The 144,179-nt window shown below is 40.2% G+C and overlaps 1 long non-coding RNA gene across 1 annotated transcript; it reads right to left on the bottom strand.

Moving 5' to 3' along the window:
* Positions 1 to 42,290: 42,290 nt before the first annotated feature.
* On the bottom strand, positions 42,291 to 96,135 carry LOC144246380 (uncharacterized). Its single transcript, XR_013340087.1, has 3 exons — positions 96,096 to 96,135; positions 92,748 to 92,822; positions 42,291 to 42,319 (listed from the first exon to the last, which is right to left on the bottom strand). It is a non-coding gene; the product is annotated as an uncharacterized LOC144246380 (long non-coding RNA).
* Positions 96,136 to 144,179: the final 48,044 nt, after the last annotated feature.

Raw genomic sequence — 144,179 nt, 5'->3', positions numbered from 1 at the left:
GAGCTGGGATGAAGTTGAAAGCTTTGGTGATACTTCCACCAAGCTGCCAAGTTCTCCTAATGGGTGAGAGAGCAGAGGACTTTCTTTCTTAGCTGCTGGTTATTTCCAAGGTACCTTTTGGGCCCTTGAGAGACAGGATGTAGAGAACCATCACAGTTATAAGCTGACAGTCAGAGAGGTGGGTAGAAGGGACAGCCTGTATGACTGGAGCCCACACATTTAGAAGCAATTCTAGAGAAAAGAGAAGTTTAAAACTGCTCTTTGAGAAAGATGTAAACTTAAAATTCTACCCCAGGGATAATTTTATTTAGTATGTAATCCTCCTCTGGGTTCACTTATATTTATTTAAAAATTATATCCTCAGAGGCAAACTTAAATGATAAGACAATTGTCCAAAAAGAATAAACCCCTTTCCTAATGTTGTAAATCCAGGCTGTTGTAAATCAAGGCTTTACTATGGAGTGGAAAATACTTTCACTCCAATATTTGTTCATGCCTTGAACAAAACAAAACCTAAACCAACACAAAAAGTCTGCAAAGCTGGAGTGGAGGATTCCTGCACTTCATCTACTTTATTATCTTCCTGCCTTCTCTTTACATGATGTCATCATTAGTGCTGCACAACACAATTTGAACTGAAACAAAGAGCTTTGTGCTGATAAATGGAATGATTCAGTCTATCTCTACTTGAGAGAAAAATGTAGGAAGCTTTATTTTCTAAAGCCTCACATGTTCTGCTGCTGAAGTGGGCATGTAGAATGCTTTTTACTGACCCTTATATTTCCTTTTTTTTTTTTTTTTATACCTTTTTATCTAAAGATATACATGAATAACTAATCTAGAGAAATATTTCTAAGTCAGACAGCTATAGATTGTCTGAACATTAAACCCATACCTTTTTGCAAAACAAAATGAACCTAGTTAGGTTGCCCTGAGAACTGAATGCTGTTAATTACTTCTGTACATTTTGCACATTTTTCCTAGACTTCTTTCTTCATCATTTTTATTTTCTTCATGATCATGTTTTACCTAGAGAAGGCAATCCTGTCTGACAATTCAGTGCTGATTTATTTGGAAAAGAAAGTGATAGGTAACTGAACCCTGTAGGAGGAATTCCTTGTGTTCCAGGTTTGTTGTAGATGACATGCCAAGGTGAAATGGAAAACCCCTTAGGGCTGATCTCCCCTCTGTCTGGAGAGGAAATGTTGTGGGGTTCCCAGGAGAAGCCCACCCTGGAGGCTGAAAATGGTACATTGGAGTTCAGCTCCTCTGCCTCCCACACTGCATGAATCATAGAAGATTCTGTGGAGGTATTATTTTTCTTCTAAATGAGCAATAGATGCTTATGTGCTGTAAAACCTCAGTGTTTCTTTCCAGTCTCACTTGTCCTATAAAAAGGGAAAAGCACTTCCTCACGTCCCAGTATTTGCTTTCCTCCCAGGGATGTTGTAAGGGGAACTACACTAAAGATTGCAAGCTACAGTATGAATGGAGCTGTATTAATACATTAAGAGACAGACAGAGGATGAATATCATCCCCAAGGAGCAAAATGACCTGACATTCCTGTGACAGCTACAGAAACCAATGCAATATATTCAGTAGCTTCCAAAATAGCAATAGAAAACTATTAATGTAGAGGAAGCTGGCCAACAGGTAAGCCCAAAGAATCTCTGCTCAAAGGCAGTTTTTACTTGGACCTTGTTCCTAGTTTGACATCTTTGCATTATTGCTTTTTTTAGCTTTATGAAACACAATAATTCTCTTTCTTATACGCATTCTAAACTTAATTCTGTCTGGCTCTCAAACGTAACATCCACCCAGAGAAACAACATCAGTGGCATATTGGTATTAAGGTCACCACTTGGGGTACCCTGGGGTTACCTTGGGGTTCCCCTGTCAGGTGCTGTGGTACAGGTGGAGATGCCATGGGGGAAGCAGAGGTCAGCTGCTGGGTACCCCAGAACTGCCAGATACACAGGGACTGGGACAAACCCCTGCCAGCTACCAGGGACCCTCACAGCCAAAGCCCAGGAGCTTCTGCTCATTTGCAGTGGACAGTGCCTTCAATAATCCCCTCAGATCAACTGGAGGCATCCTGAAACTCAACACTTGCACTGCTGGTGGTGACATTTGAAGAGGGAAAACTTTGGAGTTGAGGGTGCACAAAGGCAGCGTCTGACCCATGAGCTACACTAAGCAGCTGAAGCACAGTGAACTCCTGATGACTGAATGAGGGTTGTTCACAGATGTTATTTTGTGTCTAGTGGAATAAAAACATCTGAGAGAATCACAAATTGGTGGTGGTGAATGTATTCCTCCATTTCTGGAAAAGAAATAAGAGCAAATTTTTCCCTGGCTTGGTATTTCCTTAGTGATAACTGCAGTTCCCTGACATTTGTCCTCGCTCTTTTTTACTCTCTGTCACTGAGGAGAAGTGTGTTGATGTCAGATATATTTACAAGTGTGTACAGGTGTATCTGAGCATCCAGCAGAGAGACTGGGAGAAGTGCAGAGCCCAGTGATTCACCGTCTCTGGAGTCTGTCACATCTATTCCAAACAGATATTCCATATAACAGGTACAGTATCTGATCATAAAAAAGTGTGTCCTTTATATCACAGCTCTGATGCATTGCTTTGTGGTTTTATTACAGTGTTTCACACAGAGGAAACTAGAGTCATACTCAATAAATTCCAACAACAGGAGCACAATTCAACCTCCTAGCAATATTTAGAGATCATCATCTTAATAAATGGTGGGTAATTTAGACAAATCATGGAATCATAGAATAATAACATTTTATGCTTGGAAAAACCACTTTGTGAAAAGTAGTGATGTTTAATGTGTACTGTGTCAATATACAGACCCCAGATGGTGACCCCAATTGCAAGTGAAATTGGTAAGGCACATTTTACACTTGATCCCAAAGGCAAAGGGATTTGTACAATGGAAAGAATAGATTTAGACAGTTTTTACATCATCTGATTTACTGCAAAACACCATTTAAATTGCACACTAAAATCCGATTAGAAAAGTTTGATGAGGCCCCAAAACACACTTTCTTTCTTTCCATGCTATTTGCTGTCAAATAAATATGACACTAAATTCCTAACAGAACAGGAAAATACATTTCCTTTGTTTAATATCCTTGGACTGGAGGTGAAATGAAAATAGATTTTAGTGGTGCTCCATGAGCACTTCAGCTCAGATCAGAAGAACACTTTTGAAGTGAGCAGGTCCATCTTCCCCACTTAGTGTCTTCTAGTTCACACTAGAGGGGTGTTGAGGCATGCAAACCAAACTCCTTTCAGGCAAATCTAAACCAGAAGAGATCCAGAAGCCTGCCTAATGTATCCCAATGTTAGTGGGTCTTCTGGTCTTGCTATTGAGTCTTTCATCATTCAGCCACTTATATCTATCTGTTGAGGATTGGTGTTTTAATTTTCCTTGAGAATGCCTAGCCCCAGGATGCTCTGTGGGCTGCTGAGGTTGTGTTTGGGATCTCTGTGCACTAGAGGAGAATGGGGACCACAGCTCCTTGTGGGTCTCAGCTCCTCTGGATGCCCTCCCTCTCCCTCCCAAGTCAAGGGTCCTGCACAGCTGTGTTTGTGCTACTGCATTTTGAATGCTGCATTTCAAATGTGGCTTTCACAGGGAGGTGACCCTGGCTTTTGGAGATAGCTCTGTTTGTATCTGTCTGCACTGATTATGGGGACTAGGAAAGCATTAGGATGTGTCAAACTGGCAGTAGGTTTACAGTCAGCCCTGGAGAAGGAGACAAATGTGAACTGGTTCTCACCTGATCCTTTCCTTCTCTGCTCAAATGCAGAGTAGCTCAAATTTCTACAGCCTAAATTGCATTCTTAAGCCCACGCAGTGCTGAGACCTTTGGTTTCAGGAAGGGAAAACCAGAGGAGCCATGCTGGTTTCTAACACAGATTATTTGCCCCTCCTCAGCTACTAAAGCCTCTAATTTTGTACCCATAGTTCTGAGTTCTAACTTCACTCTGGAGACTCTGGTCAGATTCTGCTTTGATGGAAACATTGGGAGTTCATAGTTGCCAGAGTAATGCTTGCCAAACACATCCCTAGTCTGAGGCTACAGGTACAAAACAGGCATTGAGATGTTTGGGTGAGCCCAGACCAAAGCCATTAAAATAACAAGGCACAGGTTATGTTAGGAGAGGGGGTGTGAACCAGGTTTGCTCAGCCTTAGGAAGAGAAGGTTAAGGGGGTTTCTTATTTCTGCCTTTAATTCTTGCATAGGAGGTTATGGAAAATATGCAGCTGACCTTTCTCAGGAGAGCACAGCTGAGGAGCACCTTGCAACACTTATAATTTGTTACAAAGGCAATAATGATTAGATACTAGGATTATTTTTCTAAATTTTATGTGAAGAAGTTTGATCAACCACTGTAAACCTCAGTAACCCAGAGAGGATGTGAAATGTTCACAATTAAATATCCTAAAAAAAATCAGAGAAAAGCCCTAAGCAGCCTGAACTACCATGACAGCCGAATCTACTTTCAAACTTGGACCTATTTTGAGCAGAAGATCAGAAAACCAACAGAGGTCCCACCCAAACTAAATTATCTTATGATTTTTTGCTCCTATTTTTATTTATAATGATAACACCAAGAGAGAGCACCTGGCCTGAGGTCAAATTAGCAATGTGGCGTCTTCCAAAATCAGGAACAGGCCCTCTGAAACCAAGATAAAGCAGACATTAAAACACCAAAAAAAAAAAAAAAAAAAAAAAAAAGGTGAAAGAGAGCCAAATAGAGATAAATAATAAATGGAAGCACTACTGTACCAGGGTGCACCACAAAATACATCTGCTGCAGTCATTTCAAAGTCTCCAAGATAACAGTAAAAGCAATTACTGTAAGAGCAATATGTTGCCCAAAATCATTAATATGTGTGCTGTGTCTCCCTTGTGCACTAACCCAGCAGAAGGAAAGCGTTTTCAGAGAACAGATTCGATGCTGTTTGTTCAATGACATGGTTTGCAATCCAGCTGTGGTTTCTAGATGCACTCAAGTTGTGATTTTGCAGCTCACAAGTAGACCCAGTGAGAGCAGACCAAAACCTGTGGCTTGTTTGGTGATTCTATGCTCTGCTGCCACTGCAGGGAATGTGAAAAAAAGAGTCAAAAGGCACTTTGTGATCAGTGTTGAAGAGCAATTCCCTCTTCTGGACCTGCACTTTTCTGCAGTCCATGCTGAGGTGACTGGGAGTGTCCTTTTGGTGGGGAAAGACTGTCAGGTGTGAGCCTGGGCAGCTCTTTAGCATGGGCTGCATAAGACAGCAAGGGCAATGGAGTGCAGTGTTTTCCTCATGCACTGTAAACACTAGGAGATAGCTGAGATCCCCTTTCAGCACTCATGTTCTTTGAAATTACTCTTAATTAAAATATACTAGCAAATCTTGATCATTCATGATTTGATATGCTGCGAGAATCAGGAAATAATTTCTGATTTCCTTCCCTTTCATTCTGCCTTCAAATCATGGTTGTAGTGCTCTGTAGCACACAATTTAATTTAGCTTTACACCAGCTGATTCCAAATCCTTCATTAAGCTTGGCTTTTTTCCCTAATTTTAAAATGTGCAGGATTCAAGTATAGCAAATCATTAAGAAATTAATTCAATCCATTAATGAATTATTAATCCAGGCTAATAGTGAAAATGTAGTAATGATTATAGATGTCAGAACATGCTGTGGGACTGTTGTAAAAGCACGTTCTATCAGCTCATTGAAACAAAAAAGTCAAGAAATAGAGACACCTCTGCATCCTTTGTAGTCCCAAAACCAAGTCCTAGTATTAGATTCAAGGGACATTGTAATGCAAATACATACTTAGCAACATTCATTTGTAATTCTAACACTGCTGAAGAGGTTTCTTGGCAAACAGTGAGCCGTGTAGGCCCTTTAACACTCAATTGATCTTCTCCTTGGCAAAAGAATGGTTTCCCTTAAGACAGAATTTCGAAGCTTTGCAGCCTCAGAAGGGGAAACATCTTGGCTGGAACTGATGCTACTCTTGAAACACTCAAACCCCACAAGTTCAGCCCTGGATTGAAGAGACAAAGACTGACTGACTTCTCAAACTCGACAGAAAACTCACCAACTCAGTGTCAATTTATGGGGGTTTTGTTTGTTTATATTATAATCTGCATTTGGGTAAAAAAGGCTCTAAGATGCGCATGTCCAGTCTTCCACATGAATTTCTGCTCATTTTTCTGTGCATTCTTTCACACAGAATTCAAGTGCTTCACATTTACTAACATATTTATTTTCCTTGTCTTCTCATGGTACATTAAAATATTACCATTTGGGGAAAACTGAGGCACACATGAGATGTTTGTGGAGAAGGGGGAATTAACATTTCCTTCCACTTTAGTGACACAGCTGACATGTCATTTTATCCTTCCACCTGGAGAGATACTTAAATTTTATTCCTAAGGAGTGAAGAATCTCTGTGAGTTTATTTCTTTTAAAACCTTTTTTTTTTTTTTCCCATTCACCAGCTGGCTTATCTCCAACATATTTCACATCTGACCTTATGGTTTCCATTCTACAGCTATAGATTAGAGTGGAAAAAAAATACCACTGCATATTTCTAAGCACAGATTACAGAGGGTTTCAACATACTGATTATTCAGGGTGATGAATCATATTAAGTCTGGTGTTTGCTAGGCAGTATTTCACTTGTTTGATATGACATCCAGTACTTGGGATGTGGCAATCTGATGCAACACATCACTGCTCACTGACACACCACCAGAAACACAGAGACACATGAGATAATGTGGTTATATTTGGATCCCTTTTGGACCTCAGAGTTAATTTCTTTTCTGTGAGTACTTGTCATTGATTCCAGGAGGCTGAACCACTCAGTGATTTTGTCCACCTGTCCCATTTCCTCTACAAAGCAGCCCTGAATTTAACCATAGCCTAGACTTCCTATGCAGCTCTGCTTTTGTGCTTTAACTGGACAAAAATCAGTGACCAGTCCTGACTATTAAGGCACAGGAGTGAAAATGATGCTCTATCCTGCCACTGGGCAGCCCAAAGAAAATAAACAGGAAAATAGCAGCTAAAGGAGATCTGGGATTTCAACACACCAGTAAAAGCAACTGAACTGCAGATGTGTGATGGGATGCTGCTCATCATCTGAGCAGTGTCTCCTGCAGTTTCTTTACAGATGACTGAAAGAGATTCATGCTGTATTTTACCTTTTGTTCTGGGCAGGTTACAAGGGTGCAAGTCATGAATTGCAGGAGATTTGTGCTAATCTCTTAAATTTTCAGACTAGATACCATTGGTCTGGATACTTACAGTCCCAGAACCCTGTGATTCTGATTTAAATGAGTCTTTGTAGTAACTTTATTGGCATCTGGATCTGCTCTGAACTGTTGACTGTGAGTTTGAATAGCCCTCAGTCATTAGGCCATTAGGACTCCAGTTGTTTGGTTGAATCAAAGATAAACACAAACTTCTAGGATTCAATTTCATATAATAATATTAACAATAAAATTTTTCCTTCTTTAACTTTCCTAAAACTGTAAAATTGCTCTTGCTACCAAGGAATGGGCAAAGTTTAGAACTTCTACATTTGTTTTTTTACAATAGACCTTTGTGAATGTCACCTGCAGGAGGAACACTGGAAAAACAGTGACAATTCCATGTTGCCATCAGACTTCTTCAGCCCATTCAATTGTGCAATTTTTTGTATTACCTTCAGTATACTTAACAGAGGAGGAAAGCACCTAGACAAGGAATGGTATATATAAATCAACAGATAATGATATTCCTCTTTCAGTCACCAAGAGTGTCAGAGTCTTTATGCTTAATCCATTTAGAATAATACCTGCTTGAACAGATACAGCTGGCAGTTATTACAGGATACAAACTTACAGATTTGGAGTTGAAGAATTTTTCTAATTTAAAAATGTTGAAGGCAGAGAGTTAGAGGCATGTTTTCATTCTTATTTATTTCTCTTTTTTTTTTTTTTTTTTTTTTTTTTTTTTTTTTTTTTTTTTTTTTTTGCTTGCTTGCCTGTGCCTCTTTCTTTCTCATTTTCACTAATTTGGAGAAGTGACAGCTCTGTGCATCTGCTAGTCTGGCTTAATGATGCTTTTTGCATTTTTGCAGAGGTTACACAGCACTTTTTCCCACCTTCTCTTTGATAGGCAGAGATCTGATCAATGCAACAGAAGGGAATCAGAACTGATATGCCAAAATACAGAAACTCCACAAATTTCTGCTTGATGTCTTCAGTACTGGCCTTGTCTGAGGAGAGCAAACATCTCTAAAGGATCATGCTACTATGGGTGTTTGTGTACCTGACTATAAACAAAAAAGGGTGTTTCATTTTACAGATGTTCCTAGTCATTACTACTGTTTTCTTCTTTTTTTTTTTTTTTTTTCTAAATATAAAATTCTCAGTGCTTCTGCCTAGAGGAGACATGAGATAATGATGGTTTGCAGAGAAGTTGTCTCACTGACAAGGGAGTGATCCAAACTTAACAATATGTCAAATTCAAAGTTATCTTTACTGACATTTCTGAGAGTTGCTACTGGCAATGTAATTCTGGATGTGGATTCACTTACAGTTCTTCAAAAACACTGCTTAAAATAAAGACATTGGGTTAAAAAGGTGATCCAAAGAGAAGATTTTTTTCTACTTTTCATTACATCCTTAAATTACACTAATGGAGTTGCAACTCTCAACAGCTGATCTGAATATGGCCCTAAGCATTTTTAGCAACTCCACACCAAGTCAAGGCTTGATCTCTATGCTCTTTGCATCCAAACCTCCCACACAGCTGCCTCTCTCATGAAAGCATAATCAGAAGAGCAGGGAAACAACCCAAGTGCCTCAGTGTTACAGCAGTGGAAGGCAAGAGCAAACCCTAAACAAGAATTAAGTTTGGATAGTTGCCCAATTCACCATTTCTATAAATCACCTGCATTCTGGACTCTCCTCATTGTGTGCATCATAAGACATTGCACTGATGCCTTATGATATAGGCAAATTGCCAAAGGAATCAGGATGGAGTAGAATTTATTTGGATTTGAATCTAAGACTATGACAGTTACAGCCATTAACCACAAAAAGCCCTCTAGCACAACTGAATTTACACTTCCACAGATTACCTCAGGCTCATTCCTATTTACTGGAAAGAGAGTGCAATAGGCAATGCTGGATATTATATGTGTCACACAGCAGGTTACTATCAATACTTAAAACTGGAATTGAGAGATATTACTAAGGGCTTCATTGAAATTCAGAATGAGATAAATGAGTAGAAATTACTTTTTTTTTTTTTTTTTTTTCACAGAGAATAATGAAGGCTTCAGGGCTCATTTTGAGCTCACTGCAGTCTTATACTATTGCAAGGTCATTGACATTGGAGAAGCCATACTGGATATAGACTGTTGTAACTGATATCCAAATAGTTCTTTAATAATAATTAAATTGTAAGACAATGTGAAAGAACATAATTATGACAATTTGAGGCTTATTATGCCTGTTTCTTAAAGGAGGAGAAGACAAGAGTGCCAATGGAGGAAAGGAGCTAGATTTTCTGATTCCAGTGCAATCCTGTTTCTTAATTCCCTCTTCATCCCTAAGACCCTCCCTCACCCCACACTCCCCTCAGCTAAAAGGGATCCAAACCAGAAGATTTCTCTGTAAAACCTCACAGAAAATGTGGACCTTTGCAAGAAAATATAATGAATAATTAAAATAAAGCCCATCTGACTTCTTTTTACTTAATTTTCCACCCCACACCCTGGAAATATTCATAACATGCTGGTTTTGGTGTTTTCCCAAAGTAGACTGTACTTTTTCCCCTGGCACTAAGCTGCATGCATTGAGCAGCTGCAGAAATTTGTTGTAGCAGAGCACGTGAAATGTTCTTTACAGAGCCACAATGGCATAAGCAGGGCAGGGAGACACATGGAGACCTGATCTGAGGCACGTGTGGGGATTGCAGACCTGACCTTGGACACGCTGTGTTTGCTTGGCTTTTGTGCAATCCATCTTGCTGAAATCTAGGTCACTGCAATGAAGGTGTCTGACCTAAGAGCATCATCCTGAGCTCTTGTTGCAGCCAAATAAATCTTGGTCAATAGCACCAAATCACAGAATAGTCAGGGCTGGAAGGGACCTTAAAGTTCATCCAGCTCCAACCCCCTCCCATGGGCAGGGACACCTTGCACCAGACCAGGCTGCTGAAAGCCTCATTTAACCTGGCCTTTAACACTCCCAGGGATGGGGCAGCCACAGCTGCTCTGGGCAACCTGTGCCAGGCCTTCAGCACCCTCACAGGGGAGAATTTTTCCTGATATATTCAGGAGAGCTTAGGTATGGTTCCTGTAGTGAAAAGCAGTGCCTTCTTTGGGGTGAGCTGAGCCACTTTCTACCCTCCTTGGCTGACCTGAAAACCAGCTGTGATGCAGCCATCTGTGGTATACCCACAAACAGATGAGTTGAACCTTGTTCTCTTTGCAGCCACAGCTGCAAAGTGTAGCAGAACAAGATCCTCATGAAGTCCAAAGAATACAGTGCCCTCTATTTTGTTTGCATTTGAGAATCACAGCTTTTTGGCTCATGAGTTTCAAAAAAGTAAATCTTTCAGGACCACTTACGATAAAAAATCCTCAAAACCTCCTCCACCAGGGCATAATTCAGTAATAAACACTCAGCCCTTTTCTCATTGCTAAACCCCACTATTCAAGTACTCACAGTGGGGACAGAGCATCAAGGTGTCACTCCATGAGTTCCTCTCCATAGGACTCTCCTCCCTGTCACTACATGGAATCACATACATCCTCCTAAAATAAGGAATAATTTTCCCTTGTAGACACACCGTGGGGTCTCTTACTTTCTTAGTGTTTCCCTTGCAGCCAAGAGAAGCACAATTGCAATTTTATTTTGTCATTAGAGTGCTAAAAATATTCTTTCATTCAACTATAGCAATTTTCTCAACCTCTGGAAAATCCTGACACTGATAGCAATATTTTCTGTTTGGTTTAGGAATAAATTAGTTGCCTCTGAATGAAGGATGTCTCTGACTGATCTCCACTATAGCAAGATTTACCTGGAGATTTATTGCAGCTTTGCCTTTTTGTTTCCCCATGGGAAAGTTCACAAATGATGCAGCAATCTTGTTCCAGTAATACTGTGCTTAAACACACTTCACGGATTATTTGGTATTCAGGATGTTCTTCTTCCGTGAAGAGAAAAAATAGCCGGTTGGTAAAACCAGACTGAGATTTTCAAATAGTGTGACAGTGAATGTTAAACAAAACAAATCTTGCTTCCATCTCATTCAGACAATAACCACCCAGAAAGCACCTGCACAGAAATAAATGCCTTAATGTGAGGATTGCAAAGCAATAGAAAAGGGTGAGTGGAATCTCATTACACTCCTGTGAGGAACAGTAATTTGAATCATGCTAGTTCAGCAAGTTAACCCAAGCCATGATGAAATCATAAATAAGTACAAAAATCGTAATTCCTGGTTCTTGGGTTCAGGTGGTTGCTTTTTTGGTTTTTTGGTCCCTCAGGGAAGTGAAATTGAGGTCACCTGGCAATGAGTAGGGGATGGCACACGTGTGGTGTGTCTGTGCCCAGGGCACCAGGAGCAGCTGGGCTGTGCAGGTGTGGGGCTGCAGAGCAGAGAGGGAACTCAGGCAAGTCTTGTGAGATTGGTCCCAGCCTGGACACTGCATTCCCAACCCAAGACTGCTGCTGCCTCTGCCAGGGCCCCAGGCACCTTGGAGACACCTGGTGAGCTCTGTGGGCTTCATGGCAGAGGAGCTGTCAGGTCCCAGAACTTCTCCCCACACTGTGTCTGTCTCCACAGCAGGGTTAAAAAGTAGGTGAAAACTTTCTATTTTTATGCTCCTCAGTGGACCATGGTCTCAAACAGTGGGCCCACCCATTTCCAGTCTTTGGTGATAATATTTACTGTAATGCAATGAGGCAGTGGAGTGATTTCAATATATGACCATGGCCGGAACCAATTGAGACCCTTTTGTGTGCTAAGTCTTCAACAGTTGGAATATTTAGCTTGAAAGTCTTTCAGTTTCAAGTACAATTGCTCCTGGGGGCTGAGCAACAAACCCAATGCCCTCTTCATCTCTGCTTCAGCTTCAGAGTCAGTGAGACAAAACAAATCAAATCTGCCATCTTTGGCTTCCTGAAACCTTCCATCTAAGATTTAGGGTTTGTGCATTGCTTTAATCCTGGTACTTTCCAGCTCCCAGTTTCTGTTTCATTTATTATTCACTTATTTTTATTTCTGTTGTAAGTAGCTTTAAGCTGTAATATTGCTTGTGGAGAATGAAAATATGAGGCATAGTCTGCACAGAATAGTCCTCATGCACAGTTTTTTTGTGGTTACATGGTGGAAGTAGGCTGTTTTAACACTAAATGCTGATGCTTTTGGAAAGAGTAGAACTGTTGCTCTCTGTGAAATATGAAGGGTCTGATACCTTATAAATTGAAATTATAATGGAGTAAATTCACAGTGACTGACAGGAACTCAAGCATTGCTGCACCATTTCAAGCCAGGGATTTGGCTCTTGCAGCACTGTCTCTGACCCTGGCCAGCAGCAGTTTCATTAGAGGATGTGACAAGGAATGCTTTAGAAACAATTACAGCATGACCTGACTGTGGAGAACACTCCTTCCCAATCTTCAGCTCAAAGGCTGGTTTGTGCCTTCAAATGCTGTTTCCATCTCTATAAACTCAGGCAGGTTACTTTAAGTTTTTGTAATTCAAAATCCATTTTCTTTCATACAGATTCTTCAATTTCAGTGAAATCAAGGCATTACATCATCATAGCAGCCATAAAGGCCTGTATGAATCTCATGAGGCTGACAGAAACCGTGGATGACCTGACACAAGATCTAAACAGAAAAGCAAACAAAAGACTTCCAGGAAAGCAACCATGCCCTTATGCACTCCCTAGGTTAGGCAGGCTTTGTTTTACACGTGCATGGGGACATACTTCTTGTGCACATAGCAAGATTGATCATACAGTGAACATCTGGAACTCATGCAAATCCCTCAAACACTAAAAATCCTGTTTTATAACATTCTGCCAGCTATGTTAAAATTCATTTGACATCATCTCTGCACTCCAGCTGCCCTTGTACCCACAGGTCTCTCCTTCCCCAGAGACACACACACTCTCTCTGCTGAGGCAATCTGGAGGAAAAAGGGAGAGAAACCTCCTCCTGCACAAAGGAAAACCAAGCTGGCCATAAAACTTGTTCTCTTACAAGCAGGTGGGAAGGCTCACCTACAAATCATGGTGGCTGGCTTTTGCAGAGATTTGTGTTAATGTTTCCTTAAGCTTCAAGCCACATGAATTTAATCTGTGTTTAACTCTGTGATTGGCTCTGAACGATTCCCAGTAGTAAGAAAGTACCTTGGGAGAACCTCTGTCCTTTCATATGGTGCAGCATGCTAAATCAAAAGTGATTCTGTCTGAGGACATCTGGGGGACATTTGCTACAGGAAACCGAGCAGGCAAATGACCAGAAGGAATTGCCTGGGGCAGGACCATGTGATGGAGAAACTACTGCAGCCTTATGGCTTAGAAGTAGTAGCAGGTCAGCTCATCACACCCCTGGTGTCCCACTGTCCTGCTTCCCACTTCAAGTGAAGGCACCCTGTGCAGAAGACCTGTAAAAAAGTCTGAAAAGCCCACTGTTTTAAGTGGAAACTGGTCTCCAATATGTTTATGTAATGCACAGCACAGGCCCGCTACAAAAAAATCAAAACAGTATGCTGGTTGCAAAATAAAGCTATATCTTAATAAAATTATTTTTACAACAGGTGAAAATGTTGATGATACACTAGAAATAATGGAATTTAGAAACTGGGGATTGTAGAAAACAGAGAAAAAATTAAGAACTTACAAAAAGAGGAAATGCACAATTTAAGCCTGCAGAATTCAGACTAATAATAACAGGCTAATAAGAAGAAAAGAGCAAAGGAAATACTAATAATGGTGCTACTACTTCACTAGATATAAATGAGAGAAAGGATAATCTTATTCAATGAGGAGGAATTACTTTTCTGTTGATTAATATAAAATTATTAGATTAAAATTAAGTTGAATACTAGATCTGGATAGCTATCAAGCAAAAACCTTAGAAGACTTGCCTGAAGAACCCCTTTTATTGTTGATTGAGAAGATCCAGAAGGCAGAAGGGAAATTCATGCTAGTCTATTATTTGGAATGGAATAGGTGATATGACCCTGACATTCTTCCCAAACAAAATAATGGCTAGCTAGTATTGGTTTCAATTAACTTAGAAAGAAGGGAGGCTATAATAACAAGGGTGTATCATCTGGAATCTTGTCAAACTGACCAAAAGCTTATTACTCTATAAACTTGCTTGACAAATGTCACATAGTTGATATAATCTAGATGTTCAAAGGACCATAGGCTTGCTGTAGATCCCCCAGTAACACAGCCAAACATGTGATGTGGTAATTACAAAATGACTGCAATCACCTCTTCCTTACATGGCTGCATCAGGGCATGGTTGTGTGTTGGGGACTGAGACTGCACTAGTTATTTGGCTTGTATGTTATTTAATAAGTGAAAAGGATGATTAAAATCCACATGACACACCTCAAATGGATATAAATGGCATATATTAATTATATGAATTTCTGGTGAGCAACTGCTGAGAGCTGTTCATCTTCCTAAACTCTGGAACATTGCTGATGATCTGAAAGAGAACTCAAAATCCTGGCTGATAGAATTTGGAGATGACACGCTGAGTTGGAACATGATGAATAAAAAAGAAGATGAATTGCTGACAGGGAATGATCTGGATAGCAGGGTAAGAGTGGATTGCAGCAGGAAAAATTATGTGATTTGTTACAGACAAGAAGAAAACCAGGCATTCAGGAATGAAGAATGAAGGTTCTGCTCCAACAGTGGGAAAGGGTCTTTAAAAATGGCTCCATGATTATAAAAAATTCCCGTGTGACAACAGGAGAGGCTATGGCAAGAGGGACAGGGTTGTACCAGACTGGGTGCACAGAGTTACTGGGTGATTATTAAAATAATGTCCTGTGAACTAGGTAGACACTAGATAAAGTAAGGGATTTGATGAGAGAGTGAATTATTCACTGTAACATCTTGCATAGCTTGTTCTTGAGTCTTGCTGAAAAAAAAATGTAATCAAATTTCTGTAAAGGACTGAGTCAAGCAAGAAGAGCCATGCCCGGTGTTCTGCTCAAGGTCAGACTGCAAGCTACCTTTTGTTCCATAATCTCTGAAGCCTGCTTGGGGGTGTCAGATGTTTGGGGTCTTTTTCTTCAAATATTTAATAAGGCCAACTCCTGCATCTCCAGCTTGCTACGGAAGTGAGTGAATAGCACTTCTGAAATTGAACTAAATTGCTTCAACCTCTATGTAATATTAAAGGTCCTGTTCAAAGCCCATGGGAATTAGACAGAGCTTTTCCATCCTTTTCACTTATCTATGGACCAACCTTTTAAAGGGGGATCCAAGGGCAGTGTTTTCACCAGCCATTCTGTAAAATACCAACAGGTCAATGTGGGCCAGTCCAAATGCTACCCCATATAACTGAGTTTGTGGGTGCTTAACATGTAAATAAAATCTTCAGTTAAATTACAGGCCACTGCTTTCTTCAGTATATTCTGTGGTTTTGCATTTATGATTTTGGTAATAGCTTCTTACACCACTGAAATGTAAATTTCATGAATAAATTCTATTATCTCTGGAATTTCACTGACTAAAAAACGAGCATGTATATGGTTTCAAAATAGTTAAATTCATTCTTCTCACATATCACAAGAAGAATTGCATGAATAATCCACACTGAATAATTTACTCAATAAAATTACTGTTTTAAGGTGACTCTTAAAAATATCCACCTAACTTTTTTGTCATTGCCAGGTGAATCTTTTATGGGCCACATTTGCTTACATAGCTGATACAAAACCCATTTCCTCTGAATCTTTGTGCAAGTATTCAATACTGGTACTGTGGGCATAATGGCTTAAATAACTTCGTTCTCTCATTAGATTCATACCCACAACCCCTGCCTCATCCCCTGTAAACATGAGCAGCCTTAGTAAGTTTTGCTGTCTATATGATGGATAAAAATTCAGGAGCAAAAATGTATAAATATATTTGGATCACTGGGTCCCTCTTCTGAACTTTCAGATTTTGCATCTTTGAATCCTATTCCAAAGCTCAGGCAGCACACTGTGGTTCCAGGGTTAGCCTAGCTCATCCCCCTACACAGTTGTTGAGGAATCTGCTTTCTTGGAGAGATGAAAAACTGTAAGTTTTGAGACTGTTACATTTAGGCTGCTTCTTTCAATTTCCTGACTTTTTGTGCAAACACTCCTTAGCCTTAAATCACTTCCTTCCTCTCCTCGCATTTACTTTTCTAGTATTTTTTCAGTGAAAAAATTATAGCCTTTGTTTCAGTAAGGATGGACTTCACCATATTATTTCAGCAATTCAAACCATGTAATTCAGATTAAATTTCTTTCTTGATCCCCAGTCATAAATTTTATTCCAGAAGAAATCAGAATATTTCAATATAAAATAACAGCAATCAACAGTCTTTAAAGACTCTTCCTGAGACACTGTAAATCACAGCTGCACTACACTGAAGGCCTGTATAGTTATTCATGACTATCAGTCTGAGATGGATAATAGATGGGGGTAGTTCTAAGTCTTAATTGATCTGATGACAGCTGGTTCAAGAGATTCTTGTAATCTCAGACATTTGGATTTCTACTTTTGTTTTTAGTAATTCTGACACAGACTTCTTTCTTGTTTACTCCTTCTGTTTCACACAAGGAGTAGTATTTGGTGTGCAGCATTTCCTATTTCTTGCAACTCTCCAGTATTGCTTCTTCTTATGCATCTGCCCTTCTGTTACACTCCTGATTTATCCAACATTTTTTTACCATTTCTGCAGTTTCTAGGTAAGGAGTTCCCAGATTGCTGTAGAAATTCTTCTAATTGTGCTTCAACACAGGCATTTGCCTTCTGATAGACTGGGGTATGTTCTGAAGACCACAAAAACCTTCCATCTGGTATTAAGAGTCAACCAAATACCAGCAAATACCAGATTCAGCTGTAATTATATGACAACATTTCAAAGAAAATATCAAGTCAAATTTGTCCCAAAATCTTTCTTTCAGAAATGTCACAGGCAACCTCTTTTCATTACAGCAGTTCCTCTCTCTCTCTCTCTCTTTCTCTCTCTTATTGGTCTCTTCCTTATCTACATTATAATTCCTCTATTCACCCCTCACCTTTTCCATTTCAGTTCAGGTGCCATTATAAAAATGTTCTTAGAAATTTAATCCATATACACAATATTTTTTTTCCAGAAAATGACCAAATGAAGAAAAAAAGATCAGAAATATCACTGTAAAAACATTGTCTTTAGGTCCAGAAAAATGAACATATTTATTGAAAGTCTTAGGTCTTATTACTTGGGATGACCAGCTAAGTATGTTTGATAAATAACCTTTTCCCATACTTAGGATGTTTTCAAGCATTTCTTGATATTTGTGCCCAGAACAAGACCTAGTGAATCCTCTGTGCACTTAGTGACTGCTTAAAATTAAGCAATACTTAATGTGAGCAAAGGAGTGACTAAAAAAATGAACTTCTTTCCTCACTAACAAATTGCTAAATTAAACTCTTAAAATCTGAGGAAAATAACAGCTCCCATTGGATGGTTTTAAGTGCAAACAACAGCAATACCCTTTAACTAGGACTTTTAATGCAGTCTTAAGGTTTCTTGGTCTTCATTTCCCTTTAAACATGAACTCAGCCAGGGGGCCAAAGGTTTCCTTCTGAGCTCTTGAATTGACTCTCAGAGTTTACAGCTATTCATTAACCTATGGTTTAAACCTTCCATCTTTAATATATTTTGCAGATGATAGAATATTACATCTGCACAGCAGTGTGTCCTGCTTAACAAACATGCCTGGAGATAAACTGAGCAGAGCATAAAGACGTTTAAGCAGATATCTGGACAAGTGGGTAAATATTGGAATGCATTATTGTCAAAACTCATTGCATGTTTTTGCAGATGTCTCAGCAGCTGATGGGAAATGTCAAAAGCATCCTGTATTTTGCACAGAATAGCTTAATAATGATCACAGACTGGCTGAATCTCTCAAAGTTAAGGCCAATCAGACACAGAACTCGTAAATGAAACATCTCAGGAATGAGAACTCAACTCAAAACAGCAAATATGCCTTTTCTCTCTTTTTTTTTTTTTTTTAAGGCTGTTTCCAGAGATTTTGAAAATCAGGATTTCATACCACCTCAAGACAGAAACTTGCTGGTGGTCTAAGACAGAAATCAGCTCCATTTCCCTTTTTCTGTGATTACTTTTTTTACAAAGATTTAAAATTTGAAATAGATGAATGTAGCTATATGTAGATGAGTGGTCCTTTATAAATATTCACTCTTCATTTTTTTTCCCACAGATGATTCGAAGCAAAGCTATTGTGCTTTGCCTTCATATTAATCAGGTTTCCATATTTTGTATGCTTATTTGCTCATTTATTTTTTAGGGTAAGTATTTTCTCTGTGATAATATCTATTGATCATACTGAATTGCAGAAATATGTCTCAAAACTGCTGTCTGATTGTTTGACTTTTGACTGGTTTCTGGTCATGTTTAGCAGAATGGAGGAGCCTTGGTGCCTGACCCTCCTCCAAGAGTATTTGGCTACCTCTTTCAATAACCCTTTCTTTCCCTGACTTTTCAAATTAAAACAAAAAATGGACTTGGCTAAAGCATTAATCTAGATTTTATTTTTCCTGAGAAGTGCATAAACAGAAAGAACACTTAATCAGGCATAACAGATAAAAAAGTTATTTATTTTTCTGAATGATTTATAGTCAAGTTTCTTCCATGGTTGCAGAAAAGAAGGAGGAATCAAAGAAGAGGTTCATTACTCAAAATGGCAACAGTCCCATTAGGGAGGGACAGCAGAAGGAAAACATAGCCATAATTTTACTTATTTTATGAGAGATGAGCTCTTCCATTCTTCTCTGAGCAGACAATGGCAACTTCAATATAAAGAAAAACACCACCAGTGAAATAAATATGAAAGAGAAGGATTACTGATATTGTCTCAGGAGCATCAGATAGAGATAAATTCACTTTTGTTACATTATGGTATGCTACTCTCATATGCCCAAGTAGCACATTTGAGAAGGCACAGGGTGAAAGAAGGGAAGATGGAAAGGCGGTTTTAGCAGCTCTCAGTTGTGTAACAGGATGTTTTTGGGGTTTTTCCATGCTGGGAGGCAGAGGGCAGGTTTGGGCATACTGAGTCCAAATTTTCCAGCCGTTGGCTTCAGCTCAACATCGTGTTCCTGCAATATAAAATATCCATCTCATAAATCAAAGAACTTTGCTGTTTCCCGTAGCTGCTCTCTGGCTTTTTGTGGTATTTTCACCCCAACACAAGCCATAGATGGATGAATACTTGCACACATCCACATCTTTCTAAAATGGCTTTTCTGGCCAACAGCTCGAGTCACACGGAAACCGCACCAGCAATGGGTTTGGTATTTCAAAAATATGTATACAAAGGAGGATGAGACTTTTTCAAATTCTGCTCAGATGGTGCACAAATGACCTATTAAATGCTTTCAGATCCTTCCTGAAGACTTGCAACATATAGCCTGAGTGCCTTTTGAAAATTGGTCCCAACACAGAGGCGTCTAATACAGAACAGCAACTTTTCATGGACTCCCTTTGTTTGTGGCTACTCCCCATTTCCCTGTGAGCTACAGCAGCCAGAGACAGCCAGCTCTTTAACAAATTTCCATAATTCCATTAAGCTCAAAGATAATTATGTAAAGTGTAAAAAAAATTTAATTTGGCTTGCCTGAAAGCTGTTGTAATGAAGGAAAGAAAGGCATAAATAATATGCTTTGTTTCCATTTTCAGTCTGTTCACTAATTGAAAAGAAGCAAAAGGGTCTAAACCCCCCTTATTTGATCCAGTCATTGTCTGGCAGTGAGGGAAGTGTCCTTGGGAGGAACAGTCGAACTATGCATAAAGACAAAGCAGAAAAAAATTGCAACTCTGATAAATCACTGAAAAGAATTATGAAAATTGAAAAATTATCAAAACCCCCAACATGATCATGGCCTAACCAGAGAGCAAATATTTTCAGGCTTCATCAGCAATGTAGGGAGTATAACAGGATGTGGTCGGCTCTCAAACCTGCATGAAAGAAACTCTGCCTCACTCCTTGATGTAATTTGGAAGAAGCAGGATAACCTGTGATTTACAAAACTCTGGTTAGAAAATCTGTTCAAGGTCTGCCAGCATATCAACATGCATCTACCAGTGTGTGCCAGTGTGTGTCATAGGCAGATTATCCTCTCGCCCTGCTCTGAGCTGTGAGGATATATGTGTGCACAGCTGTGGGTGAAAATCTACCTCTGCCCTCTCAGGTGATGCACACATGATACCAACCCCAAACTGTCTGAACTTAACATATATATATGGAAATAACTTACTAGAAATTACTAGAAGTACTTCTAGTAGTACTTCTTCTTGACTAGAACCAGGCAATATTAGCAGTACAGGGAAAGCAACACTTCCTAGTGCTGGATGCTGAAATGCTACTAGAGTTGTTTAACATAAATTGATGGGTTTTCTTTTTCTTTGTAACTAATTCTGTTAATTGATTAAAAGAAAAAACCCAACTCAAACCAAAAAGTGTTCAGATAAGCTTCAATGTTGGAATCAGGGAGAAAGGACCAAGAACCAAACCTGTCTGTTGTTTAAGCTAACCTCTTCAGTACCTGATCACCTTTTCCTGGAAATGGTGGATTAACTAATAGTGAAGGGAAAAGAAATATCTGTTTATTGTATTCGTGTGATTCTTAATTGCTGCTCTTGACACCGCTGATATCTCTTCAGGAAACCTGAGGTTAAGGAATTGTCACTTGTTTTTCATCCTACAAGAAAGAATTTGTAAGGTCATGTATTCATTTCCAGCGTGAAAAATGGTGATGTTGCTAGTGATAGTTATAAGTCTGTTATATGATCAAGTAACTAAGTGGACTCTTAAAGCAGGAACTAGTGAATTAAAAGTTTCAAACCATCCCATGCTTCTATGAAAAGTCTGACTGTATGTACTTTTCTTTGGTGTGCCTAAATTCTTCTAATAAAATCTGCTTAAGTAGAAATATGTGCCTCTAAATTAACGACAATCTGGATCCTTTTTATTGAGGGTTGCCCTGGTTCTTGTGAAACAGGTAACTGATATCTGGTGAGCTTTTATGCATGAATTACCTTGCTGAGCAAATTAATTACCAATCCATCATGTTAGTTGAAGGAGGCTTAATTGTTTGGTGACATGTTATAACAATGGTAAACAACCACCCCCTCCTCTTAAAATACAGTAATAGGATGCTAGGGAGGGAAGGAAATGTTCCCTTGAGTTGTTCTTAAAAGATAAACTGTTGTGTCTGGCCCAAAGGGTAATAAAATATATTTACCCTTCAAGTGTCAGTGCCTGTTCTCCCAAACTGATTGCTACAGGATAGTTATGTTAAATGATGGGATATCTTCTGCTTCACTATTGCTTTCTCCTGTTCATTTATATTAGAAGATATTAATGCTTCCCAGAACTTTTGCCATTCCCCCAGAAAAATGATGGGGACATTACAGTGAGATAAAGTTTCTTTGTTGTAAACACAGAAGGAGAAAAGGAGGGATATGAAACAGCAACAGGGAGAATTAGGCAGCCTTTCTCACACTTGCAGCTTCCTCCTGCTTTTAGTTGTGGAGCCTGACCACTGGCTTCTGGAGAAGCTTGAAAGCCCCGTGGGAGCACACAGATTTTCACAGCACTCTTCCATGGGTTCCATATGAATTCCTGCAAGATAAACCAAGTTTTATTTTGATGGTTTATTGTCAGTATGCCCTTAAAAAACCTGAGAACCAAGTTTTATCTTTAAAAGCAATATCTATGCACATTTCATTTATTTCCCAGTGACTGGTTATTTTCAGTGAAAGTGTCATCTTCAGTATTTATCTGAGTTTAAAGCTCCTTCCCTGCAAATACAATAAAAATGGGCTGAGATGACATGGTGAGTTTGTGATGATTTATCTTCCACAATAGTAGTACTTAATCTGTTCAAATGCTGGCCAATAAAACCCATAGAAACAGGACTGAGTAATCTCCTTTATGGCATGGGAGCACTTTATTACCCAAGTGTCAAGTGGCCTTTTGACTTCAGTGGGACTTCTTGTTGGGTAAAATGCTGTTATTTAATACGAGAAAATCATTCCCATCATTATTAAATACATTATTACATCCTATAACCACACAGATTCTTATCTTGCCAAGCCAATTTTGAAGGGGCAAAAAGTTCAGTTTTAGGGAGGATAAAAGAAAACAAATGCTGCAAGGATCAAATATGTAACCAAACCCAGACCATGAACACCAGTGGGCCTGTAGACTACATAAGATTCTGAGCTTGGACCATTATAGAGTTCAACACTTAGATTGAGAGGCAAGATTAATTTTGATCCCTATTTAGCATTTATTTACTATTGCATTTGCCTTATCAAGTGACTGAGAACACTAAATAGTACTTTTTTTCCTTTGGAAAATGCTGGTAATATTTAAACATTTCACATGAATACAGCAATTTCAAAAAGGCTTAATGGATATTGTTGCCATTTTTTAAAAATTCTGGTTTTTGACACTTTCAAATGATATGATATGCAATAACCAAATTGGAGAATTTTTTAAACTTTGACCTCAGTTTGGGAGGGTGTTTAATTTCAAATCTCAGTATATTGTAAATTATGTACATTTTACCTTTTTGACCACATCTAACACAAAAAGGCCATATTTGTATTGAATTGTTCAACTTAATCCTTTAGTCAGTTCTTAAGAATTTACTGGGCTATTTCCGTAAGGAAAGATTCCAGTTTGGATGTGGCCTTTAGGTCATGCATTAAGTTTCTTATGAAGGAAAGTGTGGCACACAGGGTGGTATATAAATCAGTGGCTAATCTCTCCCATCAATAAAGCATCAAGTCTCCTCGAATATGCAGTGCAATTTACAGACACATAATTCCAAATATTCCTGACCAATGACTAATAGCAGTTTATGATACCATGTATGGAACAATTACCACCATTCCTATTATCCTGGGAGGACTATCAGGTTTTTTGATTTAGAATAACAAAAACTAATTTCATGGAAACTGGGGAGGTGTAGAAATGTTATCTCCTTGTCTGTGTTTATTCAGTGATAGCATTGTTTAAAGCCCATGATCCTGTCTGCATCTGCCACTGCAGCTGGCCCAGCCAGCTCACCACTCTTTATTTAGCTGGATATTACAGCAGTAACATTTCATTACAGTTGTGCTTGGGAGAAGTCATAGTCCATTGGTTTTATTGAAGCTCACTTCTAGTTTACTTCCATTTCAGGGAAAAGGACAGCTGTTTTAATATGTACTTGGAGGAACACCTAAAGTGTTTTAGCGTTAATTAAGTTGGGAGGAACTGTTTTTAACAAGCACCTTTTTGTAAATGTCAAGCAGCTCAATCATGTTTCATTGTTATTATTCGAGTCAGAAATCAGGCAATGCAAGCACTGGCAGGCTTAGAGCATGGTGCAGTATTTTGGTGTGAGGCTTCTTTGAACTCCTAAGACTTGGTTAAATGTGCCAGGCTCCATGGAGAAGAGGGTACATTTGGCTCAGAGTGTATTTCCATCTCCCTGCTCTCTCTGGCGGAGAGACTGAGAAAGTCCTTATGACCCTTGTGAGAATGGGTTGGATGTGAAAAAAATATTTCACATATCAAAAAAAATTTAATAGACAGAGCCAATCCAGCTTGATTTCATCATGAAACAGAACACAAGGGGCTAATGTTGTTCAAGCATCAGCCATGAGCAGGCACACACCAGAGCACGTCCTTGTCTTTTAGCATGCTCATATAAAGCTTCAATCTTTGCCACTTCACACTATGTTGAGCTACTTCCCAAAATGCCATCAAGCCCCAGCAGCAGGGTTTGTCTCATCAGAGATCTTCCTGCAAGCCTCCAGCTCATGGGTGTGACTGTCCTGATGCCCTCTAGACCCCTCTGCTGGATCCTCATGGGTTTGGGGGTGCAAAAAGGGGCAGCCAGGGTTTTTAGGCATTCAAACGACTACATGAATCAGTTTTTTTTTCCTCCCCCTCTTAGTCACCTCATGGTGTTATTTAAGAACATGAGAGGACAGGCTTAGAGCCTGGAAGAAAGCTCACTGCCCACATTCAATAAAAGTAGAGATGTTAACGGGAGTTTTGCCTAAGTAGTAACTGCAGTTTTGACCCTAGGATTTGGTGCATGGCCACACATTTTTATTGCTTCTGCATAAATGCATAAAAATGGCCACCTTGTCTACTTAATCACATGAAGCACTTAAATCAGTCATCCCCCTCCTTCAGGTTCAGGAGAAAAATATCACATTCAGCCACGGCTGCATGAAATTACTCCACAAAGCAGCTGTATAGACTTCCTTTGCTGCTGCTCACGTCGGAATATTTTTATCACTTAAATTCCTGTTTTATGACTAAAACCTTCAAATCTGTTCTCATTTTACTGGAGGAGATGCAATACACTGTGTGTATTGCATCAAATTACCTGATCACAATTTTATTTGCCTCTAATTGCTGATTCTCACTGCATTTCCACAGCATTAAGTGGTCAGGCTTTGCTGTTGCAAAGTGGTGTAGTCACAGAGTTAAAGTTTTTTCAGCTGCTTAGATTCTGGCTCTAGTGACAATGTTGAAAGGGACAGCACAGTTATTGTTCACTGTGCTTGTTACATTGCATCATCTATTTGATAATTAAATTATTTAGTGGATGAAATAAGGGTTGTTTTTAGTATAGCCTCAATTTAGCATTACCATAACAAGAAAACTCAAGACCTCCAAAATTACAACAAGCAAGTTGCCTTTTAGCAGAATTGGAGATCATTTCCTACTGTAATTTCATAATTTTATCCCCTATATATTTATAAGCTACATATCTAAACCAAGCTAGGTACTGTGAGGAAATCCCTCACATGTGTGCAAACATCTGTTAATGTTTATGGTCCAAAAGCTTCTGCTCAGTGGGTTAAGAAGGCTCTGCTCAGGTCTCAGGATTGCAAGGTAGAAAAAAGCAGATAGGTGATTATGTGAAATTGTGACTCTTTGTGCTTGGGCACTCCATGGGAAAGCAGGAATGGGGGCTGAGGGCACTCTTTAACAGTGTCTTTAACAATTCCTTTTCACTGCCTTGGAGCTGCAGTCAGACACACTCTTTAAGATTATTCCAGACAAGCCTGTATTACAGCTTTTCATGCATCAATAGGTGCAAGGTGGAAATATTGTGTTAAACACTTATTTTGCTGCTCTGAATAAAGAGAAAAAAAAAGTAAAAAACCCAAGTGATATATTCATTTCCAATAAGCAGTCAGCTTCTCAATATGATTACTCTTTCACTCTTTCCCATTGATGGAGGATTTTGGAACATAGCAAACCATGCCATTCCCTTTTGCCATCAGAATCTACTTATTTCTGGAGCTTCGAGGCATTTCAAAGCATTGAACAAGACAGACAAATAAGGATATAAATGGTAATATCAAGTAACTGCATCATCACTTTAGTTCAACACAGATCCAGAACATTCATGTAGGCATATGTCAGGTTTTTCTTGAGTAAACTGGAACTAAATATAATCATTTATTCCTAAAATATTGTCTATTTTCAGGTAGGAGCTGAACTGCAAATGCATTAGGAGTGCATATGAAGTGGAGGAAGGCTGCAGTATGAGCCATAAAGCTGAACCAGCATCCTCTGTCAGTGCATCATGAGCACACTGGGCTATTGTTCATGTGTTATGATATGACCTTGGTCCTACACCGTAATTTTTTATTATCATAAAGAGTGATATAAAGCTTACCCAGCTTTTTGAACACAGGCCATCAAATAACAGCCTCTGTCCTCTCTTCACATTAAAACCTACAGTGATTAATTTCACTTGTAATGAAGTTTTATAAGAAACTTAAAAGCAGAACTGGTTTATCACTTGGGTTATCAAACCTTTGTTAGTGCCACTGGAGGAGTTTGAGAATATAAATCTTTGAGAAGCAGATAAAACAAACAAATCATAATAATCTAAGATCAAGCAGGGATCCACAACCTAGGACAAATAAAGTCATCTTGAAGATAAATATACAAGACTATCATAAATATCACTTAGTTTGTTTGAAAAGCTAATACCAGGGATTGACAACTTCATTTTAGTTTGAAATAAGCAGTGATCTAAAACTTCAAGGGCAGCAATACTAGTCTTCCTTGATGGCCTAATGAACAAACCAAAACCAAGATAGGGGGTGTCCTGTCCTGTTCCGTCCTTCCAGCTTCTAAGAAAAAAGATGTTAGATAAGATTTTAATGAAAGAATTAACCATCAAGTGAGAAAGTCTCAGAAATGTCAGTGAGAAATGTCTTTTTTGTCCTTTAGAACCCAATAATTTCACTTCTTGATCTAGAAAATCCTACAATAGTTTGGATTTGGATCAAGTTGTTGTCCTGAAGCAAAAGGGCTGCACGATTTTGACAAAGGCCTCAGAATAGTTCAGGGTTAAATCTGAAATATTCAATTTGATTTCTTGCAGAGTAATTTCATATTGAATTGTGAATTTCTCTGTTTTTAGATAAATTTTGGATAGTTGAGTTATTATTAGTATTTATATTTTTATAGGGTGGTTTTATTTGTTGGGAAATACTTTTCAGGTCAAATGTAGTGTTAGCGTTCCAACACTGAACTCCATGGAAATGTGATTTTCCTTATACTTTGCTGTCCCCTGTGCTGCTCTCCTTTTCCTGGAGAGCAGCAAACCATGGATCCTGCAAACCATGGAATCTTCAGACTGAAGAGGGAAGAGCTTAAATTAATTTCCTTATTATCTCTTCCTAAAGCATCAGCATCATCACACCAGCTTGAGCTGGATAAACATTTGCTATGACCCAGAGATGCTGGCCCACATTCAGTTTTCTCATTTGAATTTACAAAAGAATCAGGTTGTCTACCTGAAGCTGTCTCCTGTCAGCTCTTTGGCAGCCTTACATTTGGATCATGCTGCTGGTCTCTAAGCTTCAACGACATGAAATGAGTGAAAAATCTCAGAATCACTGAAAGGTTGAGGTTGAGAGGGATCTCTGCAGATCATCTGGTCCAGCTGCCCTGTTTGAGCTGGGCCACCATGCTGCCAAGGACTGTGTTCAGATGCTTTTAAATATCTCCAAGGATGGAGACTTCACAATATCCTTGGGCAATGATTGCCAGTGTTCAACCAATATCACAGTCGATCCAGATTCTATAAGTTCTCTCCACAGCCTCAGTAGAAATAGTAATTTATGATGGAGTAGAAGCAGACTAGGAAAAGCTACACTAAAAGAAGTATTTGACAAAATTTTGATCCAGTGTTTCTCACTTGAAGAAAAATAAGTTGTCTGTGACAAGGCTTTAATTACATTTTCAGGGTCCAAACTGAGTATCAGAAACTGAATTTGTATTGATACCAAAGCCAAAAGGGCTTCATTGCAAGAACTTAACCTTTATTAAAAAAAAAAAAAAAAAGGAAAAAAGAAAAAAGGTTGTAATAAGTACATTAGGTTTTCAACTAGCTGTACATGAGACTATTGAAAAAGAAAATAACCAGTTTAGGACTATGGAGAATGTGAATACGGACCCAGGAACTAATAAAATGACACCTACATTTTAAGACTTAATTATGGCTTTGTTACGGACTCCTCTCTCAGATTTATAGCTAGAGATTTATAAGAGCAGCTGTGTAATAATAAAAAAAAAAGATAAATGGGAAAACTTGTTAATTTATTGCCAGAAACTAGTCAGTGGGAAGTAAATAAACTCTTTTCTTTCCATATGGGCAGTGGATAAGCTCCTTGTATTTGTGTTCATCTTTGACTATACCTTTAGCTGTTCCCTTATCCAAAAGGGGATCTTTCCCTTTCCCCCTGTAGCCCAGCTCCCAGCCTGGCTTATTCGGTGTGCACAGCACAGCAAAGGACAGGGAACATCCAAATACCTCAGCCACCTCCAGCTGCCAGGGGAATTTGGGCTAAGCCGAATGCAATTTGCACACTGGAAGTTGGCCAGCACACCAGGACTATTATCTCCAGTTCTGCAAAAAGGTCTGGGGGAATGTTAATTAACACAAGTGCCCAAGACCTTGTTTTTATGTGTCTTGTGGAGGAAGGACACGGGGCTGGAGAGAGGCACGGAATTTCTAATGAACACAGAGGGTAGTTACGTTGTCGGCTTTTAGCTGGGATGGTTGTGTGTGCTCAGAGGCATATGGCACTTTTCAGTGATGGAAGGGAAATACTGCTCAGAGCCTCATTTTATAGCTGATTAGCTAGGTGATGACTTACCTGCAAGTCTGAAAACAAGTAGCTTGAGTGGGAGTGATTTAGAAACTTATCTGGGCATTAGCCACCACTCCAAACTATGGTGACTGTAAATGAAATGGGGTGTGTGCAACAGAGAGGCAGTTCTGGCTATAACTCTGTAAAGCTTCCCAGAACATGTCACAAACAAAACAAAACATGTTTTGTTTTCTGAGATGCTCCAACTCATTTGAAGAAAAATGAAGATATTCACTACAGAGCTGTCTGACAGGCTTGAATTTTTGCCTTTGTCTCATTTTTTCTGCTGGCTTAACACCAAAGTAATTTTAAACTGAAAATCCACATTTTCCTCTTTATGTATATAATTATTTTCTGTCTGCAAAACCAGAGTTTGGTACAACATTCAAGCAGACTTTAAGCAGAAATACAGAAACGGGATAGCTCAAAATAAAGATGTGCTCATAAATGAGCTCATCTCCTCTCCTGACTGAATTATGTTCTGGTTCATGATAAATGGAATTAGTACAATACGTAGTTATTGTTGGAGGATGGACATATAGGTTAAGCCACTAGAGGGAGATGCAATATGCATTTGGCTGGAGTGAGGAGAGTACTTGATACCATGGATTCCTTTGCAGCAGGTACAGGTAAACAGCATCAGTGTAAGTCAAATGAAAAGGGATTTTACTTTTTTTTCCTACAGTGTAAAACATATGCATCTATAATAAATAGAAATGTATAATATGTAACATATACAGGCATACTTGGCTTTAACAGCATATTTGAATGCATGTTCATGCCAAATTATGTTCACATATAGGCATGGCAGTTGCCAAGTAATTCTTGTGCACCAAATGGCTCATTAACACAGCTTGCAGTTTCCACTCTGTGTCTTGGTGGGGTGACCAGCACCTCATTGTGATGATATGATGGTTTCTGGGTAACAAAAATTCCTTAATGCTAGATAAAATGTTGGCAGCCCTGAGTCTGGGCCATGCTGCCCTTTTCTCTATGCCCAAAGCCATCTGGATAATGAAATATTGGGCTTCTCAAGAACCCGAGTGAGCCACGATTGAAGCTGACCTTCTTCTCAGCTTTCCAGGGCATGTGACAGGTGTCTTTTTGCTCTTGGATATACACTTGGTTAAAGGGTTTACTGGTTAGGAAGATTACCCCCTAATTTGAGGCATGATGGCAGCTCTTTAATGGGTGAATACCAAGCACAGAGGAACCGCAATAATTTTGAGAGACTGGATTAGAATTTAAAATCTTCTTGACAAATGGGTGAAATGAGCTGAGAAAAACTGGACGTGGTTCAATGAAAACAGAGAAAAGTGGACGCTTCTAAGTGGAGATAATGAACTGCACAAACACCGGATGCAAAACGTCTGCTGGGCATCAGCCCTGTGAAACAGGATCTGAAGGTTACCAAGGTTCACAGACTGAGCTTGACTCAACATCGTCACGCGACTGCAAAAAATAAATATTAGAGCGGGCTGTGTAAACAGGGGAGCTGCACATAAAAGTCCTGTGAAATAATCCTTCCATGAGGCCACGCAGAGACAGCGCTTCTCACCTGATGTCCTTGGCAATGTATTAGAAAGAGAGGTGGGCCAGTGAAAGAGCATCAAATGGAGAGCATAAAAACAGTAAACAGACCAGAAAATCAATCTCTTTTGGAAGAACTGGGTAGCTTCAGCTAGGAAAAAAAAAAATAAAAAAAAGAAGCTAACAGAGCCCAAGAGTGTGAAAAAGTGTTGCAAAGACAGAAGGAATTGTTCTCCTTGTCCTCTATGGTTTGGACAAAGTTTAATGGGTTATAGTCTAATTTGCACGAAAGGAGATGTAGGGATAAACATCAGGAAAAATCTGTAGATGATAAATAGTTGGGAAATTTCCATGAAACATGGTGGAATTTCCATCATTAGAGGTTTCCGTGAAAGGAAAGCAAAAGAAATGAGTTGATCTTGTTTTGGGGGTACAGAAACAGAACAATCTCAAATGGGACCTTCCAGCCCTATTTCTTGAAAGTAAGACACATCTTCTTGATGAAAAATGGACTTTGTCAAATATAGGTTTGATGTAAATACTTATAAAAATGATAGCATAAAATCAGAATTATTATTTGCTCTATAAAATAAAATATTCTTAATTATCAGATACTTACATATAGCCAATTATAATCCAGAAAAATTTGTTCTGGCAGGCAGAGGAACCACAGAAATTAATAAAACCTTTCTTATCTAAATTCTTCAATAAGGTGATCCCAGCACATTTCTTTCTTGAGTCAAAGTAGTGGCTTTTTGTTTGGGTTTTTTTTGTCTATCTGATTTGAATTTAAAGCACAAACATCCTGGCACTGCTGCACCCTGGATCTGCCATACATTCTCTGAGAATAAAAGTTCCACGCCTCCCTTGTTTACACCCCTTCCTGGCAAACTCCCAAATGCCTTGAGTCTAATCCAAAAGCATTTCAAACAGAAACCATACGGATATGGAGGGAATATTTTATCTTTAACGAAACATTTCTATGGTACATTTAAATAAACATTTTTTAAGGTTTCCTATTAAATTTTATTAGCATCCTACTGAGTAATACAGCCAGTTGGACTGGCCTAAGCTGCAAACAAACAAACAGTATAATGAAACAAACAGAAAGCCCAACAGGATATATTCTGGAAAAGATTGTTCTGAGTGGGGCAGGCAGCACTGATAGGGTTGCAATATTCCCAGCTACTACATCCCACCATGCAAGCTCAGAGTCCTGAGGCCTTTTGTGCTTCCTCTTTTAAAAATAATTATTCATTGTATTTGTGATTAATGAATCTCTTCATTTTGGGATGTCAGTATTTGTGGTTCCTTTATATTCTGCACAGAGAGATTTGTTTAATGACTGACAATTACAATGGGATCATTGTCTTGAGGAATAAAAGGCAGAAAAAAACATTGTTTGGATTTTTACTTTTTTTCCTTCTTGAAAGTAATGGAATCCAGAAATATAGATCCAGACAACTTTCTGATGGAAACCAGTTTAAGACTGTTATTAGTCCCATTCAGTCCCCTGGAAGGATTAAAAGGTCATTTGTTTTATGTTACAAACCTGTCTCCAGTTTATGTACAAATGACACGCCGAGGGGGCAGCTGGGGCATGAGGATGGATGGTGAGGATGAGGATGGGTGTGAGCCCCATGAAATGGCCCTGTCAGATCTGCAGGGCTGGGGAGCCCCTGCTCAGCTGGTGCCTGGAGCAGCCCTGCCCAAGCAGGTCCCACCCCCCTTGGGCCCCTCACTCCTTTCCCTGCTGGAGTCCAGGGGCCACGTCCAATGGCAACATTTTGGGTGAACGAGAACCCCAAATGCCACCACCACTGCAAGGCACAAAGAACTCACCCTAAGCTTCAGCTCAGCATCACTGAGGGGATGTTCCCTGGGAGGCTGGGCTATCCTCCCCCACAGCTGGGAATTTAATTCCAGAAAAGGATGCCCCTGGATCAGAACATGACCTTATGGAAAAATGAGTGTGAGCACCAGGACTGACGTTGCTTTCACACTGCTTCTTCTGTTTGGGCATCACTTCAGAAAGACTCGAAGTTTGCCCATGTCTGTGGGGTTCTGGATGCCTCAATAGATACCAACCACTCAAAAAAGAAAAGAAAATTAAAGAAGAGGAAAACACACATGTTTCTTTTCCTAAAAGCATTTTTATTTCCTTCAGTGAGAATATTAACTTACTGGCACTAGACATTAAGACAAAACACGAAAAATCTCCAGAATTCAAATTTTAATAAAATCACTCTCTTCTTTCAGAGAGAGAAGTTTCCTCCGATGCCCCCCCACCTTTTATTTCCATCAGAAACACTGCCAGACAGATGCCAGGTGGAGAACTACACTCAAGACCAGCCAGCCACTTTTCAGATCATTGGAAAAGAGTGTTGGAGCTACTTTGTTATGCTTAGCTGGTTCATCTGGGTACCAAAGGGGTGCAGTGACTCTGATGTAGATTGAGCAGACATTTTGGTGGTTGATATAATTTCAATAGTGCAGTAATAGACTTCATTACTTAGCATTGTCCATCAATGTGATGATCCCAGAACTATGAAAAACAATCCCCAATATGGAAGAATTAAAAAAAAAATGTTACAAAAGGGAAGGGAAGGGAAGGGAAGGGAAGGGAAGGGAAGGGAAGGGAAGGGAAGGGAAGGGAAGGGAAGGGAAGGGAAGGGAAGGGAAGGGAAAAGGGAGACAAGCACCTGCATTACATCATGCTTTAAATTCAGCCTAAGAATTTTACTTCAGGTAATGGTTTGAAGCCCAGCGTTTCACAAAGTAATTTTCTCAGACTGTACTGACTGCGTCGTGGCAGAACAATCTCATCAGGGTATGAGAACAGTGAAAATATTCCGTGCTGGCCTTTTCTGAATTACAATGAGGTGCAGAGCCAGGGCCCTGCTGGAAATCACTCTGCCACCGGAGAGGGGAGAGGAGGTCACTCTCTCAGCCAGGGGATGAGTGTGGCATCACATGCAGAACCAAGCTTTTGTATCTCTAACAGTTATCTACTTCCCTGGGGCCGCCTAATTGCCATTGCCATCAATCCCCTTGTCACCTGCAATTTCAATCAGTCTCCTAAAGGTTTTCCTACCCGGGTTTTTCTTTTGGTGCTACTTTCCCCTCACCAAAGGATCCTTGGGTATCTGTCAAGACAAATGCTTAAGTGATCATTCCAGGACGGCCAGAGAGCAGCAAACTCCTTGATTATAGATGGCCTGTTGTATGTGAGATTAGGTATCTGCTCCACTGTGAAGCTAAATGATACAATGCAAGGGCTCAATAACTCCTTTCAGTCACGGTCTGAGGTTGCTGTAATCCTTTTTATTTTTCTTAAGCTGTGACTAGCCATGTGTTTTCAGTTACAAGTAAATGCAAATCAATCTGTGTGATTTGGACGTTAGAGAGTAGTGCAATTTTCTTTAATTCATATTATATTAGCTTTCACCCACAGGATAACATATGCACATGAACTTGGGCCAGGGAGAAAGGCGGGGGGAAAGGAAGGCAGCAATTAGGCATGCTGCAATTGCTCCCCCAATATTATGGCACTCACTTGATGAGACTGTAACTCCACAGTAGTTATGACATTTTAAGCAACGTTGGCATGAGCTGTGCCACACCAAGCCCCCATGTGCCTCCCCTGTATTTGCCCTCCACAGTTCATTCATTTTATAGAGGGCACTGCTTTCCAAAAGCTACAAGAGCCACACAAGGAACACACTGGCCCTGGGATGAACTGATGTGCTCTGAGTCTGAATTTTGGTTGACAGCTCCAACACAAGACAATTACTACCAAACTTACATCCAGAAGGGGTTGTTCCAGCTCTGGAAATGTTGCCCAGGGAGCCAGAACTGTAGAACTCAGCAGTTCTGAAAGAGACAACACTCAAACTCTCCCTTAAAGGAACAAATTCTGAATAATTTAATGGGATAGCTGTTATTTAGGCCACCATTTCAATTGTTTCGAGTATTGCAATGAAGGAATAAAAATACAAGCTCAGCACTGATAGGGGTGAGATGCTGTAGCTCCTGTGGTCTGGGTGGAGCTGGGAAGATTTGCTCTATCCAAGGACATGATCTTAGAAATATTGGACTTTATGCTTCTCTTTGGCAAAGCCTGGCACCAGGATCAAAGTGAAATGCAGCATTTTTGGCAGTGTTTTTAATTCCTTCTTGAAAGTGTGATGTTTATTTGAGTGCCTAAATCAAATAATTGAAAAGGGGTAGAAAAAAAAGCACCCAGGACTAATAAAAATACACAGGGTAACATCTGTTCCTGGACTTCCTTTGCTTTTCCAGGGGCAGTAATCACACAACACACTGCAATTTGGTCAGTGTCATGCCAAGGTGTGATAACCTGCAGTGCTGTGAACAGCACCCAGAGCTCCAGGAGTTCTCTCAACCAGGATTCCTCTGCTTATTCTGTTACTTTCAAAGAAAATAAAAATATTTTCCTACTAGTATCCTCAATTAAGTGGATAGTGAACTAAGGTATTAAACTATCAACCCACCATCAAAAAGTTAACTCCTCTTCTGTTTTAAAATGTCCACAATTGAGAGGTTCCCTCCAAATGCTGTCCTGGCTTGGTGAGTCCCCACACATGGGGATAAGGATGATTAATGCAACTTAGCAGAACTTTGTTCAGCTTTCAGTCACCACAGGATTTGGTCCAAGGAGATTGCAGTTTTGCATTGTAAGCAAAAGAAACCACCAAATAAAAGCAATCAGAGCACTAAGCTCATATTTATTTAATATAGTCATGGGTTTTAAGAGATGATTTTATTTCCAAGAGCTGAGTTAAGGGAAGATGGGAACAGTTTTAATGTAGTGATTGCCTGGATTTGGGGTGTCTTCATGCTGACAGGGGTATAAAAAGAAGGTCAAGACTTTGAGATTTAAAGATATAGGGAGAAGAACTAGAGCATAACGAGCTGGAAAGATGATCTATTAAAGAGAGCAGGGGACTTGTATAAAACTGTCACTTCTGTCAGAGAAGGATAGTGCACATGGCTGAACAAAACCTGCAACACTCTGAACAGTTCCTATACCCAATAAGGTCACCATTAATGAACAAACAGCGTTTCAGTGATGCAGGAAATAAATATCTCATGCTTTCTTTAAGGTGGAAGGCCTTAGCTCCTCACTATTAACAGCCTCTGTGGCAAGCTGTGCTCCTTTGTTTACTTAGCTCTCCCATGAATCCCAAACATCAAGTGATTCAATATTGCCTTATCCAGTGAGTAATCCTGTATAAAGTACATACAAACAGGCTGATTTTTCAGATGGAGCCACACAATAGTTCCTTTTTAATTGCATTTGACATTACTGGTAGTGTTCTGTGCAGCTCCATGCACAACACACATTTAATTGTACCTGTGTGGTAGTGATAACACTACAGCACGGTAATTTTCTGTATTTGTAGCGTGTGGGAGACAATTCATCCTGTGTATTTCAATGCAGATTATTAACTGGGAAGATTTGGTAACTGGAACCTCCTTTATTAAAGTTATTGGCTGCCCTGTAGCAACGGAAATAAATTGTGATAATAGCCAGAACAAATTAGCTTGTGTATGAATTAGCCCTTAAATGAGAAGAGGAGGGGGAACTAACCTTCTCTTGGTACATAAAATGCCTTTATTAAGGAAATATGAGAATATTGACAAATAAAGTAAACTTCCCTAAGAAAAGAAATTTTATCTTTCCAGACACCTGAAAAGAACAACTTCAGGGTTGAGTTCTGATTTAAGCTTCATGGACAGGCACTGTGGGAGACTAGGGGCACTTCCACTTCAGACAACCTGTACCCCCAAGGGCAGTGCAGGTCAGGGCTCTGCCTTGGGAAAAACTGGCCTTCAGGCTGGAAGAAATGAGGAAAGTCTTGCAAAGACAGTTCTGGAAGCAGTATAACCATGTCAGTTAGTGACTGAAGCTGAGTAAAATCACCAACACTCTCAGCCCTAAGCTGAGCACACCTCTGAGTGATGTAAATAGAAATACCACTCAGTGGTAGGCAGAGGATCTCTATGTTTTACTATTTATTGTAAAAATTGCAATTAAATTTAAATCCATTGTAGCTTAGGTCAGCCAGAACTAACTTCATTTTAACACCATCACTGACTTTTGATCAGTTTGTTAGGGGTGCTGCTGTATCTCTTCAGAGATTTTGGGCATCTTGTGAGCTCCCTTGAGGCTGATGAAAAGATCCCTAGGGAATGTCTCATGGAACTCAGCACAGGGATTGAGGGCTACTCTAGGCTCTCCATCCTGCAAGGCTCTCCATCATTATTGCAAATCCAGAGGCCTTGGGTTACATGCCTATGGCACACTGCTGAACTTCAGGCACATCTCAGACACCATATCAGAGAATCACAGAGTTAACAAAGCTGGAAAACCTCTTTGAGATCATCAAATACAACCTACGACCTCCCTGGGCAGCCCATTCCAATGCCCAATCCCTCTTTCTGTGAAGAATTTTTTCCTAATGCCAGCCTAAACTGGTCTCCAAACTGGCAGTAAGATGAAGCCATCAGACTGCTGCTCTCCTGGCTGCAAGAGGCTGTGAATACACACAAATATCAGGTGCTCTGATCCAGGTTGCACAGGAAAATACCAAAGGATCAATCTAAACCCCACCATAATCAAAGCAGGATATACTACTTTTTTTGCCTTGCACACAGCTGAGGTTCAGAATCAATTCTGACACTGCTGAGTTAGTCCACATGTTTTCACTATTGTATGAGTGCAGTATCACTGAGCAGTTTCTCATGGCTCAGGAGCACAATAATAGGAGAGATTTTTGTGTTAGTCATCTCATCTTATTTCTTACATTCTTTTTGGGATTTTTTTTCAATTTAAATAAACTATTTGTGCCTAATTTCAGAAAATATCAATCAGGTTGTGAGATTTTTTTAGTATTTCAAGGAACAGGGGATTATATTGGAAGTTTATAGCTAGATTTTGCAAGAAGGCTCCTGCCCAGCCAATTGAGACTCTTTTTTTCCTGAGCTTCTGAAAATGTCCTTTCAGGAAATCACAAGATCTGTGATTTTCCTTGGGCTGTTTTGAGAAAATCTGCCAATGACAACACAAAACAAGCTTCAAAGAATGACCCCTGAAAGGATTTAGCTGGGTTGATTAGAGAGGAATCTCCAGAGCTTCCTCTAATACACCATCATTATGCAACACAGGATAGTCCAGCCAGAAGATACTGATATCTAAGGTTATAGGGGGAGCCTGATGTAAGTCTGTTATTTTCAACATTGCAAATATCAGCAGATACCCATCTGAAATCTGTTCAATGCTTCCCAGCACCAGACACAGTATAATCACATAGTAAGGGACATTCCATAGGGCAAACAACAAAATAAATCCCCAAAAATCTGCCAGAGCATAAAAATACCCAGGGGAGGTCATCTGACATTTGGGCAATGACAACCAGAACAGGGATGGAACCCCAGGCTCAAGTACCCCTCATTTGTAGAGTCAATCAAACAAGACTTTGCTGCTTCCCACTGACCCGGGGAGGATTGTGAATCCAGAATGAGACAGAGAAATCTCTATGCAGAAAAAGAAGATATTGGCAGGGCACCTTTACCAGCAGCCTAGGAGGCCAAAAAGTCAGTCTCACTGATCTGCCTGCTGCTCCCCTCAGAAAACAAAGGAATGCTTCATCTCTACTCATCACCTCATCCAGCAAAGCTCATTTCAATTTCATGCATCACCCATTTTTCTTAAAGAAAAGATAAAAATCTTGGTCTTTTTTTTCCCTCCCCCTCATTTTTTCTTCCTCTCCAAAAGATTTAGGAATAATGTTTAAGTGGTGCTTTTTTAATTTCAGAATTGGTTCGTTGGAGTGAATTTCAGCTTGCTCAGTCTAGGGGAAAATCCACAAACAAGTGAAATTAGTTTTCTGAATGGTAAGAACAGAAAGGAATTGTTTAGTACAATAATGCAAATGCTCAAATTTTAATCAGAAGAACAAAACAGAAAAGGAAACTGGTATCAGAGTGCTTTTGTGTCACTGAGGTGGGTCAGAAGGATGTTCTGAGTCATTGTCTACAGCTCCTTTTTGAGGTACAAATGATCCTCTGATATAACACAGTTCTACTTTTTTTTTTCATCTGCCCACAATTGCTTCCCTTTAAAATAGAGGTACTGGGGTATTTTATGGTAGGAGGGGGATTTCTGCCATTTGTCTGACATAGAAATGGTGGGAGAAAAACTATTTGTTGGGGGGAAATTTATTAGGTGGCTTGAATCACAGTTCTGAGATCAAAAAAGTTTCATTGCCTCTGAATTCTTTTGGAGGAAGCTGAAATATGGGGCCTCAGCCTTGACACAAATATCAACACCTTTTGTGCTTCCTTTCACCAAATAGGTGCAAAACAAGGCAAAAAGAGGAGAGTTCAGAATATCAAACATCTCGTGTTGAGACAATGAGGAACGGCAGGAATTCCTGGACTTCCAGTATTCAGTAGAAATTTCTCAGTGGCTGAAATTGTTAGTAGTGAAAATAAATGCATTCATTAGTGAGTGAGAGCAGTTAAAGAAGTCACCCCAAAACAACTCTAAACTAAAGGAAAAGCAAGGAAACAATATTGTTATAAGAATATGTAAAACACTGCAGCTTAGGCCTAGCTTACACATCACAATGTCACCATTGTGTGTATTTCTGCTATAATTCATGTCAACATCAGTAAGTGAGAATCCAGCTGACAAAGGAAACATTATTTTTTGAACAGAAATCGCTGCCCAGCAGTGTATGCTGGATGATGTCAGAAACCTACAGTTTGCACCAGTATATACTGTACCTCTTAAGTGATAATTTTCTTTGCATGATCAGTTTGGACATTTTATTAAAAATGCATTAATTTTTAAAATAGGGTATTAAAAAAGTTAATAGCATGCCACAGACAACAGCATTTACTGGTAATAAGAGGAAAGGAAGGGCAGTCATGCAGAGAAAATGTCTACAGGAAACAGAAATTCAAAGGAATGAGTACACTGATTTAGCTGGCTTCAGCATCATTTCTCATTAAAAGTGTTTCTTTTTCACTGTCAGGCCAGTTCACACCCTTTTCTCCTACCACACCTGCCTCTTCTGGCTGGACTAAGATGGCAGCTACATGGCAGACTTAAAAAAAAAAAAAATAATAAAAGACTGCAGACTTGAGGAACAGATCCAACAAGGGATAATGGAGATTGCCTACTTCGCTGGGCTTTGCTGTGTGCAACAGAGCAGACATCCTCTCTTAGGTTTAAAAGTTACAAATTCCCTGACAGAACTAGGAGGGGTGATTTCCACAGGGTGTGGATCTGACAGTCCATTCTGCTCCTCTCCCGTGGCAGGGCAAAGGGAGGATTAAACTCCAAATCTCCTAGCAGCTTTTAAAACAAGGAAGGAATAATCTCAGGGATGAGGGGCATTAAGTCCTTCAAAACCCCAAGTCTGCCAGGCTGAAGGTGCCAGGGGAGGCTGATGACACCTCAGTCACCTGCTGGAGCCCAGCTGCAGTCAGTAAATCATTCTTATCTTACAGACATCAGGCAGCCTCTGTGAAGTGAGCAGGTCTCTTTCAGGGTCCCAGTGGGCAAATATTCACCCTGCAAAAGGGCTGGTGTAGTTGGTGCTAATTGTCAGTGTCAGCAGAGGCCATGAGATGCTCACTGGGTGTCAGGGCTGAAGGAGGTGGGCAGAAAATCCCAGTGAATGCTCAGTGCCCTGCAGCAGATACTGGCTGGGCAAACCTCAGCTACCAACCCACAGGCTGCCAATTCTGCAATAAATGATCAGATAAATAATGTACAACTAAAAATGAAAAGTCCCAGGCTGCTTTTGAGCTCTACACGAGGCCTATAATGGCAGAAGAGTTTCACCAAAGCCATTGCCTCGTGAGTGCATGAAATGCTATTGAGTTAAACAGTACCATGGAAAATCCAAGACTTTCTGACCAAAGTGTAAGCTTCTTCCAGGATTTGGGACAAAGTACTAATTTAAAAAGCAAAATCAGAATGGCCTCCTGTGGGCACAAGCATTTCCCCCTGTTACTTCATCCCATCAGTTTTGAAATATAGGAAAATAATGTTAGGGGCTCTGACCTGCTAAGGCTGGAAGGATGCTTATTATGAGTGACATGAGATAAATGGGAGACAAATAGAAAATTCACATGGGGTATAACAGTAAATAAGGCCTACTGAACATAGGGTGAGCTAGCCTGTCAGACACAGAACTGCCTCCTTCTCTCCTGCTGAATGGAGCAAAGGGACAATATCTATGACAATTCTATATGATTATGGTGTTCTTCTACCCCCATCTAACACCAGCTGCCATGCCAGTACAGCCCCAAATCCAGCACAAGCAGCTTCCATGCTGTGTCCCTTTGCTGACAGAATCAGCTCTGCCTTGCTGAGGGGAAATCAAGTGTGGTTTTTCAGGCTCTGGTCCCATTCAGTCCTTGCAAGAGCATCATTGTCTGTAAGGGGTGCCAGTCTGTCTAGAAGAGGTGTCTTTCACAGAGGTGTTAAATTGTCATAATTTTTGAAAGGTATCAAAGTCATTATCAGAGTGCAGCTGACTATTATCAGCATAGACTAGAGGTGCATAATGACACCCTGGAGCAAGATAGAACTTAGATCTCTCCAATAAATAATGCAGTTTAATTTTATAGGTTCCCTCCACTTGCCTTTGGCCATGTGTCTTGCTGGCTGGGGCATTTTGGAAATGGTTTATATGAGTGTGTAGATGATTCTCAGGTGGCAGAGGCAGCAGCATTGCATTTCCACAGTGGGCACTGCATGGCCACAGTGTATGGCTGGGTTAGGGAAAGAACATCACAGATTTGCCTGTGCTCTAACCTGGGCTTGCTGTTTGCTGAAACATTTCAAATCCATGAGAGCAGTGGGCAAGTTTGTCCTAAAAGGTGATGGGATACCAGCTGGCATCATAAAACTGCTCCTTACCAGCCTGACAGCAAAGTCATCTGGCTCTCATTCACATTAATTAGGGCTCTTTTTAGCTATTAAAAGCAAGGCTCCACATCAAGTGGGATCCTAATGGTGTGCAAATTCTATTTCCACTTCCACCAAAAACATGCTCTGTGTTTTGGTCAGAGACCAAAGTAGGGGCAGACACTGGTTTATCCCCCCTCCCCCTGCCTCAGCTCCATGCCCTTCACACATAAGGGTTTGTCTTTGTACACTAAGCCATGAGGTGCAGAACTGATAAAATATTCAGGAGGATTTTCAGTGACCTCTGCTGTAGGACTCCCCTTCACCAAGGTAACACAGGTTCAGAAAGGAAGAGTGAAAGAAAAATCAGTTTTAATGATCAGCTTTTCTGTTCAGCCAAATAAATGTAATTAGTTAATGCTCCTTTGAATGGGGAAATGCCCCTGTCTGTACAAATACAGTGTTTAGGTGTCCTGGACTCTCTGTTCACAGTTGTGAAGGAATGAGAAAATGCAGAAGGCTTTACCACTGCTTTTGCAACTGCTGAGGAACAAATGGAAATCAGTTAAGGAGCCAACTCAGTGTGCTGGGCTTTAAGAAGGATCAGGATGCTGAAGGAAAAAAATGTTGCAAAACCCAGCAGGGCTTTCAGTCTGCTGGAATAAACCATTATTTTGTTTGCTTGTTTATTTTGATGGGCTTAGAAACTGTTCTCTTCCTCTTCCTTCAGGGAGGAAAGCTTCTTCTCATGACACTCAGCTGGAGAACATACAGAAATTTAGCTATAGGGGGCTCAGTTTGTTACCTTCCAGGAAGGCTTTGCTGGGAAAGTAGATTTTGGGCTTTTTTTCTGCCAATGACTGCTAAGAGACACACAACAGTTTGTACCTGCCAGCATAGGCAGTCCTTTTTCTTAACTGCCCTGCTGCTCCCCACTCCTATTTCACAGTGTCAGGCACTGTGAGCACTTTAATCTGTTAAAAGGGCTCTTTTTCCCTTTTAACACTAAACCCATGTTTTATTTATCAGTCTTTGATATAGAAACACTTAAAAGGCATAACACGTTTCCTAAGATGGATGACTTCTGCGTGGCTGTTGTGCCTCTGTGTGTGAGCACACAGGTGTTGTTGTCACTGCTGCCTGTCCAAAGGAAAGCATCTTTATGAAGAAACACTGTGGCATGTGGTCCAGGACTCCTGCTCTCTAACAGCAGCTCTCTGAGCACAGAGACTTATCAAGGGTCAGGTTCAGCTCTCACTGAACTCAATGGGAGTCTCTGCCTTGGCTTCAGTAGGATTTTTTCTCCAGGTCCCGCTGAAAGAGAGAGAAACAGTGGTGAAAAAAAAAAAAATTAAAAACTGAATTTTGTTTATGGGATGTTTCAAAGCCATATGAAACTAGTTAAATTTATTATTTCCAGCTGATAGTATGAATTTTGGTCAGGGGTTACAGAAACTTAATTTGCTAGCTAGTGAAATTGAATCCCCCTCATTCCCCTGGCGTGTTCAGTGTTTCTTTGGGGCGAGTATATTCCAGCCCCACAAGCTGCTCCTGTCCTCCAGCCTGCTTGGCAAAGGCAGGAGCTTTCTGTGGCTGTCAAGAGAATCCCTGGATGTCCCCCTTCTTCTTTGCAGAGCAGAGAGCTCCATGCTGTGCCTCACATGAAAGGCCTCACTGGCTCCAGAAGTCGCTCAGTGATGATCCAAGGGCAGCCAAAAGCAGCTCTTTGACTCTCCAAGAGCTGCAGGGCACAGCTTGCAGCATGTGCAAGTTGCTGTTGCAGAGGAGGAGAGCCTCTCATGCTGCTGAGGCAGGAACACAAGCCCAGAGCAGATCCAGGACCTGCCCAGCACCTGCAGCAGCCCTGCCTGCAGTGCAGATCTCACCTGTGCTGTGTTCCACACACATCCACCCCATGTGCATTCACACATTGCACACACCTGGACCCTGCAGCAGGATCTTCCCTGGCTTTGCAACACCCTGATCCGCACATAATTAGTGCTTAGTTATGGTCTGGAAAAGATAAAATACATACTTCTTCATAAACTGAGGGGACAGGATGTCTGTTCCATCACAGGCTGGCCCTGCCACAAAGAAATCCAGAGTGGAGCCTGTCCCTGGGGCCACAGAGGACCAGAGCCTCTCCAGGGAGCAGCTGGGAGGAGGAGGTGAGTTTTGTTTCTCCAGCTGAGGTCCCGGGGGCAGGGGCAATGACAATCCTCTCACACCTTCTCCTCTCAGGGTGGCCAACCAGGGTTCCACATGCACAGACAGAAGGGCCATTATTGTGCTGCTCTGAGCTTTTCCAGGTAAGAGTGAGCTCCTGTCTGATCTGCTCTGAACCAGGAGAGTTTGGGACTCGGGCATCACTCTGCTCACTCTTTACAGTCAGTTCAGGATGGGTGATCAGTTCTCCCTGGAAGCAAAGGGGGTTAGATAGCATCTCCTAAAGGGGTGCCATCAGGAGCACTCCAGCCACATTATGTGTGGATTCAGTCCTTGCAGGAGCTCATTTCCTGTCTAACAATCTAACAAAGCCCTTCACTGCATGCAGGAATGTGTGAGCAAATCCCAGAATTACAGGAGCAGGGACAACAAGCCCCACATTCTCAAAAATTAAGAAAGTGCCAGGTAAGAAAAAGCACTGGAGGGACCCAGATACTCATTTACTGAGGTCGTCCTGTGGGAAAAAAATGGCAAACAAATTCTCTTGCCCTTCAAACACAAACAAGACTGGCTCATACCAACCACTGTGCCCCAATTACTAAATCCAGCATATTTTAAATATCCAGGAAGAAAATTGCTGTGCTATCCACTGAATCTTGTATTGTATTTTGTTACCATTGTCCTTATTTGTAGCTTTTTCTCCTGTGTCATATCTGAAAGCCTTGGGCTTAGGACTGCATTGAAACAGGAGTTCCCTGAGGCTGGGGTGCCCCCTTGCTAGCTCAACAGGCACTCAGTGCTGCCAGCCTGGCAGCTGCCTCAGGGGCTGTCAGATGGGCAGGAGGATGGTGAGATATCTGGGCACCCTTGAAGTCCTGATGGCTATTTCACTCCCAGTTCACTGTGAAGGAGTTGTTAATGTTTAGTTGCTTAAAGAGAAAATTCTATCCAAAAGCCTCAGATGATCCAAGCAGACTGTGCATTGGTCCCATCCCCAGCATCAGAGTGATATTTTTCCTCTGAAAATATGGCTTTTGCTCAACAGACATTGCTCCATTACGTAATCCTGTCAATCAGCTGCCAATCACATCCTATGGTAATTGGGTGCCAAATACAATACTAAGATTAAAGAGCTGCCAAATAGGACCCTCTGTTCTCACCATCTCTAAACCTCATCTTCCTTTTCTCCTCCTCTTTGTCTGCTCTTGATGTGCAGTTTGTGCTTTCCTAACAGGGTCTCTGTGGTGGATGATTCCCTGCTCAGTGTCCTGCAGTTATTGGGACACCACTGAGGCTGAAATTGTCTGAAATTAATTTTCAGAGAAATGCTAACCAAAGAAACTGTACTTTTTGTTGTTTTGTTTTGTCTTATTTCATTTGGAGTCTCTTGTTACACCCTCCATTTGCCATGGCTGCTGTCCAAGCTCTCTGACAAGCCAGTAACACAAGGACAAGATGGCACCAAGGATCTTCCAACCTGTTATTCTTCCTCCAACAGCAGCAGACAATTAAGGAAAAGCTATAGGAAGCAGAGGAAATAGAGGAATTCTTCCAGCAGTCTGTTGCTCAAGGACTTGCTGGAAGAAACATCTAGAATATTGTAATTGCCCCTTATAGACTTCCTACATCAACTCTGTTGCTCCCAGTTTGAACTCATGTACAATTTTTACAGTTTTGGCCTCCACAACATCCTGTGTCAAAAGTTCCTCAGTGTAATTAGTGCAGGGTGTGTAAAGTCCTCCTTTGTGTTTGGGTTAACCTCTCTCTTTGGGCATTTCCACCCACTGCCTCCTTGAATGTTATACAATTAAAAGTACTTTCATTCCCATTCCTCTTTCTCTATTCCTGGACCTAGCACCTGTTGTTTCAGTTATCAAAAACCACGGAAATGTTTTTGGTTTTTTTTTTTTTTTTCCCTGATTATTTCCACATGCTGCAGGTTGAAAACACTGAAATGTTTCCATATTCTAAGGGTTATAAATAACCTTCTTGGAAAATTCTCCCTGTGGTGATTTGAGCCCAGCCAAAGCAGAAGAGAAATGAGACTTATCACTTCATGGGAAATCCTACTATTTTGACTTCTTTTCCAGTTTGAAAAAACAGAACAGGTGTAATTTTTGCCAAAATTAAACCCAAAGTGACTTTGGAGAGCTCCATGTTACTGCGTTCCAAGTAAGCAAACATGTCCAATTGCACAAAAGTTGAAAAACAAACCCTGCCTTTCAAATCTCACAGTGAAAATCAGGGGGAAAAAAGAAAAAAAATATTAAAAAAGGAGAAAAAAGTCTTAGTGCCAAATACTATAATGTGAAATTTGGTGTTTTGACAACATTTTGGGAATCTTGCCTCTGAAATGAAGTTTCATCCCCTCTAAATAAAAATCAGGCAACATTCACAAAATATAGCTATTTTGAAGGAAACCATGCTGGTAAAATCTTTCTCATGAGGTGGCACATCTTGCATAGGTAAATCTTTGAAAGGAGAAAAGTGACTGGGATTTTATCCATGACTCTGCCCTGCTGGAAAGGGCTGGATTGACAGGCTGGGTGTCAGCTGGGTCCCAGACTCCTGCTGCGGATGAACCTGAGTTCTCCGTGCCCGGAGCTTGCAGGAGCCATGGCCAGAGGGGCTCCTGGGCCAGGGCAGCTCTCTGCTTGATGCTAGCTCAGATCTGCCCTCATGGCCCACCAGAAACCCCAGCCAGCTGCCCAAGGCTGGTGTCCTCTGGAAATCAGATGGTTGGTGGCTCCCCAGAGCCAGGAGCCATGTGCACCATGGGACTGGGAGAAGAGGGAGGTATTCTGCAATGGAGAAGCATTTCCAGGGCCACAGAGGCTGATTTCCTCCATGGCCCAGCAGCTGGGCCACGCTCACAAGCAGGCACGATGCCATCCTGACAGGTGGACTGAAGTGTAGGTAGCCAAAAGGTCACATATGTGCACAAAAGACATTTGTTGAAAGCAGATGCTGCGAGCCAGGAATAAGAAATAGTCTGGAGCTCCCACACATCATTAATACAGCATAATCCCCACCACTGGATTAGCAACAAAGATAAACATGGGGCTGTGGTATGTAAAATACAGTTTTCCTGCTTATAGACCAGAGTATTAGTTGAAATTCTTTTTTTTTCCCCTTTTGTTTTTCTTCTATTGAATGGGTAAAAAGGGGCTTCCCATATCTGCTAACCTATTTTGAGAGCTGTGTGTGTCATAAGGGTAGGGAAAAAACCCAACACAACCCAGACGTGTTTCACAGCTTTGGATGTGGATGTGAATACAGAATAATATGATATTAATGTAATGCAATTAAGAGAAAGCTGATGTTATTGTTTGAGACAGACATTATTTCCCCATAGAAGAATAAATCAATTGCAATTATTGCACTTTCTGTAAGAATTTGCACATTTTACTCTAGGTCAAGTCTATCACTGAAATGAGGTACTACTATATTTTAGCTAGCCTGAACAAAGGGCAGAGGCAGTGACAGGTACAACATGTAAGCAATCACACTGCATGAGTAACAGTTCAAAAGCTAATGAGGGACAACCTAGACCAAAAATCTCTCCTGAGTCTTTGCATTCTTTAAAACGAAACTAAAATAAAACCCAGTCAGAAGACAGACAGATAGATAGATAGATAGATAGATAGATAGATAGATAGATAGATGATAGATAGATAGATAGATAGATAGATAGATAGATAGATATAGATACATGATAGATAGATGCAAGAAAAGAGGTCAGCCTCTCTCTGTTTTTCCACCAGATCAGCAGTAACACAAATCCTCTTCTGCAGCTATTTATTGCCACCAGTCTTTGACATGGTCACACTTTGACCCCTGCACCTGTAATGTGATACACAGGAGAAACAAAAGCATGAAGGGAAAGGGCTCAGCTTCCTCTCCTTAATTACTCCACGCAAAACAAAAGCCACCCAAGGAGTTTTTTGGAAAGGAAAACAGCTCTGAGCACCCTTGCAGTTGCTGTGTAAATGGGGTGTAAGTAAAATTCCCCACCTGGAACAGTGCCAGGGGACACAATTGTCACCAGCACTCCCCTCCTGTCTCCAATGTGGAAACAGAAATGCTCTTATCCCATTTGGGCACCAAAATTCTTCACTATATGAATAGTTGGTGAGAGGGGAGAGCTGGAGGCACCTTCAGGCAGCCAAGGCCAGGTGGAGACTTGGAGGAGAGGCAGGGGGGTGATGCAAAATGACTGCAAGCCCTCTGTCTGTGAGCCAGATAAAATCAAAGTGTGCTTGGACCAGTCTGCAAGCCAGGCTTGCCAAGAGAGGGTATGCCTCAGCTGTGCTTTCTTAACAGATTTCTTAAAAAAGAGATTTTAGGCACTGGTGTCACATTTACTTCCCTGCAAATTACTTGTATCTAAAACCTGGTTACTGCGGATTTTTGATTGCACAGACCTTGTGTGCCCACAAGATTATTTCAAGATGAATGTGAAGAACATCATTAAGCTTAAAGCAGTGGGATTCCCTGTGCTGTGTCGTGGCTGTGTGTGTGCAAGCCTGAAGCACAGATGGTGCCCTGGGGCACCTCTGGCATCCCACCAGGCATGGGTGGGCTCCTGCCTGTGATGCAGGCAGGCACCACAGGTCTCAGCTGGGAGGCAGCAGGTTTCCAACACATGGAGACAGGTGTGGCAGCTGCTGCCTCCCAGCTCAGACCAGCCCCAGGATGGTTCTTCTCCAGTCTAGTGAGAGATGTGAGAGGATTGAAGCTGGGCTTTTATGGCTTGATGCTGGACAAGGGTGGAGGAGAGCTGCTCACAGAGCTAAGGAGCAGGTCCCTTGCTGCCTCCCAGCTGTGCACTGCAGCTTTTCTGTGGGAAAGGCCCATGGAAGAGCCTCCTTCTCCCCTGTGGCTGCCAAACACAGCCCAGAGGAGACACTGAACCTTTCATGGCTTGAGATCACACTCTGGACTGAAAGCAGGTCTAACACAGCTCATCTCCACTATGTAAATGAATATGAGCAAGTGTGGGGCTAAGCTTAATATAAATACCTGATATTAACAAGTTAATTTGCTAAGAATTGTAGAATACACTGTTTGTATCTTATGCTTGAAAATTTCCTTTGCATTTTATTTGAATACTTGCTGGTGTACCTCTATACTACTGCAGTATCTTCAGCACTAGTATGTGTTGGGGTTTTTTCAATAAACATCAAACAGCTCAAAGATCATATTTTTCATTCAGTCAGAGAACAGAAAGTCCTAAGTCATCCCTGTTGTGCTTTTTTCACATTAAAGAGCAGTAACTAAGAACAACAGGAGCTAAACTGTTCCATGTTTTCATGTCCCTCTAGCGACATGTTACAGGAATGGCCTTAATTGACACTGTCCTACACAAAAAGCAGGCTTTCAAGAGACACAAAACCATGCAGACACCTCACTCCACTGAATATTTTCTCCAAGGCTTCATTCTTCTGCAAGAATTTCACAGAAATCATTGGAAGTATATTAGTGACAAGAAATCCCTTACGTGGTTGAACAGGGAAAATCTCCCAAGATTATGTCCTTTTGATTCAAATGTATAAAAACAAACAGCTAGAGGGATATCCTTTTAATATTTTTCACAACTTTCCATTGCCTTCGCAGCACACTTTTAAAATCTATCAGGATTTCAGTTGTCTCCTGACAATTAAAAAAAAATTTAATTACTTTTAAAAGCCCAAGTCATTCCCCAGTGCTCAGAGCTCCCCAGGAGGATCTGTCTGTGACAGACACCCCAACAAGCACATGGCTGATGGCTGAGGTTGGGTTTTAAAGGATACACTCTGATGGAGGAGCTGGACTGAAGGCATCTCTTTTCTGTCAATGTGCAAACAAGCTGATTCCCCTGGTGCCTGCCTGGAGGGGGAGATGCCCTTGTCCCAGTGAGGAGATGAGGTTCATGCTGCTCCCAGAGCTTAAAGGGAGCCTGTGTGCTGCAGAAATTCTCCTGGCCAAAGCAGGACTGCCCTATGACCCAATCATCCTGCACCCATGCCCATGTCCAGCCACCACTGCATGTTCGAACCCCTACACACACACACTCCCCTCCATTAAATTTTTTTTAAGAGGTTTATTTGTGACTATCACATCATACACCTCTACCCATCCCCACAGTATCTACACCATCCATGGTCAGGCCAGTGGCATTGCCCTGAGGGAATTACAGCTCCCCACAGGATGTACCCAATATTATGTTGGCCCTATCCACATTTTATCCACCTCTTCCAAACGCTGTTTTAGCATCCAAAGTCAGCATGCAAGGACTAGTTCTTCCCCACCACTGCAGACAGACAACAGGCAAAAAGGGAGAAATTTTCCCTCCTGCTGACTCTGCCTGTGTCAAAACAGGGGAAAGAGGAAAAGGAAAGTGTGATCTGCAATGATCTATTTCAGACTGTCCCGGCTGAGAATCCAAACTTGAATGCTTTGCAAAACAAGCTTTTATCTTAACAAGCTTTATCTCTTGACTCTATCATATTGGCCTTTATAAATATTTCATGCATTCTCCCTTGTCTCCACTCCTTCCCCCATTTATTTGTTAAAGAGAATTTATTAAAACTGTGAAAAATGCATTTGAGGAGCATTTATTTTAAATACTTACAGGATAATGTAGTCAAAAACGTGTTTTAAAGATTTAGCAGAATCAAACATCCAAGATTAAAGCAAGCAGAGAACCAATTAACTATGTTACACAGTAACAGGGTAGTCAATAAGTCATAAAACCATCAAGTTGTCTTGGTGGTGAAATGTTTTTAATCATAACTAGATAAAAGCTATTCTGAAGACATGTACTATGCATTGAAAGTATCTTTAATGCACACATGTTTTAACTCTGCTTTTTAAGGTACAGAGTTTAAGGTCAGTTTGTAATAGCAGGAAGTCCTCCTTATAAAAAATTCATACATATAAATTTTTCAGTTATATCAACAAAATGGGGAAAGGCCTCAGCAGTGCAGAAAAGGTAAATACTGTCAGACAGAACACACTATAAACAGTCTTTCACCTTATTTGAACTGATCTGACTCTAAAATTTATATTGTAAGCTTCTTTACTAAATATACATTTGAACACAGGCTTTTCTTGCCTAAAATATGATCTTATAGAGACCAAAATCTGGGCCAGTAGCAACTTTGTCACTGAGATTAAACTTGAAGTGTTTTCAGTTCTGCATGTCTGCAACTGGTGGGTGACAGGACTTCCAGATGAGAAGGTATCTTTTGTACTTTGCACACATCAAACTCTGGGTCCCACTGTTCTTTTATTTGCCGCCTAAATGCAGCACAGACTATCCAAGTTCCTCTTGCAGAAAACATTCCAGTAATGCAAAAGAAGAGAGGTAAAATTAGATATTCAATTTATCTCATTGCCGGAGGAGCTTTTGAACAATGAACTCCATTTTTCCGTCCATTGCACTAAAACAAAACTGCTTCTTCAAAAAAAATCTATGAAATTAAAGCAGTCCAACATTGATGGTACGAACTAGAGAATTAGATTTTCTGTACTTGAAGGAAACAATTGAGGAAGATTACAAAAGGAAGGGCAAACTCAAAGTCTTCAGCTATCATTAAAACTATTCATATCCTTAGCAAGGCAGAAAATTGGATCGCTCTCCTTCTGTTCATAATTTAATGGCTTCTGTTCAGTCACAGCCCTACCTACCTGCTTAAAAGCAAATTGTATGTAGCAGTGATGCACATTCATTACCATCCTCTCTCCAGATAATTTGACAGTTCCGTGGCATGGTGCCACAGTTGGTCGTTAGCTCTATCCCCAAGTACCAGCTCTCCTGCAAGATGCTGCAGTGACAAAGAAACTGCCTCATCTGGTCAGCATCCTCCCCAAGGGAAGTGCTCCGGGGATTTTACCGAGGGAAGCAGGAAGAGTCTCACTGTTCTTGGGTTGGTTTTGTTTGTCTGTTTATTTGGTTGGCTTTTAAAAAAGATTCAAGTATTCACAGAACGAGCAGTTAACAGGAAATAATGAAGTGTTAAAAATAACATCTCACCTTTCGATAATGAAATTGCCCCCATTTCCTCTGACCAATTTGCTGCTTCTTAACCACTTGTGATTTTCTCAGGGGACCCAGGGAACTCGGTAAAGACCTAGAGGGATGATTATCAATCCTCCATCTCCCCAGTACAAGTTTGCTGTTATCCCAGCGTGCTGCACCGCCACAGCCTTTTGCATGCTAAGAGGTTAATAGCTGATCAGTCCAACTAGAAGTTTATTATAAAATTGAAGCTAAAAGAACACAACAACAAAAAAAAGAAACAACGTCCAACTCCATAATTTTCTGCCTTATTGTTAAATGCACTGCCATTTAGACTTGATTTGAATGATTTACTGTGCATATGTTTTTTCTCTGTCTCCAAGCCCAGAATTATTTCCTATTGAGGCTATATCAGCTGCTGGTGCTTGCAGATTGTCTTTGTCCTTTCCAACCTGCAAAATATCATCTGCAGAATCCAAATCACTGTCTGCCTATTCTCTTATCTTCTACTTCTTTTACCCATCAATAGCCAAGCTGTGCTGTTCAGTAACTACAGCATATTGTAGGAAGAAACTGATAAGTACATCAAACAGCATTCACAGACTACACACAAACATGTGCCACTGACATTTTTTATTGCCTGTGACAAGGCACCCATCCCCACTCAGTCTTTCCAGATGCATAATGTAGATTTCAAATGTGTGACACTGTAGGTACTCTTTATTATAAAGAACTTATGCATATATAATCACAGCTAGAATTTGAAAATCATAGGTAGACAAAAACAGTATTTCTTTCTAGGATTACAAAAAAAAAAAAAAAAAAAAAAAAAAAAAAGGAAGATATGACTATGAAACTATAAAATGGAAGAGCTAAATTTAATATTAACTAAGGACTGATCAGATAGTATTCTGTCATTTATTTCCCCATAGCTAAGGTGTGGTAACTGGTCCTGTGTGACTTCCACATCAGTTGCCTGTAAAGTAATATCCACTTTGTGTCGAATTCACACTAGTGATCTGGCTTGTGATCCAGGTGACAAGGACTTCATACATAGTTACTGAAGATTAGTCAGAGAGGGGCAACCCTTTAAATCACCCATTTTTCATGCCCTGCTTCTTGCCATCTGAATCGATCTTTCTATTTTTCCGAACACCTGTAAATTTCCCAGTGACCACAACTCACTTAAATAGAATTTCACAAAGCTTAAGGCAAATTTTCATCTGTTGGATGAAAATTACTGCAGAAGCTGGTGAAGGTTCTGGAGCACAAATCTTATGAGGAACAACTGAGGGAGCTGGGGATGTTTTGCCTACAACTACCTGAAAGCACTGGATGATCTTAGAGGCCTTAATAATTCTAGGATTCTATGGTTCTTTAGATTGAGGCTGGATTTGTAATACAAATTTGAAGTGTCATTCACTGCATGAGAGGAAGAAAATATATTGGGCCAACTTGGACTGGTTGATTTTTTTATTCTCTCATAGGAACCCTATGAGATTTTCGTCAATCACCTATACTCTGGTCATAGTTTCCCTCTGCCAAATGGCATTTTTAATTATCCAGGTGTTGTTCTTCAGGTATTTTATAAATGAATAGGGAATCCAAGCCAAGACTACATTAAAGGTCACAATTCTAATGAGTCATTTACGTAAATCCAATCCAGCCAAATATAGGTTTTACTGCAATATATCACTTAGATGATCAATTCTATAGAAATGTATATTACAGTTCTATAGAAATGTATATTACATATCTGCATTAAGTACCCCCACTGTGGCAAGATTGGAAAAATGTGATATAGGCTTAAATATTAATTCAACATTATTGCAGATTAGGTTTCACACATGTTTTGACTATGATTTTATTTTTCACTATTATTTTACTTTGCCATATTCCCCACACATTTAAAATGTTAACTAATCTTTTGCAACTGTTAATCTGTAGTCATTTCCCTACTACTGAACCTTAAAAGGAGACTGCAAAACATGGAAAGAATTATGGAAAAAATTATGAAAATAAGGTAGAAGGTCTGGTTTTTAGGTTTGGGCTGTGACTGACAAGTGGTTCTGCTGTTCATAAAGGGAAAACATCTGTAAAGTTGTAAGCCATCAGGAATGATAACCTCTGAACTCTCACCCCATGCTGAGCTCCAGTAAATGAGTGCTCCTATCTCTCTTGCCAAGTGTAACACAATACAGATGTGAAGTTTGTACCATATGCTGTTTGTATGGCTTTGAATCTTCAAGTTAGATTGGGAGGATTCTTAAAACAGCAAATAAGGGATCAAAACAAATTAAAATTAATGGAGTGAGAGGAGTAACTATGTATTTTATGTCAGTTTTGAAAGATTAAAGATTTTTAGATAATGAAACAAAATACACACAGTTTTTTTACCAGGGCTTTCAGAAAAGATTCCATCTGGGTCTTGGAGAATTGAATAAAGTCACCAGCTTCTATTCAAGTTTGAAAAATTAAAAAAAAAAAAGCTTAAACTAGTTTTGTCTGGATAGGCAATTAATACCTGCTGTAGCTGTACTGAACGAGATAGTAATGCAGGAATTAGGAGCATGAACTATTATAGGATAATGGAATAAATCAGCCCTCAATCTCACAAGTCATACAAAGCCCTGCAGTTGTGCTCAGATGGACACATCAACTGTAGCCACAAATGCTTCTCCAGTACTTTTCCCCCCAGGCTCGAGGTTTGACAGGAAACACATTCCACAAACCTTTTAATTTAGCTAGGCTCTTTTTAATGAGAAAGGATGTTTTTAAACAGACACGCGCCCTGGTTTTCCTTCCCCTTCTAGTGCAGGCATCGGCCAAATAAATATTATCAAAGGATTAAATATCTTGTGATATTTCATCTGAGTATAGCCCAAGTGCTTTACAAACTTTAATTAATCTCCCAGTGAGAGCATCACTGATGGACTCCTTTGGCAGCAGAGGACGGGCAGAGGCAGTGGGTCCAATTGCCTCTCATGAGCAGAGCAGCAGGGCAGGCACGAGACAGCAGCAGTCCCCTGCCTGCACAGCTTTCCTGCTGCCTTTTTTCATTCAAAAATTGCATATTGCAATTTATGCAAGGCAGCAAAGCGAATGGTTTCATGCTCATGTGGCAGTGGACACTAACTCTCTCTCTGCATTTGTTGAGCCCCACAGCATCTCTGCCAGCACGGCCAAGGCAGGAGCTGTGAGTGGTTCAGCTGTGTCCAGCAGCTCCTGCAAGTTCAGCCTCTCCACCCAGCTCCCCAGGGTCTGTCTGCTCTGTCCCAGGTAGGACAGGCTTGGACAGAGCCCTTCAGTTGTGGCAAAGCAGCATGGCACAGCACGGGGCCTCTGAAGCCTGCCTTCTGATGTCTCAGACTCTTGAGTTACTTTATTTCTCTCAATGTCAAAAATCATCACCAGCCTGCCTGTGATCTCTCTGTACCTGAGACTACAAGGGTTTGGGCAGGGGTTTTTTCTTTCCTTGCCTTCTTTACAAAAATGTGTCAAAGACATAATTTATTACAATGGAACTGTGAACATACAAACCAAAACTGACATCTCCTCACTTCAAATTCCTTTGTGCCCAGAAGACAGGAGATAAAAAGGCAATTGATATGGGCAAACAAACCCATATTTTATGTCTTTTCTCCAGTCTTTCAGTCTGTAATGGGCTGTGGTCTGAAGCTCAGAGGACTTCAGACTGATTTATATGCATTTTTTAAGCAAGGCTCAGCGTTTCAGATTTGTGGCAGGACCAGCAGCCAGAGGACCTGTGCTAGGGGGTCAGGTTGTAAGCACACAACTGTGTGCTGCTCCTCCCAGGGAGCTGCTGAGTGAGATGTGGATGGGGCAGCAGGTTTGGAGCATCTCGGTGTGGAGCTGCTCACTGGGAGTTTTCTGTGATTCATTGACAAGCTGATCACCATAGAAAACAGTGTTGCTCCCAGCATATTTGTTTAGCTTGATTCATTATTGGACTTGACTCCTTTTCTTGTTTATTGTTTTGCTTGGTTGTTTTTTTTTTGTTTGTTTTTTTTTTTTTTTTGTTTTTTTGTTTTGTTTTGTTTTGTTTTGTTTTGTTTTGATGGATGTAGCTACTTTTCTGCAGAAACAGCAACCATGGCCTCTGAAACAACATAAAATGCTGCACCTACAGGAGCAGCCCTCAGCCCCAGGATCTGCTCCAGCTGGGCTGTGGCTCTCCATGAACAAGGAGATCCCAGGCAGGAGCATCTGAGCACCATTTCACAGTTGCCAGTGGAGGACTGTGCAGTTTATTCCCATGTCTAAGCAAGCTCCTAAGGTTTCTGGGGAATCACAGACCACAGGCTGGTAGAAAAGAAACTAAACTATAATGCACAGCACCAGTATTTTTCCAGCTAAATCCTGAATAATAAAGGTTAGGAAGGGGGTATTGAGTCATCCATTTTCAAGAGTCCTTGATATAGAAGTTTAATCCAAACTATGGGTATTAAAAGACTGAAATTTTAAAAACTGGTAGCTTAGGCTCTCAGGCCTCTTGGTTTTCCATCTGAAACGGAGAGACAGGTGATGCCTGGAAATGGTTGCATAAATAGATGTACCTGTGACTGATTTGTCCTGCCACACTGGTGGAGGATGGCTGTGCACATCTCAGCACAGCCTGCTGGGAAGCAAAGCTGTGGCATTGTCCTTGACTTGGGCATTTTGATGGCATTGAAGCAGAACCATTAACAATGGCACAGAGTAGGCTGCAAGCGTAGCCTAAAAACTGTCTGCATGATGGCAAAGAGTAATAAACTAGTGTTTTGATGACATTGTGGCTCTTATGTTCTTCATATCCAGTGATGCTGGGATGGTATCACAGGCTCATATAATCACAAAATGTCTTGGTGTGGAAGGGACTATAAAAATCATCTCATTTCAGCCACCTCACCATGGGTAGGGATGCCACCCACAAGGTCAGATTGGCCAAGGCTCCCATCCAGCTTGGCCTCAGATAATAGCCCTGTACCTGTTGGAGTCCAGGACATCCCTCTGGCTGCCCTGGCTTTCTTGAGACCCTGGCAGGGGTCTTGGAGACCTTGGCAAGAAGTCAAAAACATCTGTGGCTTTGATTTTAGCTCATGGAAAAAATTGGCAGCTTTGTATGAAGAATTACAAGCCACAAGGGTTTGAATAGTGTGATATTTGAATTAACATATGGTGGAAAAGTAGAAATTTGGGGGTTTTATAACATAATTCAGGGGGTCAAGATGGTGGAATTCGGGCATGTTCTGGCCTTCTTTTCCTTCTTCTTGTCCTCCATGTCTTGGTGTGATGGTGACACTTTTCTATTGGTTTAAGATGGAGATTAACAGTCTAACATAGGTGATGGGTATTGGCAAGATATTGTAAACATAGACACGTAGTTTTGAGTATATAATGTGGGAGCTGTCTGAGGCTCACAGCAGATTGCCATGGCTTCCTTTCTGGATGGATGTAGAAGGTCAGAGAAAGAATGTTATAGACAAGGGAAAATAAACAACCTTGAAAACGCAATCAGATGCATTCCAGACTCCTTCTTTGGCTGCACGGGCTGGGAAATGGACTTTTACACTGTTGGGGTCCTGACAAGCTGACCCCAACATGTACCCAGCTCCAGAGAGCCAAGCTCAGCCTCGCTGGGGCCTGGGTCCATCACCCCCATTTTGAGAGGGTTCAATGGCAACAGGAGGTCTAGGGTCTCCCTCAGTCACACATTCTACACAACTGTGCCAAACCTGAGCATCTGTTTTTGGTTGTGAGCAATAGCACCAAACTTCTGAATACTAGGGTCAGGAAGGAAACATTCTCTGATATTTCTACGCTGACACATAGATGTAAAGAAAAGCAGGCAGCTTTTTTCCTCCTCTGCAGTTGCCACAGGATTGTCCCTGTTGACAATGTGAGTGACGTTTTTGCCTGTGCAAATCTTGGCAAATGTAGCAGGAAGAAGAAAGGGTTGAGCCAAAATCCACAAGCAAGGCTGTTCTACACCTCCTCAAGTTGAGCTGGCCATACATCTCCTCAGGAAATAAAAGCAATAGCCTAGGAAGCAGCAGTATCCACAGTAACTTAACATCATATGCAGGCAAAGTGAGACAAAGCAGGATATATAAATAAAAGGGTCAATTAATAATCTTTTGTATATGCTTAGCAAAAGCTTTGCTGAATACTCTTTCAAATGAAGAATGTAATTTGGGATTTTTTTTTCTTCAATTTCAAAATTCAGGCAAGATTCTCTAAGAATTTCAGTGAATTCTCAAAGACCATTCTGAGTATTAAATGGAAAATTATAAATCCTCATGTCCAGATTAAATTCTGAGAATTATGGAATTTCAGCCAAGGTATGGTGATATTGAGTTTCACTGGATGTTTTCCAGTTTACTAAATTCTGAACAAGTCAAAAATAAAAATAAAATAAACTATCCACATTGACTGTCACCCAAGAGTAACCCTGAAAAGCATTTAACAGTGAAGCTGCAGAATCAATCAATCTAGAAATTCTTGCTTGACCCTATTTTCTTGAGCATTACCAAGTCTCAAAACAATAGACTTTCCCACTGTTAGATATAACAAAGGATGGGAAATGTCACCTGACAGAATCAAAGTTAGATTTGGCTTTTTGTGTCAAGGCTGACACTCAGCAGTGGAAATTCATACATTTATTGCTGTTCTTAGAGAAGTCCAGCAAAAACAAATATTTCTGGTTTTGATGAAATTTATAAAAAAAATGGTGGGCAATAGTTATGTTGCTGTCACCAGATCAATTATGTAACCATGGTAAATAAGGCAAAAAGTACATAAAGAATAGGTTTCCTTTTAGCTGATGATTAACAAATAGATTTAATTTTGCATTAAGAAAACATTCCTTGGGTGAAAATGATAGTAAAATTGTGAGAGTTTCACTTGAGTTTTGCCCTCCTTCTTAGCTCAAATAAAGTGTATTTTAATACCTAATGCTTTTGAAATACAGAATTCTTCAAAATATCTTCCTCAAATTCCCAGGTGAATCTCTTGTTTATCAGAGAGTTCTACAGCATTTTCAAGTGGTTCCATTTACAGTATTTTTCAGACATAGTTTAGACTGACAAAAGCATAAAATAAAACTGGTCCATAAAATAAAATAAATTTGAGTGGTTTTATCTGGTCTTGCTGTGCAGTATATGCAAAACTCCTAAGCAGGTTCCTAGTTTCTTTAGAGTTCAGGTTTTCCTGGGTTTTTACAGAATGATGTCCTGAAGAGTAACTGTAAGAAATAGACATCTCTTCCTAAAGTAAAGATAGGTGTAAACAGATATCTGAGAAGATCAGTACTTCATGAAAGCAAGCACTATAAAATCTTTTCCTGGAAAAAAAAACAACAAATTGCCTTTTAAAATTACATTAGACAAATAAAAAAAAAATTAACAGGAAAATGAGGCAAAATTTTCTCCTAACAAAGCCCATCAAATGCAGAACCAGGAATCCAGCTCAAGTAGTTGATTTTAAGCACATTAAAGCCAGGCTCTGTTGGCTCATGCTTTTAAGATCTTTGCTTTGTCTCTGCTCAGGACAATTGCTGTGAAAACCTGGAGTGAAAACCAGACTTACACAAGGGTAGCAATGAGCACAACTGTGCCCATTGTTTAAGCTCATAATGGCCATGCTCACTCCTGCTGGATACCTGGGGTTTGTTTATTCTTGGATCATTGTCAAAGTGGATTACAGAATGCAGCCATTTCCTTTATTTCATCTTGTTTCCATATTTTTCCCAGTGTTTAAACAATAGCCATCTTTCTTATTTCTATAGTTCACTTTTGAAGGGAAAACAGATCAGATGTGAAACCTGATCCTGATTTTTTTTCTCCTATTTTTCCCTAGAGTTGATGTAGTTGTGAGAGATGGCTTATACAAAGTCACAAAGTTAGGTAGGCCTAGAATGAAAGATTCTCTACTACTCAGCTCTTGCTAATAGTTTTTTGGGGGGTTTTTTGTGGGTTTTTTTTTGTTGTTGTTGTTTGTTTGTTTTGGGTTTTTTTGTTTTCCAAATAAACGAAATGCACTTCAGAATTTTCTTACAATTTTTTTCCCCTTAATAAAAAATAATCACTTTCTAAAAGACATCAAAATGCAAATGGGAAAAATATCTCTATAAATCGCTGCATAGCTTTATTTGTCATTGTTATTTATTATGGTATTTGTGTTAGTTATTCATGGAGATTCTGGATAAGCCTGAAGCCCATTGCTGAATAAGGCATTGAAATTAGCTGTTCTGCCCACCCCTACACAATCTGACTCCTTTATTAACTCCCTTCATGAAATGCAGAAATCACTTCCTCTCTGTGCCTCACATATCCCTGTTTTATGCTCAAGGACCCATTTCCTCCCAGTTTTGTCCACCCAGCCTGCAAGACAACATATTTCCTCCCTGTTTTCTCACAGAACCTGCTGTCTCAGCAGATTTTTTTTTTTTTTGTGCTGCCATAACACAGCAGAAATGGGATTTTTAAAAGTGGAAGCTAACGGAAGGGTAAAGGCATCAAACACTATATATTACAGTAGAAAGAGCCCTAAAGGACTGGTCATTATTCCCTGTACTATTTGTAATTAATGCCGGGAAAGAGATGATTCCTCTCCATAAGATCATCTATGACAGCATTTTTAATTGCATCAATTCCATCTTCTGCTCTTACCATAAGTGTCGTTCTTCCAAATAACTCCCAACCACAGGCAGTACCAGGAAATGCTGGCAGAGACTTTCTCTGGTCTCCCAGGGGAACAAAATGCTCTCTCCTCTAACTCAGTGGCCCCCAGGATTCTTAGTACTTTCAGACATGGGAGCTATGCAAGTATCCAGCATCAGGGCCAACTGAAGTGGCCTGTGATTCATTTGGGATTAGGGGGTTTCAGGAGCAGGGAGGATGAGCACAGCACAGGAGCCATGGACAGCAGTGGCAAGAAGAGTTTTGTTACTTCTGTAAGGGCCATTTCTGAATTGCAGGCTGTGCTTTGGGAAAGCCATCCTTCTGCTGGGGTACCCAGAGAGCCAGGGACTCAGCGAGATGGGTAGGACAGAAAAATTAAGCTGCTCATTGGTTTGATTCCTCTTCACTTCTTCTCCAGCCTTTTAACATTTCACTTCCCCCACCCAGGGCAAATGTGTGCTATGCACAGAAATTTCACCTTGAGGTTCTTTTGTCAATGCTGAAGGGAAGGAACCATTCAGATTGTTAGAAACATCATCAACTCAACTGCCACTAACTTCTCAGTCATTCTCTTTAATAGCTGGATAACCTCCTTACCTTGATGTTTTCTTCAGTTTTCTTGGGGCAGAGAAATAAGGATTCTACCCTTAATTCCCTTGGCTTTTTTTTGTTCTGTGTGTTCACATCAGCAGTCCTAGTAAAGATTTGATGACTTGATTTGGCATCATTCATGATCCCTTCCAGGTCTGGCTCCAGTATCCACCAATACTTCATGGGTTTTATATTATTACTTTTCTGTGGCACCTGCACTGCTGAAATGTGAAGTGAACACAAATAAGGGAAAAGGAACAGGCACAGGAAGTTAAATAAATTAGATCCAAACACTGCAAGGGAATCTGAAGAACTCCTCCAAGTAGGAATCTAACTGCAAACAAAAGGGGCAGAAGGAGGTCAGTCTTTATAGAGTGTCACAACAATTTGTGGATTTTCTTCTGCCTTCAGTGACCAGTAGATCTATGAGTTTTAAGCAGCACAGAGGAGTTTCATCTTACATTGGAAGAAGGGGTTATTTGCCCAGCTTCTGACAAATGAGAATACAACCAGGTGTAAGATAAACCATTTGTCAAGTGTGTTTATCACAGAATATTCTGCATTCATTTTAGCCTTCTTGTTTTCTATCATCTTTCTCTTTAATGCTTTGTTTAATTTTCTTTACATGATATCCCCGTTTGCTGTTTTGAACCTGAGGGTTAGGGTCCTCTTTTTTGCTTCCCTTCATAGCTTTGACTGTCATTTTAATTCCTTCTCTGGTGTATTTGTGACCCCAACTAATATACTGAAGCCCAAATTGTCCTCTAATATTATTTTGTCAACCTTCTTTCCAAGTTACAGTCAAACCCAGCCTTGTTTCTTTGGCTGTCAGCTGATGTTCAGATTGAATTAGAAAGCACTCTCATTCCAGATTTAGAAATATATTTCCTCTACTTAATGCAATCTTGTCTATGTCTGGGTAATTAAAATCATCTATTACTACCACTCAGGTTCATTTACATGTTTTATCTTTTAAAATTTATGCAATAATTACATAAAATACTATGTTCCAACAGGCCAGCTGGATGGAGTACAAATAGTATGGCAAATCCTATTATGGAAACATACCTCCAGCAATGAGCACTGACTCGACCATTTCCAGGCTTTGCTATGATCACAACTGAATAATCTTCCACATGTAAATCAATATATATTTGTTTACATATCTGCTTCTTTCCTCTAAGAATGTAAAAAAAAAAAAAAAATCTGATGTGGTATTCCTGAAAACAAGAACCTGATAAGAAAGGCATTTCCCCATCTTCTCCCCCCATCCTAAGTGAGGTAAAAATAGAAATATTGGAAAAATCTCCCTGGTGATCCCAATCTGGGAGACATGTAAATGTGGCAGCAAAGTACCCAAAGATGGCAAATACAACCCTGAGAAAAAAACATCATTTTGCCACAACTGTTGTTTGCCCTTGTTCCAAAGGTGATTCTCTTCACAATAGGAATATATTTTATTCAATTTGAAGTAATTAACTGCTATTATCAACTTCAGTGTCTGCTTGCTTTTGAGATCTTCCTATTAAAATAGGATGTGATGAAGTTCTGTGTACACTGCTAACAGTAATTTAAGGGCTGACTTTTTTTTTTTTTTTTGATAAGGAGATTTTTGTGAAGCTAGACTATTTCAGCAATCAACATGAAAAGATACTAGAACAATAAAATTCTTATAGTTACAATTTTCTGGGCATTACAGTTTTATTATGAAGTACAATAAATTATTTCAATTTTTAATGAAACATCCTTGGTCTCCAGCACTAAAATATTAAAAATATTTTTTCATACATGTAGATAAACTGTAAGTAATTTGATTTGACAAGGCACAAAAGGTAAAACCATCTAAGCAACCCTAATTATCAAGTTACTTGTGAGAAAATGCACCAAATCTGAAGGGACTGAAAATTTTAGGCTTTTCTTGAAAATAAATCAGTGGAGAAGATTATGACAGGTACACTCAGTCTCCTTTCATAGTCCACCCCACTCCATTCATTCAGCTGCACACTCTAATGAAAGAACAGCAAAAGATCTCTTTTGTTGAACCACCCAGCTTCTTTGTCAAAATATTAAAAATACTTCACTGCAGAATGAGTGACTTTCCAAAGCAGGGAAACACAGGGGAAAGGAAGGGAAGGGAAGGGAAGGGAAGGGAAGGGAAGGGAAGGGAAGGGAAGGGAAGGGAAGGGAAGGGAAGGGAAGGGAAGGGAAGGGAAGGGAAGGGAAGGGAAGGGAAGGGAAGGGAAGGGAAGGGAAGGGAAGGGAAGGGAAGGGAAGGGAAGGGAAGGGAAGGGAAGGGAAGGGAAGGGAAGGGAAGGGAAGGGAAGGGAAGGGAAGCCTATGGGATGCAGAAAGTTTGAATGTTGGAGCTGAGGTCAGTTTTGTTTCTGAAGGCTGATCCAAGTCCCTGCAGATCCATCTGCTGAGCTCAGCACTGGTGGAACATGGCAGCTGCAGTGGCTGTTCCATTAACATGTGCTCATGTTTTACCAAAGGGCTGCTAGTTAAAATATGCATCTTTTTCTTCTTCAGCTCCTCTCCTTCAAAGGCACAGCTATTCATCCTCCATTCCTTTTACAAACACGTGATGAATACAGATCCAAATCCTACTGCTTTTCTTGAGATCTGATATTCCTGACATCAAATCTCAAGGATCAAAGTAAAACATTCATTAAGACTGTCCAGCATTGCCATAATGAAATGGAAAATGGTGCTTTTAACATCAAAAAACACCTTTCTGATGAAGTAAGGGAACATTCAATTCTCTTATTTACCTGGTGGCTTGAGATGTTGTCAGAAGTTGTACCAGTCTGGGAAATGCAAATACTGTCTAAATATCTAAAAATATGGAGGAACAGACTGCCTATTAAGTAGCTGGGTTTTTATTTCCTTACCAAAGTATGCCATTATGCTCTGGGTCCTCAGGGAGTCATCTCCAGGAACCATAAAAAATGCAATTCCTGGAACTAAGGATTTCAATATTTCATCTCTCTAGCATTGAAGAAAACAACCTTTACAATAAATGTAAGCCTGGGTGTTAAGTACCAATTGACACTTGAATACAGCTGAGTTTTTGTGTCATTTTTATTAAATCTACACAGGTCATAAATAAATACTTTTGTAATGTGGCAGTGTGGAGCTGAGGTGAAGTTCAGAGACCTACAACTAATTTTCAAATATACAAACTATTTCATTATATCAATACTTTTTTTTCTTATCATAAATGATGTGAGGGGGCAAAAAATCTTGAACATTGTATTTTTCTTTTCAATGAACATTTATGGAGAGGATGAGGACAAAGTTTTACACATACAGACTGATAGGTATGCAGATAGAGGCCAGTTATAAATATAAGCAGTGACATCTTAGAGCAGGGTGTGGGGGGAACATCCTGGATAATCCATTTAAGCTGACAGTCAGTATCACGAGACACATGATATTGGCTACAGTGGCAGTGTTATCTGGGTGAGAGAAGGGTCAGTTTCCATTAGGAAACCCATTTTCCAGAGATTTGGAACCTGACACAATAATTGCTAAAACTTGGCATTAAAGAAAGTTTTCCATTCCCTAGCATAATTTCCCCTTGAAGAACTGATGACCAAAACTGAGATGTCTATTTTAGGACGGTTGAAGACAGAAAGGAGAGGGGAAAACCCCACCCATTAGAGCAACATCAGGGATCTGTTTCCTTTCCACTGGCAAAGGGAGCTGCAAACTTCTGAAAACAATAAATGGCTGGAAATTTTCTGTCAGAGCCAGCTCATGGTATAGGCAATATAATGCCCAGCATAAAGGAACTATGTGCTTTGTACCAAAAGAGGTAGAAAACTAGATTCAAACAAAGAGAGCAAAGAGAAGCTGCATTCCCCCACTCCTCACCCATAATTTCACCTTGTTCCCCTGATTTTTCCTCCCTCTCAAGACCTACTCTGCTGTGGCCCCAAAATCACAGCACTGCCAATAAATCACTGCACAGGTTGTCCAGATGCCCAACTTTCTGAGGCAGATCTTCATCTCTACTGCTCAGAACCAAAATAGTCTTATCTGTTTTTTAAAGCAGCCTGGATCAAGGCTTGGGAGGATTGTAAAAGGAGATTGTAAAAGGGCACTAGCAGAGAGAAAGTTTGTCACCCAAAGAGTAAAACAAATGTGACAGATGTGATGAGAGAGCAAGAGATAGGAGGCCTGCTATCCCCAGTGACAGGCCTATTAATTGCAATATGGGGAGATGAAGTGAGCAGCCAAAAGGTCAGGCAGGAAGACCTGGTCTCATGACACCCCATCCAGTGCCTTATCCACTAGACTTTCCTTCCTCCTGAAACACAGCAGAAGGTTTTGGTTTTTTTTTTCTTCTTCTGAGAAAGGACTGCAGAAATGGTTCTGCCTTCTCCATGCAGCCCTGCTGCTCACAAAGCTTTCCAAGCTGTCACCAGAGCAAATATACATAATTTACTATTAATTTAGTTCCAAGATGCATTTTTTTCACTCTTTATGCTTATAAGGATTTTTAACTTAGAAATGCTCACTTTAAGAAGTAAATAGAGTATTTTGTACTGCCAAAACCTTTAGGCAGTTAAATTTTATTAAGGCTGCTATTGATTATTATCTGCTGAAGGATTTAAGGAGGCCTTGATTAAAGAGCAGTTTTAAAGATATGGACTTGGTGAGGAAAAGCATCTGCAAGTTCAGAGGGTGAGGTGCATCCAAGGCTCTGAAGCCACTGCAATTGGGCTGTAAAACTGACAAAAGCAGGGTCTGTTAATGAGACTTTTGGCAAATCTGTTAATCCCAACCAAAATTTAAAGCAACTTTTTATCGAAACATCAGCATTTCTGGTCCTAGTCCTAAGTAGATCTTGTAAATGTAAAAAGCAGTAAATAAAGAGGTAGGTTTTTCTGGACTTTCCAACAGTTCCTTAAAGTGCTGAAGTTGCTTTGGCTTCTAAAAATGAACAGAAGGATCCAGGATATTTTGTTCCAAGCAGTTTGTTCAGTCCTGTCCTTACATTAATGGGCTGCTGTCCTCAGCTGCTGAGCTGAATCCTGCTCCAGACTGGTGCCACTACTCCCCCCTTGGATACTTCAGCTGAAACTCATCCAGCTGGAACTTGGAAATATAATACGGAAAAAAAAAGGGGGGTTGGGGATTTTTTATCCTCTCTAACTTCTGCACAAAATAGAGTTCATTTCCTTTGAAAAGAGGAATTGGAGATATAGTCTGATATTGGAGGGAGTGTGAAAAAAAAACCCCATTCACATCCTCTAATATTATAAATAGGACTGAGTGTGATTAGATAGTGATTCAGAAAAAGTAAGTCATAGAGACACTGACACATGTTGAAAGGTCAATACTTAGCTGGCCACTTGTGCCCAAAATTCTGGCTAAAGTACTGGAATTCATCACCACCTCAGCAATTAGAGGTTTGCTCAGCCTCTTAAATGGACAGGGAAAGAAGCAGGAAAAAACTGCAGGAAGACCTTACATTTTTGAGATGCCATGGAATTGTTCAGCTGCCTCACCCAAGTTTCCTTAGAACTTGCAAAGAGCAGAAAAGTTCAGCTACTGATGATTTCCTTGTGTTCAGCCTCCAATATGCTCTTCTCTGCCTTGACTCAGGCAACAACTGTGCTAGGCTACTAGCATGGCCTGTAACATTCTCTGAACTTCTGAATTTTAAACAGGAATTAGTGACCAAGCTTGTCAGGGAATGTAATGATTTGAAATTTAGCAAACATGTCATTTGGAGTCAATAAAGTTCATAATATGTTCAGCCATTCTTTTCACACTGAATATTTCATATGAAGATAAGCTTCAGATGGGAGATGTATATGCTGTTAATAACACTGCTAGGGAGGGGCTAGGGGAAAAAAACCAAAAGATATACCTACAGAAACTAATTATGCTGTTCAATTAATGGTTCTGGACCGGTTCTCATTTAGTTTAAAATCAGCATCACCCCCTAGAGTTACATCAGATTCACATCCAGCCCCAGATCCCTTTTCCTACAATTGATGAATCACTTCTGTTCTTAGTCTTCACAATAACAGCAGTTCATTTCTTTTGCTAGATCTGTTTTAATTTACCTGTGAAACCAGAGCTTCCTAAATCTCCGTTACTATAATGGTGTCACATTAACATAATTTGTAAAATGTAAATTGATTTGTTTTGATTGATTTTTGTCTGACCTTTAAAAATGAATGAGAATATTTCAATGGTGTAATAAACCATGTTTGAGTAGTCTAAACACTCTAAAATACAACAAATGTGGATAGATTTGCTTAATAGAGCAGAAAACTTAGAAAGTGGTCTCTGGGCTGACAACCACAAGTTTTGCAGGCTCTTAGAGCTCAGAAGACTGCAAAAGCTTTAACAGGGAAAAATCCCCTGCAGTTACATGCAGTTGTTTTGCAGTGTGTTTTAGGGACATACAAGCAGTGCCTGAAGGGCACATTCTCTGCTCTGAAGATAAGCAGGTCATTCCCTGTTGCATGGTGCATGGTGGATGCCTCCAGAAGCAAAGAAAAACCTTGTGCTGGAGAACCTGGCCCCTGCCCTAAATTTCCTGTCACCCTCCATTTCCTCTATAATAAAGCCAGAGGTAGTGAAACCAGACAGAACAGAAAAGAAAGGAAAATACAGAGCTAATTAAAAATATTGAAATATTTTCCATGGCAGAGAGAAAATACAAGGAGCTTTGCAACAAATAAACACACTGCTTTATCTTTTCAAACGTAATAAAAGAGAAAGTAGGCAATAAAAGGTACACAGAGTGCACAAAACAGTAACAGCCAATAAGTGTGTAAAAGGAAGTGGAGCCAGGGGATTTCAGGTTATTAAGGAAGAAAAAAACAGAAATCCTATGAAGGAGATAGGCCACCAATCTTCATTTTGATTCCTAGCAAAGTCTGGAACAGGCTGTCCCCTGGAAGATAGGAGTGGATATGCAGCACATGCTATAGATTTGTCATGAGCCAGCTGTGTCACATCTATCCAACTTTCTTTCAGCAGATGGAGGGCTGTGAGAGTGAGGGAGAATCAACAGGCATATTTGACCTGAATAAGGCTTTTGACACTATCTCACATGACATTCTCATTAGCAAGCTAGGCAAATACTCTCTTAATGAAATTGGTATGAGAAAGGTGAAAAAGTGATTGGAAATCTATACAGACCAAGTACTTATCAATGGTTCATTATCCAAATGGAAGGGTGTATTGAGTGACATTCTGCAGGAGTCTGTCCTAAGTCTGCATTTATTCAATATTTTCATTAGCAGGGATGATGGAATAGGAAGTATGTTTATTAAATTTGCAGAGGATGTGGAGCAAGAAGGGACTACAGGCTCATTGCAAATTCAAAATGAACTTGTCTATTGAAGGGACATTCTGAAAATTAGCAGGAATATGAATGGAATAAAGTTTGTTAGGGAGGAAAAAGCAAAGTAAATAATATTTGGACAGAAATGACCAACTGTACCTATCTGAACAGGGTGGAAATGGGCTTGGCAATAATTTTATGCACAAAGACCTTGGGGTTATAGCAGATCAAAGGTGGCCATGAGGCAGCGATGTCATTTCTAGCTCAGGCAGGAGTGCTGCCAGAAAGCACATCAGGTAATTAATGTATCTGACTCAGAACTAAGAAAGATTCTGTGAGAATTTTGTTTTATTAGAGCACAGTGTGCTGAGAAAGATGCTGTCCAAAAAACAGCAGCAAAAGTGGTCACGATCTACACTAACACAGCCAGTTGTGTGTGAGCAAAGAACTGGGGCTCTTTGTGTTACTGAAGGAGAACTTCAGCACTTCAGAAGACCAAAGGCTGTCAGAGATAAATATATGACAAGAGATGTGGTCTGCTTTCCATGTCCATGATGGACCAGATGGAGCCAGAACTAATGAGTCTAATTTTTAAATGAGGAAACTTCCTGATAGACACAAGAGAAAATTTAATGGTAAAGGCAAACAAACTCTCGAATATATTGTCTGGCAGTGTTATACAGTCTTTAAAATAATGTTTATAGGTAAGTTGGACAATCTAGAGTTAAAAATAATGCAGCTATGGATGATGTGTTCGGGGCATTGGGTGATGAACCTTCCCTTCCTGTTCTGTGATTTTATCAAGTAAACATATCCTAAAGAGGTGGGGCTGAGCTAAAGGAAATTACGATGTCTGGAGATGTAATTTGGGTAAGTTGAGTGCTCTGTCATGCTGGAATTCAGAAAACTGGACGATGAAATTTTAAGAACAAATATCAAAACATATTTGCATCTTTATGATTGGGAGTCTCTATATATAAAGATAGAGGGAGTGAGGAATAAAAATCTAGAGGCCACAAATTCTGATCTAGTTTGTAAAACACTTAAGAATAAATTCGGAAGGGAAGAAACCCAAATGAAACTCAGAAAAATTTTATTGAAAATTAGTTGCTTCAAACCCAGACTTCTCAGTAAGCTTTTTCCTTGGATGAAATAACCCCCCAGTTCAGTACCTGGGAAATGACTAGTTAAACTGAGCAAGCCAGAGATGAAAGGAAATAATTTAATTAGCAAGGAACTGACTGAAGGAGAGAGGGCAATAGATTAGAGGAAGTTTTTAGTGAAGCTCCAGAAGGATAAGTCTTGGGACCACTGTTCACTAGGTGGTCTGTCTCTAGAAGTGTAAGTCTTTGCTGATGACACAGGGTTGAGGGTTGTCACTAAGACATTGGAAAACAAAGAAAGAATTGTAGGATTATGAAAAATGCTGGAAATGTGATGTGGTTTCATAGCCAAGGTGCATACCACGCACATAGAGACTGATGAGAGAGCTGATTAGAGAGTTCATGAGCTGGACACAGCAAAGAGGAAAATGCTCAGGGGTTTCAGAAAAAAAACCAACATTCTTCAACGAGTCATTAATGTGTTGTGAACTGAGCAGCTGAAATAATAAATGGTATCTGTTAAGATATTCCTAACATTAAGGAGGAAGTACAAGTGCCATTGTGCAAGGCACTGTCAAGACTTCAGTCTGAAGACTGGATTTAAGGAGTGGATGCACTGATTGGGTCAGATAAAGGAGAATATTTTATGGGAGGAGATTGAAAGTCTTAGTCCTCATTTTGCAAATTTATAAATGAAAACAGAATAGTAAAGGGAGTAAATTCACAGTCAGAGAGATAGAGAGGCCAGTAGCATGGCAATGCCAATTCCAGAGAAAAGGGTGATTTTAGCTAAAGGACAATGCTAACAAAAGACCAATGAACCATGAACAATTTTATTTTAGCTACTATTAGGAAGCTTTCACCTCTGTAGCAATATGCTGATATTGCTATCAACATATGTGCTGTGTGGACCTGCTGTTGAATTTACTTAGAATTTGATCTTTTTCTGATAAAGGATTCTAAATTGTGTTATATTTTGGGATGGCAAACTCTGCTTTCCCTTTATAGTTTGCAGTTTTGTGCTCTTACAAACTTTTCCTTATGTGGCTAGAATAAGCAAAAGGGAAGAAATTTTGGGATGTGAGGCTTTGAAACAATGATGTGGTGATACTGTGGTTAAGGGCCACACAAGTTTCATTGTTTTCAATGAGTATGAAATTCCTTCTTACCCTGACAGTGTCTCAAATCTGAATTCCCTAAGTACTGGAAGGAGTCCATATAACAGTGGGCTCTGGGTCTGGAGGTCTCAGGGCAGCTGTACTTACCAGGAGAGGGAACATCAAACATCACAGCCTTCCTTCCCTGCCTGTCCCAGTGTAAGATGTTTGCTGTGAGCAGCCTTGTGCAAAAGCAGCTATTGTCAAATTAGGGAGAATGGGATAATGTATCACTTAAAAGCCAGATGGCATTCAAAATGCCAGTCAGAGCAAGTCCTGATTTCTGCTAATGTGCTGTCATACATTGCCATATGCACAAGTACCAGTCTAGATTTCCTCCACAAACTGATCCTGAGCTATTTCCTGTTAATTATTTAGGGTATGTAGCTGATTACCTAAGAACAGCCCTCGCTGCTCAATTAGACATCTCAGACTTTTAGATACAAGAAGAATAAGCAATACAAGGCAAGCATCTAACATAATAACCAGCTTATGTTCTACTTCACTTATTAATATGTTTCCACATGTAAAGGCAAACATTATTATTGCTTAGAGAATAAGTATTCCAGAGCAGTAATACCAAGCAAACAGACTTGTGGCACACATGCTCAGCAATGTCAAATAAGAAGGGATTTGATCATGGTCAAACTGAGCTGTTGGCCAGAAATCCAGGCAACATTTATTTTGGAAGCTTTCTAACAGCAGTCCCAGTGGGTCCACTTTATGATAAGTGTCTCTAATATGTGGCAGTGCTGGTCAAACACCAAAAATAATCTGTTTCCTCTTTTCAAAAATTCCAGCCAGCTGGTCAGAGAATAAAGGATTTTCATAATTAGAGGATTCATAATTTTCTTCTGTATTCTGTATGGAAATATTTGGCTGCATTTAATTCTTTCTTATTTAGTACTATGGCATCAACACATATTTAGATTTTGAATATAAATTATGAACATCTAATGTAACAATGGCACAGTCAGTATTTTGCCTATTCTGCTTAACAAAGAGATGTTAGAAAGAAAGTCTTCAGAGTAGCAGAGAGTAAGTTTTCAAAGTATGCCTCTAGGTAAGAAATGTGGGAATCTTCAATATCTTGTGGACTTCAGAAATTCCATAGTGCATATGTCAACAGCTTGACAGCACAGGAACGTCCATAGCAAGTCATAATAAAAATCCACCCAGTCCAATAGTGTCTTCAGGAATGGCCAGGATGGGATGCTAAGGACAGTTGTGAGCTAGTGTAAACCCTCCACATCAGCATCAATTAAAGTAAACAGGCTGGGAACAGCAAATTAAATAAATGGAAAAAGTGTGAGAAGATCAAAACTAAAATAAACAAACAAACAAAAAAGACAAAAAAAAGATAAATAAATGGAAAAATCCAATATTAGCCTACACTCCTTAACTACATCATGCAACCACTCCCCCAGATGTATGCTCTCTCCAGCATATTTTTCTTTAATTCTATTTAAAAAACTTAAACTCCTTATGATATTCTAGCAAGCAACCCAGACACCTATTAGCAACCTCCCCAAATTCACTTCAAGGCAATACTCCTGTAACTGAAATCAGCTGTCTCATTGCTTCTGTGCAAGCCAGCACACTTGGATCCAATCAGAACACTATTTGCTCAGAAAGCTGGGAAAATAGGGTTATTGCTCCTGAAGGCTGTGGCAAGGCTCTCAGACTCAAGAACCTAAATCCAGGAGCAAAAAAACTGGCTCAAGCCCTACACAGTTCCAGTTCTTTGCATCCCTCTGCTAAATCCTGTACTCAGCAAAGGCATCCAGGTTTGTCCTGATGCAGTGGACACTCTACTTGCCCTAGCAGCTCATCATTGCTGCATCATCCTTAAGTTATTGCCCTGGTTCTACCCTGCCCTCTCTGGCTTTCCAGTGTTATCTTTAAGCCACAGATATCAGAAGGATACCTTGTCCTTAGTGTTAGCCTGACCAGTGCCAGAAGTAGAGGTAAAACCACATCTTTGCTCCTACCTCTCTCCTCAGCGATGGCTTCTCTTAGACCTTTTTGCCACTGCAGCAGAATCATCCACAGTTTTCCTGTGTCAAGGGATTTTTAAACCCTGTCCATCATGAGATCTGGATTTATGACAGAGTTCAATGCCAGTTGGCTTCAGTGGTCCTTGAATTGCACCCTGGAGGATTTCTGAGATACAAACAGCAGTATGAATTGGAGTATTGCATCCCTAGAGATTGGCTTATGTCTTCCCTTGGCTGCAAAACTGCACAATGGACGACTAATTTGCACTACTGTGGGAGAACTGTATTCCAGTAATCAGGCTTTCAGCTTTAAAAAGCCAGGCTTTCACCTTGGCTTCAGAAGAGAAAAAAATTAAATGGTGAAATGTTTCCATTGAAATCATCAGTACCTATGTACAAAAGACAGAACTCTGATTTGCACAAAAATTTTATTTCACTCTCAGGAAAGGAAATAGGGGAAAGTCTGATCTGGAACCTGCTGCGTTTCCCCAGCCAAGAGAGCAGAAATAGAAGATGTAGGCACAGAGACTTTGCAACTCTGGAAGTGCCTTGTGAGTTGTTATTGAAGGAAAGGATTTTGTGAGAAAACTGGAATCTGCTCATTATGAGCTAAGTAAAAGCTTCTTCAGCTGCAGCCAACTGCAGTTTAATTTAAACTGCATTCACGCTGACAAAAGCATAGTGGCTAAATTGCTTGCACTAATCATACCCTGCCTGTGTGCTTTGCTTACAGATGGTCATTAATACCATAATGATGACCTGTGACAGACAGGCTGCAGTGTGTGCAACTATCCTATTTAGCTTAGCCAGGATGAATTATCCAGCTGTAATTCAGCACTGGATAAGTGAGGTGTTTAAAGAGAACAGTGATGTGAGCTGCACTCTGTGTGAGAAGACAACAGGCATCTCAAGAAGACTCTGATAAACAGGGTGTTCTCTACTTGTCTGTCTTCAGTGGGGTATATCTTGAAGCTTGGGGTCATTTATACAAATATGAGACAAAGAAAAACAGAACTAATCCATTTGGTCCTCAAGATTATATTTTCCTAAATTATTTGACACGTTGGATTAGTTTTCTGGGAGGGACAGCTGTGATTACAGAATCACCATCCCTGGTGACAAATCCTGTCACATTTTATTGTAGATTGGAATGAAGAACAGAGTCTCTTACAAAACCTGAGTTTCAAAAGCTCCTCTGTCCCTTTTAGATGGGAGGAGAGAGGTTCCCATTCTCCTGCCCTTACACTTCACTGGCAAATTGCTCTTACAGACTGTTTTGCCCATGATCCTGTCACTTAGCTGCCTGGTACTGTTGAATATTTGTTGAATTTTATTGGTGAACTCTCCATTCTAAATTTAAGACTTCAAGCCAAAGAAAACTAATTTCCTCCTAATTTGTCTCAAAACCAAGACAGCCACAAAGCTAACAAAAACTGTGCTTTCATGAACTCTGTTCCTACCCCCTGAATTTACTGACTGTTGTTATGTTAATAGTAGGAACCTGAGTGAATTTTTTCGACTAACAGGATACTGATTCCAAAGCAAGTAGGAACCTCTTGTACCTGAACTAAAGATAGCTCAGAAATATAACGGCTAAAATCCACAAAAATTATTTAATCCAAAAATCTAAAATTTTGCATCCAATCCTTCATTCCTCCTGCTATATCAGAAAATCAAAACCCCAGAAAATTTCAAGGCTCAAACCCCCTTTTTTTCTGCCCCTTCTTCTGACTGCAGGATGTTGGGAGGTGGGGCTATACCTGGCATGCAGTTGTGCAATAGGTGTCTGAGAAAAGGAAACTCTGGTAGTTTATCTCATCAAAATATGACAGCCCAGCCACTTTCTGTGTTCTTTCACTCTAATACTATGTCAGTTCTACTTAGGCTTCCCTTATCAGCTGGCATCTTCAATACCTTTTGTATGGTGACACATCATTGAAAAGATGCAAAGGCTTGAGTGGATGTCATTGCCTCTCTCATTAGCCATCACACTTTCATCTGAAGCAGTAAACATGTTTTCTGTCTGCTCACCAGTGTCACTACCCCTCAATTTAACAGCAGTTCTTGGTGCCTTAAAGGTAATTCCCATGAAGGGTGATAAGGAATCTCGAGCTGCATAATGTGTTGCTCTTTGCTGCCTGTGAACACACTGACTGGATCAGCTGGGCTCACCAAAATTTCAAGACACACACAGACACAGACAATCTGTTAAAGCACTCACATGCCACAACAGTGAGCCTGGTTCCCAGCTGCAGATTAGACATCAATTGTGACTTTCAAAGAGCAAGTTAAATACCATGCAGAATTCCTGGAGGTGATGTGTTTCATATATTAAAGTGGGTCAAGTCTTAATATTGGTTCCCAGCTATCAGTTCCCAGCAGCCACGAGTGAGTTGCTGGATGACATGGCAAAAGCCTTTAGTTTGGAATGAGTAGCTTGTTGCACTGGATAAGGATCACAACTTGTTTATTACTGAAATAATGGTTTGTGAAATTTTTTCATCGAGTTTGGTTTGCTTTAAACCCCTGCTTGTTGGTCACATTATTTATACATACTCAGATACCTCTAGGATATCTCTGGGACTATTCATTAATCCCCAAAGTTTTGTGCATTTTAGCATGAATTACTGTTTATTCAGGAAAATATATACTGAAGTATGTTATTCCTTATTTATCAGAGAAGTAAAACTGAGAGCAGATTGCACAGCACACCTTGTGTGAGTAGGGGTAATAACCAAAACCTGTCATCTCTGAAGCAGCAGCACACTCAGAGAAAATTCTCCACCATAACTATTTCTGTGTAAGAAAGACGATTCCCACCAGTCTGGATTATTCTGTAAAATAATGAATTGATCCAAAGAAAAAGGATTGTGTTATTTAAAAATTATTTGTATAGCAATTCACAAGAAATGGAGGTACAGTACTTCCACCTTAGTGTTTCCTTTTGGATTTAGCCTGAGAATGTCCAGGTGCGAGCCTTTCTATCTACCTAAGGTTTTTTATGAATCAAAAATCAGGCTTAAACTATTTGCAGATTCAGTGGAGACAGAAAGGCAAACAAATGTCTTTGGATTATTTAATGGTACTGCAAAATGAGACAGTAAAATCTCAGTGTTTCACTAGAAAACTTGCAGTTCACCAAATCAAGCTGGATCAAATCCCCTGCAGCTACAAGCCAGAGGGGCTCTGCTAGAATCCATATAAATACATCCATTCCAACCCAGATTTGAACTATAAGCCTTAAATCTAGTTTAAGAATTTAAATGCTTCACAGCATGGGGTGTTTTTAGGTTTTAACCCATAATCTTTTCACTGCTGTAGTACTTGTATTGGTTGCCCATTGCACAGAAAAGCTACTGAAAAACCCTTAAAATAGTTGAATAACTTATTGAGCCCTAGGTATAGTAGCTGCAGGGCAATGCACAGAAATTGTTCTGCAACCCACAGTAAAGCTGTTGTCAGGAAAATGGAAATTATTACTACTGCAATTGTAGACATCACTTGTAATAGGGGTATGAGAGCAATTTTCAGAGACAAGCCCGGTGTTTGAAGTGATAGGATCTTTTTCAGCTTCCCTTTGGAATTCAGGGGGATGTTGCATGCCCGGATAACCCCATTTCCACTGATGGAGGAGGTTCTGATAAAGTTTGGTGTGTTTGCAACCCAAAGGCAGAACATTCCTTTCAGACAGAACTTCTGGTTTCAAGTCACTTTCCATACTGCATTTTCTTTTCTGTGCACTCAGAAATCCATTTATAGCTCTTATGTGATGTCCAGTGAAAAGTAACAACTCTGGGTCAGTTCCTCAGGTGGCATAAATCGATGTGGCTGCACTGACTCCAGTATTGCCACCAAATGTAGCTGAAGGTCTGGCTCTGCTGACATTTAATTCGTGTGTTGGAACACGAATACGTGCACAAACACTGAGAGCCTTTAAATGTTTTTATTCAGGGGGAAATGTACTCACTTTACCAGAATCTAACAGCCCTCCAGCTTTCAGCTCTTTCTAAATAACTCAGACAAGGAAATCAATCAACATAGGTTTTTTTTTTTTCCCAAGCTTACAACAAAGTGCAGTAGATTTACTCTAAGTACTAGGTTGTTTTTTTTTTTCTCCTGGTATACGTGTGTATCTGAGGCAAAACATAAATAACATAAAAGTTCCAGTTAATATACCTCTGAGCAGGAATATGTTTTTTCTTTTATTTATGATTTTCATGGCTATATTCTGGCAGTGACATTATTCATCTCTTTATTCTCAGTTCAGCAGATCTGTCTCCAGGTGACACACGGAGCAAGTGTACAATCTGGAGTGCATGACAGGAAAGCCAGGTAAATAAAACAACATCCATTTGCAATACAGTAGAAGACTTTAATCCTGAATTTCTCACATTATTCCTGCAGTTCCCTGTGTGCTGTGTTTGCTGTGTCTGGTCTGGGGGGTAATCACCCATCACACACTGAGCTTGTTGAGGTTTGCTAAAGCAAGAGCAAGGAGCAAAGGCAGGGCAGGGCAGGCAGCTGGGAGGCACCAGGACAGTGATAGCTGGGCCCTGCCACTGATCCCAGTGATGGGCACAAGGGGAGAGCCAGGGCAGCCTTTGCCATCTGAAACGAGAGGATGCTGCAAAACCAGTAATCCAGAGAGCCAGTGCTTGAGCATCCATCCTGTTCCATGTTATCCAAACCCACTTTGTGCCTTTACTTCAGAGGACAACATAATGAAGCACCCAAATCTAAGCTTTGTGGGAAACAGTCTGGAATTGGGAAAGGAAGCACCTTTTTGCCCTGCTCCCCAATTCCAGCCATTCATGGAAACACAGACAGGCACTTCAGTTTGCTATGGTGTCACACCCTTCTGGGCTGGGCAGGTTTCTTCTTTTCTCAGCTTTTCTGTGAAAAAACAAGCAGCAAGGCTCATGGTTCATTTTTTCCTAACTGAATGCCATCCCTAATCTGTAGTCCTGACCCAAAAAAATCTCACTGTTTTTTTAGCCCTGGGATCTTGGGTTTCCTGGCTGCACAATAGAAGCAAAGGACACCAAGCAGCAGGACACTGCTGTGTCTGAAGAGCATGGATGATAAAGCCTTTGCTGCCTGAGAAGGAAATTTATTAGGAAGATAAAGAGGGGCCATGATAGATTAAATGTTGCTGAGAGATGAAGTAGATATCCTTAAGGGTCTGGGCAATTTCTTCATCCCAGGAAATGGAAGACCTGTAATATTCCAGAGTCCATGCTTTCCTTCAGGGGAATAGAAATGCTAAAGAAAAAGCCCTCACTGCAGAAGAGAAGATAATAAGGCAATTAAAGCTCTCAGTACTATTAAAAAGTTGACAAAGCACCAGGATTAGATGAAATACATCACTGAAATCAGTGTGGAAAGAGCAAATAAAATCGAAAAGCCTTTGGAGAAGAATTTTGATTGCTTACTAATGGCAATGCTAGTACCAGAGGATAAAGTAATTTCTATACATAAGGAAGGACAAGGTTAAAAATGGGCACATTTCACCTGAATTTCAGGAAATTAGTCAATAATGTATCTCAAGATGAATTGATTTGAAAGGTCAAGCAGGATGGTGACATTGCTGCAAGTGGGAAAATTAGTGAAACTGGTCAGGAATTACCCTTTGTCTGGCAGCCAAAGGTTCTAATAAGTTGGTGGGAGGCCTTAAGAGAAAGCAATCGATGTTATCAAAATTCATAAATAGGCCATCCTCTCTGGCCACATTCTTTATGCTCCAAATACTCTGTAAAAGCCTGAAAGGTTATCTGCATTCATCAGGGCACCCTCACCAAGTTTGCAAAGGACACAGAGCTGGGAGGAGTGGCTGAGTGAGCTCGTGCTGGGGAGGTTCAGCGGGATCTTGTAAGTGCCTATAAATATCTGATTTATAGGGTTCAAAGAGGACAGAGCTAGGCCCTTTTCAGTGCTGTCCAGGGACAGAACCAGAGGGCACAAGCTGAAATACAAGAGATGCAGTCTGATCATCAGGAAAAAAATTTTAACTGTGATGGTGAGCAGTGGAACAATTTACCCAAAATGGTTGTGGAGTCTCCCATTGCAGACTTATTCAAAAGTTGTCTGGACACAATCCTGGACAGTCTGCTCCAGAGGACCCTACCTGAGCAGGGTAGTGGCACCAGATGACTTCCAGAGGACCCTTACACCTGTAACCTGTCTGTGAACCTGTGATCTGTGTTTTCTCTTGTTTTTTTCTGGCTGTTTTACATTATCTGAGTACCCAATGCTACCAGAAAAAAGGCTCAGATCAGATGAGGAACACAAGGGTTATCAGATATGGCTCTGTCTCCTGTCTTGGTCCCCAGGTGTTCCCCAGTAACAAAAGAAATACAGCGTGTTCAGTCCCATCCTTTGATCCAGCATTGTCTCATTTTGGTTCACTCTAGCTAAAATATAAATAAAAAAATACATTGTCCCCACCTCAGTACACTCTGGCAGTAAGTTTCTCCTTGGGCTTTGTGCTCACTGGGAGAAGAAAGACCACAAAGGGTCTTCCAGAGAGACTTTTGTTTCTTCTGCCCTCAAAAGAAGGAATATCTAATGGAGTGCTTCCTGCTGTCAAAATTGTTTTGATATTTTGATCTGATGCAAAACCATCAGGTCACCTAAAATAATTGATTTGTAATGCATGAAAGAGTCCCAAATACATAATTGTCTAAATAAATAAACTTGGTTCTTGTTCATAATCTTAGCTTAAAAAAAGCACAAATTTTATAACACAAACATGGTCATAGAATTTTTTATGATAATAAGAACTGAAAAGTAATTAACAATTCCATTAAGAAAAAGTTGGTTTTCAAAGGAAAAGTGGTTATTTCAGTTTCCAAACTGTGAAAAAAAAAAAAATCATTACTAGAAAACAAAATACAGGGCATTTATGTATCTTGGCAAATAGACATTACAGGATTGTTTCCATATTTAGACCCATCTTTTCATGTTTTGAATAGTACTGGAAAGAAGGCGTATGATTATTACCTGCAAATGCTATTTTCTGGAGATAGACCAATGTGGAGATATAATTAAAAGTTGTGGAACAAAGTTTCTAAAAGAAAATTCACATAATCATAAAAATCCCTGATAGCAAGAACTAAATGAGTTTTGTGTAATAACAACTAAAAAAAGAAACATTTTAGGGCTGTACATATTATATGTTAAAAATTAAAATCTATTCTACATGGGAACCTTTTTCCACTGACAAAGGAAATGAATTTGAGGGCTCAATGAGATTTTCCATCTTTAATGTTTATGATTCAGTATATTAAATATGACCTAATTTCTATGATATATGACGCATACAGGAGGCATATGAGATCCTGTAAGGAAAAAAAAAATCAATTGATTGGTGAGGATAGACTACTTAAGGGACAGTGAAATTTAATCTGAGAATCATCAAGGTGTCACAGAGAGAAGTGGAACTTCCTGAATTTTGACAGCCACCTCTGCCATATTGAAGTTTTCAAAGACACATTGTCTTTTCCTGTTCATCAGTGCAATGGTGAATAAGTTCTGTGTGTGCAGCACTAAACTGAAGTCTTCCCCTCCCAGAAAGTCTGGGTTAATTTTGTGTATGGCTGCAGAGGTGCAGATGGGGCTGCAGACTGGATAGCCCAAGCCTCTCCCTTTTGCATTTATTGCCCTAATCAGACAGCAGCTCTGAACATGCTTATTAAAAGCATTGGAGACAGCAACCAGAGACCCTGAGAAAGGTGCTCTTCTCAAAATTGGCCACCACAGGAGCCATGAAGAGAGGGAGCAGAGAACCAAGAACACAATTGGACTGAAGAGTCCATGCCCTCAATTTCCCAAATGAAACAGACTTGATGTTTTCTTTTGGAGCACTGAGTAGTCTCTGAGGATGTGAGATACTGAAGACCTTGTGAGATAACCACTTTGGCCCCACAGCCCACCAGAATGGGTTGGAGGAGATGCCATCCCACTGCTAAAAGTTACTTAGGGTAATTGCACTCTTGCTGTCTGGCTGATGAAGCTCTCACAGGATGGTGAGAGAACAGCGAACTGGCCTTCTTGCTCTAGGACACAATCAATACTGAATTAGCCTTTAATTACAAGTCTTTTAATTATTCAGTGTTGACTTATAGTATAAAGCAGCAGCTGTAAATCTTTCTAAAGCAAAAGCTTTGATTCCTGGTATTCTCTCATTATCTCCTATACTGTCTTTGTGCAGGAAAATATAAGAAATCTATTGACATAATTTCATAATTTTTACAAGAGTAATCTAGGATCCATGCTAGTGCTCAGCAAGGGCCATAATAAATTTTAAATCCTCTGGCTGTTCTTAGGTGGCATTACCAAGCAGAAAGTGATTTGCCTGAAGTTTGATAGATCTTAATAGATTTCACTGTAGCAGAGAATAATTTTCATCTCCAGTTCATGAAAAAGTCTGCACCAAATTGCTCTGAAGGTAGGTACAGAGAACTACAGTGTTGATTCCAGTGCAATACAGTCCTGAGCCTAAATCTATCACTACCTACACTAGATTTGAAAATCCTTGTTTTCTCAAACAAGGATTGGTTTGGTCCTCATTGATAATGCACTCAGAGAGATATGTTTATGATAGAAACATCTGTAATACATCAACTACCTATATCTACTTAAATATCTACATCTACTTAACTATCTACAGAGAGAGAAAGGTCTGTTTTAGCCTGGCTGTTTACTCTTTGCAAAAGCAGTACAGACTTTTACCCTTATTTCGTGCATTGCAATAAAAGATAAAGCAATTGAGAAAGTGAACCTTGTGACACTTCTGATAAAATTTAAAAATGTATTTTGAAAGGGTTTTCTCCAAGTCATAAACTACATGAATTTCAAGGAGAGGTGGTCTGCTGTGGGCAAATAATTCCTTGAATCAACATTTCTGCAATGAAACTGCTGCAGCTGGCTTGGGGTGCTGGCTTCCATCCCACAAGCAGGGAAGGGGATCCATCCTCCCCCTCTTACAGACTCACAGCCCAGCCTGGTACACACATCCCACTTAACAATGAGATACACTTTACTCATTTACTCAGCACCAGATCTGATATCAAAAATTTCCTTAAGTATTCTGTTGTGTTTGAGGTGTTGAGGCAGCAGTGTATGCCCTCCTGTGACATGGGGTGAAAGGACACCCTATAATTTCTGCTTCTGTTTATGTCAGTGGACCTGTCCCATTCCCTTCTGCTGATTTTGCCTTTGCTTGGAACTGAAAAATAGATGGACAAACCAAAAATACTTGAGTTTAAAATGACCAATTTCTGAGCATTGGGTTTGCCATAGAAACTGTGGCTTCTCCAATGTTCTCCTAACTACCTGCCAAACCTAACTATCCTTCCTTGAGATAATGAATATGCAATAAACAAAGTAGCTGAGCTGCAAGATTCAGCAGTTGTATCCTTATGTAATGGTCTAGTAATTGGTCTAATTTTACAATTCACTGGCATTTATCAGGATGATTTCTCTTCTCTGCTCATAATCACAGTCTATTATTTCTCACATTCTATAAATACTATAAAGAAAGAAGTTTCTTGAAAAAGCATCAGTAAATAAATCCTTCTGCCAAAAGTTTATAAATTGTGTGTTACTGTGCATATCCTAGCAGCAGCAGTTCAAGCATTAATGACTTAGCCTTTCTTAATCACTTTTTTAATTACAAAAACCAGACAGAAGTTATTATCAACAAATTACTTGGTATAATGTTATTGTTCCTTCTCAAATCAAGATCATGTTGGATGTGTTAAAAATGCATAAATGAAGCCAATGCCAAACATTTGCAGAGCTTGAATTCATTAGCACTTGACTTTTACAGATGTTCTCACAGCAGTGATTTTTAGGTTATTTTTCCATCTTGTCCTATATTATCTTTTGTGCTCCAACATGGAGCTTCATTCCAGTGAAGACAAGGGCATAAAGCAATAATCCATTGGTACATTCTTTGCTGTCTCTTATTAAAACTGGCAAGAAATAATTACTTCATACTTGTTCTCATTAACAGCTAAAATTGTCTTCCACTTTCTTATATTAGCAATAATTTACATTTAGTACTAAATCTATTAACTGGTGTCAGGTCCTTGGGCCAGAACTCTCATTTTCCAACTTCTCAACTCTTTTCCCCTATGTCAGGAGGATTGTTCCTACTGCCATACAGCAAGGCGTGCTGGCAGCAGCATCACTGTGTGATCTGCTCATACAGGCTAAATGGCATCAGTAATAATGGGAAATGAATGATCATGATCTCTGCCTCCCAAATTAATCCATATCTGCTGTCCTGCTAGACTTTGCTTTGTTATAACACAGGGGTGATATATGGTCAGTGATTAAAATCCCAGAGAACTGAGACCAACTTTCTCTACATCCTTAAAAACATAGAATTCTATAGAAATACAGTGTCAGTATTATATGGCCCTGAAATGAATTCTTGGAGGAAATTAATGATTGAGAAGACTAAAAATTTAACCCAGACTGTACATTTCATGTCTCTCCCACAGATTTTATTGAATTGCAGTGGTGCAGCAGACAGACCTCAGACTCTGCAGGTGCAGGAAGGACACAGAACAAGAGACCTCTCTGGAAAACTCTGCAATAAAACTAAAGTGATGCCATGGACTTTCAACAGCAATAAGGATTTTTGAAAGGCACACTTCAGTGGATGAGACCAATAGTTTTATGAAACTGTAAGAAATCTCTTTGAAGAGATAAAGACTGTAATAGTTTTGTACTTAAGGCCACAACAAGGAATTCCTGGAAAACTTTCAATTTATGCTGCTATTTTTTATTAATGGAACTTGGCTGAGTTTCAGCCAGGATCAGAGAGGGCAAAGAAATCTCTGAGATATTAGGAGTAAAATGCAAGTATAACAGACATATAACAGACATCTAAGCTCACTGGAATTCCTTGTCAGCAGACTCACATCTATTTATCAGGACTGAGAAAGGAAGAACCATGGTACTTGGTGCTGTTTGGGTTTTTTTTTTTCTTTTTCCTGACAGCTGAAAATTATTCAGAAAACTGCCATTTTAGAAGAAAAATAAAGGATTCAGAAATGAAAATTTCAGATATTATATTGATTTAAGCTGCACCAAGATATCCTCAGGTTTTAAGTGCTCATGAAAATTATGGATACCATTATCCTTATTTTTCCTTTACCATAACAAAACAGACAGGAGTGAGAGCTGCCCAGCAGCTGCTCTAGGTGTCTCATACGTAACTTAGAGGCAAAAATAAAATTGCCAAAAATAAAATTGCCAAATAAATTTAGTGCTGCATTCCCCTGTTTGGGTGCACACTGCTTTGTTCAGCTTTTGAGCAGAATTAAATGCTCTCCCTTCCTCCATATCCCTCCCATGCCCCTCTCAAGCAAGCAGAAGGAATCCCTCTGAGCAGGTAAAATGTCTCACTGGGGCTGGTGGGTGAATTTTGAAGATTATTCTCCTCTGAGTTTAGCACAAAAAACTCAGGTAGAGAGGAGCTTCTATAAGTTTCTGGGTGTTTCTATAAGCAGATTGTATGGAAGGAGTTGGTTTTAAGGGAATGGTTTGCCAAGCTGACAACATTCCAGCCTGTTCCCCTGTCACACTCTCCTGTCTGTGGCCAAGGCTGCCCCATCTGCCCCAGGAGCAGGCACGGTCCTGGGCACAGTGTGACCCCCTGTCCTTCTGCTGGAGCTGGGACAGCCAGGGCTCTCCTTGGCCACACATGGCACTAAGCTCACTGCTTTCCAGGAACTCTTCCAAACCTCTGTGCTTTTTCATGTCGGTGGTATGCAAGACACCCCATCTTTTAAACCACTGGGTATCTTCCCAGCCAGAGCTCATTTTGCATCTCTGCCTCTTTGCCTTGTGCTCTAAGCTCTGAATCTGCTGTACCTCAACCAGCAGCCCCTGGCTCCTTCGTTTTGTTCTGGAGGCTTCTGGTTTGATCCTGATGCAAACATACAGGGTCCTGTTCTCTGACCTTTGTCACTGCCCCAGCTGCACACGTTGCTTGGGCAGTTGGTACAGCCAGCCCTTCTTGGAAATTCCTCACTTTTGCCCAAGTGTCAGCCAGAGCATCCACAGAACATCCTTGCACTCAAATTCTTCCTGATGGCTGAAATGACCAGTGGGAGCTGCACAGTCAGTTGTCATTACACAGATAGCCAGGTAAAATTGCAAAGAATAAGACTTCCCCCAAAAACTCCATGATATATCCAAATACAAGAAATTAAAAGATAATTAAATTTTTAAACTTAAAAAGTAACTTTTTTTTGAATGGTGTCAGTATTTGTAATCTCCCTGTTTAATTTTGAATCACAGGCTTTGTCAATTTCCAGACAAGACTTAGTGCTAATGTTAGAATGTTTTAATGTGAAGAAAAAAAAAAAGAAAAAAAAAAGAAAGCTTTTGATTATAATCTCTAGGGTCAAATAAGAAGAAAGAAAAAAAAAAAGACCAAAATGCTGCCATTGTAAAAACTTGTCAGAGATTTAACTGTGACATTCAGGCATATCATCAAAATTTGCTTTACAACTGCTGCCACTATACTTCCCTGCAGTAGTACGAAGGAAGGTGAAAAAATAATCTTTACCTTTTCCTGAGAAAATTAGCTTCTGTGTAAACACACACTGAATTTTTATTTTTCTCCCCATTATGTGTGATAGTTTTATTTTTCTCCTCATTATGTGTGATGGTCAGACTGTTGGTGCAAACACACTAAAGCTTGGGGGCTGTCCCCAGACAATTGGAGCAATAGAGGCAGATTAGAAGGGCTCAGTGCCCGCCTGGCACAGTGGCAAAGCTGATTTGGGGTGTCCTATACAAGGCTCAGGACAGGTCATTGTGGTCCCATGGCAGTGTGAGAATCTCCAGCTTCACAGACAAAAATTTGCCTCTGAATGCAGCCAGCCACATGGAAAGGTTTCTTCTCCTTCAGCTTTTGCTCATGGACTTGCAGGTGGATGGTGCAGCAGCAGGGAGTTACCCCTGGGGCTGGGTCACGCTCACATGAGGTGGTTGTTTATGCCCAGGGGCTTTTCTCCATCTGCTGGGCTGGGGTTTGGCACTTGCAGAGCTTTCCCTAATGTCCTCCTGGAGGGATGAGGGGTTTCCCTGTGGCTGGGCAGATGGGACACTCCTGCATTAGCATGGGGAGGTGTCCACATGGTCCTCACAGGATCCTGAGGAAGCCTCAGCACCACCAGCAGCCTCAGGTCAATGCTCTGCCCACACTTGTTTTGTCTTTTCTCAGCTCCCTCTCTCTGAGAGCTGTGTGCTCAGTTTTAGATCCAATTTGCACTTCCCCATCACAAAATGTGGTGGCAGAGGGGTGAAAGAGGGAAGACATGAACAAATATGGAAAGGAAAAAAAATGTGTTCCTCTTCTGAGATGGCATAAATTGTCTCAAAGAAACAAGATTTCTTATTGATGCTCAAAGAACAAATGTCATTTCTTAATTCTTAGTCTTTGTGTTGTGCTAGCCCTTTCTTTCATTTTCCAACCACAGCAAATTGCACATAATACCAGAATATTGTTTGATGTTTCTGAGGTAAATTTCACATAAATGGATTTCTTGTTATACCCATAACTTAAATATCCTTCTACATTAATGATAGAGCCAGTCTCCATTTATTGCACTATAACCGGTACTGCAGCCTAAATAAATAAAATAATACAGAATAGTCAATTCTGCTGGCCCAGCATCATGTATCAATTTGCACTAATAAGTTAATTTCCATAATTGTTATTCAGAACTAACATAATTTGAAAGAAGAGAGGTCATAATGGTCATGATGCCCTGAGAGGATTTTGCCTTGCTGAAGTCAACACATTGAAGCCTCTGAAGGATTCTGGAGAAAATAATGCCCATAACCCAATCATTCAGTTAATGTTATTACTCATTTATTTGTTTTCCATCAGCGAGATACTCGGTGACCTCCAAAACAAGACTGTGCCTTTGACACACAGACATATCACATTTGTTTTATCTCTGCTGATCCTGAGTCTTTAAAATCCAATGCTAAGTCTTCCAGTGGACCTTTAAAAGTGCTGCCTGCATTTGTCTTTGCTGTCTATTCAAATAAGCTGGAGCACAGCAACAGGGAGTGCTCTTTATGCCTAGTAAAGCAAATAAACCTCCTTCAACTTGCTTTTTGTCTTTCGCTGAGACCCCTTCAGTTTTGGTAACATTGAGTAAAGAGAAGACCCTGAAGTGTGGTGCTGCTTGAACACAAGGCCCTGATGAGCTAAATCAAGCAACACTGACATTTTTTACTAAAAAAAAAGATGTATCTCACTGGGAATTGCTGGTGAAGCTGCTATACATCAGATTAGGATGTCATCTGCTACATTTTATTTTGTCACTTAAAATTAAATGCATTTGTAATATGTAGAGTACTAAAATCAAATCAGGATTTAATCCATTTTAGAAACATGTTCTATTACAGGGAGAAATGTGCATGGCAAACATGGAATGTTATAGAGCATTTGCAATAAATATCAATGACATTCCCTGGCAATTTTATTTTTGCCTGTAAGTTACGTATGAGACACTGACCTTTCTAAATATTCTACACAGATAACCTGATCCTTAATACAATGGTGAAATATTATTGCAATTATTGTTTGCAGAACTATGGGAGGGGTTGCATAAGGTGTTTTTGTTAAACAGGAATAAATAGATTAGTGGACTGGATTACTACATTAGAGTTTAGACATTTTCAGTGGTGACAGGGGACTAAAGGCTTTCTTTGCTTGTTTTGCTTGCTGATTAAAAAATAGAAAGAATAAGCTGAAAAGCAAATGAAAATCAGTTTATTTAAAGGTCATTTCTAGTGGAAAGAAAACTTAGAAAATTGCAAAATAGGCATTATTCATAGAACTTTCTAATCTCCCTACCCTAAATAGAAAATTTTGCTTAGTGTAGGCAGAAATTCACAGAACATTTCAATTAAATTGAATTTGAAATTTCTGTGTGAGTTAAAGCTTAATTCTACATTTTCCATCCACTTGCCTTTAATGTCTGATGCTTCAAAGTTACCAGAACTAGAAGTTTGAAAGTAAATCAAGTGCAAGAACAACAATCTTACAAAATTTGTCCTGCTGGGGAGTTTGGAAATGCAAATAGAAAATACTGACCCTTGAAATTAAGAACATGTGGAGGAGAAATGTGACAATCTTTTTAAAATAATGCAAGCCTCAGAGATGTCCTTTCACAAGGGCAGAACTACCACAATTAGAACCACAAATGGGTGGTTATATACTATATAATTATAGATATTTATTAATATGTTATATAATTATATATATTTATTATATATATATAATTATAATATAATTATGAAATATATGACCTATGCTGCAACCATTGCTGCCATGTGTGTAGGTCTTGGTGGGTGGAAGGGAACCCCTGTGCCAGTGGAAAAGAAAGGAAAAATGTTAATCCAGAGAAATTTGTGTAACTCCACAGAAACAACACCTGTAATTTCATTTCTTGGTGTTACTGTTCACTTATTTCTCCTTTTCTACCTTTTTCTGCTTCATACTCTACATTCCATTCAGCTGCTCTGGTGGCAGCTCTTTGGATGTTACAAAGTCATGCAAACTAAGCAAGAGCCATGGTGCATTTTGATTTTCAGAGAGATGACCAGACACAGAGTGAACCATGATTTCCCTGGAGCCAGGCTCCATCTCATATCCCCCAAAAGGTGGGTTATGAAAGAGAGGAGACCTCATTCAGATAGTGCTAAAGCACATATTCATCTTCATAAAGGCTCATGCAAAAAAATTTCCCATTTTGTTGTCAGAGACAGTAATCCAGCCTTGTTTTTGACTCCACTTAGACTTCAGCAGAGAAACTGAGAGAAGAGTTGTTGGGAAAACTTGATTTCTCCACAGTGAATTCCTCTATTTTCCCAGCAAAGTAAGTATATTTCCTATAAAGAACTGGGAAAAGAAAGGACAAGGGGTTAACTTTTGCACAGGCCTTGACCTCTCCATTTCTGTAGCTACAATTCATAGCTTTCCAACAGCAAATTCATTTACTAAAAGCATGGGACAGCTCAGGCTCAAGGACACTGTTTGTGTTTCTTGCTTTCTTGTGGTAGCACATTGTCTTCCTCCCAGTTCTCCTCAGCTTATGTTTGGACAGACCACAGAAAAAAAAGGGAACTGTTGATGTTAAAAGCATCCAGCTTGGCATTCAGAGCCTTTTGCTGTTCACACACACGCCTGGCTCCTGCTTTGGTTCCGGGAGTTGCGCGTCTCTGAATTGATGGCAAAACAGGCTCATTTGAAAAAAAACCCACCTAAATATGGATTTTTCTTTTTTCCTTTAGCAGTCTCTTCTCATTAAATATTTCTTTGCTTTCATCTACAACAAGCATAACGAGATAATTCTGTTTACCATTCCTCACCAAGAAAAGTAATTAGAATGCAAGGTAATTTCCATAAAATGCATTATGACTTTAATATCAGTAAAAGCCACTTAAATATTAAATGCTCAGAAAAATTATTAGCTAAATTATCATGGAATAATATGATCAGGTTGCTTTAGGAGGAAAAAAGTGATAAATGTGTTTTAATAAACTGTGCAAAATTATATGTATCATATTCTTGCTTCCTGTCAATTTTATTTAGAGTTAAATGCCATTGTGATAATTAGTTGGGTTTTACTATGTTCATTAAAAGCTTTTCTAATGATCACATAAAGAAATAAGTGAAATTAATTCCTTTCCTTAAACTCAAAGAAATTAATCAAATGAATAAACAAAAAGCTTTTGCTGAGGAACAGACACAATATCGTAGAATCATAGAATCATGGAATGGTTTGGGTTGGAAGGGGATCTTCCAAGATAAGCATGGGGTGCAAACACACACAGTCAGTGAAGGCTTGGATTTTGGATCAGAGTTGATGTTCTTGATTTACAGACAGGAGCCTTGTGTGTGAGGGGCACAGTCCATTAAATCCAGTAGTGCTCATTCAAGCCAAAGCTCAGAGCTTTTCCTAGGAATGCAGCGAAGGTTCCCCAGTGAAAATGAGAATAGATCTGACTAACATTCCTGGCTTCTGTATTTGTTTTTCAGGGTGGGTATACTACATCTTTCAAAAAATTTTAAGTCTCATTTTCAGTTACTGAAAAACCCCTAGAGAGGCACTGAGCTGGTGAAGTCTTCTTTCATGACTCACTAAGGCTAAAAACACTTTCCCAAGGAACTTTCACATCTTGCTAGCATTAGAAAATTTATAAATGCTGAAGATGAGTTCTGGCTGTCAGAAATAACACTAGAAAAAGGAATACTTCAAGATTCAAAACCCACACAAATAAATTACTTCAAAATCAGAGCCATTAATTTTGATTTCCATATGCATGAAGATGGTGTTATAATAAATTAATATTTTTGAAAAAACTTGCTGCATTAACTCATTGAATTAGTCCAATGACTGTAGATGTTAATGCTAATGACATACCCTTGGCTGGGGTGAGTGAACCTGATTTGGAGTCTAGGTCATGTTAGAAGAAACTTCTGCATTTCAAACTGGTTCAGATCTTCGGTGAATATTAAGGAGGAAAAAAGTTTAAAAACAAAGTGTTCATTTCAAAGACACAGCCATGAGATTAAGTTGGATGAGAATCACACAACTGAGTTCCTGAACCTTGATACTCAGACTCTTCCATTCAAAAGTCTGCCAAAGCTGATGGAAAGCATCACTTCACTAACTTGCCTGTTAAACCACAGTGCTGTTTGTTCTTCACAAAACACTTCCCTATATAGACCTCTGGAGAACAGACTTGTTTACAATAACTCTGTGAACAAATTCTACCCAAAACGATACCAAAGTTGAGATACATTTAGGATTGGAACTGAGACTTATAAGAATGGAGTTAATCATGTCACCTTAATAGAAAAGTAATAATAAAAATAATTGAGTTTAATGCATAATTTGGATCATTGCATGTTAACACAGTCTGTTTAGGCTTTAAAAAAATATTTATTTCTTGTAGAGTTAAGATTTAATTTGGTTTTATAATGGAATTCTCACCAACTGACTTTTATAATCGCAGTTTATTAAATCTGATTTTGAATTGGTGCACAAATTTGAAGTTTTTATGTTAATTTTTGACACAATATACTTAGCATTTATAGCCTAATCTTAAGATGGTTGAATTTATTTTCATGAAACTTAATAATCTTTGTTGTCTTATATTATAGAAATCAAATTTGTTTTCTCTTCTGTCCTGATGAGGGACAACTTGCTCTATGAATATTTTATTTTAATTTTAAAACAAGAAATTATTGCTTTTCTGAGTGGATTCATTTTTTAGCTATTGGACACACTTCTATTATAAAATTTATGTTTATATTTAAGGATCTTCTCAGGAAAGAAGAGAAACTCTGTTCAGTTTCCTTTTCCCTTAGTGCCTCCTCTGACCCCTGGTCCTGCAGACAAGTGGTTCTGTGCAGCATTAAAGGTTTCAGTTGAATTTAAAGGAAAACAAAATGTTCAGATTCCTACAGTGTCTCCTTTCAAAGCCCAGACTCCAGGTTGTTCTAATTTGGTGCTGAGGGACTCCACACAAAAAAGATTGATTTTTTTTTTTTTCTCAATTGAAATAATTATTGAGCTGTCTGTGTAGAATATCTTATGCCATACTCTAGTTAGATAATCTGCTCAAGCTTCAGAGCTCATGCTTAACTTTAAGCAGTGGAAGTGGTGAATGCTCATAAAGTTCATGGATAAACTGGGATTCAAGGCCAGATATGGGCTTTGAGCAATGGCCTGGGGGCTCACGAGAAGCATTTGTGGCTCCAGATCTGATGTTTCATGGCCTTGCTTGAGCCATTTTCCCCTTTTATTCTGCATTCCTTCTCTTGGAAAAGGCCAGTCTCCTCCACAGCACCAGGGGCTTAGCCTAGGAATGCTTCAAGATACATTTGAAACCCTTCAATAGGGTAATTAAGATAGAGGTGCAAAACGGGCATGATCAGGCATGCATGGACCTTCCTTCCAAAGGAAGCTGTTATAAGCTCTGAAAGGTGATGGGAGACATGGAATAAGTGGCCTGGGAAGATACAAATGGCACCTCCTGCCCTGCCTGATGCTCTGTATTCTCTGACCACATTCTGCAAGGACCACTTGCTTCATGAATTACTAGGAACACATTTCCTCATGACAAGTGGAGAGAGTCCAAAAGCAGTCCCTTGCAGGAGAAATCTTGCCAGGACACAAGAGCCTTTATGCAGCTCTGGTAGTCCCTGTCCAGGGGCCCTGCCAGCCTCTGGCCAGCCCATTCCCCTCCCCTTCCTCACTCCTCATGCAATTCAGTTCTTCTGTGTATCTCCCTCCCCCATCACCAGTCCTCTCAATCTGTTTGAACACATCTTTTTGCTTCTTTCTGCTGCTGCTGTAGCACTGCCACTCATGTATAAACAGAAGCTCTACCCTGCCCTAGCATCTTTTTTTCCCCCTTATTTTCATTAATGCTGTAGCATCCCCGGGAAGGGGGAAGGGAGAAATGAGCCACTAGGTCAGTAACTCCATCCCTGAACATCTCAGTAATGTGCCTTAAACCACATTTTCTTGCAGTTTGTCCCAAGTCATTTGCCAGGACTCAAATGATGGAGCTCCTGCAACTTCCCCTGGGAGATGATGCCACAGGAAAACAGAAAGGATTCTATTGATATTCAACAGACCTTTTCCTTTTGTTAATTTAATACCATTACTCCAGATTCCACCATAACCATTTTCCCCCAGTCCATTGCATTTCCTTCTTCAAAACACTTCCAGACATTTATGTTCCCTTTTAATCATCTCTTAGTAAAGATTTTGCTTGTTTTTAGGGCTCTCCCCACCTTGCATTCTGTTTGAATCCAACCCCTCAGGGTCATACTCATCTTTTCATCCATAATTGAAAAGACAACCACTCTATACAGTAATGGGAGATTTTTTTCTTTTTCTCCTCAGCTCACGCAAGCTATACAGATCCTCACTCGTCTCTTCAGGCTCTAAGACATATTGTACCACTGAATTTTAAGCAAATCTACCAGACAAGATCAATGAGTTACTCTGCTTTAAAATCTAGGGCATAAATTGGCCATCCCTTTGTACACATTTTTTCCTTTCCAGCTCTTCAGCAAGATGGAGACCTATCCAGCATCAAAAAGTAAAAATGAGCAGCTAGATCCTTCTTTTATTTATAACAGGGTTTTCCCCACTAAAACAAAAGAAGCCATTTGCAAACTAACAGCTCAAAGCAGAATTTTAGCACAGGGACTTCTACAAAGGCATGTTTCCCCCTTTTCACAAAAAACAGCCTTATTCCAAAACAGGGCAGCTGCAGAAGGCACGTGCACCACTTACACTGCCCTTGGGCACCCTGAAATGGAACACTGAACTGTAGTGCTGCAGAAGCACTGTGGGACACCCAGGAAACTTTTACCTGTGTGGCACTGTTCCATCAATATCCAAGGGATGGCTTCAGTATGGGGCTCCCTGGGTGAATCACCAGTGGACCCACCATTTGGTAGGAGAGAAGGCTACTGTGGGAAAGACAAAGAAATGCCTCTCCCAAAAAGATTTTCTGAAAGAAATGGAGTTTTGGGTGGGGAAACTTCTCTTCTTTCAGGTGCTTTCTGATGCTGGCCACATTCAGCTATGGCTGTGTGCTTGCTAAGGGCATTACTCTGCATTAAGAGAAGGAAGGAGCACCTAATTTGTTGTTTTACAAAATACTTACAGGTTTAGAAATGAAAGGCATTGTGGTTTAACCCCAGCTGGCAACTCAGCCTCATACAGCTTCTCCCTCAGTCTCCTGTGGTGGGAGAGGGGAGAGAAGTGGAAGAGTAAAATGATAAAACTTGTGGGCTGAGATAAGAACAGTTTAAAAAGTAAAGAGAAAGCTGCACAAGCAAGCAAAGCAAAACAAGGAATTATGGGCAGGCAGGTATTCAGCCATTCCCAGGTAATCTGGGCTCTGTCATAACCAGCAGTGACTGGGGCAGACAAACACCATAATTCCAAATGTTCCCCTCCTTCCCCAGCTTTATATAATGTGGAGTATCCCTGAGGTCAGCTGTGCCAGGGATGGGAAGGCAAGGCAAGGCAAGGCAAGGCAAGGCAAGGCAAGGCCAGGGTCTTTTTTATATTGAAAATGGGGGAATGATGGATGCTTCACGTTCAATTTCCCAGCTTATAACACTGTAGTGGGAGCCACAACCTCTGCTATTTTGTCTCCCTGTGATGCAAAGTGACAGACAACGCTGGCAATAATCATCCCATGTGTGTTAGCTGGGTGCTGCAGGGTGTCACTAAGTTTTCTCAAGCGAGCATCTGGCTGCTGGGTACCTCTTTGGTACAATAGAAAATGCAGGTATTTTATTTGTGTCTGTGGGCAGAGTGAAGAGACTCATTAGAATGTGACAAGTTTCTGGGCTGAGTGATACAGCACATGTAATCTCATTATCTCTGCTGGGGAATGGCAGGAGTATGCATGTAAAACAAGATTTTATGTGTATAGCTCAGTCAGTGAGGACTAATGGATTGATAATGGGCTGTTTGTTGCTGCTCAGATTTTGGCTTGCATCCACCCTGGTGTATGTTGGAGCAGATCCACTAGAACACACTGCCTGATACTTATGCTAAATATAAGCTGGTGGGTGTTTAGATTTATTTTCCATTTAATGTGCAACGTATCACTCTGTCATCTCTAAGTTTTGCCATGCACATATTACAAGTATAGTCACATGGCCTCAGGATTGTTTGCATTTCTCTGAAAAAATGAATGGAAAGGTGCAGAGGGTTGAACCTGGCTGCATGCCAGGCACCCACCAAAACCTCTCTATCACTCCCCTCTGTAGCTGGAGAGGGAAAATATAACAAAGGGTTCATGAGTTGTGATAAGGAGAGGGAGACATCACCTGCCAATTACTGTCATGGGCAGAACAGATTCAAATTAGAGATATTAACTGAGTTTATTACTAACAAAATCAGAGCAGGACAATGAGAAGTAAAATTAAGATCTTATAAACAACTTCTTCCCACCCACGTCCTTCCCAGCTCTATCTCCTCCATGCCAAGGAATGGGAGTTATGATCAGTTTATCACAATTTATCACTTTTTTCCTTATCCTGGTCAGGGAGAGCTGTCAGAGGTCACAGAATAGTCCAAGTTGAAGGGGACCAGCTGCAATTACAACCGTACAATAACTTTTTCTTCTTCTTAAATATGTTATCACAGAGTTGTGCCAACTTTGCTAGTTGGCCCAGCAGTGGGGATGTCCTGGAGATGCCTGGCATTGGCAATGCCAGACATGGAGGAAGCTTCCAGAAGCTTCTCTCAGAAGCCACCCCTGTAGTTTCCCTGCTACCAAAACCTGGCCATACGAACCCAATACAAAAGGTCCACATATTCAAAGGAAAAAAAAATGAGGTTGTGGGAGGGGAGCAGTGTGAAAGCTAAGAAAAAAGGAAGCTGCTTTTGTGTGACAGAGAAGTAAAAGTCCATGTTTCATGGGAGGAGTTAAGAATTCCTGTAGGGCATCCCAGACTCAGGAGGCCCTGCTTTAAGGAGAAGATTTTAGAGCACTAGAAGAAAAAATGAGGCAGGACTATGAGGTATATTTTATCCACATTGCTGTATTTCTTGCTGTGCCAAAAGTGTGATTTGTTTCTGTAATTATATGTCCCTTCAAGGACTTCATAAACTCAAAATATCCATGTGAAAAGTCAGAAGAAAAGACAGAAAATACTGGGTCCTTGTGGGGCCACACAGACTGAACCTGACTCCTTTTGCAGGTAGGCAGCAGACTAAGAACCTTTGCTCAGGGCATATTGCTAAATGTGCAGAGTACAGGGTACTGTGATCCTGGGCAGAACAAGAGCTCACAGATCCAGGGTTAAGAGTTTTATCCCCTGAAAATTAGCATCCAGCTGACCTACCTTCCCATTTAAGCACTACCACAGATACCAAGATGCCACAGGTGTCATGATTTCTCTGCTGCTTCCCTGCTGTGGCCAAGGAAGGAGTAGTTAGATCTCTGGCACAACCCTACAGCTTTGAGCTGCAAACTAGTACATGAAAATCAGAACTCTTAACTACCTTAGGTAGCTCTGCTAAATGTGGCAGAACAGCCACAGATGTGCATGTCAGGGAAATACAACCAGAACTGTGAGAGGTTGGCTCATGGCTGTCTAGGAACCACCTTAAAGTGTAGAAACTTGGCTTTCATGGCCTCCATCTCAGCATGAGACAGCTGTCAGTGCAAAACACCCTGAAATCTGTTCAGAGAGGTGTTGCATACCCCTGGGAGAAGAGTTGTGTCAGCTGGCAGGGAGAGCAAGAGCCCAGCCTCCAAAACTCATTCCCACACAAACACCTTTCACTGCTTTGTGGGTGCCTCATCTGCACCACATGTGGTGGGGTATCTCCCCCAGCAGCCATGGACCCACTGCGAGCCCAGAGGAGAAGATTTCCTCTTTAGAGGCAGAGAAAAGAGATGGGGAGAGCAAAGGGCTCAGAGACCCTTGCAGCACCTTACAGCTCTTTGCCTGGCATGCAGCATCTCAGGCTGGATAAAGATCTGGGAGGACAATGAAACCCATCCTCCAGATTAATCTTTAAGCACTTTGGGGTGCTCCAGATATGTTTATTTCTCAGTTAAGGTGCTACAAATATGAAACCAGGCAGCCTGATTGTACTTTTAGTCATCACAGACAAGCCCGTCAAGGCACAGCCGAGAGAAGCTGAATCATCTCCAGACTCAGACACCCACAGATATGCCATGGGTTTTTTTTGCCCATCTGCCAAAACATGTCATTATAGGCTGGAAAATCTGCAGAGCTAATATTGCTGTCTTTCTGTTCTGCTGCTTTCTTTCCCTTCTGTACCTTTTATTTTGCTTTATAGTGTTACATGACATTGCATAATGCATTCACATTTTTTACAACAACAACAACAAAATCTTCCTTTGGATCAATAGCAAGTGTAATATCCAATTGATATTCTTGGCAGCAGAGCAAATAAGCCAGTGCCTGCAGTCAGATTGTCTCAACAGGCTCAATAACATGCACAGGTGGAAGCTTCTTACCTGCTCCTGACCAAACGTGTGGGCACTGATTTCAGCAGACATTCCCTGAAGGCTGAGGTGCAGCCACAAAAGCAGGATGTACTGGGGAATGGAGTCTTTCACTTACAGGCATCATTGGAAAAGGAGTAAATATATTTTGTGCAAGCAGTGCTGCTGAAGAGCAGGTACAAGAAGATGTGGAATGAGAGAGCTGTGTGCTGAGCCAATGCTTCCAGCCACACCCCTGAGGAAGTGCTGCAGGTACAGGAGGTACAGCTGTGTTTTCCTGCACAATTTCCTTCTTCTAGCTCCTATATTTGGGCTTTGTGACAAAATTAGGGGAGAAAAATCTGTGAAGAAGCTCGATACTTGGAAATCGGATAGGATGTGGCATGAACTGCACATTGAACTACTCAGCAAGATCAGAACGTTTGCAGCTGCACTTGTGCCTAGACAAAATACCAAATGCAAAAATCCTAGAGGCATCTAGAGTCTTTATACATCCTTAAAAATGCAGACAATGTGAGAACTGAAAAATTAGTTTAATATGGGTTTCTGTTTTGGTGTGGAGTTTTGTGGGTTTTTTTGTTGTTTTTGGGGTTTTTTTTTTTGTTGTTGTTTTGGTTTTTTTTTGGTTTGGTTTTTTCTGATTGTTTCAGCTGAGTTTCCTCAAAATGCAACACAAGATTAATAATTTAACTTGGCCATCTTTCTATTTTAGGCTTGCTTCTTCTTTTTGACCACCTTAAGGTAAATTTTCTAGCACCTTCATGGTCCTTGTGTGGAAAGATAGGCAGAGAAGAGTTCACACAGCTCATAGAAGAATAGGATCTCTTTAGACATAAAGGTTGGTTGAAATTGGTCACTGGCTCTAAAGTAAGCGGGCACATGATGCAAACAGCCTAGCAGATATAAAATGTCTGTACAAAACCCATTTTATTAAGGCATTCTCTATGATTATGATGAGAGAATGGATGAAACAAGGAAGAAGAAAAAATTAGGAAGTGGACACAATGTTAGTATCCAAATAGGCTGAGGAACATGATCATCCTAAAGGAAGCCTGAAAACCTGATATTAAGAGAGATTTGGTACATGCTAAATTTGGTCCTCTTCAACCTGCTCTGCTCAGGTGCTCAGAAATGTCTTCATGACCCAGACCTGTCATTCTAAGTAAGGAATTCTTCACCCTCCAGAGGGTGAAGAACAGAGAAACTCTTTTCTTCCTCATTACCTTCCTGTGTATAAACCAGTCACTCCAGGGAGCCAAGAACTGAGCTTGTGACTCAAACCTAGACCCCACACTGTGACACCATCATGTTGGTCGTGCATGTGAAGCTGGCTGAGATTTTTGTAAAATTAAAGAGCAAACCGGTGGGAAAAAACCCATACACGTGTTCTGTGAATATGAAGATATTGCTCAAAACAAATTGAACTTGCAGTTGTTAGCCATCGACTGCTGTTCTTTTAGGTAGTTGCAATAAAGATTAGGCTTTTCCAAACATCATGGGATTAATTTCTAGGCTTTGAAAGTAAGCCTAAAAGAGGTTGAAAATATTTTCATAAAATGTTTCATTTTAGTTCTTGTATCAACAAAACTATGTGTTTCACTTTCAATTACTGCCTTTTAAACTTTCTTCTTTGCAGAAAATGTAGTAAAAAAAAGTTATATATCAATGTCTTCATAACAAGGAGACATAATTTGGTCTGGCTTTCTGAAAATCAAAATGTACAACTCCAATGAATTAGCTCAGCCCTTTATGGGGTAACCTTTCAGTTTTTTACAAACTTCAAGTGATAGCAAGTACTGGAAGAGCAGTTGTTGGGCCAACAGATGTGTAGGATAAAAACTGGGATGTGAGTGGGCTGGGTGAAAAGTACCAAGGGTCAGGACTTCCATGTTTACATGACTATCTGCTGTTTTTGCTGTGGATGTCCAAAGCCAACCCTGAGCAAAGCCCTCAGCTTTCAGTTACCACACAAGCCATATGATTTTCAGAAGACAGCTGCTCTGGCATCGCTGAAAAAGACATTTATAAAATAGATTTCACCAGACTGAGCTATGGCAAAACCAGAAAACCCTTTGAGAAGTGGCAGCTGAAGCATTTAAATGTACAAAACATTTTTTAATACCATTGAACTGTAGATGTTCTTGCCGAGTGTGAGAGTCAAATTTGCTCAGCGTGTTAAATATTAGTTGGGAAAATGCTGCAGTTGCTGTTTATGCCAAAGGCTCCTTCAGCTGACAGCTTTAGAGATCTTAAAACATAAGCATTTTAGCAGACAACAAGTTGCATTTCCTAAACTAACAGCTTATTGAAATTACGGAAAAGAAACCCATAAAACGCTCTGTATAATTCTCCTCCCTCACATTCGTTTTAAAGCACTTTAGCAAAGTAACTCTCCCCCTACTGTGATAATAGGAAAAGAACTTGTTTACAAATTGTACACTGAAATTTAAGTTACTGAGAGTAGCAACAGGTTTGTAGTGACAGGTCACTTTAGATTGGAGTTTAATTTATGAAGATTGCTTTACCTGGGGCTATGGTAATCTGTGCCTTCGGAGTAATTCACCCTCTGCCTCATTTCGAATGCAGTCAAAGACTGTCGTATTTCACTATGACAATGTAATCACAGATCCACATTAAAAAGTCATTATTGTTTAGAATCCAGCTTGGTTTGAAAAACACTTACTATAAAATTCAACAGCCTTTGTAAATTACCCAAAGGTTTACTCAAGAATACAAAGTACAGTGATTTAAATCTGAAACTTACTTCTTTATTGATTATATGGGATTTTTAGGTCACTGCATTTACGGGAAATGATTAGTGAGTAATCAGAGTAATAAACTACTTGATGCTGGCTCATAAATAATTATGAATTGAATTTTCTTTATCAGGTATCAGATAAAAACTGAGTTAGCCAAAAGATATCTCCTCTTTAACTTTCTTTGCTGCAGCATTCTAAAACCCAACAGTGATAAAACCAACAATAAGAATAATTTTCTGATTTCTGTCTTTTTTAAACCAGAAGCAATGTGCTCTCACACATGTCTCTATTACACTCTTCAGCTTGGAGTTTTGTGTGAACCTAGAACTTGATTCTACTTTTTAATTCTACAGTGACTCTTATGGCATTTCAAAAACCTGTCACAGATAGATTCAAACTACTTTGTGATTTATTAAACCCCAGATTTATATTCTAACCAACACTCAGCCATTTATCTATACCTGTACATATAGTGATTATTGAATTCCTACTTCATAGTTATATCCTTCTTCATAGTTCTTTTTTCCCTGCAAATTGAGAGAGTTTTAGCCTGGACTATTGTGCAAGACTTTAAAACTGTAATAAAAAGAAATGATGCAATGAACCAATTAAAATTGTTGTATATATATTTTTTTAATTAGACATTTATGAGCTGTGAATTGGATCAGATATTCCCAGTGCACATGACATGCTGACATATAATAGCTGCTTTTGGGATGTCAGGTTAGCTTTTTATGCATGCAAATAGAGGTAGGTTTCCTTTTTTCAATTAACTTTAGGAATAATTTTGTTCTATTTACAATACAGTTGGACACTGTAGTGTAGCTTACTCAGGAGGTTTGAAAGCATTACATCTAGAAGCAGTGGTGTTCAGATTCCAGTAGAAAACATTTCATAAATGTTTTGGACTCTAAGGAAAAGTGAATATTAAAAAGAGATAGCTTCATTATCATTCTACTCTTTGAACTTGCTGGTAAATGAAATCACATGGACAGTGTTGTGTCTTGTGAATGAAGCCAGTCACAAGGATAGAAAAGCTCTCCTCCACTCTTTTTTAATTCTGTGACTAAACTGGGCCTTGAACAGGTTTGTTCCATCAAGTCTTGTTCTCAGAGCTGCTCTGCCCCCATCCCAGAGGCACTAAGGAATTTCACTTCTGCACTGTGAGCTGGTTCAGCTCCAGGTATCTCCTATCTCTGTGCACCTCACACTGGTGATCTCCAGTGCCATCAGTGGTGTCAGAAGTGTAAACAGGGATATTTGCAGCACTCCATTCTTCTGAAGGCCTGATTTCTGCACATCATGTTCACGGTACAAATGCAATACTCATATCTTGCAGACCATGCTGCTTAGGAGAGGTTGTGTGTGCTTGTGGACATGATGTTGGTTGTGATATAGCTCCTACCCTGTCTCAGTGTTTTGAAAATTCCACTTTTTTACCTATTGTCTGTTTGGAATAAAGAGCACACTGTTTGGAGTTTTATATTGCTCACAACTTGCTATCACTTAAATAGGAATTAGACTGTCAAGCAGCAATGGTGACCTGTGGCTCTGAAAGAAATGGGTGTCTCTTCATACAGCATAATCAAAACATCACAAATAAAATAAAAATAATGGCCACTTGAGAACAGGAAAAAAACAAAATGCACTTAAATGTTATCAGAAATTGTAAATTCTTAAACTAACAAAACTAGAAATTGCTGTAAGACTGCTATGATGACAAAGTCATCAGAAATACTCATTGTTGATACTCAAAAAATGTGTGCAATCCTGAAACAAATTAAAGAGGAACAGTTACTTAATTAAACAGTTACTTTAAAGAGGAACAGTTACTTTAAAAGTGCCAACAAGATATTATTGAGCCCAACAACACAGTAACAATAATGAGCAACTTTCACACCTTTCTCATGTGCACCACCAAACACGTGCCAGGGCAGAGAGGCTGAGCAGAGCCCTGCTGAGCTTTGGCCTTTGTGTGGATCCTTTTTTCCTTTTTGGAAATTGGGCAGTGCTGAGGGGCTCCAGACGAGCTGTGCTGCTTTCCCCAGCCAGGGCAGGGCTGCTGTGCCCCGTGGAGGCTCTGACCCCACAGCAGGCTGCTCTCATCTCGCCTATGGACATCACCCTAAAGTGCAAGCTCTTATCCTCTGCAGACAGCCTTCGAAGTAGAAAAGGGCAATCAAATGAACAAGAGTCTCAAATTATCTTTTCTTGGCATAACTTGGATGTCGACATTGTATTAAGGAAATGAGAGGTTTTAACATCCTTCCTGATATTCAGTTCATTTCCAGTGTACCAGCATTCTACTTGATTTGAGCAGAAACCCACTCTAATCACACTTCACATTAATTCTCCACATACAATTCTAAAAGGGTTAATGACAAGGCATTGTTATTTTAATCAATGGTAACAAATTGCTATGGAGTCCAATGAGAGGATAGATTCAAAGCACTTTTTGAAGACCACTTCCCAACAAATAAGACATTAAATCCATAAGTTACAGCTCTAAATTACTCTTGTATGAATTGCATGAAAATGGACTCTTTAGCATGAAGGGCAGCAACAGTTCTTCCCTCTGAACATGAAATAATTATTTTGAATAAATGATGTACTCAATGGGTTGTAGGCAGTGGGGCTTCCAGTGGCTCTTGTAAAAGCAGGTTTCCTTCAATTTTCTTTTAAACAGTTCTTGTCAAATAATCTCCTTAAGTTGTGACAAACCATGTCCTGAGTGTGAACTTTCCAAAACCCATCAGGATTGGATTAGAAATCAGATTTTATAATCAGGTGAGTGTCATACTCCCCTGAGAGATAGGGCAGGAAAGTAAAAATTCTCCTCAGTGTAGTTTATAATAAGATACCAGTGAGAGATGTGACAAGCCTGCCATATGAAGAGGTGGTGGTTATTATCTAATTAGCATAATTGGCCAATGGTGCTTTCTTCATGGGTACTAGTTTCTAATTGAGGTGCAGCTGCTCAGTGAGAGAACCAGCTTGATGAGACCATGCCATCTGATTGAGAGGGACTAGGGTTTTTATTCCTACAGTAGAGCCACCCTGGGCAAACCCCAAACTGGCAGGAGTAATTCAATAAAAGGGGGAAAATTTCTGTGTAGGTCTAACCATTTCTGTGCTATCCAGCCATTGCTGTGAGAGCATCTTCTCCCAGGAACAAACCCAACCAAGGGGAAGGCAAATGTACTTCCAGACCATACAAGAGCTGACAATGGGTTGCACAGTGCTGTAAAGAAAAAAACACTGGACAAACACTCACTGACTGCCAACACTACTCTTGTTTTTATTTAGCAATAATCTATGGGGGTCATTCTATGTTTCCTGTTTTCCCTTGCACAGTCCCAGCTCCCACTGCAGGCTCTTCACAGACACAAATATTATTCACCGTCCCTTTGGCTGTCACCTGCTTGGACAGAATCCCAGTCAATTCAAACCAGCAATAATCTATTGTGATTTTAGGGTATGGGTGTTCTGGTTCAATGCTACTCAGGGAGAGACTGCAGCTTGGGCTTTAGGACAACTTTGCAGACCCAGCCAGGTATAGATTAAAATGGGATGAAGTGGAGCTGGGTGAGGGCTATGCTGATTTTATGCTGATGTATCAACCTCCTGACTGGGGAGAAGTTGCAGGACTGAGCCTTGAAATTCTCATGTTGGTCTCAAAGGGCCCCAATTCCAAAACCAAAGGATCAGGTGCATTTATTTCACATTTTCTATGTAAATGGCTACTTATAGTGTTCATATTAGAGTAGGGCTGAGATTTCCCAAGGCACAGCAAAGCTTAGTATAGCAGGTTACCATGTGCCATTTTTCCCCCTGTCATTGAATATTACTTTATTTTCTGGGTTGTTTTTGCATATTTTGTTCTCCCTAGAGTTTTATGCTCCTTGCATAATATAATAATTGCATCAGCTTTATGACCACTGTCATGTACGTAGGATGTAATACTTTCAGTTATTATTGGATCAATTGATATTAATTTCTAGTTTCTCCTTTAAAAATAATAATAAAAATATATGTAAAAGTAATTTGACACATGATGCTGATAACATTTCATGAATGCCTCCCTGGGCATAAGGTTACATACAATAGACAGGATTAGTTCCAGCATTTGTTCTTCCAAATCTCAGGAATGATAACTTAAACAGTTAGGTCAATAGTCTGAGGCTGTTCTTTGGCATGAGCTAACGTTCATTTGGGCCTTATCTAAAAGAAGCCAGGTGTTAGTATAAATTGGCAAAATACTGCTTAATCCCACTGATTTAGATAGCTTCTTTTCTTTCCCACAAAAGGAAAAGATGAATTAATTCAAATTATGGAGATGATGGATTCAGAGGGGTTTGGACAGATTTATCAAGAATGCTCCTTGTGCACCTCAATAAGAGCTTCTGTGTTTGCTCTGCACTGGTCTTTCATGTCATCCCACACCCTCTCATTTGTATTTAACATTTATCAGAATGACAAAATGAAGAAAATATCCTAGGATGAATGATTGGAAAAATCTTCCCTTTCCTTCACACAGTAGGAAACTTGTAGACAAGGAAAAAAATCTATAGACAGGGTATAAAAAGACTCCTAATGCTATGAAAACAGAATAAATTTAAAATAATCAGAAGATAAATGCAATGGAGAGATATCCCTTCTCCCAGTGAAAGGAGCGGCGGGTTAAAGGTAAAAGCCTCAGTCAGATGGACACTGCTGGTTTGTGAAAGAATCTCAAGTAGATACCAGTGAAATGAGGGCCCTCAGAAAGTAAAATGTACAGCATTTTTACTACCTACAGCTATCTTCTGATAATGGCTATCTGAAAAATAATTTTTTCCCTATTTGATGATTTCCAGGCCAGATCTATTTGATTTAATTAGTGATATAGAAATGCAAAAATTAAAGAACAACCCCAACCAACTGGAAACATTTTTCATTGAAAAATAGCCAGGGAAAGTCCCTCAGAGCTATTAATTAAGTTTCTAAATATGTGAACACCCACACATACCTAAAGAGAGTGGAGAAAGCAGTTTCCTGCCAGTTTTAGCTTCAATTCATTTTCCCATTTTGCACCTACGAATTTGCCAGCACAAATATTTCCTGGGGTCATTCTGTCGGCAAAAAGTAAAAATGGCAGCAGTTGGTTGTCAGTCAAATCACATCCATGTTTCCTTACTTGCCTTCACAAACATTTGGCATTTCCAGCAATTCAGTGGCACGTGGTTTGGAATGATTTTGCTGCTATTTGCTGAAAATTCACAGAACAGCAAGAGAGATCTTGGGTCAAGTTTTCAATATGCACCTCCTCTGAATGCCAGTGTGAAATAAATATGAAAATACACTGACCACCAGCATGAACCAGTGCTTCTCTTCCTATTGGTTTTCCCTAAATGTGTTTCCCTAGCGCTGCAAATTCCACAGCTTGTTGATGATTTAGCCAGGCTGAGGTTCTCAGCTTTGGCCATCCTGGGAAGATGGGTTTGAAAAGGCTCTGTCCTGGAAGATGCAGGATGCATCATGCAGGATGTTTTGGACAGGAGTCAGTGATAGCACCAAAGCTGGTGCTGCTCTCTGTCCAGCCCCAGGATGAATAGGACTGGGGGCACTTATGAGCCTGAATCCTCACATCTCCTGCCTCAGTAAATGTGGTTGAGGGGCACAGCTGCACAAGGAGCAATCACAGAAACCCCAACACAAAGATTTCTGAGAGGGGCAAACACTGTCCCATGTGAAAATTCCTGACAACTCTCCCTACATCTGCTTTTCATTTTCATTCTGACTACTGGTTAAGTAGTAATGATCTGGTCATAGGGCATTTTCTGAGGATTGATGGTAGTCTGACAAGCATTTATGGCCAGAGGTATAGCCAAGGGTGCTATTAGTCCCAGCTGGTCATTAATCCCTGAGAATGCCCTGTGCTGGGGTGGCTATTGCTATTATTGGATGAAAATAAGAGCAAACACAGGAGTATGGATTTTTTTTTAATGGTTGATGCTATGTTTGGAATGTGTAAGGCATTTTTAAGAATTAGTGGCTTATTCATTAGATAGTTCAATTGCCTGAATTATCTGCACACTACATGAAGCAGATTACTATAATTAAAATGTTTCAAATTTTTTTACTTCTTAATTAAAAAAAAAAAAAAAAAGCCTATGTCAAACACAGTTTTTCAAAACTAGAATTCCCAGCTAAACCTGCATATTTCAAATTAGTTTCTGAAGCAGCATCTGGGAGATGTGAATTTCCTCACTGGACCTGCCAACCCTCTGGTAAAAGCTTGAGAGCTCCCCAGAGTTAGAACCTTTAGTAAAGGTTATTGATTCAGAGGGTTCTGGTTTTCCATATGCCTACTGGAGACAAGTCACTGTTAGTTAGACAGCTCCAGAGTAACAGAAATTAAGAAAAAAAAAAGAAAAAAAAAATCAGAATGCCTAGGAACAGCCAACAGGGAACACAATCCATGGGGAGCTGCTGCCTCTCTCTGGATGCAGGACACTACACACAAGAGCCCGTGAGCATCCCCCGGCACTCTGCCAGGAAAGCTCTGCTAGCTCATCCTTTCTTGTAATAGCTGGGTGGGGCTTATGCTCCTGATGTTCTGAAAATCTCTATTTTACTCCATAGACAGTCACTGGTTAAAACATTTTTGAGAAAAGAGAACTGTGACAAATGCCATGATTAAATTCCCCCTTGGTCAATTATGGATGGATAATACATGGAGTTTTCTTGTGATCAGGGTGTGATGGTTTTGAGCAGAGATAGGGACAGATGGGCAAAGAGCACAGCTGGTTTTAAGTCTCCATGGCTTCCTCAGGGGAAGTACATGGCATCCTCATCTGCAAAAGCAAGGAGCTGGATACCAGAGCAAGGAACCCTAGGAAGAGCTGTGCTGTATGGACAAAGGGTTCACCTATTGCTCCTTCCTTTCTTCACCAGGTTCACAATCTGACCTGTAAGAACTTGGGCTGCTGTCTCCTCTTTCAGCTTCAGGCTGCTTTCAGCTCTTAGGGTTAAAATGGTGTTCTCTCTATTTAGTAATTCCACACAAAAATCTCCTCCAAGTGCATTTCACATTCACAGTGACTCCTGGAAAGAATTCACACATATCCATCCATCACTGATCTCAGGAACAGCCACATACTTTTGTTTGCTTTGGCCCTGGTTCTCAGTAGTTATCTGTGGTTGCCACTAGCCCAGTACAGAAAGGGGCAGTGAACAGTCAGTCTCTGACCAGGTTTCCAGCCTACTCAGGCTTTTCTAGACCTTTATATTCCTCTGTCTCTTTTCCAGGCTGAAAAGTTCTAGCCCAACTGAGCATGTTTCGAAAAAGTATCCATGAGTCAACTGAAAATTTTATCAGAGTGAGCCTGCACAAAAGAATCACAGAAACTTTGGAGTTGGATCCTGTCACTCTTATGTATGAAATTTGAAAGCAAAATCAATGGAGCTGCCTCTAAATGAAGAGTGGCAGACACTTCTGCTTACAAAGCAAGAATGTGTTAGCACTCATTTGTTCTGGTAATGTGGCAAGGACTGCTTCTAAGATGTATCTGAATTGTAAAGCCTGGGGCCCAATATAAAATCTGCCATCTCCCATAGACATGCTTCAGGTGGAGAGCATCACAAATTTTGATCTTTTCAGTTTTAATTGTCTCTTCTACAAATACTGGTCATGCAAAATGAGATTCCAAGGAAAGGTCTCCAACATTATTCTGTCCTTTTAAAAAATTTAATATTGGTACCTTAACCTTTTGAAATTTGCCAATGTATCTGAAATGAATTCATTTGCTATCTGAAGTGCCTTTTTTCTCCATTTTATTTCTACTGTTGTGAAATGGAGCACTGTAGTATTTTAAGTAAAAATAATCTGTTTGAAAGGTTATTTGGCTTCTTTTAGTGCAAATCTTGCTAGTGAGACAGAACTGAAGTACTGCATTACGCAGCCTAAATTATTTTGCATACATATTAGTGCTGTATAGTAATAACAGTAAACCAAGAATCTTTCCATACATTTTTGAATTAATCTTGTATACACATTTGTTTACCTTACAAACAGATCAATTTTCACGTGTATAGGATGGTTTGATACAGGAATCTTTTTCCTCCCTAATGCTAGTTTCATTCTTTGGAGAATAGAGCCCTCAAGAAGCAGGTGCAAACAAATACAATTTTCTCAATCTCCCACCCAAAGAAGGAGGACTTAATAAAGGAAAGGAGATTGTCTACCATCAGAACAATAATGAAGACAAAAATGAGGATATGCATGTTGAAGGCATGGGGAACCCTGTTTCCTGCTCTCACTGAAAAAAGGCCAGGAAATTCCTTTGTTTGACCTTGCATTGGCTTTGGTTTTTGGCATGAAGCACACAAATAGTGAACAGTACAGGCAGCTTCACGATAGGAAAGCAAAAAAAAATTGCCTTCCAGGGTACCAGTGCACTTTATGGGAAGGAGAGTTGTCAATGTGCAAATATTGGTGATCCAGAACTGCCTCTGTGTGTGTGCAAGTGTGTGTGAGAGAGGATTCTTCTGCACATTTTGTTGTGCCTTTTGCTTGGGTTGCCTTTTCCATGTGGTCCACAGCTTTGTCCTGTAATTTGCTACATCTGGGTTTGCATAAGTGAGTCTCACTCTCAGGTCTGATTTGTTTAGCAAGTGCTACCTGATGGCATCTCAGGGAATCCCATGAGAGGAGAGAAAGTTAATGAACATTTTTCATGCATCCATTGATTGATGGGATTGCTGGATCATTTATAATGCAGATCTAATAAAAGGTGTGACCATACTCCTTACAATACTTGATCTTTAGCCAACAAAATGAAAATTACCACTTTATCCTGGAAGGCTCTGTGACCAATAGCAGATCAGGAAGAAGATGCTACAGCTGGCTACAACTTTTCTTTCCAGGTTTTTAAATGGGTTTGCATATAACACAGCAACCTTAAGTCAAATATTTGGTGCTAAAACCTCTCATCAATTAAGCAGATCTTCATCCAGTGCAATTGGTCTGTATTAATTTATTATCAGCTGGTCACATGGCCCATCACATTTCCTCTCTGTGAAACCTGTTCCACTGCCTTCTTTCAATTTATTTCTCCTTCATTCCATCAGTGTTTCTCAACCATAGGTATTTGTACCCTGAGTGTGTTTACTGACCTGTCAGCCTGTGCTTGCAGCCAGAAGGCCAACCCCATCCTGAGCTGCGCTGTGCATGGCCAGCACATTGGGGGAGGTGATTCTCCCCCTGTCCTCTGCTCTTGTGATGCCCAGCATGGAGTGGCACGTCCAGCTCTGGGGTCCCCAACAGCAGAAAGATGTGGACCTCCTGGGACAAGTCCAGAAGAGTTAATTACAGGGCTGGAACACCTCTCCTATGAAGACAAGCTGAGAGAGTTCAGCCTGGAGAAGAGAAGGGTTCATGGAGGTCTTATAGCACCTCCCAGTACCTAAAGGAGGCTTACAAGAAAGATGGAGAGGGAATTTTCAAAAGGACATGTAATGATAGCACAAGGGGAAGTGTCCTCAAGCTGAAGGAGGGTAGATTTACATTAGATATTAGGAAGGAATTCTTTACTGTGAGAATGGTGGGACACTGGAACAGGTTTCCCAGGGAAGTTTTGGATGTGTCATCCCTGGAAGTATTCAAGGCCATGTTGGATGGGGCTTTGGGCAACCTGGTCTACTGGGAGGTGTCCCTGCCCATAACAAAGGGGTTGGAACGAGATGGTCATTAAGGTCCCTTCCAACACAAACCATTCCATGATCTATGTTCTGTAATTATCAAACTAAAATCAGGGCTCATGATGTGCAAATCAAAGGCTTAAAATGAAACAACTCAGTCCTGAAAAGCTTATAGCCAAACTGAAGATGGAAAGAAAGAGGGAGAACAAACAGGTGCAATGAAATGTAAAATGGCAGTGCAGGGCTTTTCCCAGGATTTGGGGGCACCTTCACATCCTCACCCCAATTCAGAGGATGCTGGTTTAGTACATGACCTGAGCTGCAGAGTTAGTCTCTACTTTTCTACTGCTCTGTTAAGTCTTAAGAAGTAATTGAGAGAGACCGTACATTGAAAATCTGTTTTTAAAATAAGAACATAAAATTAAAAATTTCCTTTACAGAGATGTTTTCTTTAGCTGGTTATGAGCATTTGACAGTGGGGGGAGTGTCATCACAATACCACTTTTTCCATTACTGTCCAAACAATATGCTTTTCATCTCAAATATAAACCCAATGCCATTACTCCATGGACCACAGGGGAAAATAGGTAAAATTAAGTAGAGTAATTGAGATGGCAAGGAAAATTAGGCATCATGGATAAGGGTTTGATCCAAAAGTAATACTTTGGAGATAATGACAGGGAAAATAGTACAAATTCTGCAGGGACACTCCTGATTTCTGGTCTAATTCACAAAGATTACTTGCCATAAGGTACCACTTGAGTAACGTAAAAGAAAAGCACATAGATATGATGGGAAACGTAAGCAGCTGACTTCTTTATGTGGCACTAAACTGGGGTAATCCATTCCTGTCCACTAATGTTTATAAACATATTGTAAACAAGCATAAATGAGCAGCTCATCTCTCTGAGGGGACCAGATGCATCCTTAACACTGATTAAGTGTTTTGTTCTGCCTGAGTGTCTGGCAGAGGTTTATGCTCCAAAGCAGAGGGAGGGAGACAGAGTAATGACAGCCTTGTATTCTCCTGGCTCTTTAACTGCTTTGGGGGATTCAGCAGGCAGTATAGCATGTACAACTCTACTGATGATCATTTCCCACAGCACACCCTCACATGGGATAGATTTTGCATGCCAGGTCTTTAAAGCCACTCCCCAGGTCTCCTTTCCTGCTAAGGAAGTCAAAGAGATGGGCAGGAGCAGGAGCAGCAGCTGTGCTTGGGAAGGCTCCCTCTCCCACTTCCATCCCCTTTAATGCCACCAAAAACATCTGAATGATGAGTCAATGTCATCATAGCAATCACAAATACAGCAAATTCTTCTTCCACTTTTGTGTGTCAGTAAGATGCCTTTCACTCTTCAGAAACCTGAGGTCTAAAACTGGCAAAACTTTCATTTTTGTCACTTCCTAAAGAAATTTGGGTCAAGAACGATTTAATAACTCACCTCATTCATGTCTTGTGAATCCACAGCCAGCTCCTACTCTTCTGTGGGGTGTAATTTTTAGAGCTGTATTTTATGGACAGTTCTTCACTCCTTCTCTCCCTCCCCATTAATTACAGCCACAAACCCAGTTCATATGGACTCAGATGAACCCTTTGCTGGCTAGCAAGGTGAGGATTTGCAGCCAGCAGTGTAAAAGCAGAATGGAGATAAAAAACCTGAGTATAGATATTTGTCGGTGTGAAATCCTCAAAGCCAGCTCCAAAAGCTTTCAAACCAAAGTACTTTCTTTCCTCAGAAGACTGGTGAGCTGTTTCTGGTAGTTTAGCTGAGAAACCTGCCTCTATCTTCCTGACAAAATTCACTGCAAGAATGGAAACTGGCATGAAAGGGTGAAGGATGGGCTTATTTTTTTCTCTAGAAACAGAGAAGTAGTAGGCCTGTTTTATAAAGTGCAATGGTTATTGTTTTGTATTATTTATCTTTTTGCCAGATTTGCTTTTTGACTGCTACTAGTAAGATAGTCTAGCATATAATTTAAAACAATGCTTGAAATAGCCTGATTTACTGATATTATTCACATTGCCCTTGGCAACAACAGACAGGTACCACAGCTGGCAAAGGAACTTTTGAGCCTCTTTACCTTTCCCTTATACTCATACATTTTCAAATAAATACATGAAGAATTTCATGGGCTGCCAGAAGCTGTGCACAATTTGTAATTGGCAGCACATGAATGCCCAGTGTGAAAATGTGATTGTGTTTTCTGTTACATCAACTACCTCTGTTTGCTCTGCTACTGTGTGCCTAGTGTATCTTTAATGTAGGGTAAAAGTGTCATGACATGATCTATTATTAACTGTGTAAATGAGATGTAGCTCTGCAAAACACCCCAAACTAGATAAAATAGGAAAGTCAATTCTGCAGAGTACTAAGACTTGTGTCTCCAAAAGTTACTCAAGCCATGTAAGGAAAGAAAACTGAATAAATGGCTCTGGGTGGGTCCACCAGCTCCCCTGGCCCCTGCTTCTCTATTAGCCTGAATGAACAATGTGGTTTACCCCAGGACATCACTTCAGGTCCACCTCAAATTGGATTGCTGCTTTGTGGGTAAAACAGCAAATTCTGGGTAGTCTTGTTGGGGCTATAAGGACCCAGGTCTGAGCTGAAGCATTTGGAAGGAGAGATTTCTGAGGGAAAGCTCTTATTTTCTTTTTAAGTGAAATATCAAGGGAAAGTTCACAACAAAAAAAATCTGTTTAAAGATGCAAATGATGTAAAAAGGTCAGAAAGATTGATTGGAAATTTAAGGAGAGTTTCTTTCCCCTCAGTGACATGGAAGATGGATTGCAGGACAAACAACATTAGCTGCTTATATTCTCTTTTTCCCTTTCAGGCTAACACATCAATGCTAATGAACCTGGATGCTTTATTTATTTGCACATAAGTTCTACTGCACACATTAAAGCAAAACATTTTTTCCATCACTGTGGATATTTTAGGATCTATTAACATTAATGACTTACCTCTTCTCTGAAAGAAAATCTCTGTGAAGAGAAAATCAACCCTTGGCTCCATAACATAAAGAAGTGGATCCTCAGGGCAGCTGAAATGTCAGAAAAGCATTAGCATGCCAAATCTACAATCTCCTCCATTTGCAATTTCATTGCCATGTCTTTTTCTCATTACCAGTCAAGCAAGTTTGGAAATAAAATGGGAAAACTGCAAGGCACATACTTGAGAAGCATCTTTTCATATTATGGGTGGCAAAGCTCCAGCTGCATCTCTGTGGGGGCACTGGCAGCTCCTGTGGAAGCTGATCCAGAGGTTCTGGTCTCTCGAGGTGACACCGAAGGGTCCCAGATTCTCCAGCATCCCTTCCAGTGATGCATTCAAAATTCATTTCACACTCTAGAATCTGTATTCAACAGTCTCAATATTTTCAGAAAAAGACTGTACTTCTCCCCAGAAATAACAGGCAAAAAGAGGGGGTTTAGGTTGAGGACAGCATTTTGCAAGCTGAAGGAAGCTCTGCACCTTCCCTCAGTCATTCAGGGTGCTTCTGTGCCCAGACAGAAGAACCTCTGCAAATCAAGAGCTCTTAAGTAACTATTAATTTTGTTCATAACACAGATATGACTGTGAGGAAATTCAGATGTTGCTCCTAGTTAGGCTCATTAACTTTGGTTACAGGGAAAATGCAAATAGAAATTGCCTGAAAGCAGAACCTGGGTCTGTGCATGTTTACAACCATCAAGCAGAGTCCAGCCTCTCCTGGGAGGAAATCTTTCCAGAGGGTTGCAGACAGCAACTTTTTGGGTGGTCAGTTCCTTGGACAGCATGCTCATGATCCTGGCCACAAGTAATTTGGGTTTCAGGCAGAGGCTCTGGTCTATGCCTCATGTCTGGACTGCATTTGTCAAAGAGGCCACTTTTCCTCCTCTGGCACGGCCCAGAATTGATGTGTAATTTCACATGTCTGCTCAGCCTTGACATGCAGGTGAGGTTGTCCCTTGTAATCCAGGGAGGAGATGTTTCACAGTGAAGGCAGATGAAGCAGAGCCTTGCATTTCCTGCAGGCTTTACTGCATCAGAGGTGAGCGCTGCAGTGGAGCTCCTGCTGCCTCCCCGGGCACGCTGCCGGCTGCACGGCACTCAGGGAATGGGATGTGTTGGAGTGCTGGAAGGGTCATTTTCCCAGAGCCTGCAATCAGCAGAGTGTGAGAAAGAGGAGGAGAGAGATGACCAGAAACCACACAAAAAACCAGCTCAGCTTTTTATGATAGACACATCTGGAAGCAATTGCTACTGTCATTAGTATATTGATTTTCCCCTCTTCTGGCTATTCTCCCACTTAACTGTTTGTTCAGCTTGATTTGGGTTATCTATTGCCATGTAGGGGCTTGGTTTAAAGCTGCTTTTTGGCAGTGTAGAAAATGAGAAAAAATGGAAGGAGTTCTGCCTCCCCTCACCAGGTTATTACATGCTTATAATTAACACCTAAAGAATGGAAAGGTCACTCATTCTTATAAGAAGGAAAACTCATCCATCCAGTCTGCCAGCTGGACTGACTCATTCCTTTTCCTGGAGAGGTGTCTATGTGACACAGGCAAATGTGACAGGGCAGCATGGGTTTCTCACACTGCTCAGGTAATGTTGGTTCCTTCTGCCAAGAGGAACACAGGGCCTGGCTTGCTCTGGCTGTGGCCGTGGCCTTCCATGGAGCCATGGCTTTCACATCAGCTTTAGACCTGGGGAACATCTGAGCCTGTCTTGCTTGGGAGCCTTGTTTTCTTCCTCTTAGTTTGAATTTTCCTGGGAAAATGCAGCCTGTCCTCCTGCCTTGCTTCTCCTTCAAAACATTGCTGGCACCTGCTGCCATTTCTTTTGATCCAATCCTGTTGAGTCCCTGTGGGGATTTCTGTGTGTGAGGGATCTTTGCTATAAAAGATTTCACCATGCAGCTCTCCCCTCAGTATAATACTGTGTATGTGACAGGTTGTAGGGCTTTTCACTTGTACTAAGCTGTGGATCACCCACTACTGTTACTTAATGCATATGTAATGAATTAAAAATCCAGAATGAGTAATGGTTATAGCTGATTTGACCTTACTTTGTACAATGTGAGGCCATTTCTGGCAATTGTGATCTCATTGTAGCTTTAATGACCTCATCTAATTATTGCTAACTCAAAGACCTTTAGTGCTTTAATGTGAGTCAGAGAATGCACACCAGCAAACTAATGAACTCATCACACTGTGCTAGTCTTTGACCAGAAACAGGGATTCATTTGGAAAATTAGAAAAAAAATACATTAAGGAGAGGAAGCTTGAGATTATTTCACATTTATTTCCCTGACTTGAAAGAGGAAATTATAATGATATTGCTGTAGGAAAAAAAAAAAAGATAGATGAAAGTAATATTATTGATTGCTGTAAACTATTCATTTGAGTGAAGAGGAGAGAGGAGCAATGTGTTGCAATTCTGGAAAGAAGCACAGAAAGGTACATTGTGTTTGCAGCTCTTCTAGATCAGTCTGTGGACACAGGAAAGTAGAAGATAGGAGAAACACCCAGCTTAGGACCAGAGGAGTTACTGCACCACTCACCCAATTATTATGGCAAAGAAGAAAGCCCATCAATCTCTCCACTTGGAAGGTGGAAAATTAGGCTATTTACCAAAAGATTTATTTTTTTGTATTCTCTCTCAATAGGAACAGGGTCTGTAAATGAACAAGTTTTCTTCAATCCATTAAAGTATCAGAAATCTATGTTTCCCACAAAAGGTAGTACAGGTTGTTATAACCTATTAAGCTGCCCAAATCAATGTTTGGTCTCAAAATACAACAGTAGATCATCAATATCATAATACAGTGAACTTTAACAGCAGAGCACTCACTGTATATTAATCAGCTTTCAAAGATGGTCTTTAAATGTCATGAGAATGAGGGGCCTTATGAAATTTCAATTCATTTCTGCTTCTGGCCAGACCAGGACTATTGAGAGAATAGGCTTTTGTACAACACAATGGCACTTGAGGAACTGGGAAGCTAAGTTTTCCTCACACAGAACACAGGACAATTTCATTACCATTCTTTTTCATTATTTTTTCTGACTTCCAGGTGAAAGTGACTTCAACATCTGATTTAAAAAACACCAAGGCAGCATTTTTTATCATGGGAAATTCAACTTAATCTGCATTTAAATGTTTTGAAGAGGTGTTTAGAAAATGCAAGCAAATACAAGCAGCCACAATTCCCGCCAACAGACATGGGGACTGCTCAGCACCCATGGGGCTGGAAGGGGACTCCCAGCCCAGTGGCTGTTCTTACAGTATTCTCACAAGATATTGGAAATTATGTCTCCCCAGTGCCAGCATCCATTTCAGTAATGCAACTACATTATTTGCTACAATCCTCAGCTGAGGTTTACGATGAGCAGGAAATCCTGGACACAGCAAGAAAGGTGACTCAACACGTGGCCCCCATATTTCCTGGATTAGTGACTGGATCCCAGCATGAACAAGGGCTGGTGAGGCTCCAGGGACCACGAGGCTGCCACAGCTCACTGAGCAGAAATGCTGTTGCAGTTCATTCTGTGGAGCATTTTGATGCATTCAGTTGTCACCCCAATCTGGAACAAAAGCTACCTCCAACAGATCAAAATCCTTTTCAGAAGCGTTAATTTTTTTTCTCAAATTCATTACTGATTTTCTTCTTAGAGGGAGACAGCAGTTCCTTAGGATCTGGACCATAGCCACAAATGCATCAGGTGTCAGGAGGACACTGAAATAAATCTGAAAATGCTCAAATCACCTTCCTACCTCATCCCTTCTTCAGATTTCTATCTGCTCTGCTGAAGAAGGGTGCTCTGGACCATGATTTTGTTCAAGACTATATATAATCACACCACCAGGTAGGCAGGTGAGCACTTCTTTTAATCACCATACAAACCTAACCCTGCAATTAATGATCCCCTGACTGTTTATGTCTGATTCTTGCAATTTTACTGATATCAGCAAGCTGAAGAGTAGCTGCTGAAATCCCTGTACCTAGAGGGTCAGGGAGATTATGGCAAATAATACCTGAAATCAGCCATTTAAGTCCTTTTTTCCCCTCACAAATATCTGCATTCCTGGAGCTTCTCATAAGCCCCAAAAACAGCACTGACTTTTATGAATTAAAAATTTGGCCCTTACACTCAGTTACAAAAAAGATGTGTATCTTCAGCATATCAGGAAAAGAGAGCTTTATTGATCCTTCTGTACTGGTGGTGTTTTCATTCTGTTTTTCAAAACATATAGGCTTTTGTTTACATAAAGACAATCACTGGCAATACTCCCAGTTTACAGACATAATTAAGCATGAAATGAATCAGCTTTGGAATGCAATCCCCAAGCAATTCTAAGATTTAATCACACTAAATTGGTCAAAATCAAAAGTTCATCTTTAAAAAAATACAAAATTATGTCCTTCCCTCACCAAAATCCAAAGTGCTCCTAAAAGATGATCTGACCTATAAGTTCAGTTGATTGATCTGGAAAGAAATTGTAAGTATTGTTAGATAATTTCCCTGAGGTGAATCATTGTTTATTCAAAACTCAATATTTGTTTTATCTGGTTTCTCTGCATGGAATTAGTGGGGATGTGGGAAAACAGCTTGCAGGTGGCATGGGATTCAGGGGTTGGTTTCTTTCATTTTGCTCCCTGCAGAAGAAGTAGCACAGGGTGTGATCAAATGATCCGTGTTACTGATAGTAAATTCCTCAGGAGTTCACTTCTGCCTTGTGTGCAATACATCCTGAGCCCTCTCTGCCCATTTGATTCAGCACTTACTGCAGTCAATTTATAGGCTGCCCCTTGGACTCCAGTGAGCACCCTCTGAACCAGCTGGGAGCACTGGGATGAAGCCAAGTGTGGTGTAGATCTGTGTGTGTGTGTGTGCAAGCAGAGCACTCCTGCCATCCAAAAAACCCTGCCCACCTACAGCCAGGGTGGGTGCTCTGCATCCCCGGGGCACTGAGTGCGAGGTGTGTGTTCAAGGTAAAAGGCCCTGGGCTGTTCAGGAGTCCTCCCAAGGGCTTCCAGGTTGTTATTTTCAGAGTTCAGCTCTCCCCTCCTCCATATCCCATCTCAGAAAGCCTATCAGGTGAGGAAAGAGTATTTTGTCTTTAATCAAACAGCACCTGCACTGATGGTATGAAAAAAATATGGAGTGTCTACACTTCAACACACTGCTGTTGTTCTCAGGATACAGAAATTCCTTTCCTTTCACGGTAGCAAATAGAGCTGTTGCTTTAGTAACAAATTATCCCTTAAAAGCAACATAATCAGCTTTCAAAAAAGAACTGATGCAAGTGCTGATACTATTACAGCAGAAGAGCTTTTAATTTTTCACTTTCGGCTTAGCAAACCTCTTCAGCATGGGATACTTCCATCATCACCCAAGGGAAAGAAAGGAAGAGCAGGACAGAGTGGTAATTGGCCTGTGCTGGGATCAAAAGCACACAATGCTAAAATCTCTCTGCTTTTTAAGAATAGTTCTGATGAATGTGAGTACTCCTGCCCTCCAGTGTATGTCAGCTGTGACACTAAATAGAGAAAGCATCTCAGCATATCGGGTCCTGATGTGTAAATTCTCATTTGCTGTGAAAGAATGGCAGGAGATGAAGTGTGACTCTTGACTGCACACTGTGATTTGAGCTTCCCTGCAAAGTATTCAAGCTCCCTGATGTACTGCACTACACTGCACAACTTCAGATACCTTTCTGAGACACACTACAGAATTGCTAGAAGGAAATTAATATATAGAGGTTATATTTTCTGCCAGGTAAAAACTACAGAGGACAAAATCAGGGCATTTCTAGCAACTATGTGTTCTGTACACACACAATCTTAATGCAGTCTCTGCAATTCAGAAATCAGTGTGCTTTATTTTTTGTGTCTAATAATTTTGATAGAATACTTCCCTTTGATCTGTTCCAAATGAAAATAGTTTGTGACATTTGTACAGACAAAATATTACCTAAGCTTTTATAAAAACAGCAGGATCTTGTTTATTCTCTAGTTTTCTATGGAGGTGAAGCCATGAATGAAAATACAGATTTGAAAACAGTGGAGAGAAAAATGAGAGCAAATAATTGCTTAAATTTTAAACTTGATGGTTTGCACCTAGGACAAACAAAGTGTGCCCACCAGAATACAATATTACACTGGATTTTTATTTTGATTTTAATTTTGTGATTGCTTATAGTTTAGGGTGAGTGTTGCATGTGTTAGAATCTGTCTCTGTCTTGTCACACAGTTTGGAAGTAGGGTAGGCAGTATGTACAGTGGGACATCAAACTGTTGACAAAACACTGCTGAAGGCATCTGGACACAAGTCCCCTTTCTGCTGAGATCAGCGCTTGAATTTGAGACCAAACTATGAAGGCAGAGGCATCCTCACTGAGAACTAATCCTTGCTGCTGTGTCTCACAGACCAGAAATGCTCTTCCTGATCACAAAGTCTGCAGTCAGTGCACTGGTGGCAGTGCAGGAGTTAAAATCACTCTCACTCTCAGGTTAGCAGCTCTTTAGGGTAGGATGGAAATATCCCTACCCACCCTGCTTCCCTGCCTTTGCATTTCTATGTAATTATTTGCAGATCAAAGTGTGATTTTTTTACTCTGTTTTGTTTGTAACAGGATTCAGGAGCGAGTTGAGACAAAGGATGGATGTTATTATGTATAATATCAAAGTCTGAAGAACAATGGCAAATGTTAATATAACTCAAAAAGGGCACTCTGTGTAATAAAAACACAGAGGAAAACACATACAAGCATATTGTAAATACAAACATAAAAATGGAAGAGGAAATAAGGGCATTTAAGGTGGCTCAAGCTCTGATATGCAGCATGGAAAATTTCACTTGTATTTAGAAAAATTCTGCCTCCCTGGGTGCTGCAACATGGGTGACAGTGAGGCTTGCTCAGGTTTGAGACCTGACTCAGCTCTCCATAACAAAAGTGTTGCTTCTGATTTCAGCAGGGTTGCCTCTGATTCAGGTCGCTACAAGCAAATGGAACAATTAGTACCAGACAACTTCACCACCTCCTCTCACACAGTTCCTGATCTCACAGACAGTTGTGACATAACTCATCTTAAGCGTGAGCCCTCCACAAAAGCTGTTTCCATAACTAGAGTTTGCTTTGAACTAACTTCTGTCATTAGAAGCTGCTTCATTAATTCTGTAAGGCAGGCTGCAGCTAAAGTGAAAAAATTTCAGCACCATCTTTGATGTCTTATCATCTCAAAATACTTGCAGCCTTTCACTTTCGACTGGATGTGTAGGATGGTTGTAAGATAAAGTGATGAAAGAATAAAAAGATCATATTTTAAAGGAGTGTAATCGTAAAATTATTTCTAATAATTTATAATTTTGAATAATAAAATATCATACCATTACAAAGTAATGAAAATGTAATCAAATTGAGGTCTTAAGAAGATTTAAAATATAATTGCATCTTTTAATGTTGCAATAATTATGCAAATAAAATTACAAAACCACATATAATAATTAAAACAGAATCTCCTGCCATGACAGTATCAGAGATCCTCTCTGCATTAGGTTCATTAATGAAGTCTCTATATACAGCAGCTAGACTAATATAGAATCAGTTTTCCTTAGATGATTTGTGGGGATTGGTTTTGACTGCTTGGATGAAATGTGAATCAGAATGCTGATTTCTGACTGATGGTGCACCCTTTGGGTTCCTAAATTTGCTGTCATCCCCATTCAGCTTTCTCTACATCCTGGATTAAAAGCTTTCCCCCATTTTTGCATTGAAATACCTGCATCTGGATTGATGATATTGTTTGGGACCATTCCTAAATTCCTAGAGATTCCTTTGTGATATCCAACATGATGTGAGTGCCCCATCCCAGTGTGCCTCCACCAGCCAGCTCTGAGTGCATTGCCTCCCAAATGTCACCAAGGAAAATGCATTAAAAGGCTCATTATGTGGTTAAACCATGGTAGGTAGCAGAATGTTTGATAACCCCAGCTTTTCAGAGATTTATAATTTCTTGCATTTAGTACAAACCAATGGTACTTCAAATCTGTGCTTCCAGAAATATATCAGAGTTTAAAGAGCCCTACAAGGATGTTTAACAACACATCTCCAGCAACATAGATACCAAGTGATGGAGAATACAGAAGGGAACCAAGGCTTTTGAATCTAAATGACCAATTTTTCAATGAATCAATTTCAACAGAGGAAGTGAAGGAAGCACACATGAAAGCAACTTTAGTGTCTATTTAAGATGGTAAAACCTATTTGGTCACGTTTTTCTCATGTAGCCTCTGTCTGGTATTTCAGTTATATTCACTTATGTGTTTTTCTAAAGTGTAGGTGTCACCTATTTAAAGGTGGAAAAATATGTTTAAACATATTTTGTTATGAGTGAGTTTTATTACAAAAGCCAAGAACTTCAGAGGTTGGAGATTTGTGATGGTGTTCTTTCAAACACGTCCTGACTGTGCTTATGGATATCAGTTTTGAAATAGTGTCTGATGGAAATAAATCAGTTACAGATTTCATAAGGGGACAAGGACAGACTCACAGACTGGCTGTACCTCAAAAACAAAATCACAGTGAGTCAGAGGAAAGGATGAGCTGGAATTCATTAAAATTCCCCAACCTTTTGACTCGAGGGAAACTTTAATATGTAGAGTGGTTCTGAAGATGTGCAATGGGTAGGAAAGAGTCAGTGAGGAAGGCAATGTGTTCACAGAAGTTCAGATGCCCCACCCAATAGCAGACATGAGTTTTGGGGCCAGTGCAAGCTGTGGAGAGCCCCCACAGATCTGCTGGAGCATACAAACTCTGTCCCAATTTGCTTGGTTTGTACTTTGCTCCTGCCAGCTTCATTTAGTCACGTGTAATTATTGCATTACAAGATACAGCAGATAGTGGCTGCCTATCCCCTCTCTCCCCTCAGCTGGAATCTGTACACTGCTCTGCAAGTTTGCTCTATCCCAGATTGAATTGTTGTGAACAATTGTGAAAAGCCATCCATAACTCTGATTACACTTTAGGAAAATATAAACCACAGATCTGGCTAATATCTAACATATGTGACTAGTAACTGAACTATAAGTGGAAGGAATGAGACTTTTCAGAGAAGAACCACCCCAGCACAGCTCAGGTTGCAGTGTTTGGTTTACCTGTTGTACACACCAGGTGGGGAAAAGAAACCCATGCTGCACATCATTATTGCCTTATACTGCACCTTTTCTGCCAATTGCATAAGAAAAGAAAATAAAGGGCTATTTGAACCTCAAACTAAAGAAATAGGCATATTTACTATCTTTTTATTTCTCATTTCAAAATCTCCTTGGTTGAAAGACACAGGAAAGATTTTTCTTGGAAGTGATGTTACCCTGACTTCTTCACTTCAGACATGCTTTCATCCATTTGGGGATCTTCAGAGAATGCTCTGGGCTAGAGAAGACACCACGTTTTATGATTACAGAATCTGCCCCTAATCTCCCAATCAGGCATTTGTTACCTCACACTGAAAACAAACAGAAATCCCATAGCAGAGAAGAAACTCAATCATAATTCTGAGGGATGCATTTTTGTTCTCTGGACACAGAGATTCAGCCTGGAGGCATGCAAACATGGAGCTTTTTTCCTCTCAGTGCTTGCAGGGAGGATTGTGCTGATTCTGCAGGGTGCTGAGACCCACAAAGCAGAACTGCAAATTGAGTTAAGCAGTACATTCCAGCAGTCACAGCACTGAACAGGGAGCTGGTGTGGCTACACTCTGTTTCAAATATTGCCCTGCTCTGCCTTTAGGCAGGACAATTCACCCCTACATTCCTTGGTTTTCCCTATGAACACCAAGCCAGATTGTGTTCCTGCTATTTGTTCTGGTGCACTGCTTCATTCCTTGACACTCAAGCCTCAGTTGTGGCTATCAGCTACTATCATATGTAATAGCAAATAAACATAACAGTTATCATGTGTAATGGCAAATAAACATAACAGTCAACATTAGAGTGTCAAATCAGGCTTAATGTTGTGTGTGCCTATGTTTATTAGTGCTTGGTATAATATGTGTTTCATAGGGGAAATAGATCTTCTCCATCTAATAAAGAGTTCTGGCAGGGATAGGGTAAAATTTAATTATACTTTTGGTGCTGTTGAAAGCATGGTGAGCTAAAATGTAGGTGTTTTCTCAAAACAGATAAAATCTCCAAATATCTACATAAACTATTGGTCAAAAACAGCCATTAAAAAAAAAAATAGAAAAGATAGGGGCCAGTGGTCCCCATCTGTGTTTCCCATCCATCTTCTCTCTGTTCCTCCACAGGAGAGCAGCTTGCTAAAATTAAAATTAAATTTAAAAGAGGACAATGTAAGCCAAAGTCAATAACACTCTTAATATGTCAGAGTCTCCTTTCAGGAGAAAATAGTGAAGGATATCAGGAACCAGGGAATCAGACAGACAGTCTTTATTTAAATAAAGCAAAAGGAGTTTTCTCTGGTTCATGCATGCTAGACTTGGCAGAATCCTAAAGTATGGGTTGAATCCAGAAGCTTGATCAAAGGAACAGACTGAACATGGACAGAAATCTCTCATGCAGGATTTCTTTTGTTCCTAGTGAAATAAAATGTATTAAGATGGATAGAAAGGAGAAAACTAGAGATTTTTACTACAAAGAAGCCTTACATTAACACAGATTCATGGCTTAGGATATCTTTCCACCATGTGATATGAACAGCAACAGAGAAATTCAAATTTGGCCAGCTCTCTCTGTTCATCCACAAGAAAAAAGAAATGAACAAATACTCATTACTCATAAATTGTAATGTTTCCAGTCAATATCTTGCTGCAAGTCTAATTATCTTCAATACATACACAAGAGGCATTTCCAGCTCAGCAAGTATGATGAAGTAATAAAGCAAGGAATAAGAAGTTGTATAGTGTTCCCCATCCACTATCTGTATTGGAATACAATTAATTCTCATTTTCAGGAACTGTATTTGTTACATATGCACACATGTTTTCTGAGAGTAAGAAACAACATTTTGTTATATTCCAGTTACTAAAGTCTTTCTCCTTAATTGAGAAAAATGTTAGAAAATAAGCTGATACCAGCCCATTTCTGTGGCTACTGTTTTATTTAGTCAGGGAGTAGTTTATTTTAATTTATAATATTTAATGCACAGAGGGTGTTTAAAAGAGACTGCTCCGTCCTTCAAAGTAATAAATGGCATGTAGCAAAATAAAATGTTTATATGACTGCTTTAAATCTCTTGGGAAATGATGAATTGAAAGGTACTATTGTCCAAGCATTGATATAGATTACCAACAAAGAGCTGGCTCCAGTAGGTCACCAATTACATCAAGGCAGCAGAAATGGCTATTTGAGTTTCAGTCACAACTTCACAGTGTGATCCATCTCACTGCCATTTATTCACTCTAATATAGTTCCCAATCAAATACCTTTTATTCATTATATAGGTGCTCATATTACTCTCCTGCATATTATTCTGCTGAATGGCCTAGAAAAATCTAACAAATAACTACAGGTCAATCGTGTACTTCTGCCCTGGGGATCATGGTTTAAAAGATCAGTATCACGTTTTGGTCTTTCTGCATGTACTGTAATTTTAAAACTAGATGACACAACAATGCATGAAATGAGTTTTTAAAATGGAATGAAAAATCATTTTCCAATACATTTTAAACTGCCTTTTTTAACTCCCACTCTCAGGAACTTTAATGGCATAGTGCTAAGGGGCATTCCTAGCTGATGCTAATCATTATATCTTGTATTTGCTTCAACAGTGTTTATGGCAGTGGATCTGGCTCAGCAATTGCAGCTGCAATATGTTTCCTTTAAATATTTCCCCTGGTTTCCTCACTCCTTATTAGCATTGAAATGTCATTTATTGAAGCAGGTTAAGGATTTCAGAAGCTTTCATTTGAGCTGGGTTAGCTCCATGCAAGTTGTGGTCTCCTTGGCAATACTTTTGATTTTCAGCTTGCACATCAGCTTTCATGTGAGCAGGATAGCGTGCACTTGGCTCCTTGTCACTTCCAGCTCAGGAAATTAAATAAATTAGCATTATTGGATTTTTTTTTTTTTTTTTTTTTTTTTTTTTTGGTTCTTTACATCTCTGCTAGATCAGCTAAAGTGAAAATGGCAAGGACAGCATTCTCCTGACTGAGATGATGTCTCTACTTAGGCCCTGAGCCCATACAAAAATATCAACTTGTAGACATATTGTCTCTTGCATGGAGAAACTGCTGAACTGGATTATTTGCTGTCATGGTTTCACCCCAGTCAGCAGCCAGGCCCCACACAGCCACTCACTCCCCCCTCCAGCAGTAGGGTCAGAGAGAATCTGGGGGAAGGGTAAAAGGTAGAAAACTCATGGGCTGAGATAAAGACAGTTTAATAAGGAAAGAAGAGACTCCAGCCTAGTAACAGTGACTTGGGAACACAAACAGAATCACTCCAAACATTCCCCCTTCCTCCTGATCATGATGCCATTGATCTGGAATATCCTTTTGGTCACTTTGGGTCCTGGCTGCGTCTCCTCCCAGCCTCCCATGCCCCACCTCAGATTTCTTGCTTGCCAAAAGCAGAAAAGACTTGGCCTCTTTGTAATTTGTTATTGATCAGCAATAACAAAAACATCTCTGTATTAATAACTCTGTGTTCAGCACAAACCCGAAACAGCCCCACACCTCTGTGAAAAGAATTAATTCTACTCCAGCCAAAACCAGCACATTCATTCTCAGTAAGAAACTTCCCAGGATTTCTCTGTGGAGATACAGGGTTTAGCTGCTTTTATGACACCAATAATTCAAGTTTTACCATATTTCAATGATTTCAATGTTTACCATTCCAGCTGCATTCTGTACCTTTCACTGATTGCACTTTTAGGCACTGTTCAAACTGACAGCTGTATACCAAGTAAAACAAGACTGGGGGCACATTTAATCCTGTGTGCCAAAATGTGCTGTCTTAATATGAAAAGATGGGACAGCCTTTCATTAGACACACAGAAACATACTTCTTTTCCAGAGTGGAGCAAATCCTAAGAATTTTCAAAAATGTGCTGTAAAAGGTGTCATTGTGGAAAAGAATGCTATACAAAGGTTCAGATCAGAGTAACTCCAGTACCTGAAGGAAATTATATATACATGAAGGAAGCTCAGCTTCTTTCTGTGGTGTTTGTTTTTTTTTTTTTTAATATCTGCTTAGATTGGGTTCATACACTAGTTTTTGGGTGCTTTGGTGCTTTTTTTGGTTTGGTTTTTTTTTTGGTTTTTTTTATTGTTTTGGTTTTTTGGGGTTTTTATTTTTGTTTTGTGGGGTTTTTGGTTTTTTTGAGTTTTTTTTTTTTTTTTAAACATGTAGGAGACTAGATTTGTTGTCCATCAAATCTCCAAACACATGGGTCAAGTGCTGTTACCCCACGTCGCCTTAACTGTCTTTTACATTACAGGCAGTGAGATTCCTCAAACATGGCAGGGTTTAGTCTTTTTACAGATCTCAGTTATTTATTTTTTTGTAAATTCCCTGCTGGCATTTTAAAGACTGTGACAACTTGATAAAAATGTCTTTGAAATATTGTTTAACAGCCTTTCACTTAACCTGTGCTCTCTCAGGGCTCTTCACTGTTCTTATTTCCAGGCAGAGCTCTTCTGTGCCCTGAAGCAAGCTCCAGATTATTATACTGGTATACACATCCCACTAATGCTAAATGGTTATTTTCACTTGTGCACACATCAACTAATCAACATAAGGGACCTGCAGTCATCAATCTGAAAGCCTTGTTTGCCATCATCACCACTGAGGCCTACAGATCAATAAAAAGATGATATTGTTCATATAAAACCCAATAAACAAGTCCTGTCTGAGGCTTACATATGGTTTCATTCATTCTAATAAAGGAAATGCATCTCTTATGAGCTTTAGCCCATCAGATTTTGTAAACTGCTTATTCATGTCAACAATCACTGACACAAGGATATTGTTGTATCCAAGTCTAGGTCAAGCAAGACTTACTTGATCTCATCCTATTTCCATAATAATCTCTGTCATTTCTCTAAGAATAAGAAGGTAAGGGCACTTTTATTGCTGCAATAAAAACAGCAAAGTGATCTTCTGATGGCACTTAATTAGATTCATTTTATCTTCTTTGACTGAGCATGACATACTGTAACCCTTATTTATGAAGTAAAAATGAATGTCTTATGGTTCCTAACACAATTGAAGAAGAAATTACCGTGGTATTCCGCTTAATCTGTGTTTGTATCTGACATAAATGATCTTAAGATAAATTACAGGAAATTATTTTCTACTCCTGGTAACCATAACAACAGATGAGAATTGGTTCTAGTTCAACTTACTGACTGTTCCTGAACTCTTTAGTAATGTGTAATAAAAATTATAAGACAAAAGCAATCCAGAGACTTTTGCTCTTGTTTGTATAAGAGCAATTTGTGAAACACTGGAAGGTAATTTTAGGTTTAAATTAAGCTTAGATCTTTCAGCTCTCCATCAGAGGTAGGGTGAAATGCATTCCTGTTTCAAAGTTTGACAGCACACAGGTCATGTAATGGATCTTCCCTAAGAAGGGACACATGGCAAAGTTTAACAAAAACCTCTATGAAATATGCAGAAGTGATCAAAATGTGAGTATAACTAGAGAGGATTTTAGAAAATACTGCAGATCTGAGCAATACCTACAAGTGTCTTTGAAGGGCAATTGGGACAATTAGTTGATTAATCACCATGACAAGCTGATACTAAGACAAGGAACCTGAAAAGCTTGGAGGCTTTGAAGAAGTGGAACTGAGCAGAGTAGGTCACAGCAATGAGTGAGTTCTCAAAATTGGAAAAGAGCCCTCAGTGCACAGTGACACCTAAGAGTTTTGAAGAAATTCTGACCTTTTAATTAAACAGGTCTATAAGCATCATACAATCACCTGATACTATGACTTGGTTACAGCCTCAGAAGATCCCTGGTTCAACATAATGCTCAAAGCAGGGTGTGCTATGAGATCAGAAAATGTTGTTCAAGGTTTTATCCAGTCAGCTCTTGAAAACTACCAAGGATGAAGACAGCAAAACCTCTATGAGAAACCTGTTATCTTAACTGTTCTCATGATGAAAAAGTTCCTCCACATATGCAAGCTTTACAATCTTTATATGCAATTTCTTATTTAATTTTATGCCCATTTTTTCTCATGATCTACCATACTCCACTATGAAAAACCTGGCTCTAATATTTCAATGATCTTCTCTTAGTTACTAGAAGGCTGAAGCTATTGGGCTCCCTGAATCCACATGTCCTCCAGGCTGAGCAGCTCCAGGTCCCTCAGATCTCCTCAAAGGGAGAATGCTCCAACCTGAGTATGCTGTTGGCCCTCTCCTGAATTTGCTATAATTTTCAATATCTTTTTCATATTTGGGGGTCCAGACTAAATGAACTATTTAGATATGCTTTAACAAGTGCCAAGCAGAATGGATAATCACTTTCCTTGATCTCTTATTTCTTGTTGGTGCAGGCCTGGATGCTGATGGCTGGTTTTGCTGCCTGGGCACACGGTTGTCTCACAAGCCTGGGAAGGTGCTCACATCCATTTCAGCAGAGCAGTGTAGATTTCTCTCTCTCGGGGTTCCTGAAGGTCAGGGCGACCCCAGGAGAGATCATAAAGAGTCTTTGCTTCCCTAGCCCAAACACAGCCAAATGAGGAGTCTTGGAATGCTTCTGATTGTGCTTTTTCAAGGTTGCTTATTTCTTCTTATCTATAATATTTTCTCTCTAACGTGCTGAGCGCTGGCTAGTACAGAAGCTATGGCAGCCTCTCTTCACGTCTTGGGCAGCTCCCACCTTATATACTCACAACTATGTGCACATAGATGGTAATTTCTTTACCAATTCCCATCATCTATGTTAGACTGTGAATTTCTACGTTAAACCAATAGAAAAGTGCCACCATCACACCAAGACATGGAGGACAAGACAAAGGAGAAAAGGCTAGGACATGCCCAGATTCCTCCATCTTGTACCCCTGAATTACATTATAAAAACCTCAAAATTCTATTTTTCCACCCTGTTCAAGCATCACACTACTAAAACCCTTGTGACTTGTAATTCTTCATACAAAACTGGCAATTTTTTCCATGGGCTAAAATCAAGGCCAAACTGTTTTTGACTTCTTGCCAAGGTCTCCAAGACCCCTGCCAGGGTCTTGAGACAGCCAGGGAAGCCAGAGGGATGTCCTGGACTCTGACAGAGCAGCTCTCAGCCATGTCTCCCCTGGTCAATATTGCTGAGGATGAGTCCTTCCCAAGGGCAAGACCTCATGTGCTCTAAGGTTCACACAGCAAAATACAAGGCCTCTCCTGGCCCATGAAGACTTCTATCACCTTGACTATGGAAATAGTGGGATCTAAGGTAGGTTCTTTCTCTATGTTTTGCAGTTAGGTGCAAACAGACACAGCTTCGTGGTAAGATTGTCCCAGTTTCAGTATCCAGCTATCCAGACTAATATCATCTATTAGACGTGAGAGAAGTCTTAGAAAGGACTGGTGACAAAAAAGGAACCTGGGAAACAAAGCACAGGTCAGCTCTCAGAAGAGTGATACCTGACAGTACCTGTGAGCTTTGCCAGAACAGGAGATGACACAAGAATTGCCAATTGTTGTTTGCTCTCAGTTGAGCCTTTAGATGCAGCAAATTTAAAATGGAGAGAGAGCATTTTTAAATGCTTACCAAGAGTAACCACCAGCAAAAAGGGAGAAGTGTTTTGGAGGACCCTTGATTAGAATAATTTGCTGCCCAACATGTGCTAAATGAAGTTAAACCCACATGTTGATGCAGGATGACACAGAGTGAAACAATCTTTGACAGATGTGCAGCCTAACAACTACTAGAAAAAAGACCCAGTTCGAGCCAAAAAAGCTGTATTTTGTGCATCCACGGGATATGTTTACATATTATTGTGAGAGACATCGAGAATGACCCCTACCTGCACTATAGCTCAAGGTTAAAATGGTGCATGATGTAAGAGCACTGTGCCAAGGCTGAGTATACGAATCTCTGGTACAAACAGAACTGGCAGACCATCCCTGTTCCATGCAGAATTTCTTCTTTCTGCATGATCCTATAAAAAAATCTTAATATACATGGGCATTTCCTAAGCTGATCCAGTTAGAAGAAAGAAAAAAAAAAGACAGTGAGTGTTGGGCAGCCAGGAAGTTGAAGCAGATGCAGTGTGGGGCAGGACAGGTAGATCTAGCAATATGTGTGTTTGAGGGAATATATCAAGATTTATTTTGACTGCAGATGGTAGACTACAAAATGAGTGTCCACTACATGACCTGGCAGGCAGCAGAACAGTCAGAATAGATTGGAAAGATGTCAGCACAGCAAAAAAATTGGATATGGTTTGCTCTGGCACTGTGAAATCAGAGACGAGACCACAAAGAGCACTGGGTGTCTCACATTTTCTCCTGTGTTTTGCTCTCATAAAGGAATTACAGCAGGACAGCCCTTTCAAGCTATGAATTTACACCCACCAGGGACCTAACACATGATAACTAGATGTCAGTAAAGCTGGGGCAGTTTACATCAGACCGTTTGCAATTATTCCTTTCCTTTCTGAAAACCATTTTACAGATAATAATAAAATTACATAGCAATTAAATAGTGAGTCATTACACCCTGTGGAAGCAATTCAATAGATAGCGAGGCAACATCCATCCTGAAGTGGTTAATTATTTGTCTTAAGAAGCAGACCTTCTTCCATGGAAGCATCTGAAGGTCACTGTGTTCAGTCAGACTAGGTCTAATCCCAGCAGATCAACGCACAAAACAACAAAATCTGTGCGTGCAGCCTCCCCTGCAGAACAAATGGTAAACCACTACAACAGGAAGTCAGGGAGGTTTGGCTAAGATCAGAATAATCAGAATTGTTCTCCTTTCTTCTGCAGTTCCTCTGAAAAAAATCCAAAACCCCATAAATATCAGGTAATTTTATCCATTTAATCCTGCTTCAACCCTCAAACTTTCCAATGAGCACAAGGTTTAAAGAACTTAATGCTAAAGGGCAGTTAAAGGATTTTTTTTTCTCTCTAACATGTTCAGAGAAAAAATTTGAAGTCTAAATTTCTGTCATACAAGCAAGAGCAACAACTACATCGTACTTTAAAAAATTATGACAGGAAATTCTTGATGATGGTAACACCATTTTATGATTTATAAGAACAGTTGCATTCCACCCTAATTTCCCAACTGAATAGCAGATGCTCCTCGGCAAAAAGCTGTTATCATTTTATCTGTTTTACAATATGTCATGTATATTTTGCCAATCATATTTTGGCTCCCATCACAGTGTCTGCTGTAATGCAATTGTAAGCTTGTTTAATCAGTTCAGCATAATCTGGTGCTTTCAACACTGCGAGCACGCACACACATGCACATCATGCACTGCCCACACTATTCCCTTCTGCCTAGTAAAATAGAGATACATGGCTCCATCCATTTGTTAGGCAGAACCTGCCTTTGAAGGGCTACGTGAAGTTCTATTTAAAATGGATGGCACAATATGCTGCATTGGTTTGTTTTTTGTTTGTTTTTTTTTTTTTTACCTGGCTGAGCAGCTATTCATTAAAAAGCAAAGCCTTAATTGGTGCTGCCTTACATTTGTTTTAAAGTAGATTATTAGGTTACACATAGCATGGTGCACGTGGCTGTTTTGCAGTTCAAAACTGTGAATCAAAAAAAAAGCTACTTAAACTTTGTACCTCTGCAAATAGAGACTTTCATCTTCACAAGCTTAACAATTTATCCTCCCAAAACTCATCCATCAATCTGTAGAATGATTTCACTTGAAAACACCTGGTATTAGCACATTCTGTTGCAAGCTCTGGTTATTTCCAAGGCTGCTGACACCAATTTACATGAAAACTCCCATTCCACATATCTATTCATGAAGAGGCACATCCAGCTTGATCTGAGTTTGTTCTGTGGTACAGAAATCTTACAGAAGGTGGCAGTTAGGATTTGTGACTTCTCAGCCCTTCCTTTTATTTTTTTTTCTACCACCCTGTTATTCCTGTGATGATTGTTCCTCTGGGCCCTCAGCTGAGCTGACCAGAAAGGTCCATGGCCATGGTCAGTAGCTTTTACTGGGCCTTGCACATAAAAACACCAAGTCAGCAATAATAAAGAGCAGTCCTCAGCACTGTTTTATGCTTCCATTACACACCGCTTGCTTTTCATTAAGGGAGAGCTAGAAACTTAGCTTTTCACTGGATATAGCGTCATGACAGTCACTGGGTGTAACAGTTCCAGCAAAACCCCTCTGATTATCAGCACAAGGATTGATTACTTCAGATTTCATCTGTGGAGGAACCAGCACATTGGACTAACATGCTGAATCTCCCTAGAAGAAAGTTTTCTGACCAGATCTTTCACACTGATAAAAGGGAATAGAGGGAGAAGCTCTCACTGCTGTCACAAGGGCTGGTGCCTGTGCACACTGTGTGGGACAAAGTCTTTGCCTGGATTGCAAAGGATGGGAATCATCCCAGAATATGCCCTCCTGAGTTCTGGAGTAGAATTTTCAATGCTAATATACCCAGTCCTGGGCAGCCTGTAGATGTGGATTAGGACCTGGCCAGGAAACAGGAAAAAAGATTATTGAGAAGGGAAAATCCATGAGATGTTTGAAAACAAAAAGCTTTGATAGAAATTCAGCTTATCCACAGATATGTCCATCAGTCAAATGGAATGAGAAGAAAACAATTTGCTTTCAGTTAATGATGCAATAATACTGCCTTGTGGCAGAGGTCCCAAGAACTCTCTTCCACCTACCCCATTCCTGAGGGGACTCTATGTTTAAAACTTGTGCATCTTTAGTTCAGATGGAAAAGCAGAGCTTCAACCAACCCCAATGGAAATCTGTAGGACAAGAACAACCACACACAAGACAAGAATGGAGCTCACAGCCCATTTTTCTGAAGATGAAGATAGTTTTTTGAAGCTGGAGGTAGGAAAAAATAGTTTTGACCACATCAAAAGACAAAGGGAGAATAGGCTGACACTTTTGGAAATGGGGATGAAGATGGGTGAGTAGTGATAGAAATGCCATGCAATGATTTCTTCTGCCTCCCAACAAATGTTGATATAAAAGCTCAGTGGCTTTTGCCTGTAAGGCAAGTTTTAAAGCAAACCTCATATTGCTCTTGAGGTGTTTATTTGCTCATCCAGCAAGAGAAGAGAGAATACCCTGCAATTTGTCTCATCAGGTATAAAAAGCTCACCAGGTGGTAGAGAATGAAAACTAATTTGGGATGATATTAGCTGTCCCAGAGAAAAACCACAAAAACACATAAATTTCAGTGGCTTAGGTATCTGTTTTGTTTGCCTAATGGAAAGAATTTACTAGAGAAGGTAAAAATATTTGTCAAAAGGTATCATATACATATTATATTAGACTATAAGGTCAAGTGCATACGTAAATACATATGCAAAGACATACACACTTCTTGAGACCAAAACCAATATCAACTTTTTAAACTTACTGTAGTCATTGTAAGTGGATAAAAAGGGTTGATCATTATTTCTCTGGCTGTTCCAGTGGCATTCCAGGCAAATAGCTTCTCCAAGAAATTTCACTTTGAAGAGGGTGTGTTTTCAGTTCTGCAAAATAGCAGTGATTTCACAATTCAATACCTCTAGAAATTATAATTAAAAGTTAAAAACCTCTATCTTTTTTTTCTTCTCTTTATTCAGGCTTCAAATCGATAGTCTACCTTGGAGGCATCAAATCCTCCCCCAAGCAGCTCTCACAGTTGCACAGGCTGTTTTGTGCTGTTTGCTGCCTAGTGAGATGCCACTTTCTGGGGTTTTTTTGGGTTTTTTTTTGGTTTTTTTTTGTTTTTTGTTTTTTGTTTTTCCTGGGGCACAGAGAAAGAAGGATATTCCAAAACCTGAGAAAGTACTAACAGTTTTCATGCAAAGATGCCAAATTATTAATGTTCTGAGAGAAACAGATGGAGGTTCCTTTATCTCAACCATGTTTCACCTCTTGAAACAGCAAAGAATATGGCCCAAAGGCAGAAGTGTCATTTCTTGCCTCATAGACATTTGCTCCCCAACCATTGAGAAATGCTCTTATCTTTCCAGTACAATAATTACAATGCATCAAAAGGCCAAGAAGGCACTGAACTACACCTGACTTGTCACTGGAGTTTGATATTTTAATGCAACATGTTCCATAGTTGCTTGTTTCTGTGTTTTATCTTAGCACTTCAAGCTCTGTCATCTTGGGTGTAGTATTGCAAAGCAAGATTATTTGTCCATGTGCTAGAGGAGTTCCACCAGGCTTATCTCTCTTTCTCACTCTTCTGAAAAAAAATCCTGCAGATCACACAGGTCAAGCTGACCCTTTCATCTATTTCCCACAGCCCATGGAGAGGCTGGGCTTTCCTCTCTGCTCCCAGCATTTTGTGTTCTTTCACAGACCTTTTTAGTCACTCACATCCTTGAGTAATAACTCCAATTATTGCTGCCCCCTCAGCTGCAGTCAGTACAGCAGCTCACCCCATCAACACTTTCTCAGAGGCTGCACCAGCTCTGCCTTTCAGTGGGATCTTGCTGATTTTTCCCATCACTCACCCCTCAGTCCTAGGACTTACTCTTTGCTGAAACAGTCGATGCAGACCAGCCCCTGTAGCACCAGGTAGCCCAGATCTCAGTCCCAGTGAATACCCCTGTGCCCTGCAAAGTTTATCAGCCCAGCTGCAGTGAGAGCTCAGCAGAGGATGTGTTTGAACCCACTTTCCCATGTGAGTTGCGATGTGAATCAGCCACTTCTGGAACAGGTGAATTTAGGAAGAAGCAGTGTCATTACTGTGAGGATTCCAGTTCCTTACAAGCCCCAACTTGGACATGTCCATCTGCTTCAGCATGGACAAAGAGAGAGCAGGACTGCATATCTGGCAAAAGGGACTAACTAGGAGAATATGTCAGACAGGCAAGGAGGCACAAGGCACAGTGATGTGATTGTAGTTTGCACAGCAGCTGCTTGGCCACTGCCAAGGGTATTGTTGGAAACTTTGCAGAAATGAGCTACAGGGCCTTGCTGGTGTGGCTCTGAGCTGACCCCACTCATGCAGCCATGGAGCTACACAGTCCTGCAGCACAAACAGCCTGCAGGGCTGGTTTGTGCTCCTCACAGATCCTTTCTCAGGGGAGTCTCCTGATTATTCAAATAACTGTAAAACACTGTTAAAGATGAGGATGTGTTCTGGTGTCTCAGAAAACAATAACAGCAAAACACTTCCCACTTTATTGGTCTACAGGGTTATCATAATTACTGGAATGACTAGCTGGTGGGTTGAACATATTGATTCTCTGCCAGGCTGTGGAAGTGCAGATCCAGGCACCAGTGTAATAAATCTAAGTACTAGGCTGACAGAATATGCTCTTGAGCCATGCAGCAGCTACTACAAATCCTATCTGTGGAAAAGAGGGGCCATGATGGATAAATATCTTTTAATCAGCATGTTTGAGGAATACTTGATCTCTCAAGGATGAAAAAAAACCAATAGACAACTGTAAGCAAATATGGAGAACATCCAATTACAAGAATTTAGTCCCTGTACCACTATTGCAATTTTCATAGAAGGGCAGACAGATTCATCACCTTGTGCATAAAGACCTCAACATATTACAATATGGTAGAATTTAAACTGTAGAACACCTGCATATTTTGCTATGAGAATCTACTCTTTATAAACCTCTTAACTAAAGGGAATAGCTGCCTAATATAGCCTGCTAGCTACATCATCTTGCAATTTTAATGTGTCAGGGAAGTGTATTCTTTTCCATCATGCAGGTGGGGTTTGGGGTCCAGGCAGCTGAAACCATGGAAAAGGACTGTAAGCCCTTGTCCTTGCAGCACACTGCTCAGTGTGAGGAAATCAGACAGCAAAAGTGCTAAACAGGAGAAGAAATTCATGCTGGAGTCCGTGAGCAGTGGCGCAGCTTGTGTAAGACCAGGCTGGGAAGCATTTTCTGTATTTGTTACTGCATGAGCTGTGTCAGTGTACCCACAAACCACATTAGCAACCTGAAACAGTCAGAGCTCACCTGGCCCCTCAGCCACAGCAGATCTGCAGGAGGCAGAAAAGGCTGAGGACACTGAGCTGTGATTACACTCATGCTGGAATAAAGATTGGCTCTGTAGAGAGCCAGACGGCTTCGGTTCTCACCTCACTGCTCATGCTGCTGCTGGTCTCTGGAGCAACCAGAAATGCTCTTGTACCATATTAGCTCTTCAAGACAGACAGAGTCAGCTGCTTTCTAATTATATGATACTGCTTCTTGTTGGAACAGGGAGATGGGTTGCTCCCAAGCAGCAAACCTCTGGATATAGTCACTCCTGTTTTCTGTAGAATCTAGACAGGTAGTTTTAAATATTTTAGGTACATCTTCTTTTTATATGCGGCATAATTCCACCAGGCTCAGCTTTGCTGTCATTGAACTAGAAGCAGAACTGTGCCCTCCACTGCTAATATTGCATGGATGCCTTATAAACGCATTTTAATCTCCAGCCCACGTACCTTCTTTGCAAGTTAATGTGGCATGTTTCAAGGAGAAGTGAATGGAATCATGATGATCACAGAATTCTCCTGAGAGTTTCCACATCAGATAAAAAAATAAAGACTGATATCTTGGTCCTGAGGTCAGTGACAAGTAAATCATCACATTCAGCATCCCCTCCTCTTGACCATGCAATTTGCCTTTTGCAGAATGAATTGAGCTTGCAGAAATGTCCCTATGGATGTCCCTGAGAGTTGGATCTGATCCATAACTGTTTAAACTACACCTGTGAATTGAAGCTGCTTTACACACAACCTCTGAAAGACACTAAACTGCAGGAATGCAAATACATGATGGTGTATGATGACTTCAAATTATAGTAAAGTGATCCACTGAGAGGGAAAAAGCTGCTATCAAGAGAGTAAGGGAATGCAAAGAAAGACATCGGGAACTTTGATTTGTGTGCTTTGCTCATGTAACACTCCTCCCTGAGGGGGAGAAGTGAAGATGGATGCAAAATAGAGCGAGGAACCAGTGGGCTATAGGTACCTGTAATCTGGTGTGCACAAATATGGATATAAGGGTCTTCAGTATCTAATCAGCAATGACTCTAGACTAGTCCACAGTTCAGCAGCCCTGTCTCTGCAGGGGGCTTAGCTACCTTCATACAAATCATCAAGCTAGAGGCTGCCCACATTTTCTTCTCTTCCTGTGCAAGGAAGTTCCCTGCACCAAGCAGTCCTTGGAGGAGGCATGGGGCTTTCCCACCCTGCTGCTTTGTCCTTGCTCCAGGGTGGCACATGGATGAGGAGATAACCAAGACATTCTGAGCAGTCCCAGCCAGGCAGCCACTGCTGGGACAGGCTCTCTTCAGGATTTAATAACTCCATTGTGCTGGGCACATTAACAACAGCATCTCTGCAAGCATGATAATGTATGTGCTGCATTAGTGACTGACATCATTCAAGCAATGGATTCATTGATTAGTTGCTCCCATCTCAGAGGAAGGTCTCCTGTGGCTTTTCATGCCACCCTCCTGAGTACAATAGGCGTGTGGAGAGAGTTTGCCAAAACTGCTCTCTCCCTTTTACCAAGCAACTGAGTTAAGGCAATGACAGGCTAACCTCTAAGCATAATTTATATAATCTTTTCTTCTATATCAGATAATGTAAATGCTCCTTCCTGCCTCATTTTCCATTCAGGATATGCCTTGCTATTCCCTTAAACTCCAACTTGGTGGATATAGCAATGCATTTGGAGTGTACTCTCTGCGTCTTGCTCCTACATCATTTCATTCTACTAACAATCATCCAATTTAAAAGACAGCTAATGCATGAGACTTTTCAAAAAGGCAGCATATGCTCCTAATTTCCTTTAACAGTCCATTTTCATTCAATGCATCTATTTTTCTCCATTCTCTGTAGACCAAAGGATTTCATTTGTATTCAAGTTTTCCTTGTAAGAGGTTTTTTGGGGAAGGGAGCCAATAACATCCTTTAAATTCAGGCAGTTTGTTGCAAAGAAACAATTCCATTAAAAGAAAAAGAGCAAAAAAATATTTTAAAATTGTCTGTCTTATTAGTGCACAATTTAAGTGGAGAAATGTCACTCTTCTATTATGCTCATGACTTTTAAAAAGGAGTAAAAAATTTTACCTGTAAAGAACAATCAAACATCTCTTCTTGCAACAGAAAGGCATCATTACAAGAGAAAAGAAGAGACACGTACATATTTAAATGAATGATCCAGTGTGAGGGTGCACAAGAGTGATTTGTGTCTTGAAGCTCTGCTGTCACTTAGATTATGCCTGATGAGCATTTAAGGAATGTTCATAGGAAAAACATCTACTCATATTATTTTATTTGGGAACAGGGAAAGCAGCCACCATTTTTAGGGGACAAAACTTAATGGATTTTCTTTCAGCTCAGTAGATACATTGATACTTGTAAATCTCTTCTAAGTGTGCCACTGTAATTATAAATCTTTTAGCTATATTTTTCATTAGAGAGCATTAAGGTAAATATTCTCTCTGAGAGAAGATATATTTGGCATATAGGTCTTTAAAGCTGACATTTAAGTACTCACTGCAGTGCTGCAGCTGTTCAATAACATTATTCTTATTATTCATTATTTAGGGTTTGTAGTCCTGAATACACTGTTCTTCTGCTTTAAAGCAACAAGACCTTATATTTACCAACCACATGTAGCAAGTTGATACCTAGAAGAGAAAGAAGAGCCTGCAGGAAACCACATCTTGCTATTTTCTGATCTACTCTTGGCAATCCTGTATCCATTTTTCTGGAGGAACAAACTATACCCTGTAGATTTAACCAGCACAGTATGGCCCCTACACAAGGGAACAGAAGAGGATTATTTTGGAGGCTTCCTCAGGGCTTCCCCAGCTCAGCCCTGGGAAAACATGTCAGAAAAAGTCAGTCCGTCTCCCTTCTTCCTTCTCAGCTGCTTGCTCTGTTGGATAGCACAGATCCCATTTCAGAAGGCGCAATTCTTCCCTTGAAAGAGCAGATTAATCCAAAACCAGAGCAGCAGTGTGCACACCTTGATGTACATCGAGACCTTGTAGTTATGCTCCATGATACAAAGTTTTCTTTGCCTAGAGCCATAGTAAGAGCTGCAAGACCTATTTTGGCTCTCTATAGGTTGGCAATAAAACTTTCTTGCTTTACCATCTTGCCATGTGCTGTGTGTTAGAGGTTTCTTAGGAATTCCCTGGGAATTCCATGGGATTGAGTTTATCAGGGCACTACAGCATGCTTAGCTCCAAGCACACACTCATATGCCGTGGGCATCAATTGTGAGTGAAACAAGGAGCATGTTCAGAGCCCCCACTCATCATATTCACTGTCAGACAATTATCTCCAGCAAGCTCTCTGTGTTAATAATCCAAGGTGTATGTAAATCTAATACCATGAGCAGAACAGCCTATCCTCATTGATCTGGGCATTACACTTACGGTTTGGCCCAACTCACCTTGACACTAGCCAAGGCAAGCTGGATAATATGGGTCCTTAGCAACTACCCTGAAATGCAGCTTTGGCAAAGCTCATAAGGAAACACTAGAGGAAAAATATCTTCATTAACGTTGTTTAATATTCACTTGTAATTTTTCTTCTAATACTGCAATTTCTGTGCTTGGAACTCCGAGTGAAGTAGCAAAACACTCATTTTGCAGGTGAGTAAAATCAGGACAAAATCAATCACTAGCACAGACAAGTGATTTTCTGAGAGTGGTGGGATGCATACAGGAGAGCACCCACTCCTCAGATGTGCTAGACAGGGTGGAGAGGCTTGATGAGCAGCCAAAAGCAAGTAAACCTTAAAAAATAAATTAGCAGTACTGAGTGTTTTCAGATCTATTCCTCTGAAACTCATTTTTTTATTTGTTTTGGGCTTTTTGGGTTTTTCTGTAGCGCAGCATGTGAGTTCTTAACATTGCCTCCAGAGTGAGAAAGTAAGCAAACAAAAAGAGCCATCAAGACTTTTCTTCCCACCAAGGGGGGAAATCTATGTAAAGTGGGACCCTCCTGCCCTGTTTAACACAGCATTGGGCCGCTGGGGAGAGCCCAAGCAGCTGAACCTTGTTCTAGAAAATGTTTTGTTCTCAGCTGTTAAGAAAACACAGATTTTATTCCAAACATTAAATTCAGCCTTTAAATACAACTTGTTTCTTCATATTACAATTTGCAGAGTCCCAGATGGTTCCCTGTACATTTTCACGGTACTTAAAATGCTAATGTATTCCAACTTCTTCAGATGTTGTTTAACACACACACAAGCGTGGCATACACCTTAAGTGAGAGTGTGAATAAAGAGCACAATCACAAAGCTAGAATCTGGATATTTTGCTAAATGCTACCACTAAACCTCTTCCTCCTCCCTCTGCTCCCTACCCCCTCCCCAGCAAGAAAGAAATGGAAGCATAAAGTCACATGGTTCAAGGTTCCCCTTTAGCAAGCAATAATTTGACCTCAGGTTATCCTGACATTCACATGCTGAAGGGAACACAGCACATGTCATTGTGTAAGAACAGCTAAATGAGAACAAAAATATAGGGAAGGAGGTCAGAAAGGAAAGAATAATAATACAAGCAATTTACAAACCTCTACAAAGTGTAGGCGATTTTGTAGCAGGCTGAAGTGTGCTAGTGCATTTGCTCAGGACATTTAGTATTTGGAAAAATGCTAAAATGAAGCACTCACGACAGGTACAAATGCAAGTATTTGAGGACAGAGGATAAACAAATATACACACAATGGGCTAGTGGTCTGCTAAGGAATGGCAGAAACCTCATATCCCATTCCCTGAAAAAGCTCTCCCAAGCCTTTGTCCATGAAAATCTCCCACACAAAAATCTCAGTTTTACTCATCAGTGGATCACAAGTGTAAATATCACAGACACTGTGTTGGCAGGATGAATATTTTGGCAAATGGATTCCACATTTCCACACCTTACATCTCATCTCCATGGGCAAATGATGAAAAATGAGTAAATACCAAAATGATAAACAATTGCAAATGTGAGGGCTAGTTATTGAGTCTGGCAAGTAAAGCATGCCCTTGCAGATGAGGTGATTGAGAGCACAAATGCTGCACAGTAGATTAGCTTAGCACAGTTCCATGGTGACTGCAGATACCTGGGACAGAACACGTCAGTCCAAAGCCAGTAATTGAAATTTTGCTTTGCTCCATATTTGTTACCACATAGGAACAGTTTTCTGTCCTAGTGATGCAGATGTGGATACTCAGGGCTGATTTTATGTCTTTGCTTTTTGGGTGCCAGCAGCACTCGTGGAACAGCTCCAACATGGCCCAACAGAGATCCAGATTCCCAGGCTGACTAAACAGCTTCCCTCACCATTTTTTTGGTTTTCATACAAAAAACAAAAAAAACCTTCATTTTCAACTGGAACTCAGAGTTATGCAGTGAAATCTCCATCCCTTGCAGGTGTGGCAGTCACTGTAAATACATGTTGGGCTCACAGAAGTGACAAGTGTAGAGCTACCTCTGCTAGCTGTCACCTTTGAATGCCTCCTTTCTACACATCCTTCATGTGCAAAAAGCTTTTTGGTCTGTCACTGGGTGACAAAACACTAGAAGTGGAACTGAAGTGGAATGAAGAGGGGCTTCACCAGCAAATCCTTATTTTTTTTCCTGACACCCTTTCTCCAGCACTTAATGCATGAAAATGGACTGTGTTGTGTTCTGCTCTGCATGGACTAGTCTGAGGAATTAAATATGCAGAGAACCACCAGGCTGAGCAGCCTGATGACTTCTTCAGTTTCTGTTTGAGATAGTGTGGAAGACAGTACAAAAGACCAGCCTGTTTCAGATTCACACCTGTAGTGGTTGAACATCCAGGTAAAGAATGCTACTTTTCCAAGTTCTCTCTCTGGTTTTTGCAAAAGGTATTGCTTTGATGTAGTACATATATCTTGATAGATACTCCATCAATAAAGGACAACTGTATTATCAAAAATATTAAAATTTTAAAAAAAGGTAATTATTTTCTGTGTCATTTACAGCCTCCAATGAGTAACAGCCAGACACTCCCACTCATACAACACTCTAATATTTCACTGACACTGATCAAGGACATAACCCTGGTTATTTACAGACTGTAATGACAGTGCCCCTACTTTGATGTCACCATAAATAAACAGGTAAAACTGCTGAGTTTCAAGAAACTCAGCTTAATTACCTGGAAAAGGTTATTATTTTAATAAAAAAGAATGGCATGTTTAACGATTAAATTTATATCAAGTGTGCAAGCAGGCTCCACTCAAGGAGAAGTATACCAACTTTTCCACACACACTGTGCTGTCAAAAAACAGCTCCTTGCTTTTCATTAAGAACTTGATCTTTGTTCAAATGACACAGAAAACTCTGCTCACATGCTGCCTGAAAGCAAAGGTCTTGGCTACGATGGATTTCAGTAAACTACAGGCTCACTGCTTCTCAAACATTATAGCTCCTATCAGATAAACTGTGTTTTGTAAACTGTAGGAGCTTTTGAAGGCATCCAGCTCCTCAACAGCATCAGTCCTGCCTGGTAAAACCATGCCTGGATCTCTTCTCTTTTACCTTTTTGTTGAGAATGCACCAGGTCAAGTTGCAGATTGAGCTCTGGCAGGAGGGGCCCTGCAGAACGAAGCCTCTGGCACTGAGCACCCCACACCCACATTAGGGGCTGTAAGGGGCTTCATTCCTGAGCAGCCCTTGCATGGATTTCCCTTCAGAAGCTGCAAACTGCTGCACATCTGGAAAGCATCTTCCAGTTTAGTTTCAGCCAAAAAGAAATCCAATTTGTGTGCTTCAAGACTGCTATGGAACGTCAGCCAAAGCGTGGTAAGTAGGAAAAAGATCAGATTATGTGCTTCAAAAGAACAGCCTCATCAAAACAAAAAAGCTAAAGAATATGCATAGAAGAAGTCAGGATCAAAATGTCAATGACAGCCTTGACTATAATGCCAGAAAGCTGGTGTCCATCAAAGTGAAAAAGGAGCCCCTCCACAAGAAGATCAAGTAAAAAAAATCTCACTTCTCCCTATCTTGGTGATGGACTTGTTGTTATACATTGTCCTACATATGCTACACATTACATCAACATCTGTCCCTGTCACCTTTGAAACTGCCAACATGCAGAGCCAGGCTCAGACAGCACAGCTTGGATTTACGTGTTCCAGCTCAAGTTAGCTAAAAATGAGATGCACAAGTCTGAGCCAGTCACCATCCTGAAACCCTCTATAGCAAACAAAGAGTTTTTACAGTAAAAGGATGCAACTTCTCTGATCTGTCTTCAGTGTTTGGTTTGCCATGAGAGAAAAGCACAGAGAAATAGATCACTGTTGGCTATGAAAATTATCCCAGCCTGTTTCAGATTCACACCGGCAATGGCTGAACATCCAGCTAAGGAATGCTACTTTTCCAATATCTCTTTCTGTTTTTTTGCAAAAGGTATTGTTTTAATGGAGTACATATATTCATTAATTAATAAGGCATCATAGCTTTTGTGCCAAAATGCAGTGTGGATCTCCATGTAAAATCAAATTCTGTTCAAGGGCCAAATAGCAGCAATTGGCAGAGACAAAAACCCGTCTTAAGTCTCCCAAAATCCCTTTTGACCTTCCTGCACAGAATGCTAGAAGAATAAACACAATGAAACAAACAAACTCACTATGAAATTCCCTCTACCCAAGGTTTTCATGATTTATCTTCTGACCACCACCCATTATGCTTAAACAAGCTCATAACTTCTTTATGTTCAAACATAAAAGTTTTTTGTAGCTCCCATTACTTTCCTACACACTGGTGTCTTTCCTTTTTAATACTTGAAATCATTCAGAAAAGATATATTTCTTCCTTTAACAAGCCTCTCATGCACATGTTCCTGTAAACAGATCTATTTCTCACAAAAATATCTAAAAAGATACTTGAAGTTAGCTTCCTAGTTTTTAAGCATGGGCTGGCATCCAAAATTTAGTAGAATTCTAGTTAAAATAAGATAAATTCCTCAGAGGCTTTTTATTTCTGTCTAATCCTCAGGACACAACAAGATTTGGAGCAATCTTTTGATTAAAGAGAGGCTTTCAGTTCTGACTCAGCTTTCTTAAGAGGATTTGCTAACACTTAGTGACCCTGTTTCTTCCTTGCAGGGTGCACTCCAATTTCTCCTTAGCACACAGGGCGAGTTATTAAACCTCTGTGCCTTGCCATGATGCAAACTTCAGACATCAAAACCAAAGCATGCCAGGTCTGCAGTCAAGCACTCAAGGGACAGGCTCCAAAAATTCCCTGAGCAGATGTTTTTTGGTGTGGGTTTTTGTAACAGAAACCATCTGCTTATTTTTCTTTTTTTTTTTTTTTTTTTTTTTTTTAACGAGTAAAAAGAAAGCCATGTCTCAAAATGATCTGAATAACTCATCACAAATGCAGGATCTTCAAAAGGCACTCATGGATGGGGCAGGTTTCTCAGGCCCATTCTGCTAATTATCAACCAGCAGAACTCAGTCCTCCACATCTGCTAAAAATGTAATTCTTGAAAGGCTCAGCTTCAGTTCTGGACACCTGTTTTCCCAGCTTACCACTTTCCTGCCTGTAAACCCAGATGTCCTGTGCCACTGAGAGTTCTTATTACCTTAGCAGGTGATACATGCTCTGCTGTGAAGCCTGCTTCAACACAGGGAGAACCTATCCCAAAATACAGTTTTCCCTAGGGAGCAGAAGGTCATCTGCTCATCCCTCTCTCCAGACATGATTTTAAGGCTGGAATGTGAGTCTAATGCATGTGATAGATGTGTGCATGACACAGAGATAGACTAAAGGGGGAGTCAGCCATCAGACCCACAAGCTTTGTGTTTAGATGAACCAGCTTCTGCTGCCAACATAGAGAAGCAGCCCGTTCCTGCACGTCCTGCTCAGCCTGGAGTGGGAGGCTGTGGGTGATTTTATGACATCCCACACATGGTGTCTCCCAGCCACACCCCAACCCAGCTTCTGGCTGAGATCTGAGGCTGCATCAGTTCCCAGATTTGCTGCCAGAGGAAGGAAGCACACCTGAAGGACTCTGCCCACAGCCTACGTGTCCCCTCCTACATGCACATGTTGTCTGAAGTTACACTGGCTTGCTGGACAATTACTTGAACATGGAGTTACTGCAAATCTGGGAGCATGGAGGTCACAAATGAGCTGTCTTCACTTTGCATGTGCATGATCTACTTCTATCCAAATCTCGGAGAATAATTTAAATAATAGTTTGATACAATTTTAAACAATAGTTTGATACAACTAAGCCCAATAAGACAAAGGAGAAATAGGAGCTGAACCTTCAAAAGGAGTAGCAGACAGAAGACTCCTTTCTTAGGAATTAGTCCCAAGCTGCATTTGCAGGATAGTATTGCAAAAGCCTAACCATATCATAATTAAAGATGCTTTTGACACTGTATCTGTGAGTCTAACTGTATTTTAGTAAGCAAGGAGATCATAGGCTAGACACAATGGATTGATGTCTCCCTAGATGCAGTTTACTGAGGCAGATGCAGAGCTTGTGTGGCATCATTGAAGATGT

The sequence above is a fragment of the Lonchura striata genome, chromosome 6 (assembly GCF_046129695.1).
Source record: "Lonchura striata isolate bLonStr1 chromosome 6, bLonStr1.mat, whole genome shotgun sequence".
NCBI lineage: Eukaryota > Metazoa > Chordata > Aves > Passeriformes > Estrildidae > Lonchura > Lonchura striata.
Note: the sequence above shows the minus strand (reverse complement) of the source record. Positions and strands in the feature narration are given on the sequence as shown.